The 144,179-nt window shown below is 36.8% G+C and overlaps 1 protein-coding gene across 1 annotated transcript; it reads left to right on the top strand.

Annotated features, from left to right (window-relative positions):
• Positions 1–14,506: 14,506 nt before the first annotated feature.
• On the top strand, positions 14,507–108,932 carry Tektin-A (Tektin A). Its single transcript, XM_081731420.1, has 7 exons — positions 14,507–14,639; positions 44,782–46,020; positions 66,933–67,239; positions 77,176–77,390; positions 98,380–98,602; positions 100,565–100,719; positions 108,651–108,932. Exons 2-7 carry the CDS (start codon positions 44,798–44,800, stop codon positions 108,862–108,864), a joined length of 2,337 nt encoding a protein of 778 aa, XP_081587546.1. The 5' UTR covers positions 14,507–14,639; positions 44,782–44,797; the 3' UTR covers positions 108,865–108,932.
• Positions 108,933–144,179: the final 35,247 nt, after the last annotated feature.

Below are 144,179 nucleotides of genomic sequence, written 5' to 3' on the forward strand. Positions count from 1 at the left end.
TAGGAACTTTTCTAATTACTTGATACTGCTCATTTTTTATTACCATTGACAAATGCTTTCATAGCAAAATAGTTACTAGACAATCTATTTACAACGGAAAATAAAACAATGATAGCCGTGGGTTGAGGTAGCTTGTATATGCAACAGGGAGTCTCAGAGACAACCCTTGGGCCTTTTCAGAGTAAAATTACGAGGGCAAGTCAAGAAAGACTTGGACTGATTTTTTTCCCGGCAGTTCTGTTAACGCTGGAGCTTCATAGTTTGGCATACAAGTAGGGTGGGTCTTGCTGTGCATATATAGAAAATGTTGTTAAGGAATCATTACATGTTTGGTAACCACGACTTTTTATTGCAGGTGATGTTCTGCGCCGCCTCTAGAAGTCGCCTGTAGAAGAAATGGAGTCATTACGAGATGAACAATTTGCAGCTATATGGTTCTGCTATCGCCTGGGGAAAAGTGCAACAGAAACTCTAGGAATGTTGAGAGCAGCCTACAAAGATGACGCTCTGCCACGAAGTACCGTGTTCTGGTGGTTCAAAGAGTTTAAAGAGGGCCGAATGACAATCACGAAAGCTGGTGGACCAGGTGTATCAGCGTCAGCTGTTACTGAGGTGAACATTAACACGGCAGCAGTCATTGTTAGAGAAGATCGCCGCATCAGTATCGACGATCTGGCAGCCGCACTACGCATATCTCATGGCAGTGCCTTCAAAATTTTGCATGACCACCTCCACATGAGCCGAGTGTGTGCGCGATGGATTCCGCGACTCCTGACACCAGAGCAGAAGGCCGTTCGAGTGGAGACTTGCAGGGAGCTGTTGCAAAGGTTTGAGGATGGTGGAGACACCTACCGCACCGTGCGACTTTTTTCTATTCCCTGCCCTAAAATCCAGACTGCGTGGACGCCGCTTCTCCGATAATTCCGAGGTTCTGAAGGCATCGGAGGCGGTTTTGAAGGACCTCTAAAAGAATGGCCTGCGACACGTGTTTGAGGACTGGAAGACTCGAATGAAAAAGTGCATTCAAATGGGCGGGGACTACTTTGAAAAGGATCATGTGCCTGTTGCTGAGTAATAAATTGACTAGAAAAAAAAATCAGTCCAAGTCTTTCTTGACTAGCCCTCGTAGCATGGGCTTTCTCGGGTTAACCCTTTTAATTTTGTTTTTTTAGGTAATATTTAGGCTTTCAGTCAAGCAGCTACAGTACCAACACTATTGACGCTAGGATCATGGTTCGTACCTCGTTTTTTTCTTTTTCTTCCTCTCTTTCTTTCTTTCTTTCTTTTTTTTTTTTTGTAATGAAGCAGAGTTTCTAACTGCATCAGTCAAATTTCCGTATTACCAAATGCGAGAAATTCCCGCTCAAAGCGGGAAAAGGGATTTTTAAAAATAATCCTATTTTATCTCGAATTTCCCCGCTCAGGTATATGACATACACAAGCGAATGGTACCCCCCCAAAAAAACTTTGCTTCATTCTGAAAATGAGGAACGAAGAATGTACGGGGGAAAATAGTTTTGACGCTATAGCCGATTTACCAATTTTCCCTCGATAATACATTTTCAGTCAATTTCTATCCAATCCGCTTCATCATAAAGACTAATCATTGTAGGAACATGAATCGTATCTCGTCTTGTTCGGCATGAATCGGCCTTTCGAACGGTATAACTTGCATATCCTTATCGTGCACCTGAGGGGAGAAAATTCCCCCAAAATTATTTTTTGTAAAAAAAATCCCTTTTTTAATTTTGGGCCCCTCTGTGCGCCCTGGGTGGTAATGCACAGTGCCCACGTTCGAAGAGAACGAGGTACGATTCATGATTTTAGGATAAATAGTGATAATACTCTAGATACTTTACTAAGTTAATTGACTAAAAATGTGTCAAAAAAGCAAGAATTCAAACATTGGAAAATTTCCTGGCACATTTCTATTTACTTTAGGATCATGATTTGTATCTTGCTTTGTTCCAAATAAGAGTAGGTTTCCAACAGTACCACTTCTAAAATGCCTATATGTCCCTGAGGGGAGAAATTTAGAAAAAAAGTGAAATATTCTCCTGAAAAAAATACCTTTTTTCGATTTGGGCGGGGTTTTCCCGCTTCTGGTACATAATAGGGAAATTTCAGTGCTACATTTGGAAACTCTGCTTTACAATGAAAAAAACGAGGTACAAACTATGTTTGTAAGAATAATAAGGATGCGTCACAATTTTTTTAAAGAAAAAGCTCTAAAATTTACCCTTTTTTAAATGCCGCCTTCGTTGTTTGTGACGTCACTGCCTCTAGCATGGCACACGTGACTGCAAAATGTCCATAAAACATGTTCTTTGATGCTTCCATACTTGAATAAATGCAAAAAAAAAAAGTGTGAAAAGCTTTACTAGAGATTTATAAAGCAAATTCCGAAGGTCGACAACATGGCCTCTATACAGGCCAAAAAATGTAAAAGGGTTAAACATGTGTTTATTACTCAAACTCTTATGTTCACATGATCTTTTTCAAAGTAGTCCTCTCCTGAATGAATGCACTTTTTATAACGTTCCTGCCATTCCTGGAACACATGATGCATGACATTTTTTTAATATATATATCCTTCAGAATCGCTTCACACTTCTTCACCACTGCTTCAGAGGTCTCAAAGTAAGTACTCTGGAACTTTGCCTTAAGATATGAAAACAAAAAAATCTTATGGAGCGAGATCGAGACTGTAAGGTGGATGTGGTACACAAGTGGTGTTGAATCTAGCTAAATATTCCATGACTGGAAGTGCGACGTGGGGTCTTGCATTGTCATGATTAAGTCTCCAACCATTTTGATGAAGTTCAGGTCACTTCTTCGCAATGTGCTTCCTCAGTGTGGCCAAAGCGGAAGTGTAGTATGTCTACACGGAAGATAAGGAGGTGATCGTGGGAATTATTGAAGAAAACACTATCATATGAAATTTCCAACATTCCACTTACAAGGAGACTTACGGAAGTGTCACTCATTGATTTGAATGAAACTTTGCATACTTGTAGAACATCGAAAAATAATCGACACGTATTTTTTTGTTTCCCCAATGGTGAACATTTAAGGGTGGAAACCACCCTTTGAACTTAAGGAGTGGTCTCCAAGCATAGACAGAAAACAATAATTTAATACTGAAGAAAACATACTGTCAGGAGGGGGATTATGACAGCTGATTCAGAATCTGACATCAAAATTACAAAATCCAAAATGGCGTATCCAATATAGTGATTACAATTATAAAATGTATTCTGGTTTAAAATTCTCTGCAGTTAGCCAAGAACAGTTATAGAGCCAGAGGTTACTACGAGAAGGTTGCAGACTGATTTGAAACCCCTTTATTTTAACGGGATGCTTGGTTAAAGTGAGACTTTGCACCTCTCTCTATTCGGGATGCTTATTTATAGTAAGACCCCTCGCCTCTCACTATGTCAAAACTTCATATATCCTCAATTCTTATAATAACGAATTTATTGAGACAACGCTTCACAGTAATGATAGTTTAAATTTACAAAAAAGTGTCTGATACATAAACATTGTTTACACCAAGCTCATCTTATTACAGCAATAACTGTGACAAATCATAAAAGACAGCACAAGCTTCCAAATAACTGTTTTTGTATCACGCATATCTAATAAGATTTGCAAATCTGGGAGAAGAAAACTGATTATGAATCAGTGATTTGGATCTAAATTATATTATTACGGAAATGTAAATTTATGTTATAATTTAGAGGACAATATCAGTAAAATGTCCCAAGAAGTTTTTTCAAGGCCTAAAGACGAACACATCAGGAAGCTGAATTTTACCAGTTGTTCCTGCAGAATAGTTTCTATTTTGAGGTACTCTTTTGTTCGTAAAATAGGTTGAAAACTCGATGAATAGTGTCCACTCCATACGAATCGAATAACAAAATGGACTTTGTGTTAGTCCAACCTCAACATCAAAAAAAACATCAACCTCAAACCATGATCTCATAAAACTTGTTAATTTCCCCGAATTCGATGCTTTCACAAGAACATTTTCAGATTAAAAGAGGTTGTTTTGGACTATAAGGCCAAATACTCCATTATTTTCCTGCAAAAGGATTAACAATGATAACAAAACACCATTTGCAGAAATTAAAGGCTGTATGGTGTAGCTATGAGTCATAGAATTTATTGACTGTGCCACACTTTCTACTGTTTGTGTCCCTGTAAACGTTATAGTGAGAGGTGCAGAGACTCACTTTAATCAAGTATCCCATTAAAATAAATAGAGAAAAGGGGTTTTAAATTGGTCTGCAACTCCCTTGCAGTAATTGTGCCAACTATAATTGTATTTGGCTAACTACAGAGAATTTTAAACCAGAATTCATTTTGTAATTGTAATCACTATATTGGATCCGCCATTTTGAAATTTGTAATTTTGACGTCAAATTCTGCATCAGCTGTCTTAAAGCCCCCAAAACAGTATGTTGTCTTCTATATTAAATTATTGTTTTCTGTCTATGCTTAGAGACCATCCCTAACGTTCAAAGGGTGGTTTCCACCCTTATATCTTCACCATTGCGGAAACAAAAAAATACGTGTCTATTATTTTTCGATGTTTTACAAGTATGCAAAGTTTCATTCAAATCGGCCTTACATAACGTTATACTTTGATCCTCACGGACAATCACAGCAGCAGTATTGATGTTTCTTTCTGTCTCACCAGAGGCCGAAACACCAGGTCCACCTTGCTTAACGCATGAAACTCGTCTTTCTTTCAATTCTTTGAACCACCGAAACACTGCTGCTCGAAGTAATGCACTGTCACGGTAAACTTGCTTGAGCATTTCGTATGTTCAAGAAGCTGATGGTTCAAGCCATGGTGGAAAGCTGTATGGTTCAAGCGAAAACAAAACTTTATTGCTACATACTGTTCTTCCGTGTGCTGGGTTTCCTCGGGGTTCTCTCGTTTCCTCCTATTTTCTACATTCCACCATTTCATTAATTTCTCATCTTGATCGTCTCCCTTAGCCTAGCCGGCACAACGTGGGGCGTAAAACTTTAAAAAAAAAAATTCAAATATTTTCGTGTAACCTCCATTATATGCATATACACAACTCGTTGTGAGGAGAAGTGGAAGGAGTGTCTAAAACAGCGGATTACTCCCAACCTACCGATACGACAATGCTGCCACATAGTGAGAGTATACATGAAACACAAAACTATCAAACGTTCCGGCATTCGGCAACAAAGGAAACTGCGGTACAATAATCAGTCTGTCTTTGTTGATTAGCCCTCGTATATTCTTCCAAAAAACACATCAACCTCCGTGTGTTTATATCCCAAAATTACGTGATCACTTCCCAAGATTTCTATCAATTGTGATTCAGCACAGAGTGAAGGTATTGGTCCGGAGACAACGGGTGCAAAGCGAAGATGAAAATGCGTATAAAAAAACAAGTTCGAAACACACCCACGAACGTTGTTCTAGATGTTCACTACAGGTGGAGTAGAGTTACACTTTCTCATGCATGACTAGCAGATATCCCACCTACATAAATGACTTGCTTTAACATTACTTTAGTTTCTGAATTAACACATGTATGTTTCCTGCATAAATTAACTACATGTGGAATACTCATTTTGGAAATACTAGGATCGTTACCTTATGGAAGTATTTATCGAAGACAATATTTGTTTGTCGTGTGTGAATTCTTTACCGTTGCCATATTATTATTGCGGGGTTTCTTGAACTGGGAGTCATGAGAGAAATATATGGGGGTTGCGACTCGCGATGAGATTTATAAAAGATACAGTAAATGTAGTTGGGATTTACTAGCACAAGAAAGGATTTTTTAATGTTATTTTGAATTTCTTATTTTGATAAATCTACTTTTATTTCCACTCTTTTGTGAAATACAGAAAAGGATATTAAACATTTATTATTATTATTATTATTATTATTATTATTATTATTATTATTATTATTATTATTATTATTATTATTAATCTTTGTTTCCTGCAATCCTAGGTTCGAATCATTGAATAAAGCTTGTGAAAAATAGATAGTGTTCGTAGTTTGAGGAAAATTTCCCTAATCTAGGGAAGATTCGTAGATAAATTTAGCGAAAAGGGAAAAAGGGAATTTTTCGATAAAATGTGAAAAATCCAGGAAAATTTTGCTGCTGACTGATTGACCAATATAAATACTTAAATTTTTCTTTGTTCTTCAGAAATAAACCAATACAATACCAATAGTTTGTGTAAGTTTATGTCCCGTGTGTGTTCAAAGTAGCATGATTTGTAGTTGTACACATTGTTTGTTGGGTGTATCTTTTCTCAAAAATAAAAATCTTTCAGTTTTACGTCCCATTGTTATGCCAGCTAGGCTAAACGAGACGGTGATGATGAGAAATGAATGCAATGGTGGAACGAAGAAAGTGGGAGAAAATGAACCACATGAAACCCACGAACATTGTGTTTGTCCACCACAAAGTCCACTTGGCGCGAGTTGGGATGGAACCAGTGGCGGATCTAGGCCAGGATCGGGACGTACGCAGGGGTGGGTCCTGGGGGTCCGGACCTCCCGAAATTTCGACTCTTATGTAAATTTAGCATAATTTTAGAGGCACTTTTAGGAATTTTATTATAAAATACACTCATATTGAGTGTGGACCCCCCCAATAAATTTCTGCGTACGCTACTGGGCCTAGGCATCCCCAGTTTTTTAGAGACAAAAATAATGTAAGCTATTATTTATACATTTTTGAAAGTTTATGGTAACTCATGATATACCTATCTTAGTCTGAGTTTTGGCTGTTCCCCCCAGTTTTTACCTTTTAGATCCGACACTGGATGGAACCAGGGGTCTCACGCACCAGAGGTGAACGCTCTACCACTTCCCCATGTTAAGAAAAGTTAGGAAGAAAGCAAAACCCAAATAAATAAAACAAATGGCGCTTTCTTTAATGTAGCTAAAGTAATCTTATCACATAGTTTGTTGCATAGGAATTGGACACACAACGAACTACGGAAAATTTGATAAGAAAAGGGAAAAATTTACGTCAGTTTAGGGAAATTTTCTTCAGGAAACATACGAACACTGAAAGTAGATGGTGTTCAAGTTTTTGAACATGACTGTATGTTATATTTCTGGGTTATTTCTATATGGCCTACTATTTTCATTTACACCGTATACTGTAACATATCGTATATTAATACACTACGGCAAACTTGGGTATTTAATCCATTGAGTTGGAATTATTGATATTGATTTTTTTATTATTATTTTTACGACGAAGCTAACCTAACCACTAGTGGTCCCGGGTTCGATTCCCGATGGGGGCACTCGGTCTAAAACTTGTAAAACGCTTTTCCAGGCCAGCCACCCCGAATAAGGTTTACCTGGGTTTTCCTCATTCACACCAGGCAAATGCCGGGATGGTACCTAACTTATAGGTCCCAGGCCGCTTCCTTCCTTCCCCCATCTTTTCTTCCTTTCCTTTCCCCGGATTGTGTGCTCGCCGAGGGATGTCATCCCTCAAACGTGAAGGGCTAAATGGCCTTAGATGATGAAAGCCCAGAAATCTAAATCCTAACCTCCTAACCTAACCTAACCACTCTTCTTCCCTGAGCGATATCTTAATATAGAATAACGAAAATTAGACAGTAGTAGATTAATAACTTTTCTGTTAAAGAGATCATGCTATATATGTCATGTTGTCAAGAACACTTTCACCTCAAAAAATATAGGAAATATTTAAATACGTTAACTAAAAGTATAGATGATATTGTTCAGTGCAAGGACTCAGCTGATTATGTAAATGTATTGGATCGTTTTCTCATACTTTTTTTCTTAAAGAAGGAGTTCTGTACAATTCACATGGGCATGAATAAGTAGTAATAATGAAGTTTAGCGTGCAAGTTAAATACATACAAAGTAAAAGTTTAGGGATGGGGAAAAAACCAAGGCAAAAAAAAGGAAGATGATTTAGAGGAGGAGTGAGACAAGAATGGTGACTGGCAATCCCTTCTGAGTATGCTACCTAAACGTTAAGAAATGTGATACTGATACAAAACCTACCCTATCCTATCTTAATCTAACCTAACGTATTGAACCATAAAACGACCGAATTTGAGTAGGAAATCGCAGAAAAGAAGGTGAAACCTAACCTAACCTAACCAATCCTATCCTACCCTAACCTAACCTAATTTAACGTACTGAAGCATAAAACGACCGAATGTGAGTAGGAAATCGCAAAAAAGTAGGTGAAAAAGCTGGCCCTCCATTGCTAAACAAAGGCCACTTACAATAACACAAAATAAAATTTAAAGATAAATTCAATAAATCTGTGCTTATTATCTTAAAGTTACCACCAACCTTCCTCTTGTTTTATAGGTTGCAATAATAATTAATAATGTTAAGCTCTATCTTCTCTAAAACATAATTAAAGGTGTCTGATAACATTCTCATGTGGTTCTAAATCTTATCAGGATAATTCCTGAAATGTTGAGAAAGATTGACGTGCCTGAAGTTGGCCCCCCCACTTCTCCCAAATTACACCAAACGTTGCACATCGTTAGTGCATCGTTAGTGCACGTTAGTGCACTTAGAACTAACGTTAGTGCTATCAGCGTGTACGAGATATTGAAGATTTTTGGTGGGGGGGCCAACTTCATATGAAGTTAGCCCCCCCACCCACCTTTATGCAGACACATTTTCACAAAACTTAGCACATCGTTAGTGCATCGTTAGTGCACTTAAACACACTAAGCACTACCGTTAGTGCTACCATATTTTACGATTTATTCAAGATTTTCGGTGGGGGGGCCAACTTCAGAAATATCAAATTCTATACAAATAGAGATAGAAACATGGGGTTAACGGCAATCGTTAGTGCATCGTTAGTGCACTTAAACGCGCTAAGCACTAACGTTAGTGCTACCATATTTTGGAATTTATTCAAGATTTTTGGTGGGGGGGCCAACTTCAGAAATATCAAATTCTATACAAATAGAGGTAGAAACATGGGGTTAACGGCAATCGTTAGTGCATCGTTAGTGCACTTAAACGCACTAAGCACTAACGTTAGTGCTACTATATTTTGGGATTTATTCAAGATTTTTGGTGGGGGGGCCAACTTCAGAAATGTCAAATTCTATACAAATAGAGGTAGAAACATGGGGGTTAACGGCAATCGTTAGTGCATCGTTAGTGCACTTAAACGCACTAAGCACTAACATTAGTGTTACCATATTTTGGGATTTATTCAAGATTTTTGGTGGGGGGGCCAACTTCAGAAATGTCAAATTCTATACAAATAGAGGTAGAAACATGGGATTAACGGCAATCGTTAGTGCATCGTTAGTGCCCTTAAACGTACTAAGCAATATCGTTAGTGCTACCATATTTTGGAATTTATTCAAGATTTTCGGTGGAGTGGGCAACTTCAGTAATATCAAATTCTATACAAATAGAGATAGGAACATGGGGTTAACGGCAATCATTAGTGCATCGTTAGTGCACTTAAACGCACTAAGCACTATCGTTAGTGCTACCACATTTTGGGATTTATTGTACTAGAAGTGATCATTAGTGCTTTTTAATTTGGTAGAAATTTGACACAGTGAAAAACTCCCCTTAAATTTCTTAAGCGTTTTTTCCTGGGATGTAACTGGCCATAACTATACTAATAGTGTTCGTTATTGGTTGAAATGGGGGCGCCAAGTTCATGAAGGCTTTCAAAGTTTTTTTTTTTTTTTTTTTTTTTTTTTTTTTTTTTTTTTACTTGTAGGACCTACATTAATGAAGAACTAACGTTAGGTGTTAGTCCACTATGAAGCAGTAACTATTTCAGTAGAAGAGGTCATTAGGGCTTTAGATTTTGGCGGAAATTTGACGCAATGAAAAATTCTCCTTAAATTTCTTATAGAATTTTTGTGGCATATAATTGGCCATATCTACAGCATTAACGGAACTATGAGTGTTTTGCAGAAGCGCTAACGATACATTAACGAATGGACTTATTTTTCGTTAGTGCTTGAAGTGGGAACCAAGTTCACGCTGGCCCGCAAAGGTTTTTTACTTGTAGCACCTACACTAATGAAGCACTAAACTTACGTGTTGGTGCACTAGGAAGCACTAATGTTACAAGTAAAGAAAACTTTCGAAATTAGCGTGAACTTTTCTCCCACTACAAGCACTAACGAAAAAATTAGTTTTATTTGTTAGTGCATTGTTAGTACCTCTAGAAGATACAAGTAGTTTCGTTAGTGTTTCACCATTAGTGTAGATATGGCCAATTATAAGTCACAAAACTCCCATAAGAAACACATGGGGAATTATTCATTGTATCAAATTCCCGTCGCATTCAAAAGCACTAATTACCTCTGTTAGTGCATCGTAAGTGCTTCTTAGAACACAAACGCCTAACGTTAGTGCTTCATTAGTGTAGGTGTTACAAGTAAAAAAAAACTTTGAGAAAGTCAGCGTGAATTTCGCACCCACACTTTAAGCCAGCGTTTCCCAACCTTTTTCAACTTGCGGCACGCTACATGTGTTACTTGGATTCTCGCGTCACACTTACAGATATTATTATTTGTAAATATAAAACACAGCGGTATTTTTCTGTGATTATTGATCTCCTTCTCACAGAGAAGGAAACTCTATCACTGGTTTTTCCCCCGTGGTAAATCATTATGCTTATTTTTCATTCTAATTTCAAAATAAAAAACAATTTCAATGAAATATTGGACTCAGATTTTTAAAAATACGCTTTCTTTTTAAAAACTGTATCCAACCTTTTACTAAGAAGGAAGATCACTAAATAACGAACGAACAAACAAATCTCTTTTACTCTTAAAACACAAATGTAGGTAATTTGTCGAAAGGATTGAATGATATCTTAAATTTTCAAGTTACGAAATAGTCTGCAACAATAAAGAAGCAATAATGGTCATAACAATGATAACAAATACTTTTTTCAGCATTAGAAATGTACAGAGGAGTAACCCGGTATGAAACTTAAAATTGTAGATTCATAGTAGAGGTTCATAGTACTGTGGAATACAAATATACATTTTGCCCTACGTTTTGCAATTTGATTCCTATAAAATTAATAATTTTGTTTCGATTCCTCGCGGCACACCAGCGGCCCATTCACGGCACACCAGTGTGCCGCGGCACACCGGTTGGGAAACGCTGCTTTAAGCACTAACGGAAAAAATAGTGCCATTCCTTAGTGCTTCTATAAAGCACTAACAATTTAGTTAGTGCCTCACTATTAGTGTAATTATGGCCAATTACATATCACGAGACTCACAAGAAATGTATGGCAAATTTTTCATTGAATCAAATTTCAAATTCAAAATCACTAATGATCTCTTCTAGAGCAATCGTTAGTGCATTGTTAGTTTTTCTTAGTGCATCTACACCTAAGGTTAGTGCTTCATTAGTATAGGTGCTACAATTAAAATACCTTTTGACGCCGGAGTGAACTTAGCGCCTCCCCTTCAAGCGCTAACTAAAAACTTAGTGCCATTCGTTAGTGCATTGTTAGTGCTTCTAGAATACACTAGCTGTTTAGTTAGTACTTCACTATTAGTTTAGTTATGGCCAATTACATGTCACGAAACTCACATACTAAATTTATGGGAAATTTTTCATTGCATCAAATTTCCGTCAAAATTAAGAGCACTAATGATCTCTTCTAGTGTAATCGTTAGTGAATTGTTAGTGCTTCTAGAAAACACTAACAGTTTCGTTAGTACTTCAATATTAGTGTAGTTATGGACATTACATGTCACGAAACTCCCATAAGAAATTTATTGGGAATTTTTAATTGCATCACATTTTCGCCAAATTCAAAAGCACTAATGATATCTTCTAGTGCAATTGTTAGTCGTTCTTAGTGCACCAACCCCTAAAGTTAGTACTTCTTTAGTGTAGGTGCTACAAGTACAATATCTTTGGAGGACACGGTTAACTTGCCCTAACTTCAAGCACTAACAAAAAATTAATGCTATTCTAGAAAGCACTAAAGGTTTGTATGGACTTTGATATTTCTGAAGTTGGCCCCACCAAAAGTCTTGAATAAATCTCAAAATATGGTAATGCTAACGTTAGTGCTTAATGCATTTAAGTGCACTAACGATGCAATAACGATTGTCGTTAACTGCATGTTTCTACCTCTATTTGTACAGAATTTGATATTTCTGAAGTTGGCCCCCCATCTAAAACCTTGAATAAATCCCAAATTATGGTGGCACTAACGTAAGTGTTTAGTGTTTTAAGTGCACAAACGATGCACTAACCATTGCCGTTAACCGCCTGTTTCTACGTCAATTTGTTTAGAATTTGATATTTCTGAAGCTGCCCACCCCACCGAAAATCTTGAATAAATCCCAAAACATTGTAGCAGTAACGTTAGTGCTTAGTGCGTTTAAATGCACTAACGAAGCACTAACGATTGCTGTTAACCCCATGTTTCTACATCAATTTGTATGGAATTTCATATTTCTAAAGTTGACATCTAAGCAAAAATCTTGAATAAATCCCAAAATATGGTAGAACTGACATTACTGCCTACTGCTTTTAAGTGCACTAATGATGCACTAACGATTGCCGTTAACCCTATGTTCCTATCTCTATTTGTATAGAATTTGATATTACTGAAGTTGCCCACCCCACCGAAAATCTTGAATAAATTTCAAAATATGGTAGCACTAACGATATTGCATAGTACGTTTAAGTGCACTAATGATGCACTAACGGTTGTCGTTAACCCCATGTTTCTACCTCTATTTGTATAGAATTTGATATTTCAAAGTTGGCTCCCTACCAAAAATCTTGAATAAATCCTAAAATATGGTAGCACTAACGTTAGTGCTTAGTGCGTTTAGGTGCACTAACGATTGCCGTTAGCCCCATGTTTCTACCTCTATTTGTAAAGAATTTGATATTTCTGAAGTTGGCCCCCCACCAAAAATCTTGAATAAATCCCAAAATATGGTAACACTAATGTTAGTGCTTAGTGCGTTTAAGTGCACTAACGATGCACTAACGATTGCCGTTAACCCCATGTTTCTACCTCTATTTGTATAGAATTTGACATTTCTGAAGTTGGCCCCCCCACCAAAAATCTTGAATAAATCCCAAAATATAGTAGCACTAACGTTAGTGCTTAGTGCGTTTAAGTGCAGTAACGATGCACTAACGATTGCCGTTAACCCCATGTTTCTACCTCTATTTGTATAGAATTTGATATTTCTGAAGTTGGCCCCCCCACCAAAAATCTTGAATAAATCCCAAAATATGGTAGCACTAACGGTAGTGCTTAGTGTGTTTAAGTGCACTAACGATGCACTAACGATGTGCTAAGTTTTGTGAAAATGTGTCTGCATAAAGGTGGGTGGGGGGGCTAACTTCATATGAAGTTGGCCCCCCCACCAAAAATCTTCAATATCTCGTACACGCTGATAGCACTAACGTTAGTTCTAAGTGCACTAACGTGCACTAACGATGCACTAACGATGTGCAACGTTTGGTGTAATTTGGGAGAGGTGGGGGGGCCAACTTCAGGCACGTGAAAGATTGTGATATTTTACAAGGAGTTCCGTTATATTATTATTATTATTATTATTATTATTATTATTATTATTATTATTTCTAATACTACAACTACTACTACTACTACTACTACTACTACTACTACTACTAATAATAATAATAATAATAATAATAATAATAATAATAATAATAATAATATAATAGTAGTAGTAGTAGTTGGATGAGCGCTGTATCTATCCTTTCCCTGTTCGCTTTCTGCTAACAGAAACCATTTAATAGCAGTATAATTACTGTTTGTGTTATTGTATGAAATAGTGTAAACTTCACAATGCCAGTGGTGCGTCGAGGTGGTTGAAAAGTTGCTTCGCAGAACGAAAAGGAGTATGATAGGCACTCACTTATTCTGTGAAGGCGAATTGCAAGTGAACGACAAGATGAAATTTCTCAACATGTTCATACCCAAAGGCATTTGTAAATCCAAAAGTACAGACACTTAATCTACACTACTAACCTAACCTAATCTACATTAGTAACGTAACCTAACCTAGCCTAATCTACTATCGTAGCCTAGCAAGCATTCGATCCTACTTTACTAACCAAACCTACTCTACCCTAGCACATGTTTGTGTAAATTTCATGGCACATCGGTTTACACGTGTATTATCTATCTGTACAGAATTATTTGGGCATATTCCAAGAACATAACATCCCATAATGTCTTAGAGAATCATTTAAGCAATAAATGTCAAGGAATTATTTTATTTTTTTAAAACAAATTGAACTAAATATGTAGGAAAAATATTTTACTCACTCAATACAATTTATTTTTCAAATATTGAGAAGTCGTACTTAATATACATAAATTCTTGTTATATTAATTTTCTACCATATAAAAATATTCTTTTGTTTTCTCCCCTTTTGTAAGTGAGTTTTATTGGGAGTTCGTGCCGTCAATACCTGGCTACACTTATTGATTTTTCACTGGCTTCCCGCTCTTCTGCTAAATCGTTATTTCTCGTTGCGAAGACAAACAACTTGCACTTTATACGTGTGTCAGGAAAATTTATCGTATTGTATTTTGTTAATTTGTTTACCGGTAAGTTTGATATTCAATATTAGTTTTCTATGATTAGTCAGAGTTTACAAGAAGGTAGATAGTAGGTCTTTGCATTTTAAGTAGACTACTGAAAGTTTTTAAAAGTCTTAAACATATTGCACATTGTCGTTGAATGTCAGTAACAAGGCATAAGTTTATTACATAATGCAGTTTATAAAATTTAACCTTTTTATACTAAAAGTTGGAATGATAACATTTTTTTCGTTATCTGGTTTTAGTAGAAATAATAACACTGTTCAACAATTTTTCAAAAGTTGGATGTGGCAAGGAAACAAATATGATATCTTTATGTCTTTTGGATTGTAGAACACGATCATGATACTTAAGTTGGTTGGTTAGCTCTTTGTTTTGAGTAATAACACTATTGAGCTGCGGAAGTAGTCATTTGTGCACATTACGCACCTTTGGGGAGAAATGCATTTCCCATGATCTATGAGCTGTATCCACTAAATTGTTCATGATGATGTAGGTCACCGAGCGGGGCAGTGGTAGAGCGCTTACCTCTGCTGCTTGGGGTCCCTGGGCATGAGTTTCCTATAGGCATTTCATTCAATTGAATCGTTCAATGAACCGATTCGTAAACAACCAGTTTCTGCCCTTGAACTATGAAATGTTGTAATTATTCTACGGATTGAATATAGACCGCTCCCCCCAGTGATTTTTAATGAATCATAGTGATTCTAACGATTCATATTAGTTCATAATGAATCAGATAGTAGTAGTAATAGGAACGGGTTAGAAGCCCCGCAGGGGTTGGGTGAGTTCTGTTCTCGACATAAGTATAAGTAGTAGTAGTAGTAGTAGTAGTAGTAGTAGTAGTAGTAGTAGTAGCAAAAGTAGTAGTACTAGTAGGAACGGATTAGAAGCCCCGCAGGGGTTGGTTGGGTTGTGTTTTCGACATAAATAGTAGTAGTAGCAGTAGCAGTAAAAGTAGTAGCACTAGTAGTAGTAATAGTAGTAGTAGTAGTAGCAGTAGTAGTTGTAGTAGTAGTAGTAGTAGTAGTAGTAGTAGTAGTAGCAGGAGTGGTTGAAATGGTATATAGTGCCTGTTCCGATCTGTGACTCTTCTAGTTCCGGTGACAAAGAACTAGGGGGAGCAGGCTATACACAAGCCGATTCTACTATTATCTCCAACATTTCATAGTTTAAGGGCAGGAACCGGTTCTTCATGAATCGGTTCATTGAGCAATTGAATTGAATGAAATGCCTGTAGGAAACTCTTACCAGGTCCCTGGTTCGATCCTCGGCCAAGTAAGTTTGTGGTGGACAACATTGTGGCCGTGGGATTTCTCCGGGTACTCCCATTTTCCTCCCACATTCTCATTCCACCAATTAGTCCATTATCATTCACTTTCATTAATCATCCGTTTTCCTTAGCCTAAGAGACATAATCATTTGACGTTTCATTTCATTATTAACTCGCTCACCAGACCCAATGAATTTGCAGAGCCGTATATATTAAAGTGTATTAAAGAACTTATCAAATTTCTTACTGCTAACATTTTCATGGAATAGGGTAGATAGCCCTAATTACACTGTTACAACCACGATGCCCAAAATTTAGTGTAAATTTTAATTAGTTCTAGACAGTTAATTGAACTTTCCTTGTGTTTTGATCTACGGCATGGCCGGGCTTAAGCCGATCGAATCGATTGTTCCTGATTGGATCCCGCACCTAAGGGGGTCCCACACTCTAGACTTGTCAAGAAACAGCACATTACAAGTTGACTGAGAAAATTAGGCCGACCTAAATTGTTTCAAAATTGGACCTGCACTTCCTAAGACCGGCCTTGAATAAAGGGTCTGCGTTTCATAACTTATCAGCATTAAGAAACCTAAGGGTTTTTGTTATTCGCAATCTGGGGAGAGACATAGAAATATTTGATGTAAGTTTAGAAATAATAGATTCTTTTTAATGAGGGACAGGCCGAACCGCAGAGGATATATTAGAATACATAACAGGGCATTTTTAAGCTACCTTTTTGTATCCAAATGGATACCCAGGCCCAACAGTTGGATACCCAGGCCCAGCAGTTTGGATACCCAGTGCACTTCATAAATCTTTAAATTATTATAAGAGTATTTGAACAATAAATTGCTTGAATTACTGTAAGTTTAAAATTACTTCAATATACTTAGTTTTGTGACTATATGTATTAGCTTGTATTCTGTGGATAGGTATAAAATAGGAGAACTTCATTCTTGAAATTTCAAATATTCCTCTTTCCTTCGTTTCCCCGTACTCTCATTCTACTGTAATACAGGGAACGTTAATAGATCGACTAAAAAGGTAGAAAGGTTGAAGCCGAACTCTCATATGTAACGGTCCAAATGACGTTTAGCTTATATATCCTTTGAATAGTTTCTTAGAGAAAATAACTAAGAAAACAACTTGCTACTAAGCAACTCAAGCCGAATGATTAATGTAGCTACGTGAAGTCAAAGCCAGGATTGTCGTCTATCATCTATAAGGTAAGCCTACATGTTACAACATGTTTGATGCTAAACTAACCTGTCTATTGAAGAGGAGGTAATGGTAAATAGGAAGGCATTAGAGCAACGTTTCCCAACCGGTGTGCCGCGAGGAAATCGAAACAAAATTATTAATTCTATAGCAACCAAATTGCAAGACATAGGAAAAATTATATTTTTGTATTTCACATTACTATGAATTTCTACCTTGGAAAAAATTACTGTAATTGTAATATATTATTTTACATCTATTACTAGGTAGCAGATAGTATTTCGACTCGTAGACATTTCCACGGTTAGCTGCTATGTTAGCTTGTATGTTTTCTGGAGACAATTGAATATCGAGTTTCCTAGAATCCATTTTCGTTTTATTGAGAAAAAGCGATCACAGACTATTTTTCCTTTAAAGTAAGATTGCCTTTTATTCTTTTGAACCACGAGATTGTTTCACACATCCTACCATCACACCGATCTACCATGCATTATATTGTTGATATTCATTCGATGCGACGCATATTAAATTATAAACTGAAAAAACAACTTTTGATATTTTGCTTAGGTTGGGTTATACTGAGTTGAGTTTATACTGAAAATGTTACTTCACTGCAAGGGTGCCGATCCTGGGGGGCCAAGCCCCCCCAAAGCTCATGTGGGCCCCCTATTGTATTTATGAGTATACATTATTTGGCATAATCTGAGTGCAATTTGTCTTAAAATCTTCATATATATATCTTCTGCATATGAATGCCCCCCCAATTTACAGATAAATCGGCGCCATTGCTTCACTGCAAATATAACATAAATTATTCGGTCTAAACACTTCCGAAATGTTTTCCACTTCTCTATAACATAAGGAAGCCAATCAACCGAACCTATCTCAACACAATCGCCTTGCAAACACATTTGCAGCGTCACTGACCAAAACATCATAATTACATACTGTATACAATTTTCGTAGGCCTACAGTTTATACGAAGTGAAAATTGAAGATTTTGGGGCAAAAACCCGTTAAGTCCAATAAGTGAAAGTGTAAAGGTGATAGCTTCACAAAGGTTTCTCTTCATCCGATTTTCTTCAAACTTGGCACCTATATACTAGACCAAAAATAAATCGACTCGTTTTTCTTTTTTAATTCTTCCGGAAAATAAAGTAAGGGGGGGAGCAAAGGGCCCCTCTTCAAAAATGGTACCCTTGTTTAAAAGAGCCACTTTAAAGAAACGAAACTCTGGCGATGCAAAGATGACTTCAAAGTAGGAAATACGGGTTTTGTAATTTTTGCGAGAAAAGGGTTGCAGGGGCAATGCCCCATTCGAAATGACAAAAGACCCCGCACAATCCTTACGGAAATTGGATTTTGGTGGAATTGCTTAAAACCGTTATATGTTGTAGTACACAAATTCCTGACCATTTGGCCACTACAGGGTCACTTTTATTGAAAACAGCAATATAGTGATATTCTGAATTTGGATTTAAAAATGACTGAAACCGTGATATGCTGTAGAAATTGTGATCCTGAGAAAGTCTTAATGGGTACGTATAACCACCAATCTCTGATCGTTTGGCCACTACGAGGCCACTTTTTTGAAAACAGCCGAAGATAATGATATTCTGAATTTCGGTAAAAAAAAAAAAAGACTGAAACCGTGATATGTTGTAGATATTGTGATCCCGAGAAAAAGTCTTAATAGGAATTACTTATCTTTTGGTCACTGCAGGGCCACTTCTTTGAAAGCAGCTGAAGATGGTGATATTCTGAATTTCGGTAAAAAAAAAAAATGACTGAAACCATGATATGTTGTAGATATTGTGATCCTGGGAAAAAGTCTTGATGGGCATAACCACCAATCACTGACCGTTTGGCCACTACAGGGCCACAGAAGAAAAACATAAGGTAACGTTATTTTGAATTTCGATGGAATTGTTTGAAACCGTGATATGTTGTAGATATTGTGATCTTGAAAAAAAAGTCTGAATTTGCACAACCATCCATCTCTAACCGTTTGGCCACTACAGGGCCACTTACAAAAAGAACAGAAGATAACGGTATTCTGGATTTCGGTGGAATTACTTGAAACTGTGATATGTTGTAGATATTCTGATCCTGAGAAAAAGTGTCAAGAGGCACAGCCACCAATGAGTGACCATTTGGCAACTACGGAGCGACATATTTTAAAACAGCAGAAGGTAAGGATACTCTGGAATTAGCTTTAGACCCCAGACTTAAAAAAAAAGGCCAGAACTTGCTCAGACTAGGATGAAACGTATCCTACAAACTCTGCATGAGCATAATAGAATATCTGATTCTGTAGCTGAGAATGCAAAGTGTCAATTTATGTTTTTCTGTACTGAAATCCAGGGGTTTCTTGACTTCAGAGAATACGAAGAGAAGACGGCAACATCAGGTTAGATGACTTCTTTGCAAAGGTAATGTCCAAGAAACAAGAATATTCTGATTTGTGACATTAATTTCATCCCACGGCAATGTCTCAGTGAAGGGCGGGTTCTCAGTCAATAAGACACTTATTGTAGAAAACTAAATCGAAGATTCTCTGGTAGCACGGAGGCGGGTGATTTACGCAATTATGTACTATGGAGGTGTGGAACCTGTTCTTGTTGATCGAAGAATGCTTCTCTCAGTTTGTTCAGCCCGGAGACGCTATGATGAATATATTGCACAGAAATGAATCAAAAGTGCAGAGGAAAGTAAAATCAAACGTGAAAAGAAACTAACTGTTGAAGTTAAGAAATTGAAACCAAAGAAGAAATAAATATAATTATGATATAGACAAGAACAAAACGCTCTCGTAGAACAAATTCAAGAACTGAAAGCAAAACAAAATTATGTTTAAAAATTTAAATATGAGGATTAATATGTCTCAGAGTTGGCAATATTAGGATTGATAGTGGGCTACGGGGACCTATCGTATTCGAGTCAAGACTTCACTTAGAAACTAGTATGTGCCCTATCCAAATATCCGTGTTTCAGAATCCTGCGGTACTTCCCCAACAATTTTTATAGAGGGAGTTTGGCTACTGGCATTCACTTTGAAGTACTCATCAACTACCTCTATAAAAATTGTTGCGAAAGTAGTGCAGGATTCTGAAGCTTGTGTTTTTGGATAGGGCACATACTAGTTAAGTGAAGTCTTGACCCGACTACGATAGGTCCCATAGTATTGGGGCTATGGACCTTTAAAGTTTATTTTTCCATGCTTTTGGTAGCCTATAACTCTGAAAAGAAGCATTTGTGCACCCAGGTTGGTGTATACTTTTGTCTTATCTTGGTGTCAGCAATCACCTCCCAAACGTTGTAGGCATTGTTTTGAAACACACTATATATATATATATATATATATATATATATATATATATATATATATATAGGATGTCCCATAAGTGCGTTTACATAGGCCATCTCGGTAACTATTGAAGATATGAAAGAATTATAAGAGAATAATGCTATTGGAAAGTATGTATTTTCAATCTAAAATGTTGGAATTTTCCGAATTGGACCAACCGTTTGAAGTGTACACTGGTTTAACGCCCAATGGTAAAGAAAAATGCAACGTTGCCATATATTTCTTAGACAAGAATGAAGGAAAGAGTATGTAGTTTGAAGTATCCTGGACCAAGGAGAATAGAAGGAACGACCACAATGAAGGATATGAAGAAGGGTCAAAAGCGACGCCATTAAAAGGCAGTGGCGTCATCATCAGAAGGGAGGGGGCAGGTACGAAATAAATGAATTGAATTTATTCACGGCAAACTGGTACTAATGGCTAAGTGATGTCAACGAGAGGAGACAAGAGTACAATTCAATAAAATTAGAAAGGGCTAAATTCAATTCACTTTCTTTTTCGTATCTGCACGCGTTCTGATGGTGACGCCACTGCCTTGGATTGACGTCGCTTGCGATCCTTTTTCATAGCCTTCATTGTGGTCGTCTCTTCTATTCTCCTTGGTTTAGGATACTTCAAACTACACACGCTTTCCTTCATTGTTGTCCAACAAAGATATGGCAACGTTGCATTTTTCTTTACCATTGGGCGCTATACCAGTGTACAGCCCAATCGGTTGGTCCAATTCGGAAAATTCCAATATTTTAGATTGAAAACACATACTTTCCAATAACATTGCTCTCTTATTATTTTTCCGTATCTTCAGTAGTTACCGAGATGGCCTATGTAAACGGACTTATGTGACACCCTGTATATATCCGTCTCCTGTAGCCTAGCCGGCATAACTGTAGGACGTAAAACTCAAAGATTTCACACACACACACACACACACACACACACACACACACATATATATATATATATATATATATATATATATATATATATATATATATATATATATATATATATATATATATATCATGTAGTCATATAACGTAATCGTACTAATATCATATCTCGGATTGTCGGTGTTCAGAATTGAAAAATATTAAGACCTATTTTCATAATCTGAATGATAAACTTATCAAACAAACAAATGTATAAGTAGGTATATGTGCAGCTACTTTCTCGGATCTGACCAAGTTACAGAAAATAAAGGGCTTTTATTTTTTCTTCTCAATGCAATTTATAAATTGAAGTTAGAATATTTGTATTTCCTGAACTTTGCATTCCAATAAGAAATTTTCTTTATCCTTCTAGTGACCGTTTCAAGTGAGAGAGAGTTTAGTAAATTATCGTTAATCAAGAATAATTTCAGATCCAAAGAGTTTTCTCGTGGTGACATGGACAAATATGTTATAAAACTGTTCTATTGAATAAAAAAAACCCTCAAATTAGTAGGGAAAACGCAATTAAAAATGTATTCAATCGTGGACATTTTCACCATTGGCATAAACAGTACTTCAAAGAGCCCAAGCTTGAGGTTATTTTTCTCGTGACCCTATCAACAGATAGGTTTAGAAATATTTTCATTCGATTCAGCGTTCTTAAATTAGTTTAAGAAACCCAACTAGACATTTATCCAAGGGTGGACACATTTTACTAGTAGCATTAGTAAACATATTTTTGGAAAGAAGACGCTATACTTAAGTTTCATGCTTTCAGAAGAGTGGAAATGCAGATCATTAATCAGAACAAAAGTAAGGTATATATAACACTTGACAATATTATACAATTCATAGTACATCATTTGAGAGAACATGATGATATGAGAAAATGTCTCACTGTCAGAAGCTTGAGCTTTCTACAGTACATAAATTTCAGTAGTTAAAAGCAGGTGTTTTAAATCTCGGATTTAGTGTATTTTCCTTAATGGGCAACATGCAGTTTGTACAGAATGTTGAGGAAAAGGTTCTAAAGTCGCCATCACACTAGATCTTGTGAGCCGCTCATGTGAACCTGTGGTGTGAAGGCGTTGAATACTTCTGAACCACTCAGAAAATCATGATACTAAAATGGTAGCCCTATTAGAGTCAGAAGAAGCCACAGCGTAGTCTTAGCGATAAATTACAAGAAAAATTAAAAGAAGGTATAGAATAATGTGTATTCATCCTATAAATCGATCAAGATTGGAAGAATGTTCATTTTACATTATAACGAACGTTTTACTTTGCCTGAGTTCAGTTCTATTTTGTAATATAACTCATATATATGACTCATGTATACTAATATATGACTGTTACTTACTACGATAGCCTAAGTATACATTGATTGAACACTATTTGCATCATTTAAATGCACTATATTTCAGAATACTTGTTATTTGTTTCACAGTGATTTTGCATAATAACATGGCGTCCTCTTGCATTATATTTGTAATAAGCATAGATAAACAAGTCTGGCAACGGAACTGTTATCATAGTAACCGTACTATTGTCCTTAACAACTGTAGCTGTAGAGTATGAGTGGAAATCGCTCACTCTCATTGGTATTAGAAATAACTAGTTTTCTCGTCCAAGAAGACATAAGAGAGGAGGAAGCGAAACTACGAATCAACAAACATTGATATATATCGACTGAAAATATAACATCTACAAAATAAGATTATTCATGACATTATACAGGGGTGCCCACAAGGGGGGGGCTATGACGCAAACTGCGTCATTGAAATATTTGGGGGGTTAAAAATCTATATAAATATGTTCGAGGATGTGTAAAAATTAATCGAAAAGATTTTTTTTCATGGAAGAACACTTACGGATTGACAATTGAGGGGGGGTGCGTCATGGACATGAGGGTGTGTGTGCACCACTGCATTATATCATTTTCTTCTTCTTTTTCTATTGTATAGTAAGTGCATACGTTAAAACACTTTTACCCTACACATTAAATGAAATAAACAACGTAAATACAGGTTATCGTTGTAACAGTCTGTTTTCTGAACTGAGAAAAGATGAAACTTTTTCAATTACTTCGGGATGTCTATATCTTTGTTCAACAAACGGTATAATAATATAAAGTGTGCATTTCATCAAAATAACACCAAAATTGGACAATTTTCAATATCAAATAATTATACAGTATGTACTCTTTTCTTCATTGCAACTGAGTTCACGCTCACGTGTGAAGGGCTCTCATAACGATCCGCTCAAGAGAGTAATGCTCTCCGAAGTACGTTTTTTCGCGCGCTACTCTAGCCAGCTGTTTTACGCGCTACCCTTGCCAGTTGTTTTAAGTTGGTCACAAAATTTATACCATGGAGTACAAGGGGGACAAAACAAACCCTGCGGGGCTTCTAACCCGTTCCTACTACTACTCTACTTATCTGCACAAAAGTAAGTAAATCACTTTTTTGAGTATTATTTTAATATTATTTTAATTTAAAAAGTGTTATAAAATGTAAAAAGAATGTTAAAAAACTTTCCTCGGGCCAGGTTTGAACTCACGCCAAAAGAGATTTTAGTTATTAGCATACAGCGCTAGCCCACTTTTTTTTAACTGATTTATTGACAGCTTAACAATACATTTGTGCAATTTAACAAAAAACTACAAATTATATAACATAACTACTGATCAAAAAAACGCCCCAAGTTATGAGGGGGTAACAAAAACTTCAAATAATTAGCAAAAAATCCATAATAAGAAGGAACATTTTGACATTTGACATGCGCACCGTACATAAACAATTTGTATTGGTATTCTGAATAATCTATATGAGTAACCAGATAGTACACCGTATAAGCACACAACCAGAGCATCGAATTTTGTTTAGGCTGCGGCATATAGCAAAAATCAGGAAGGCGTAATAAAGTATCTGGGAATGCTTGAATTCCACAGTGGCATATATATCCTAACATGGCCCGTAATAAATGCCATATTGGTAAAACCTTAGAACACGTAGTGAGACGATGTTGAGAATCATCTTCCTGTCCACAAGAGTGACATACGTTGTTTGCAAGTAAGTTAATGCGTAAGAGACAGATGGGAGTAAGTTACCTATATTTAACGGTGCAAGTATACCGACTCTTTCATACCAGAATAAGGCCTACTCTTTAGTGAAGGAAGGAGATTCCTGATACAGTCTATGATACCATTTTGTGAAATACAGAACATAACACTTTAAACGGATATTGATCAACTTAAGACCTCTACTTTCCTTCCTTTTACACAATATTGAATAAGGCACACGAAAGATTTGCCCTTGCCAAATATACCAAAGACTCAAAGATTGAATTTGACGGAGACTATCCTTCGGAGCAGGCAAAATTTGGGCAACATGCCATAATTTTGCATAAATATAGCTATGACAAATCCAGATTCGTTGTTCCAAATTAAATGGTCGAAAACGAATATCCTGACAAAGTAACTTTATATTAGTGACCACTCTCTTCCAATTAGAAATAATCATTGAGGAAACATTTGGCTGGTAGACTATACCTAATATAGAGACTTGTGACACAACAGATATAGTAGGCGGCAGATAAGTCGGAGTTGTAACACCAAACTTTAAAAATTTACATTTATGCATATTTAGACTAGCTCCAGCAGATGTTCTAAAATGAGCCATAACCTGCATAACTTGTTGATAATCCTCTTTTGAACGGATAATGACACTAATGTCATCTGCATAAGATTGCAATGCAAGTTTAGTGCCGTTTATTGGAATTCCAGTAAGCTGGCGATCGAGTTCCGTAATAAGAGGCAGGAGATATATACTAAACAAAACCGACGACAAGGGGTCTCCTTGGTGTATGGACTTACGAATTGGGAATGCTGGTGTCAAGAAAACATTGACTTGGAGTCTAGAAGCTGCATGTAAAAACAGGGTTTGGACTTGTTGAATGAATTTCTGAGGTAACCCTATATGTTGCATAACAAGAAATAAATAGGAATGTCTCACATTATCAAAAGCTTGACAGAGGTCTAAACTCAGTAAACCACCCATAGTACCAGTGGTATCAAACCAAGCAACTGTGTCGCGGAAGTCCATTAGAACATCTAACATTTTGTTACCAATACTAAAGCCACTTTGGGCGTCATGCAGTAGATCAGGCATGAAAGGGTGCAATCTACGAGCAAGACATTTCGCAATAATTTTGTAATCACAGTTGAGTAATGTAATAGGGCGGTAATCACTTCAGGTTTATCTTTCTTCGGTATTAAAACAATGACCCCCGTAGCAAATGTGGTAGACACCTGACCCGTCTCTAGAACATAATGAGCGACTTCAAGAAAGTCCGAGGCAATAATATCCCAATAACATTGATACAAAGCATACGGAATTCCGTCAACTCCTGGACTACTTACTGTACTATAAGATTTAACTACTTGGTGGATTTCGTTCATTGTATATGGTTGGGTCAAGAGGTGTGTTTCAGAGGTAGGAAAATTCACTTGCGGCAGAGGAAATGACGGATCAGACTGAGTAGGATCAGGTATGTCATTAAATTTATTTTGGTATTCGGAGAGTATATAAGCCGCTATATCAGGTTGCTTCTGAAGGACATTCGCATCCCCTGTATGAAGAGAAGGAATACTGAGACATTCTCGTCGGCGAGTTTCTTTTATATGTTGGTACATGGATAACCTTTCGTGTGGAATCGTCAGAGGATCACGTCTTCTTGCCGTAAACCCTTCTAAGTTTTTTCGTTGCAAATTTAAAACTTTTGCTTTAAAAAATTGCAATCTTTGATATTGATTTGGAAGATCATTCCTGTGACTCAATTCTTGGAGACATTTGTGATAAAATTGCAAAGTATGTGTAGTCTGTATAGCCTGATTCTGTGCGATGCGCATAAAGAAGGTTTTGATATTGGGTTTAACCATTTTCTCCCACCAATTGAGAATAGAGTTGAAGTGGGGCTTACGTTCACACCATTTAATCCAACAGTTTCGAAAGTTTTCTTTAACTTCAGGTAAATCTAACAAAGAAGAGTTTAATTTCCAATAAGATTTACCCATTAACTTTCGTGGTACATCATAAGGGATCCATATTTGTACTGCAAAAAGATCGGAAAAAGAATTACCACGCACATCATACATCACTTGTGGTGTACACAACCTATCACTAAAATAAAATCTGTCTATTCTACTCTTAGTACTATTACTACGGACATACGTGTACAAATGGTCTTTCTTTTTAAAAGTAGCAACATCCTGTAACCTAAGTCCATTGACTAAATATCGTAATTCAGGACTATAACTAGTGTCTCCTGTGGCACCTTTTCCAGGTCGAATAATACAATTATAGTCTCCCCCCAAAATTACATGATCATATGTCAGATTAAACATATATGCTAACGTTTCATTAAAAAATATCTTACGTTCATTTATTTTATTATGCCCACTAGGAGAATATATATTAAGAAATAATATTTTGTTCCAAAGAAAACCAATAGCACGGCCATCTGGTGTCATGCGCAACTGAGAAATCTCAAATTCGTGCTTGATCAAAATTGAAGTACCTCTCCGGTTCACTCCCAAATTTACATAAGATTTATAACCAGTGAGATAAGCAAAATTATCTTTAACTACCTCTTGCAAAAAAATTATTCCGGGATCGTGGTCAAATAGAAACTGTTTAAACAGTTGACGTTTCGTTTCCGAACTCATGCCATTAACATTAACAGTAACACAACTCAATAAGGACATAAATAAACACAGTAAACTTAGTAAACCAAGTAAACACAGTAAACACAAGGGAACCTTAACACTCATTTCCTGTTAAATGTAAACAACTAAAGGAAAACGAAGTATTCAGGTATTTACAGACGCCGTTTCAGAACAGTCCATATTGCTTGCCTGATTATCACCCGTATTTAATTTCTTTTGTGAGGCAGTACTATTATTTTGCAGGTGAAGCGCACTTTGTTGACGTGTCCGTCTTTTTGGCGATACATTATCATGTCTTTTATTCTCTAATTTCGAACGTTTAATTTTGCGTTGGCTAGATCGTAGTAACGGAAAATCATCATTACTATCGATGTCAGCGTCCTTGAGAAGGTCAGAGTTATTATCGTTTGTATCAGTTTGAAGCACACAAGAAGCCTCTGTTTGCTTTCTATCGACACTCCCCGTTGTTGTTGTTGTTGAAATGGATTGACCTTCAGTTACCTCGGTCTGAGCGAGTTCCACGGGAGAAACACCAGCTACTTCCTCTGGTGTTACGTCAGCTGTTTCTGCCTGTGTTTGGTTCTCAACACCTTCGCTTGGAGCTACAGGTCGAACATCATTAGAACTGAATTGAATTTCTTCCTTCGTTACATGTAATTCACTGTCCGTAGTACTAGATTGGATGGCAGATGGGGGAGGTACAGGCACTTGACGGGGAAAAGTAGGGGGTATAGGCAACACAGTAGGGCGAGGATTTAAAGGACAATTAGAGCGTTCATGTAATTCTGAATGACACCGTTGGCAAGTTTTAGGCTGTCCTTCATAAATAATATGACCTTGATATTTTGAAAACATCACAAATGATGGAATGTTTCGCTTAAGCTGGACACGGGCAAGATAAATGCCATTATTTACAGTATATCGATATTGTCTAGACCATGCATCAGGTGTAACACTTAACACATTACCATAGGCACTTAAAGTCGTCTGAATACAAGGAATCGAAGTCTCCGGGGGCAAATTAAATATGCGTAACACTTTCACTTCTAAAGTAGCATCATTTACCAATACTTTAGCAACGGCTCCATTATTATATTTGAAAGTGAGTTCACCATTAGCGTCGCGAAGAATCGCGAAGTATTTACACGATTCATTTTACTTCACTTTTACAGGCCAAAAGAATAACCACGTACCTGCAATACACAGGAGCAATAAGCTCAGAAAATTATTAATAACAGTACGTCTCACTAACTTTCCTATGCAACACAGTAAAAACAGTCTTCCGAGAACTCTTCCCCACGTCCGCTCTCGTCGACGTTTCGCACTCGTATCCACTCGGCCACGAAGACCGACAGCAACAGTTGTTTGATTTCTGCTATTTAAATGCAACGTGGCAAGAAATGGACAACGCCAACCAATCAGAACTGTGTTTTTCGTTCCTACTTCCGGGAGCATTACTCTCCTGAGCTAGTCCTCTCTCATAAGACTGCGTGTTATTTTCTTTTCCGCTAGCAGCTCGCTCGAGCCGGCTACTGGCGGAATGATCATCTTAGCAGCTCAGAGCCGCGGTTCATTTGCAAAGAAGTGCGTGTATGAAGACGTACATTTAAGACAATGTAAAGCTAGCAGCTACAGCTCACGTGAGCGGCTCACAGGATCTAGTGTGAAGGCATATTACAAAATGTAATGTTATACTCATATTTCTGGGCCATAAATTCTACTTTTCGTGTGTTGTCTCTACAGAAAGGTTGCTGCGGATATTAGAAACGAGTTAGAATTAGCAGAAGGGACATAATGAGATCAGCTTTGAGCTTCGTAAGTTAACAGGTGTACTTAGGTTGCAATTGGCACTTTGTTACTTTTCCTATTCCTGCGAGTTACTCAATATATATATATACAGGGTGGTAGAAAACTCCACCGACAAAATTCGGGAGGTGATTCCCGACACCGAAACAAGAAAAAAAGTCCCTTTGTACTTTCCTCTAGGACACATTATTTCGGAGCTACATGATGCGGAAAACGTGGCAAAATACACTTTAGAGCGCTATATCTTCTCTATTTCGAATGATAGAGTCAAGGCGGCATGGTCACCTCAAAGGAACGAAACCTGCTGTATTCAAAGATGGGTATGTCGCAATCGTGAAATCAGTGCACAAGGGATTCCCCGAAAGAGCGTAGGGACTCCCGGTTAAACTGTCAGGTAAAGATACGTCAAAATAGGCGTGAATGGATGTTTCCCACCTGGTAACTATAATTAGTTGTACCATGCCGAGATCTCAAACAGAGACGAAATGGTGGACACGTCATATTCGCTATGTGTGGTTCCATGAGGGTCTTCACCACAGTGAAAATTAAACTACCGCTAATTTTATAGTTGTTCTATAATATGTTCAAAATAAATACAAATATTGGGAAAGCAAAAACATAGTGCGCTAGATATTATGATTCTGCATGTGATGCCGTCACCACAACTCACTTATCTGCTTCCTATATGCAACTGCCGAAAGATTTAGCATTTTTTGCGGGTTGTGTTAATAGCGGCACACCCAAAGAAGATAGGTGAGTTGTGATAACGGTATCACATTCAGAATATTATCTAGTGCACTATGTTTTTGTTTTTCCAATAATGTTATTTGTTTCCAAGATATTATTTTTTTAAAGAAAACTTTAAAATTAGCGGTAGTTTTATTTCGCTGTGGTGAAAATCCATAACTACCAGGGATTGATGGTAACCAACAATGCAGTGGTATTAATTATTCCTGCCAGGGATACTATGTTATTTTCATGATATAAGCCGGATATAAGCTTTTACGTGAAGGTGATTTTCCCTCCAACCCCCTCGTTTATTCGAACACTGCTGACAGCAAAACATTGAATATTTTCGGGAACATTGCACCTTCACAAACAGAGGACCATAGCTACCATACAGCTAAAGCACACTACATACGTACTTCGTTGATTTGCCTCGAGAGGACCCACAAGTTGCCTGTCCAGATCATACTAATGCACAAGGAGTTAGCAGGGAAGAAATACTCAGTGCACAACCAACAAACAATACATCACCATTGAGCAGACCTACCTTGTCTGTCAAAGTCATCCGTGAAGTTGAAGTAGGCAATTACTACGTTGTGTGTTGTGAATCACGTTCACAGTGTAGAGTGTTGTAACAATGGCCCATTACACCTACCAGGAACAGGCCAAGATGATTTTTGTGTATGGAGAAGCACATGGAAATGGTAGGCAGGCAGCCCGATTATACAACGATCGATATCCCAATAGTCGCCAACCGCATCATACAACATTTGCAACGCTGTTTCGTCGTTTGTGCGAGACCGAAATGTTTCACCCTGTCATGCATGACACGGAAAGACCACGTGAGGAACGCACTGTGCATGCCGAAGAACGTATTTTACGACATGTGCTCGATGAACCGCGTGTAAGTTCCAGGGAGCTTGCCCGTCAGCATAATGTCAGTCATGAGAGGGTGTTGTCGACCTTTCATGCAAACGATTTGACCCCTATCATTTGCAACGGGTACAGGGTCTATCGCCAGGGGATTTTCCTCCCAGGCTGGACTTTTGTAATCAGGTTCTACATTTGGTGGCAACAACTGTCGGTTTTCTCTCCTCCATTTTGTTCACAGATGAACCCCAATTTGGAAGGGAAGGTATCCAGAATTTTCATAATAGTCATCTGTGGTCTGTGGATAATCTACATGGAATGATACAGGCCCGCCATCAGCACCAGCTTCGTACCAACGTTTGGGCAGGGATTCTGGGTGGCCATCTCATTGGATCAGTTGTTCTTCCACAACGACTCACTGGGCCTATCTATTTGAACTTCTTGCGCGAGATACTTCCTACACTTCTGGAGGATGTGCCTTTGTTCTTACGACAACGTATATGGTATATCACGATGGTGCCCCGGCGCATTTCTGTCGCCCTGTCCGTGATTATTTGAACACTGTTTTCCCGGGAAAGTGGATCGGCCGTGGCGGTCCTATGTCATGGCCTACCCGGTCGCCGGATTTAAACCCTCTGGATTTCTATTGCATCTCAAAACTGTTATTTATGCTACTCCGGTGCCTAATATCCAAACGTTGGAACAACGCCTCCGAGCCGCTTGTGACGTTTTGCGGGAAGAACCAGACACGTTTCGACGTGTGCGCCGGTCTGTGCGATGACGTCTGAATGCCTGTGTTCAGAGTGGTGGACGTCACTTCGAGCATCCTCTTTAGTGTTGCCACAGGTAAGACTGCTGTAAAACTTCTGAAACCTTTAGTGTCATTCTTTGTGATACTTATCCATCACGGATACCAGTACGAGCTGTAGTGTATCATCCTTGAAAATACAGTCCATGTTTGCCTGTACGCATGCTTACTTTTGTCCATATCTTCCATGCCTCAGTTGCCTACTCGGTAGAGACTACAGCGATTCTCGGCCCTCCAATGTCTGCGTACTATGCTTGTTGTGGAACCGCTGCACCAACACCTATGTACGGCGGTGTTCCCTTCAATTGGTCCCCGACGCTACAATGGGGAATCCCCACCTTTCCAGCTCTCACCCCACAGTTCGTACGTAAGCCATACGTAACAGGCCATAGTACATACGTCTGTTTCACTTTTCACTGCCCCTACCATGTTTGCTTTGCGGAAACCCCCTTCTTCCTGTATGGAATCCCATTGCGCAGTTCCATCTGCTCCATTTAGTTTGCACCATCATGATGCATCAGTTCCCTTGAGTATGATTTTCTTTCTCATTTTGTGGACCGACTTCACTATCTCAATTCGTTCGGGAGATATTCTACTTTACCCACGGTGTGTGGGCGATCTTTTGCTCTCTTCCTGCTGGAACACGCCGCCTCTTACGACTTCTGGTCATGACTTGTTTCCTTGTTTTCAGTTGTGGAGTCACCTCCCGAAGTCTATTCACCCACAATTCATATCCACAACTTCATTGTTGTCACCATCAGTACCTGCTGGTTATGCAACCACACATACCTTATATGACGCGTCCACCAATTCGTCTCTGAGATCTCGACATGATTACAACTAATTATGGTTACCAGGTGGGAAACCTATTTTGACGTATCTTTACCTGACAGTTTATCCGGGAGTTCCTACACTCTTTTGGGGAATCCCTTGTGCACTGAGTTCACGATTGCGACATACCCATCTTTGAATACAGCAGGTCTTGTTTCTTTGAGGTGATCATGCCGCCTTGCCTCTATCATACGAAACAGAGAAGATATAGCGCTCTAAAGTGTATTTTGCCACGTTTTCGGCATCATGTAGCTCCGAAACTGTGTCCTAGAGAAAAGTGCAAACGGACTTTTTTTCTTGTTTCGGTGTCGGGAATCACCTCCCGAATTTTGTCGGTGGAGTTTTTTACCACCCTATATATATATGTGTGTGTGTTTAAGTGTATAAGGGCTGCAGTAGCACAGTGGCAGAGCATTCTTCTCTGATGCATGGAGTCTCTGGTTCGATCCCAGCTCAGACCGGTGGGTTTTGGGGTAGGCAAACGCCGTATAAGTGGGCTTTTCCATGGTCTCCCATTCTTTATTCCACCATGTTTCATTAATTCTTACCGTCACCGTCTTCTTTAACCTACACCAGTGATGACCAACTTTTTTAAACTAAGGGGCCGTATCATAGAAATGTGTGCGTGGCGAGGACCGCAACTTCAAATGATACTTTACGTCTATAGTATATACTTATGACGCCCTAACCCGGAAATCGTCAAATTTATGGGCATGCCTTCAATCAAAACTCCGACATTCAAAAAGAGACACCGAAACACTAATACAGAGAAAATCATATTTCTAAGAGAGTCTAATCTAACCTAACCTAAACGATATTTTTGACATATCGGTGTTTCGTTGTCTGTATTTTTATTGTAGGTGTACTGCACGCAACCCCAAATTTACACAATTGAAGATTTATCTAAGAGAATATTAGTTGAATAAATATTAGAATATTTATTCCAAATAATAACACGATACTCACATTTCAACTCCAATTTTAGCTACTCCTGGTTCAATGTGAACACTTTGGACGTTCATTAGAAGAAGTAAACAGTTCTCCAAAGTCAATTTCGATTGGAGAAGAACACAGTAGTAACAGGTCAGAGAGGTGGGCACCAGTCAGTCGTTTCTTTTATGGCTTTCATAGAGAAAAATGTACATTCACACATGGTATTACTTCCAAGCATGGGAGCAATCCTTCTTGCATTTCCCTCAACTTGGGAAGTTTATGACTTTGTACCAGTTTCCAAAACTGTAGACCCATCTCTTGCCTTGACTGTAGAAGTGGATCAGTTTGGAAATCACACAACTCTAACTGAATATTATAATCTTGTTCTGAAATATCATACCTCATGGGAATGTAAAATAAAGTTAACTTTCGGAAGTCATATTTCCGAAATCCATAACTAGATTTGTAAACTCTACCGAAAGCGTGTCAAGGTGTTTACTACATGAAGTTAAGATCTCCAAATTCTTCTATCACTTCTTTGGACGATAGGAAATTTATGAAGTTTCTTCTGCCAAACGTTGATCTGAAAAGCTTCAAAAGACTAATGAACCTGTCTAGATGTACAACTAAGTATGAAATTCTTTGGTTTCGTCCTTGCAACTTTGAATTCTGTTCATTGAGGTGTTAGAAATGAAAAACTGAACTCCGGATTTTGCAACTCGACTAATACAGTATCAAAATGTATGTTACTTTTAAGTAAAGAAAGAAACTTGCCATGGGTCAAAGATCGGTTTCATCCTCTTATGAAATTGGCACACTCATCACCATTTTCATAACGTTTTCCATCTCTAAATACTTGGCACATAGAGCTTCTTGGTGAAAAATATAATGTAGGGCTGGACAGATCTTGACGGAGTAAGCCAATTAAACCAGAATGAGATCACTGCATTGATTTAACACCATCTAAACTATTGCAGAAAGATTCTTTACACCACCAATTAAATTTAACACTTCCTTTGCAGCCCCATATACAGTATATCCTTGATTTTTGCGCATGCGGTCCGCGGCCATGTAGTTGGTCATCTCTGGCTTACACGGCGAAACCCTGGAACATAAAACTGAAATATTTCATTTAAGTTATCTTAAGTGTATAAATAGTGCAGAAATTTTGCGAAAAAAAAACAACAAAAATATTAACAAGGAGCTTTGCACAATTGTAGTACTTGACCTCCTTATCAACATACTAAAAGGCCCCTAAGATAGACCTTGTGCTTCGGCCGCCATATTGAAAAATGACTACCGATTTTCAGTTTTTCGCCGATAACTCCACATTGAGCAGATATAGCGTAAACCATAAAGAGTAATGATATGTAGGGAACGAAAAAACACACGTTTTGGTAAATAGTACATCTCTTTATTCGTTCAGAAGATATGAAGTTTTAACTTATGGGAACTTAGTTATTTTGTGCAGATAGTACGGTTTCTCTGACAGAATTCGATCACTATAGATTGGTTACTTACTTAAATTGTGCATTGAAATGACTTCAGTACCGTTAAACTGAAACTGAAGAACAAAGTTTTTCCTTTGGCTTCAATGAATGCAGGAATAAGAATCTAAACCAATAATGTAGTTACTAATAGCCATAGAATTATCTATATCGTAAAAGGAACTGGTCAGTTGAAAGATTACTTCCGATATGACTTTTTCCCAAAACCACCTTCATTATTTGATAACATCTCAATGAGAAAGGGCATCAAGTAATCTGTAGTTTCAGCTTTTAAATGTGAGGAAAGCAACTTCAAAGTATCAACAAATGCTGTTCATGTTTTAGATGGAGGACATTCTGCATTCTATTATATGGCCAAAACTAGCGACATAGGGTGATATTCTTGATTGCTACATGTTGTACATAGTATCTCATTAGAGTGAAAATTGCATCGTTGTTTTTGATGATTTTCTGAACAGTCAACGACTAAAGGAATTGAGGAACAGAGAACAGTACGTACAACGTCGGCAACAATTCACTTTCAAGAAAACTCAGTTACAACCTGCACTCAAGCTGAATTTTTAGGTAATCGCAAAAATAAAGGTACCTTAAATAATGTCTTGGTAGCTCGTTGTTTGAAGTAAAATGTGAAGGTTTACCAAGAAGTTAATGCTGATATTTCAATAGTTAATGTATCCTTGGAAAATACAAAATGCCAAGTGCCTGTTGTTGTTATTGGTCAGAACACTTATCTTTTAATTCTGTTAACAGCACTAACAATGGAAAAGTGTGATTTGTGGTTTCTAAAACCTGCCTCTGGGACCAAGAAACACAAAACTATATTTATTTATTTATTTATTTATTCATTTATTTGTGAACAACAACACAATAGCCAAAGCCCAATTATAGTGTTGGTGCATTACAAAATAAACTTACAATAATTTTCTTGAACATATTATAGTTCATATTACATATATCACTTTCGTTGTGTTTGATACATAATTTATTATAAGAAGAGCATATTCTTCAGATTGGTGACTTCAATAATACGTTGGTCCTTGCCTTTTTGCAATAGACCAGACCAGAGTTATCAGCATGAGTTTTAAGTGTCGGGACATGAAAATTTAGTGTCGATATCAGATCTGTACAATTAAACTCATTTTGTACTGTTTTACGAAGAAAGATCAGATCTACCACATTTCGCTTTTGTTCTAGTGTAGGGATACAGAAGTTGTCTATTAATGTAAGATAGTTTCCGTAAGATGGATCGGTTCCAGTACTCTTGTATACTAAGTATTTGATGAATTTGGATTGGACTTTTTCGAGTTGGTTTCGGTATTGTTGTTGCGATGGGTTCCAGATCACAGCAGCATATTCCAGTTTTAATCGGACATAAGAGTAATACATTTTTGTTAGTGTGGGGATATTGCTAAACTCCTTTCCCGTTCTAATTATGAATCCTAACATTTTAAAACATTCATTAACTATGTTCACTATATGATCATTAAATGTTAGTTTCGTATCAAACGTAACCGCGAGATATTTTACTGAATATAATCTGTTTAATACGATCTAATTAAATGAATAATTAAACTCTACTTCATTTTTTTTCTAGGAAACGAAAAAATACTACATTTATCTATGTTTGCACTAAGTTTATCAATAGAACACCATTTTGCAATAGTTTTTAAGTCATGTTGTAAGTTGAGACAGTCATGGATGGTATCTATCCTGGCGTATATTTTGAGGTCATCCGTAAAGAGCAATTTGTTTCTTAATGATATGTGATCAGGAAGATCGTTAATGAATAAAAGAAACAATAACGGACCTAGGTTGGAGCCCTGTGGAATTCCAGAGTACGCAGTATAGTCGGTTGATTTAAACTCTTTGTAGATAACGTTTTGTTTACGATTGCTTAAATATGATGAGAAGAACTTGATCAAGGGAGGAGAGAAATTATAGTTGTTTAGCTTATGTACTAATACTTTGAGATTGACTCTGTTAAACGCCATTTCAAAATCTATATATAGATTACATCCACCTGACATCCAACATCTAACGAGTTTGCTATGAAGTCTGTGATAATTGCAAGATTAGTTGTTGTTGATTTGTTTGGAATAAAGCCATGTTGATATGATATTACTAATCGTATGTGGTGAATTATCCGTCTGTATAAAATTTGTTCAAATACCTTTGCAGAAGTAGATAAAATTGATATGGGCCGGTAGTTGTTTATTTCATTTTTATTATTGGTCTTTGGTATTGGGCAAACTATAGATGATTTCCATTTATCTGGAAAAACACATGTTTTCAGAGAGAGATTGAATGGGATCCATAGTGGATACGTAAATGCATCTATACACCCCTTTATAATATATGGAGGTATTCCATCGGGTTCAACAGCTGTTCTGGGCTTTAATTTTTTGATTGTCATTTCTACTTCAGAGTGAGTGATTTAATCTACGCTAAGTAATTAGTTTTTCATTTACATCATTTACTATAGTGATATTAGTGCTGTCTGTGTTATGCACAAATACTGAAGAGAAATACTGCATTGGCTATTTCATTATTACAATAAAGTTCACGTCCCTTGTAATTCAATCTCCCCCAAGCAAGATGTTTAGTCTTTTTTTTTTTTTTTTTTTTTTTTTACAAAGTTCCATAATTCATTGGTATTATTATTGATGCTATTAAATAAATATAAGCTATAGTGATGCTATTAAATAAATATATTTATCAGCAACAGTTGTTATTTGGGGAAGAAATATGTGATATACTGTTGTTTTTTTCATGCATAAACAGGTTGTGGTACAATCTCGGCTATATATTGAAAGGGAGGCCACGGTGGCTTAGTTGTAGAGGGTACACGTCTGGTGCATGGGATCCCCGCTCGCGCCAAGTGAGCTTTGTGGTGGACAAACACCGTGTGCGTCGGTTTTCTCGGGGTTCCCTCGTTTCCTTCAATTTCTTCATTCCACCATTTCACTCATTTCTCATCATCATCGTCTTCTCTAGCATAGCCGGCTTATGCGTGGGATGTAAAACTCAAAGGTTTCATTTCATTTTTATTTCTATATTGAAATGGTAAACTTCATGCGTCTTCTTCAGTAAGATAAAGATTTGAGGGTATTAATTTTGGTGTTCAATGATCCATTGTCCACCAAAGAAACAATAGCCGAGGCTATGGTGGAGGATTTCTGCTTCAACGCTATGGTTCCAAGAAAAGCTAGAGTCTTCATGAGCATCATTATTATGAGTACAATTTTCTCATCGGTAAGCAAACACTAAGTTCCATATTTGAATTCTCAGTGCCACTCTCAACAAGGGCAGCCACAAAGCAACAGTTTTTTCGTGTATATCTTCAAGTGCACGAACGGAAGGGGAATTCATTACAGCCTACATATTGGAGATGGACACAATCTAACAACAAATTGATACCGGTTTCCTCAGATCTGGAACCTGCTACTTCTGAGTTATTGCACATAATAAATTGTGGGTGTAAAGATAATTGTAAGAAGAATCGTGTTTTTGTCTCAACGCTGAATTGTCTTGTTCGCCCCTGAGCGGTTATTGTCAGGTGTTTCGTGTGATAACTACGCAGATGTTCCTACTTCGCAACTAAATGACGATGAATTATATGTATTTAAAATTTAAATTACATAGACAAAAGAACAAACTTTAGAACACATTTTTAATGATAATTTTTAATATAAGTTCTTTTATTCTAATGTATTTTAGCATCTTTAGATAGAAAAAGGTAGTGGCACTTTTCAAAACAATATAAACGCAGTAGAAATATTAAGTAAAAGTTAGAGATTTGTTAAGAAAAATAAACTATGCTCAATAGACGTTTATGTCTACTACAAAATAATTACATGTATTTTAAACTTGAGGGATCGCCACTTGATTTATAAATGTTATTACTGTGTGATTTACAAGCCACTTATATATATATATATATATATATATATATATATATATATATATATATATATATATATATATATATATATATATATATATATATATAGGGAATAGACAATAAATCTAAAAACACTTCATACAGGACACGTAAGTTTGGCCCTCCACTGTACAACACGTGTTGCGGTTGCCGATCGTTTTTGTTTTCACTGTCTCGTGAACTTTCCTCTTCCGTCAACAGTAACAAGTTCACCTGTGAGTGTCGTGGTGTGAAAATGCGGCAACAGTGGCGAACATTGTGAGGCTATCGAAAGACACTGTGTCCAATGTCACGAAGTCATACACAATTCATGGACAAACGACGTCTGCAAAGCACAACAGTGGTCGAAATACCATCCTGTCAGATAGGGACCGGAGGGCATAGAAACGGATTGTAGCAACTAAAAAGAATACCACTGCAATGAGAATTACGTCTGAACTCACTTCCGGCCTACAGAACCTGGTTTCATCGAAAACAGTGCGACGGGAACTTCATAAAATGAGCCGCTATCGCCAAACCCCTGGTCACAGCAGTAAATGCGAAGAGGCGTATCCAGTGGTGCAAGGAACACAAGTCGTGGACTCATGAGCAGTGGAAACACGTAATGTGGTTCGATGAATCGACCTTCACCTTGTTTCCAACAACCAGTCGTATTTACGTATGGAGAATACCATCGCAGGCCTATGATACAGACTGACTGCTCCCAACTGTAAAGCATGGGGATGGTTCTGTTACAGTATGGGCAGTGATATCGTGGTTTTCTGCAGGTCCCATCACAGCTCTGCATGGAATGGTGAATGCTAAGACGTATAAGTCCACTTTGGGGGACCAAATATTGTTCCCTGATGATGATGGCATCTACCAAGATGATTTGGCACCCTGTCACGCTGTTAAAACGATGAAATCATGGTTTGAGGTGCATGACCAGAAGCTATCACACCTCCCGTGGGTCCCACGATCACCAGGTCTGAACATCATTGAGCCATTGTGGTCTGAGTTAGAAAGGCGTGTTCGGTCTCATTATCCTCCACCAGCATCCCTTAAGGAACTGGAACATGTTTTAGAAGAACAATGGTACAAAATTCCACACACTACGATTCAGGAGCTGACGGAGCTGACATAGTCCATTCCACATCGGATCCAAGCTATTTTGGACGCAAAAGGAGGTCCCACACCATACTAGGTATGATTTTCTCACTTTTGCAAACGTTTTAGATTTTTTTGTTCAACCCCTATATACCGTATATATACAATATATATATCAAAATCTGTATTTCTATCCTCTTCGTTTTAATGCACAATTTGAGTAAGTATGCGATCTATAGTGATCGAATTTTGCCAGAGAAACCGTACTATCTGCAAAGTTCCGTAACTTAAAACTTCATATCTCCTGAACGAATAAAGAGATGTATTATACACCAAAATGTGTTTTTCCATTCTCTACATATCATCGCTCTTTATGGCTTACGCTATCTCTGCTCGTTGTGGAGTTATCGGTGAAAAACTGAAAATCGGCGGAATTTTTCCAATATGGCGGCCGAAGCTCAAGCTCAATCTTAGGGGACTTTTAGTATGTTGATAAGAGGTCAAGTACTACAACTGTGCAAAGTTCCTTGCTTGAATGATTTTTTTATATATAAACCCCTAATTTTGACCTAAAATTCCTGCACTAAAAACCAAATTATTTAGTCTCACAGCATAATAGAAAAATAGATTATTACATAACAGTAGGTAATATTAAGAACGGCGTTTAAAGAGGAAAGGCAATTATATCAATTTGTAAAGCCCTTGTGATTTTAATGATGCTTTGTGTTGTTTGGTTTGAGCTTAATGTTCTTCTTCAGCAAGTGGGTTAATAAGACTTCTCTCTGCCCAAAGACAAGAACACTTCTAGTTATTCAAATGGGATCAAAAATAGAGGTGCCTGGCAACCCTTACCTTTTATATCAAGTGTGTATGAATCTTCACGATAATGAGATCTGAGAAAACCGGAATGGAAATACTTTGGCAATGTTGTGGTAAACAACATCGAATAAAAATCGAGCTGTGGCAAACGACACCGTGACAAACAACACACTATCGTCAGAATGATCTCAAGAAACTAAATATGCTTTTATAATTGAATAATTTTTACGTAGTTTGCTTAGGAAAGTCGAACTTCTTACAATATGGGTGGATTTTACATCTTTATTCTTAGGGAACTAGAAACTCGAAAACAACAGAGTTATTTGTATATACAAGTTGAAGAAAGACCCGTACCATAATTCAATAAAATCGGATAAATTATAGTATAGTTATCGTGGAAGAGGATTAACAGACAGACACAAAAGTACCGATCGATTCGAATGTTAGAAGATTTGCTAAGTATGTATCAAAGCAAATTTAACAAACACTTAACAGGTGAAGTTCACTTTGGGAGCAGGGGCATGAAATTGTTTGTGGGGAGTAGCTCCGTCAGCTCCCTGTTGTTACGATTAATTATTATCATTGTATTATCTAATTGTAAATGAAACCCCCTTTCAATGTTTCCGTCAAAATAGACTGGCAACCCTGCCTTGTCAAGCTACTGCGTAATGGCTCGCTCCCGAGTCAGGCTGCGCGATTGAGTAGCTGACGTCATCGGGAAGGCTTCCTCTACGTGCAAAACGCGAGGCTGCTTCCTGTTGACTGCTAAACACGGTAAGGGTAATGTAGATCGAAAAGGGTTCTGTATGTTTTTAAGAATGGGAACTTAAGACGTAATTTACAGTGACTTTTGATAGTGAGAATTACTTCTGTTTGAAACTATGGCTTTGGAAGATTGAAATATTGCAAATGAAGGCGAAATTAGTGGAAAATTTAAAATAAGTATTTCTTCAAATCGTTTTCGAGTAAGTTATTGCCATCTTTGAAAGTTTCATAATTCGATTTAATATGTGTGTCTTACAGAGGAGGTGGGAGAGTTAGTGAAAGGATCCTCTATGTTAATCCTTTTTGGCATTTTTATTTTTATTCTAAACTTATAGAGGATTCAGTCACTGACCCTGTTCACTGTTTCTCTGAAGGTAAGCTTCATGTTAGTTTCAAAAGTTGAAAAAAAAGTCAGATTAAGTTTGAAGAAATCATACTTGCCCTCTCCTTGATAGGAACCTTGAAGGAGGATTTCATAAAACAACAGGGAAAGGAGTTGTTAAATATTTTTTGTGAAAAAAAAAAAAAAAAAAACAAAGTAAGAAATTGTGTTAAAACTACCTATAGATTTGAATGAAACAAGTATTCGTTCCCAGTTCACGGCTGGATTTGTTTGTTCCATTAAAAGTTTCAAGTTACAAATTTTCAAATACGGAACTTAAATTGTTTGCTATACATATATTTATTATTGTTGTTTCTATACATATTTTTGTTACAATAAATTGTTAACTACCTTGGAATTTGGGAATTCACAATTTCAGGAAGTAGATTAGATCCTTACCCCACTGATTTGATATTCAGAAAAAAAAGCATTTTTAGAAATAAGGTAAAGGAATTAAAGTAATATATTTTTGGAAAGTAGAAATTGCTCCATTACCCGTAGTGCAAAAGTAAACTTGTATTTCGGTGGAGTTGTCCAGTGGTTCCTCCTTTGAAAAAAATAGTTTTGAAGGTAGGAGCTAGGGTTGGTCTACCGAGGTATAGGTTTGTATGTTGCACTGAATTATGTATGTTGTGGTTATCCGCAACACTGTGGCTATGCCCATCATTAGAAATAAATAAATAAATTCAAGGTGTGTTTGCGTTGATTTAATGTGTTTCGTACAACAAAGCTATACATTTATTACCACTGAAATATAAAAGGAAACGTCTTCTATGCCGATTATTATCTCGGTTAGTTGATTTTGGAGTTTAACATCTCTTGCAGCACCTAGTATGTATGAGACGCGGGTTCCACATGACATGAGCTCCCGGAAGCGAGCCTTGTTCTCCCGGACGGAAGGTGCATACACTAACGAAACAGCCACAAACGAGCTCTAGATGATATCTTCAAAATTCATTATGCTTCCCTCCCAAATAACAGAGGAATGAATTGTATATAAGATGGTATGTGAAATCGGACAGAAATTCCACATGGTATTGTTTAACATAGTACTACCATTCATCTTGAGAGTCTGAATTTGGAAATGTTTAATTTTGGTTTAAATAAGATTTTCTTAAACTTGGATAATTCTGAAGGTAGCATAAAAGGGAATACAAAAATATAAACCTATTTTGTCAATATTTAGTGGTTCTCAACCGACGTGTCGCGACACACTGGTGTCTCACGCAGTCCCCTAAGGTGTGTCGCAAAATTTTAGATTTTAAAAATCATGATGAATTTAATAGTAATTAGTTAAAATGGACACAGATTATCCCAGTCAACACCCAAAGCGGTAGTACTATATACTCAGTACTGTATAGAATTATTATAAACACTAATTGGTTTCACTATAATAATAATAATAATAATAATAATAATAATAATAATAATAATAATAATAATAATAATAATAATATCAAAGAAGTGTGTCAAGATGTCCTGGACTTTCAGTAAAGTGTGTCGTCAGCCAAAGAAGGTTGGGAACCACTGACCTAATAGGCATGTTATAGAGCTATTATTGAAAGGGGGCGAGAGAGCTGATTTGTCATCCTACAAATGAATAAACTTGTGATACTGTTCACGGTAAAACAGAGCGAGAGATTTATTTTTAGTTGGTTATTTTTATAATCTTGCTTTTCACCAAAGGCGATCGCAGCCAGCAAGAGCTATGAGTTAAAGCAGATAATTTAATGAAAATTATTATTATTAAGAAATAATATGAAATAATTGGTGTGATGAGAATGTGGGGGGAAGGAATAAACTATAAAGAAATACACGGACACGATGTTATGAATCATAAATACAAATGACTTGGAGTCAAACCAGAGACCTCTCGTACTAGAGGTGAGAACTCTGTCACTGAGCTTGCGTGCATTTTTAGCACAAGTAGAATCTAACGGTGCCAATTCAGGAAATTTGGACATATATTTAGCACTCCTTTGTTGATCTATCTATTTCCCAGGGGATGTTTCATCCAGGATAATCCTCCCATCTCTATTGTGGCTGTCATGTGGACTTCGTGCTGGACAAACACTGTGTACGTTGGATTTCTCGGGATTCTCTTCTTTTCTCCCAGTTTCTACCATTTCGTTCATTTATCATAATCACTATTTCTCTTATGCCTAACCTTGGAGTAACCGTGGGACATTAAGCTTAAAAACAGCAAACGAAGGAACACGATTTAGTGTTACTAGCAGGTGTGGCGCTTATATATATGGCAATGTCTACCTTAGGCTGCTAAACAATCTTCTAGGTCAGCCATTTTCATCCCGATGCTCTATGACATCGAAGTTGCTGCTCTCTTTTCCAGTAAAGTACACAAACAGTAGACGAGAAACAAGGCACTGACAGAGACCATAGTGACAGGCAAACTAACAAGACATGTTTTTTGCAGATACCCACTCGTATGCTGCCTACACATCTTTATTCTCCATTCTCGTCTCCATCATTTGCTCTACCCGTCCGTGTCCGTCGCTGAGTCTTACACATCAGCCTGGCTGCTCTAGGTAGATCTAATAAATAGCCAGCTCAATATTTCTTTGTAACATGGTAATGTAGTTTTCGCCTATCACTTTCTCTTCAAAGAGAAATTGTCCTATAAGTCCTCTAGTAGATATACCGCACCATACTATTAACCCAACAATACTAATTCCTCATTCTTGTACAGTATGAATACTTCATTTTGTTCCATTTACACTGACGATTTCATTCAGTTAGCAACAGTCTCGTCGGACCCCACAAAATCAAACCAAGAAAAAATGTTAAACATGTTAACAATCCAATCATACAAATTCAATGTTGGTGGTTTAACGTTTCTTTCAGCACTGCTATATAAAATGTGAACCTTCAGCTTAACCCGTAAGACCAAGATATTTCTATTAGATACAGCTTTAATACTTCAAACTGAGAAGACCTAAGGATTTCAATTGCATTATTTCTATAAAAATATTAAAAGTACTATAAGCTACATGAAATTAACTTCGGAAAATATAATTTTATGAACTATAGTAGTGAACTAAATTGTGTAGTAATGGATTAAGGTAATCACAACTGAAAGAATGATATTAATTCATCCTCTGCTGAGCACAAAATTAATGTCCGATAATGTTCTCACTATTTCAGAAGTTGTGTATGGAAAATGGCACCAGTAGATATTCCTGGATCAGATCATGGACGTTCGTGCCGTTGTGGATGTAATCGACCGGGAGAAGCACACGAATATGGTCCTCGACAATTTGACCCATGCAATCCGTTAAACCAAGGAAGAAATGAAGCTGTTAGGGAATCTTGTCCGTATCGAAGATGTCCAGATAATTGTCAAGGATGTCGCACCCATAAAGCGCATGGAAGTGGTAAAAGCCAACAATGTTCTCACTGTCAAGAATCAACTGTCCTAGATGCCAATTACGAGCGTTGTAAGCAACAGCGGTATAAACAAGACGCTACTTGTCCGCCTTGCCCATACTCAGAAAAGGGCGGTGGCGGAGATAAGTGTCATGTTGGAGGAGGAGGTGCTGGAAGAGGAATTCAGAAAGAACAAAGTCGTGGAAGTTATACAGGTACTTGCCCACATGGCGTTGAAGCTTCAGGTTGTAAAGACTGCAGCGACAGATCAGTCCCTCAAACTACCTATCAGACCAGTTACCGACAGAGAGCACACAGTTCTGGTGATTCACATCCTTCTGCTGCTGGAATAATTGGAGCACATGGAGGTACTTGTTCTACACATTGCCAGGGTATTCCAGCTCCAGATTGTAAAGAATGTAGAGAAAAATCAGCTCCTAAAACTACGTTTGATAGTAGTTTGCACCAGCAATATGGTCACGGAGATTCACGCTCCTTTAGTTTAGATTACAGAGATCCGAAAGGAGGATTTGGGAGTAAGAGTTGTGGTGTGTGTAAGTCTCCAGATTTTGCTCATGGAACGTCGGACGTTAAAAGAGGTACTTTCGATAGAGAACTAAAACCTTGTCCTGGCACTTCAGCAGTACCTTGTACGCATTTTGAAGATGCCCAGAGATGGCAAGAACGTACACCACCTCCAGCTGGGTTTGGTGTACCAGAACCTAAGGTCAAAGTCCCTCTGAACGAACCTTGTGAGAAATTGCTTTCTCCTGAGGGAATGGTTGGGATACAGAATGATCCAAATTTTAGACCACCTGTTGACCGCGAAGAGAAGAAAATGGGTCCCATTGGACCTTGGGCCACGGGACGTGTAGACTGGAGTCCCCTTGGGGAGTTAACTGGAACCAGACCTGTAGTGGATAGGTACTCAATAACAAGATACAGCGTTCCAGAATGGCAGTTGAGAAATCAAAGAGCCTTATGTTTGGCAGATGACACTAAGAAGAAATCTGGGTTGTAAGTAAATGCACATATTTTTTCATCTAAAGCACTAAAAGTATTCCTTTCGAATTCAGGTATTATTTTAATTTAGTTAGTGCATATTATTAAGGCGATAACTCTCATTATTATTTGCTAATAGTTTCCAAAGAAAAGCCACGTTTTGTGGTGTGTTCAAATAATTAATTGCTTTCCTCTGCATGAAAAAGTTTTAGCTAAATAATTTTGGTGGCATTTACAGGAATACTTTATGTAATGTTCTAAAACAATCAACCTTTGTCATGCTGCAGTCATTAATTTTTCACTCTGTGATGTAAACAACCAATTGAACGTAAAAACGAAATATCTTCAACAGATCGTACTCTGTGCTAATCCAATCCAGTTAGAATTGTCCGTCCTTTCAGATATCTTTCTTATACAGTAGGAAGTCGAAATCTTTCTTATACAGTAGGAAGTCGAAAATCCGAACTAATTAGGACCACAGGTAGTTCGAATTTTCAAATTATTCGGATTTTCGAAAATGACCAAGAAAATGCCATTTAGGCTTAAATATACTGTACCGCGTGCTCTTTTATCGATACAGTGGTTATACAGTACATACAGTAATACAATACCGTACGTAAGGCTACTTACGTTTAATGTTTCTGAAGAACCTGCTTGTACACTAAATTATACTCTTCTTGTAGCTCGCACTTAAAACTTAACTTATATAGGCCTAAGGGAAAATAAGGATACACCAAAGTCGTTGCCTCGGTCCGCCGACGGACAACATTGTTTGTTTATCGCTACGCTAACGAGGAAACGGTCCCAAGTGTAAACAACCGATTTAGCTGGGGTCCGGATATGTGTTACCAGAGATCAAAGTAGGAGACACGAATTTTGGCGTTTAGGCCCATACGCAGAAATTCCGAAATACGGGGTCCCAAAGTGGCCCTACATGCTATAACTAGGAAGCGAATGATGTTACTGGTACAGAATGTTGGGTTGAGTTGGAATATGTTGTAATATATCCAAAAGTATTCGATTTGTGTTTGTTGTTAAGTCCCACAAAAAGGAATAAAGGAATGTCGAATATACAGTGCCCCATATTGCTAGATTTTCATAAGGCCATGAAGTTGGCGTATGTTGTACCCATGCAATCCTGAACAGATGTTCAGCTGGCACGAGCCGTCGAGGGGGGATCTGCTGACCACGAGGGTATCAACGGAGCGAAAGAATGTTTGCGTTTTTCGCTTGTATTTCTATGGCTAGGGTGTGTGGAAACCGGGAGGAACACTTTCGTGCAAGAGAGTGAACATTAATATTTAATCGATCCGGCGTGTGTTGTCAGGAAACCGGGCAGAGTGGCGGAAGTAAAGTTTGCCGGCCTGTCAGGTTTAGTCGAAAGAAAAACTACATCTCTTCGACTTGGGCTTATAATAGCCATATCCGGATCCCAGCCAAATCGGCTGGATACAAGTAACGTCATTCGCTTCTTAGTTATAGCATGTAGAGCCACTTTGGGGCCCCATATTTCGGAAATTTCTGCGAATGGGCCCAAACGCCAAAATAAATGTCTCCTACTTTGGTTTCCGGATACACATATTCGGACCGCAGCCAAATCGGTTGTGTATAAGTAACGTCATTCGCTTCCAAGTTATAGCATGTAGGGCCACTTTGGGACCCCGGATTTCGAAAATTCCTGCGTATGGGCCCAAACGCCAAAATACGTGTCTCCTACTTTGGTTTCCGGATACACATATTCGGACCGCAGCCAAATCGGTTGTGTATAAGTAACGTCATTCGCTTCCTAGTTATAGCATGTAGGGGCACTTTGGGCCCCGTATGTCGTAAATTTCTGCGTATGGGCTCAAACGCATAAATACATGTCTCCTACTTTGCTCTCCCGTAACACATATCCTGACATCAGTTAATCGGTTGTGTACAAGAAACGTCATTCGCTTCCTAGTTATAGCATGTACAGCCATTTTGGGGCCCCATATTTCGGAAATTTCTGCGTATGGGCCCAAACGCCAAAATACGTGTCTCCTAGTTTGGTCTCCGGATACACATATCCGGATCCCAGCCAAATCGGTTGTGTACAAGTAACGTAATTCGCTTCGTACTTATAGCATGTAGGGCCAATTTTGGGGCCCTGTATTTCGGAAATTTCTGCGTATGGGCCCAAACGCCAAAATACGTGTCTCCTACTTTGATCTCCCGTAACACATATCCGGACCCCAGCCAAATCGGTTGTGTACAGGCAACGTCATTCGCTTCCTAGTTATAACATGTAGGGCCAGTTTTGGGGCTCCGTATTTCGGAAATTTCTGCGTATGGGTCCAAACGCCAAAATACGTGTCTCCTACTTTGGTCTCCCTTAACACATTTCCGGACCCCAGTCAAATCGGTTGTGTCATTCGCTTCCTAGTTATAGCATGTAGGGGCACTTTGGTCCCCGTATGTCGTAAATTTCTGCGTATGGGCCCAAACGCATAAATACGTGTCTCCTAATTTGCTCTTCCGTAACACATATCCTGACAGCAGCTAATCGGTTGTGTACACATAATGTCCTTCGCTTCAAAGTTATAGCATGTAAAGCCACTTTTGGGCCCCATATTTCGGAAATTTCTGCGTATGGACCCAAACACCAAAATACGTGTCTCTTACTTTGATCTCCCGTAACACATATTCGGACCCCAGCCAGATCGGTTGTGTACAAGTAACGTCATTCGCTTCCTAGTTATAGCATGGTTGGGCACTTTGGGGCCCCGTATTTCGGAAATTTCTGCGTACGGGCCCAAACGCCAAAATACGTGTCTCCTACTTTGGTCTCCCGTAACACATATCCGGACACCAGCCAAATCGGTTGTTTACACTTGGGACCGTTTCCTCGTAAGATAAAATGTAAAATGCTTTTAGGGACCGCTTTCGGATTTTTGACGTTCGGATTATTGACGTCCTACTGTAGTATGAATCCATTATTGGGGAAATAAACAAGTACTGATATTCGTAATGCGAGATGCTACCCAAGATATAAGAGAATGTCATTGTACAAGATCTGAAAACTATACTTACCTTCTAATGTTCTCCGTCACCTTCAACGTAGTCTCCTCTGGCGTGAATGCAACGGTCTTAACGTTGTTCTCTTTTAGAAACACTCCTGGGAGTCCGCAAGGTGAAGGTGTTCACTAACCGTTGCTATTCCACTTGGATGTCTTCAATGGAGTCAAAACGTCGCCCTTTCAATATTAAGAAGTCGCACGGAGATAGGTCAGAGTGTAGGAGAGTGAGGTGTGTTGCCATGTTGTTTCTGACCAGGAATTCCCTCACAACAAGCGAGGTGTGCGCGGACGCGTTGTCGTGATGCAGCAACCAGTCTTTCGTTTGTCACAGCTCTAACTGTTTGCGCCGAACATTCTCTCATTCTCTTCGAAACCTCGCAGTAAAACATTCCGTTGATATTCTGACCAGGTGGAACAAACTCCTCACTATGCACAATTCCTCAAATGTCGAAGGAAATAATCAGCATCAACTTGAAGTTGCGTGTAACTTTTAAGCGTGTGAATCATCTTTCGAAAATTCGGGCCTTCTTTGAAATGCTTGAAGCACTCAAATGCTCTTTCAGCATGCGGTGAGTTTCGGCTATGATTTTTTTCAACTTGATGCAGAACTAGATGCAAATCCATTGCTCCTTAACGTCAGCCATTTGACAAATCGCAGAAGCACTAAAATACGTCCTAACACGCACAACTACAACTCACCGCCGAGTGCACCAAAGATGACGCAACCTTGTGGTGCAGCAGTTAATACATGCACCTCGTGACATCGAGAGTGACCACGAGAATATTGTACTGTTACTGGTTTGCCCGATAAAAAATATCTAGGATACTTTGGGTATCACCTCGTAATTAATGGTAGTTTTGGAAACGCCAGCAAAGGGGTCGCTTTTGCTTGTTAATATATATGGGTGTTGGGAATCACCTCCCGAATTTTGTCGGTGGAGTTTCCTACCACCCTGGATATATATATATATATATATTAGATGCATTCATAGCAATGATTTAATTAATATTTACAACTGATGCGACTGAGTGAAGTATTGAACAGGGAATCTCATTGTAGTTAGTTACCCATTGTGTAAAATACACTAGCAGAAATGAGTTTCAAAGGTTGATGTTAGATGGTAGTGATCTTAGCATGGCGCCCGTGGAACCTTTCCAACCTGTTATACATGATTTATAAGAAATACAAAATACCTAAATAGCATCCCAAGCAGCCACATAAGCAGCCGATCTGCGACATACCTGGTCGTATAGATGGTGAATGTCTGCCTGGAATATAACAGTCCATTTTTACTGTAGACTTTGATGTATATGGGTAGTGGTCGTTGTCGAAGCCCAGCTAGCGTTTCACTCTTGGACAGAAGGAGAAGATATACAGGGTTTGTCCGGGAAGTAATAGGACTGATTTTATTCCGCCATGACTGTACTTTGGAGCGTGCGCGCACAAGCTGGATCCGGTAGAGGGCGTTCCTAGCTAACGAACGAGCGGCTGGTCAGTTGTCTCCGAGCACACGAAGAGTCAGGACAGGCTTTTTCGCGCGACGTGTTTCTGTAAGTGGGGCAAGCCGAAAATGCAGCGTTCGTTAGAGCTGAGGTACGCGATTAAATTCTGTGTTAAACTCGGTAAATCTGCGACAGAAACCTTTGATATAATCAAGCAGGCTTACCCAGATGATGCTTTAGCAAGAAGTGGTGTGTTTCGGTGGCACAAGGCCTTTTAGGAGGGTCGGGAAGAGGTCGCCGATGAAGACCGACAATGTGACTCGTGTGCGCGAAGTTTTGAACTCAGACCGCCGACTAAGTATTCGTTTAATTGCCCAGATGTAAAATTTACCAAAAACTGTGGTTCATGAAATTGTGACGGAGCATTTGAACATGCGCAAGGTGTGCGCGAAGATTGTCCCAAAGTGCTCACTGGCGACCAGAAATTGCGGCGAGTGGAATTGTGCCAAGAAAATTTGAACATGTGTGAAAGTGACCCCCAATTTTTGAATAACGTAATCACAGGTGACGAATCATGGATCTTTGAGTATGATCCCGAGACAAAGAAGCAATCTTCCGACTGGCACACGCCGGCGTCTCCTTGCCCAAAAAAGGGACGAATGAGCAAATCCAAAGTGAAAACGATGCTCATTGTCTTTTTTGACATCAAAGGCATCGTCCACCATGAATTTGTTCCTCCTGGACAAACCGTCAACGCCAAGTTTTACGTGGAAGTGCTCAAAAGACTCAAAAGAAGGGTCAATCGGGTCCGACCAGACATCGGAGCCAACTGGAAGATGCACCACGACAACGCCCCGGCTCATACCGTCTTTCTTGTGAACAGCTACCTGACCAAGGTCGGCATCCCATCGCTTCCGCAGCCGCCCTACAGCCCAGATGTGGCTCCCCGGACTTCTTTTTGTTTCCTCGCCTGAAACGCCCGATGAAAGGCAAGCATTTTGAGACAACAGAGGGGATCCAAGCAGCTTGCACCGCGGCTCTCAAGGCTATGCCGGAGAATGACTTCCGTGACGCCTTCAATGCTTGGAAATCGCGCTGGCAGCGCTGCATCGACGCAGAAGGAGCCTATTTTGAAAGTTTTTAAAGAATTGTAACGATTGGCTCAATAATTTTTTTTTTAAAAATCGACTCAATCCTATTACTTTCCGGACAAACCCTGTATATTGAGTAGAGCACTCTGTGATGCTTGGTGGTACGGAAACGCAAGCTATCCTGTTGGAAGTTTGCTTTCGCAAAACATCCAGATAAAGTCAGAGGGTCAAATTGATAAATCATGAATTTAAGGCGCACTAGTCATATTTTCCGGAATAAAGACCAGAGGCTATCAGCATTGAAACTTATTTTCTCCTATACCAGAATGGCAAATGTAGGTCCAATATGAGAAATATTTTAACGCTGGGTTTTGCGCTCACCTGGCTGTCCATGAACAAGCAACAATTCTTCAAGAAACAGAAATGACTCTCATCGCTGAGTTACACAGACCTCCATTCGAATCGCCACTACAGACTATACCGATATCAACGAATTCAATCTTAGTGATAAACAGGTGTCTGTGCTAATCGTGTGAGGGGATTGCGGGAACGTAGTCTTGCTTCAATAATAACAAAGATCAACATAGATTCTTTGGTTCGAGAATTAAGAGGTGTACTTTGCTAATTTTGCACCAGCAAACACACAGAGAAAAATCCGTTCTCCGGACAGCGGTATATTCTACAAATATACGGTATCCTCTTGCTTACTATAGAAATCAGTACGGAGCATACGTTATCAGTATGCTACATAGGCACTGCCTGTAGATGTTACATCATGCCGTTGCAGGATGTCTGACATAGTAACAGTTTTCCGTATATCACATGCATATACTTATGTTACGTTCGTCAGCTATATGTTATATACGTCCATTTGTATGTGAGATCCTGACCGCCTACATTGTTTAATACGGAAAGTACGTATAGATGGAACACTTATACAGAACGTACTATAAAACATGCGTTTTCAGTTATATGTCTGGTGTAATTTAAGTCCAAAAACTACAGGAATTACGCATATAACCTATCTTTTTAAGTACGCTACCTACAATTTTTTTCTCAGTGCAGGAAAATACCATCAGTTTTTGCATCTGTCAGTTTTTCTTGCGCAATAACATCCTTCCAACCAACACCAGAATATCTATCAGAAGCAATGTTTGCAAAATTTACGTTACAGAATGTCATTTTTAAATGCGACAATATCGCTTGTGTATATGGTACGGAGGAAGAAAGGAATAATGCATTTGAGCATCGGCATTGTTTCGTTATCGGCTCAGAAATCGTCAATTTAGTATGAAATTGCTAGAAGAAGGGTCTAACGCGAGTTGTTATCAGTATTTATGGTAATCTTGTTTGTAAAATATCAGGAAGACAGTGTGTGAATAGGCCTGATATATTCTGTTACACATGTGGAATTTACGCGATATCGGAATTTGTTTAAAAATATTTTTTGCTTATTTTCCCAGGAAGCTTGAGGATCAGTCCATTTGCCGCACACATTGTGTCTCATAGATGCGTGAAGAAATTAAGGTAGGGTGTAGCTAAAGTAAAGTGTTTGAATTTTATTATTCCAATGATATAGCATGAATAGAAAATCATGTGGATGACTGTTACTTTTATATGTCCAAAGTAGCAGGATTCAACAAAACAAACAAGAACAAAACCGTGCATCCGAACTTAGAATCAGTGATTAGACTTATTCCTCATGGTTCAGAGCTCCCAAACCACTCTTTACCAACACCAATGGATACATTTGAAGTGTCTGAGTGAGAACTAAGTAGTGATGCTTACTGTTACTTGGTTACCTGGGTGGTAGTGATAATAAACTTCTCCTGAAACAAAAAATAATGGTTTCAGTCCGACGGCTATTTAAGTACGTAAATCACCAACTCCGGCATTTTAAGGGATAAAATTGAGTACTTGCAATCTTCACACTAACGATACTCTTAACTTGAAATTCATACTAAGTAACATAAAAGTTTTTAAAAAAATTGTTTCGGAGAACTACAAATATTAGCTTTTATTGTATAGATCTGTCATCTATCAAAAATAGTCACTAAATTTCAATCTTTTATTCATTATGTGAATATATGAGCGGCTCAAGCGAACATAATCTTTACTTCTGGTGAAATTGAGTTAGGTAGATGGGTTGGGGTTGAACTATAGAATAGCATGTAGGTAGTTTAATTTCGGAAGTGTACCTCAAGATGGTAGGGGAAGTTTGTTTAGTATATGTCATAACATTGAATTGCATGGGAATGTTGAATTCTCTTTTCCAGTTTATTCGAAAGTTAGAAAATGAGACATATCATTATGTTTCCCCATTATGTTACTATGTATAAACATACACAAGCAAACACACATACACATACACGTACATGCATACGAACAATAACACTGTCTATTTAAAAACTTAGTGTAGACCATTATTTAGCATCTTATTTCTTCTAATGTTCTCAGTAATTGATCTTGATATGATATTTCTCAAAAATCTCTTCAACACAGTCTCACGTTATATCTACGACAATAGAAGCTAGTGATCTTTTTTCCGTGTTTTTCCATTAGAAACTTCATGAGTTTGAACATAACTTACAGTTTCTTTGTCCTATACTTGTAGGTCGTGATTGTGTCGGTGGTACACGGAATGGGATACAAGTCTTCCGCCGTTTGAAAAGTGGGAAATTTTCATTGAGTTCAATTCTCAACGAGAAACTTTTGAAATGACATCTTTTTTCTCCTTTCCTTCTCATACAAGACGTATGAATTGACCACAGTCAGACCGTAAAAGCAAAAGAAAAGTTTTTCCAACATTTCACTGATTTCCTTCGGAAGCTATAATATTAGAAGTCCGGTTGATACTTCAGGTAGTGTCAATACGACGTCTTCTTTGTAAACGCGAACCATCTTCTCTACTTTCAGATCCCTCCCTGTCTACATACTCAAATTCTGATATGACACTGAATTCATTACTCCCATAATACACAGAGACATATGAAGAGTTAACTTCTTCTGGAACGAAAAACATTTTAGAAATCTATTGGTAGCCTGGCAACTTAAAGGTCATCACATCAGCGTTTAATCAATGATTAACATTCAAAACATACGTCACTCAGATTTAACTTGACATTAGACGTGAACGTAAAAGTATGTTCTGCAGACTCATAATTCGGTGAAAGACTTGGGGCTTGAAAGACGCAGCATAACGTCTGAGATCACGTCTAGTGAAAGTAAGTTACTTGCATGCGATAGATGGTATTCAGTGGGCAGAAATCGAGTTAAAGTCTTAAGGATTTTATTGTTGTTGAAGATCGTTTGATGGGGTCCTGCAAAGACGTCCCGAGCAATTGAAAAAAAATGCGAGTTCAACCGTATAACAGTAAACAAAGAACGTTATTTATAGAGTAGATTCGTCGAAGAGGAATTGTAAGACCTTATTCCTACTACATATTTGGTATATGCTAGCGTGTAAGGAACATTGGAGTAGAGCAGTGGCCAAAGAAGGAAAACTTGCTAATGCTATCTAAGAACATCGTAAATGAGCATTTGATTTACATTATATTTTATCGCTTTCATTGCACGTAAAATTAGGACTTAGAAAGCAGTATGTGAGCATTGAAGAAAACAAAAATCTGTTTCTAATACCTGTATATCAAATTCCCAATTCTTTCAGCTGCAAAATTGAACGAAGAGAGAATTGCGGATATATTTGTAAGTCGGTGTGTAATGCACGCTCCCTAACATCACAATCACATAACAGGCATATTACTATCATGTTCCCTCAGGTACAGACACTCACAAAAGTATCTCCCCCTCTAAGCGCTCTAATTCCATTACTTGGGGTCCAGGTCATTTGCAGTTGTGGGAATGCCTAGACATATGCAACCCAACTTACAGGTAATTTTTCTCGGCACTGACAGCAGTTGGTAGCACTGAGTCAAGTCTACATGCAAGTAAAATTGTGAGTAGATGATGCATGAAACATTTCTCCATTCTAAGATCAATCTCTCTGGTTCAGAGCGTGTTGTCCAATGAAGATCTTACGTTAATCTCAATATTGCTGTGTATGTAATATACTATTTCATTGTATACTGTAATTCAAAGAAATAAAAACACTGATCACACATGAATCAGAAAATGCTTGAAAGTAGACGAAAATATCAAATCTAGAACTACTGATGGAAATAAGTTTGTAAATGATTGTCTCCATTGATATACCTTCTCCAATTATCCTTATTCCAACATCTTTTTCTTTCTAAGGAAGAGAAGATCTTGCTTGTCACACTGAGTACACATTGAAATTGAAATTGGAACAGGGACACTTGAAAGAGTTTCATCCTAGCCAGGACTCGAACCCTGGTCTACCGAATAGATGTTCAATGTGCTAACCACTCACCTAGCGCGAAACTTAACCTTCTACCAAAACTAATACTTAGTTAAAATCGTTTCATGGAAAAATATAAACAAGATACTCAAATATAACAAAACAAACAAATATAAACAAAATATAAATAACAAAATGTAAGCAATTTGTGAGATTGTCTTAATGACTTACTCGAGATTTCTTTTTAACTTAAAAACAAGTTATATAGATGTTACTCAATGAGAAAAATATCACGAAACGTTCTTCAAGTTGAGGCTACGTCATCGGCAGAGTCGTAACTTGTGGGGAGCAATTGCCTCCCCCAGAGAAGCTCCCCGCCGTTCGAGGGGGCCCATTTTGAGACAAAATTTTCTTACTCCATATACGATACGAACATGAAATTAGAAATCATGTTTCATTTCTAGTTTCATGTTCGTATCGTATATGGAGTAAGAAAATTTTGTCTCAAAATGGGCCCCTACATTACATAAAGAAATGAGCAGACAAAATTGTAAGTAGAACAAAAATGAGTCGTGGACCCATTTCAGTAAAAAATGTCTACTATTAGGGACTCTAGAAATAATATTTATTCGTATGGCTTTGAGATTTATCAATATTGTCCCTTTAATAATTTTGTCATGTATGGGCGCAGAGAGTAGCTAACGGAACCGCAGACCTTACCGTGCGGGAGGACCCATAGGCTCCGGGGGGCCCATAAAGATTAAAAGAAAGTTGGAAAGAAGGGGCTCAAGAATTAGAAAAACAAGTTTTTCTAGGGGGCGCAAATAGTTGTATTAATGCTTGCCCCATCCCCAGAAAAAATCTAAGTTACGGCGCTGCCACGATGGAATTCGAACCCGTCTTTCTGCCATACGAGTTTCATAATTTGCCAATCTACCACAAATTCCTCATCCAAAGATAAAACAATAAACTAGTAGTTACGGAAGATAAAAATAGAGCTTTCTTTTTCTACTCGTGTTGATGCAATTCAAAGAATGCAAAAATAATGTCTGCCGCAGGCACGCAGCCGAAGGGTGAGTCCGGGAGTTTGCACCCCCTCCTCGAGACCAGAAATGAAAAAAATTAAGGAAATATGAAACAAAAAGAAACGACAAAAAGAAGGATCAGCCTTAAAAATATAAACCTACTCTTTTGGTTACTCTTTCTTATGGGGATCTTTGTGTGGGGGAAACAAGGGGAAAGTCAAGTTAAAAATGTATATTATTGTAACGGAGCATTCTGAATTCCATCTAGCTCCATACTAATCCTATGGACTACAAATGACGATCAGATACACTCTCAGGTAGAACTTAAGAAATACCAATAATCTCCATTAATATTGAGCCCGGCAACGTAGATTCTAGTGACACTTGTTAAAGAAATTTTCAATTTCGCGGGGACACTAATCCATTTCGCGGCAGGGTGTTTTCACTGCCGAAAGAGATCTCGTTGCTATCCTGAACGGCGTTAAACGAAGACGAGAAAAAAAAAGAAAAAAAGACAATAAGATCCGAGTTCGAAAGACCTCGGAAGACTATATCTTTTTCAATTATTTTAATATCCTTATGCTCGAGATTTCTTCATAGTTTGTTACTAAAATACTTACTAATACATCCTCATTTTATTGTCCTAACAAACCAAAAGGGTACGTTGTCAGTAAAGTAGTTTAGATTGATCGAGCCTCTTGTGAGTAACCACAATATTTCAAGTCACGCCCTATTACAAAATCTTGGCTAAACGAACAAAAATATTTTACCAGTAAAATAGTTTAGAATGACCCAGCCCCTGGTGTGATAACCTCAATATTTCGTCACGGACCTCCGCTATTACGAAATCCCGGCTACGTGCCTGTTTGCCGGCTTGCATTTTCGCGGATTCCAAGAATTTCAGATATCCTTTGCTCTTATTGGCCGATACTGATAGGACATCAAGAGTCATGACCTACATATAGCGGAAATTAAGGTCATCTGCTGTCGGCCCTCGTGGCAACATTCTAGTAATGAAAATAGCTTTTGGCGTGGGTTCAAACCTTGGCCAAGGATTTTTTAAAATTTTCATAACACTTTTTTTTACTCAAATAAGCTTGCGAGATTTACGGATCCATAGTAAAAGTAATAATAATAATAATAATAGCAGCAGCAGTAGTAGTACTAGTAGAAGCCCTGCAGGGGATGGTTAGGTTCTGTTCTCTTGTTCAAATTTTTCTGTACATTTTACATGACCAACTTCAAACAGCTGGCTAGGGTAGCACACGAATACTGAAACTCTTGGGATCGGCGTAAATGCTGCCGGTTCTTCTCCTTTGGAAATTAGAAATTACGATGAGGAAGGATAGTAGTAATGTAAATCGGGAGAGTTAAAAACAATGAGGAACCCCCGACTTGAAACACGTTTCGTGATATTTTCCTCATTGACGAAGGTCTATATAACTTGCTTCTGAGTTAAAGAAGGAAATCTCGAGGAAGTCATTGTGACACTCATAAGGAACGTCTTCTCATACGAGCATTAGTATTTTGTATATTCTTACATGCAACGATTTTAACTAGCTAAAATTTAGATAAAAGGCTTAGTGACGCGGTAGATAGTGGTTAGCGTATTGAACTTCTGTTCGGCGGGCTCGGGTTCGAATCCCGGCCAAGTTGAAACTTTTTCAAATGTTTCAATTTCAATTTCAATACATACTCAGTGTGACAAGAAATATCTTCTCTACTCCAGAAAAAAAAAATGTTGGAATGAGGAGAATTGGAGGTCTCTCAATGGAGGCAGTCATTTACAAACTTATTTCCAGCAGTTGTTCTAGATTTGGTATTTTCAGCTACTTTCAAGCATTTCCTGATAAATGAGTGGTCAGTATTATTATTTCTCTAAACATACAGTATATAAAGAAATAATACGTCACATACACAGCAATATTGAGATTAGTATATGATGTTCTTTGGAAAACACGATCAGAACCATAGGGATTCATCTTAGAATAAAGAACTGTTTCGCTAGTCACCTACTTTACAATTTTACCTGCATAAATACCTGGATCAGGTCTACCAACTGCTGTCAGTGCCGAAAAAAGTTACGTGTAAGTTGGGTTGCATCTGTCTAGGCGTTCTCACAATTGCAAATGACCTGGACTCCAAGTATGGAATTAGAGCACTTAGGGGGATATACTTTTGTGGATGTTTGTACCTGGGAAACGTGCATAGTATGTTTCCCATGCCGAAAGCGTCAATGAACAACAAAATTATACCCCCAAAATATGCTAAATCGCCTATATGAGGAATTCATTTACATTAAGGTGAGTGTAAAAATTTTAAAAATAAAAAAACAAGAAAAGCACCCAGGGTGGTCAGGAACCACCAGCCTTTGGATTACTAGCTGCGTAGTCTACCGACTTGGCCACGGAAGCGATGAAGACAATGCCACTTGTAGAGGGATAAATTATTGAGGGTCTTTTGAATTTCGCTAACCAGAGTGTTCCTTTAACCGCATATATTCGACGACAACCATTTGGGATCAGATAAAATCTACTCGTCATGTAATTTTATAACAAAATGACGAGTGTCTATTTACTTTATTTTATGATTCTTCGATATCCACTCTCAAATGATAGACGACAGTTGCCATCTAATAAATTGTGTGTGTTTGTTGCTTCTAGTACACAATCACTTAGACAAAGAAGCAACAAATGCATCAAATGTGGGAGATAAATTTAGAACACCTAAATGTAGCATACCTAGCACATTTTGTGCTCTTAGAGTATCTGAAACAGTATGTTCCTAAAGGACGTACATAGAACATGACAGATATATGTCCCAAGTGACGACATAAAAACAAATGACTGTTAGAGTTCGAATCTAAGCCAGGTATATAAATGATATATTTGTAGTACACAGTTGCAAATATCAATTAGGTGTAACAAGTACCAAAAACTGTAGGTAGCTGAAGTAAATACTTAGCACATGAATATCATATGTGCCAAGTACCGGGTACCTAAAAAGTAGCTGGGTCACCTAAATGGCACATGCCTAGCACATCCTGTGCTTTTAGGGCTTCTATAGCTTAATAACGAAGACAGAACAGCAAGCATGGAAAAATTTCAAAACTCTATGCTCATTTCCTTGGTTAGAAAAAGTACTCTGAATTCAATAAAATATGGAAGATATGCTACAGAAATTTAAACTGTTAAGATGCAAGGTGAACTTGAAACTATATTTTCAAATGTAACACATAGACAATATTTCGGACAATTTTGCCTACACATACGAGGAACACAGTGAACGATTCCATCAGGAGACTAAAACTAGAAATGTATTATCGATATCGTTATCAAGGTCATTGAGGAATAAACATGGTGTCTGACCACTCCTGGTGAATCACACGTGAAGGAAAAGGAAGAGTACTAAATTTCCATTCAGAGGCAAACGTCAAGGGACCAAATGCGCGTACGAATGTTGCTCATGCGTACATCGCAGAATAGGAATGGATCAGGAAATTAGTATGCCATGAAGTTGTGGACTGTGCAGACGCGAATTGTGGCGGTAAAGCTGTTGTCCGAACTGGTTTTCTCACGGGTGCTCAACGGACACTCCGGCGGAACAGTGATGGTCTTCATTGACTGTACCCGAGACCCACAGTATGCTTAGGTGGATGAGACAGTGGAGGATTACTGGTAGTGCTTTGAACCGGTATTCACTGCGGGAGAAGACCGGGGAAGAAGTTCAAACCTGAAACGAGAACGAGTATCACTTGAACGCCTTCCCAGACATTCAGCATGCCGACATACACAAATATTACAACTGTTGCGACATTCATAGGACCGCTTAATGGATGATTTGAAATTCCATCCGTATAAATTGCAGTTGATTCAAGGATTGAGATACATTGATACACAAAACAAACTCGCTAACTGCACTGGGATCTTGCAATGATTAACCGAGAACCATTCTTTCTCCAAAAACTGCTGGTATCCTATGAAGTAAACTTTTCTTGACTGGTCTGTTAATAAGCAAAACTGATGGTATAGGTCTCAGGCAAGTCCACAACGTTTACATGAAAAGCATCAGGTGAGTCCAAAAGTCTGGTATGGTGCACAGTTGGTATGTGGGATTATTTAGTCTCTTTTCTAAAAAGACGACCCCGGACGTGTAGCAACTGTGAATGCTGACCTTACTGCAAACTATTGCAGAATATTTTCATTCCTGAATTGAAGGCTATAAGGTTGCTGAATACCATTTGGTTTCATTAGAATGATGCAATAGTATTAGAAGCATGCCAAAGTATGGCTGTACTCCAACAAACATTTCCAAACCGTGTGATATCTTGCTTTGGCGATGTGATGTGACCCCAAATTTAGCAGCTCCGTATTCCTTTCTCTGGGATTATGTATAAGGAAAGGGTGTTTGGCTATCCTTTTGCAGATAATTGACGAGCTTAAGGCTGCCATTTGTCGTAAAAAAAAGCCATTCTGCAGGATATATTGAGACATGTTATGGAAACCTTCCCGTGTTGTCTTCATCAGTGCATCTAGGCAAACGGGAACATTTAGAGGGAGTGGTTTCCAAGATGTAGTGAGGTCTGTTGATATTTATTACATACTGTAATAATTGCCTATGTTTCTGTTATAATTTGTAGTTGGTAGATACAATATGCGTTACCTGTATATTGTGTCTATATTTCTATATTTCTGATTCTTGTAATATCAAGTATCTTTCATGCTAACTTTTTATGTGTTACCTTTTTCATTGTGCTTCCATCTTCCTGTAATTGCTTTTCGACTTCATTTAGTATACTTGATTATGATTGTGCAAACACCTGACATGATATAGAGAAAAAGACATAATTTTTGTGACCAGTGCAATCGATTTTTCAGAAAATCATATTTTCATGGGAACTGCAGACAAAATGTCAAAATTTGACGACCTGTGCACTCTTTTATTTAGTGTTCATGAGCTGACATGAAAGACCACTGTGTTCTGATTGTACTAGCGGTTGCCGTCCGATCTGTTAGGGTTTCCTAAAATGATTCTTCTGTGCAGGTACTTCCCGGGGCATCATTAGGATTATGGATTAACTTGCATGTTTGTTTGGTTGGAAAAGTAAAGTGGAGTTTGAACGCTGGTCTAGTGTCCAGCGCATGCGCCTTTGCTGCGCATTTTTCCGTGTTCAATTCTGGATAGTAAAACATTACGAAATTTAAATATTAAAGTGTTTTCGATTTCACCTTAAACTGTGGATCTACCTCTCATACAGCTTCAGTGATTGTAAAGGGAAGATAAACTTCAACGTACAAAGAAACAGGCCCGTAGCCAGCCCAAAAATGTAGAGGGGGCCCGGTAGAAGTTAGTAAGGCCCGAGCCAACCCGATTTTATAGTTCATCAAATAGTAAATCAGCAATTCATTATATCTGTTCTTGAATGTTTAAGTATTTTGCTTCTACATAATTCTATTATCCCTCTCTACACATACACATATTAAGTTAACATTCTGTAATCTACATTAAAAAACGTAAATTTTATTAAATAGGTATTACTAACTACACGAATTAGAATTAAAATATATATGTTTTAATAGTCTGGCATGTAATACTAACATTAAGATCAAGAACGAGAGATGATCTACTGTGAAATAAGGAAATTCAACTTTACTTAGGCTCTTGTTTAGGGTTAACTTGCTAAGTTGCCCGTCCGTTTTTATCAAAAGTTTGAAAATTTACCTAGAAGAAATTGATAATTTGATTGCTTGTGTGCTTGATAACATCTAAGTGAAGCGTAATTTATGTGTAATATCTTTTGATAAGCGGTTATAAAGACGGGACTAATTCGCAAGTAGAGGGAACTACTTGTCTCTAGGTTCAGGACGGTTGGATTGGGGATAATTTTCGAGTAATCATGCCTGCAAGTGTACAGGCTCTTTGTTCTGGATGTGAATTGACAGTACTAACATTTGTAAAACATGATGTTGATAATGAGGTTAATCTTTTGAATATTCATGGGTTAATGAATGAAAAAACACAGACCACCAACAATCGGTCACGATTTTCTGCTTGAGACAGGAGAGCTCTTCAAACCTAAGTACTAAGGTAAGTGGGAAGTAGACATAACCTAACCTAAGTAACCTAGTAGTGCGCCATCCCACCTTACTTCGGCTTCTCGCTTCGCTCGTTCTTCTCTCTCAACAACGCATTACCCATTAACTACCCACAACCGTGCTCCGCGCAGCCGGCCAATCTCATCTGTAGGTTATTAATGGATTTCCATATGTAATTGTGGTTCCTCACCCCATACTTCCACCCTCTAGGTAACGTAACAGAACATAAAATGAGTAAAGTTTAAGTAGAAATTGATGATTGTAGATTTTATTATGTTTTTTGTTGAAAATTAGGTGGACGGGTAACTTTGAAGTAATTCCCTTGTTTACAATTACAGTTGTATTTTTTAAAATATTTATAGTAAGTTCTAGTTTCAATTGTTAAATTAAACTCGTTTTATATAAATGAACCACCTGCGAACTATACCAAGAAGACATATACCAAAACAGTTAAAAAAAAGTACTATAATATTATTCAAAGCTACACTGAGAGAAAAATGTATGTGACATACGTAATATCGTATGTTACATTTGTAAATCCTGTAGTTTTTTACTTAACATACAGCAAGGGTATAACTGAAAACGCATGTTTTATAATACTTTCTGTATAAGTGTTCCATCTATACATAAGTTCCGTATGAAAGAATATAGGCGGTCAGGATCTCACATAAAAATGGACGTATATAACATATAGCTGACGAAGGTAACATACATATATGTATGTAATATAAGGAAGATTGTTAGACATCAGACATCTTGCAACGGCATGATGTAACACCTAAGGGCAGTGCCTATGTAGCATACGCATAGCGTATGCGCCGTTCTGATTTTCATAGTAAGCAAGAGGATTCCGTATATTTGTACAATATACCACTGTCCAGAGAACGGATTTTTCTCAATGTAAGTAAAACGTTACACCCATCTAGTATCGAGTAAAAGCATCACTGCTTCTTTCATGTTGAATTACAACATTATTACGCGTTCGCGACTAAGAAATAGTTCCAATTTACGTTTTTATATGAAAACTAGCTACTTCCACGTTATCCCCCACCCCAAGTACAATACAAAACATTTTGCTACTTAATTTCTCCTCTAAATCTTGCAAATTTTTACTAGTCCTGGCTCCACAACCCGGAATTTAATCCTTAAACGTTAAATATATTCACTTTCTCAGTTACTCATCTAATTAAGGTAATTTAGCTTAACTTTATTCTTCTACAAGAACAAATATATGAAAGTCTGCAATCATTACTCTTTCGGTGAAGGTTCCACCACAGTTCTTGTTTTACATATCACACCACAATAATTTACTAGAATCAATCGCCTTTAACGGAACTCGGAGCTCTTAATTGACTTCACAACTAATTGTTCTACAGTTAATCGAAAGTTTGCTGTTGACGAGGATTTTGCAATGCATGTATGTACTACAATTACACAATAGAATAACAATTACCTACCGTCGTTACTGCAGTCGAAAAAAGATAAACGCTTTGTTCCTGCTCCTCTTTTTATGATTTGGCTTGCAGTAAACACTTCACACTTCGTCTCCTACCTCCAGATCGCTATTACAACTGTGGCATGAAGTATTATGAACATATTCCTTATTTCGTAAAAACTTGCTTCAATATGCATTGTGTCGTTTCATATCGAGATTCGAGAAGACTGATAAATTTTACTTTAACTCCTTTAAAATATGTTTAGAAGTGTTCGTCAAATAGTTAAAATGGAAAAAATTCTTGGAATAACCTCTTTTATATTGCATTTTATTCTTGGTGTTTACACATAGAATTAATCGAGATTTTTTTTTTTTGCAAGCTTTCCGTGAAAATTTTAGGGGGCGGACCCCTTGCCCCCCATGGATACGGACCTGCAAAGAAATATACTTAAACAGTCGTTATTTGTAAGGATAACTATTTTTTTCTCATAGAAAATGCATAATTTTTAAGCAGTAGTATTATTTTTGGAGAGTGGTGTGATTTAATGGGATCAACATTATTTTATACGAGAAAATTCGATCCTAAATACTAGGTTTTCACTATGTGACTAACTTCATGTAACTAATTAGTCTTATAAATCTAAGTCCCATTGTATATAATTATATCTCCATTCCAAAGGTTGTCTCTCCAATTATATCATTTTGTCGTTTTATCTTGACTCATATTCAGAGATAGATATAAGACTTGAGCAGATACATTACTTTTTTCAGCAAGATTTATTTTATGCTGAGATTTTAGAAAATTTTGAAACATCCTCGCAACAGGTTACCAAACCCATGAACCATTCACTAAACAGTAAGATATATATACAGTATATTACAAAACTGATAAGATGGAAAACACATTAAATAAATAAATACTTATTAATAAATACAAACATATATTATATAAAATATATAATTAATACTTTCCGCCACATTAAATAATAGACCACAATCTAGAGTGACTCACTGTAGTGTGGGTTCTTCGAGAACCAATAACGCATGTTTTGTCGGTTGACCTCACCGTTGGAATATATAAAAATGCTTCATCGATATGTAAAATGTTGCGCCGGAAGTCAGGGTCATGTTCAAGTTGATAGACACATCACTCACAAAACTGGATCCTCCTATCAGGATCATCCTTACTGAGGTGTTGTTGCATTTGCATCTTGTATGGATGCCAGTTTTGTTTTTGCATAATCCTGCGAATTTCAAGCTTCCTAACACCACATTGAGAGGACAGTCGTCAAATACATTGGGGGGGGGGGGGGAGGGTGATTTCACGAATGCTGTCAGAACTGCCTTTGCTGTTGCTTCATTCATGGCTTGTTTTGGTCTTCCATATCAACGTCTATCATGCACTGCACTCGTTGCTTTAAATCGCTTAAAGCACATTAGCAAAACTGATATGTGACACTGGCGGCCTAAGGGAACGTCTTTAATTGAAGTCATTGGCAATGTCCCGTGAACTAATTTCGGTGGAAACGATAATGATCTCAATTCAATTCTCAGGGGGATAACATCCTTTTGTTGGTCACTTATACCTACAACAAAAGAGATGCAATAGCAGTTCTCACAATTTCCATACTTTATCATAACTAATCATTTATTGAACATAGCATCAATTACTTTGTAGAGATTAAGGATATCTAAAAACTAACTTCATATTCATATTTCTGGTGACATACTAGCCTAAAATTATGTGCTACACATATAGCTCTCTCTTTTTAAAAATTACTTCAATCCAATATGGAGGATAACAAGATGGCCGCCGCCATGGTCATCTACAGCAATCAATTTTCTTCTACCATATATTATTACTATATCGTCCAATCAGGCCAGTTTCTCAACTATGCGTCTCTAGAAGGGCTGTTAAGTGACTTTTGGGAACCCTGTGTTACGGATTCTTAGTGAGACCAGTATTTTTCCACCTTAGATGCGACCCCGTAGATCACCTATAGATTAGTCAAGCAGTTTCGTCCCTTCCACTCAACCTAAGTGCAAGGCTCAGAAACTCATATTTTCGGTTCCAAACAATAGGTAAAAAAAAAAAAAAAAAAAAGAAAAAAAAACATAGACTGGCATGTGTTTCACTTTATTTTCATGTAAAGATGTTGTCTCACTGCTTCCCCCTTTTTTGACACGCTTGCTCTTTAGAAATTATTTCTTTCAGAAATTTAAATAAAAATAGCAATTCTTTGTCATTGTAATACTTGTTGTATACAGTAGGCTGATGTCAATGTGAAACATAACCATTGTAAGTTTCATATGCAGCTTATGTCTTTGAAATCCACCAAAAACAAATAATGCTGGAAGTTTTGGCACAAATACGTTGTACTTGACTCATCCGTTGCGAGAATGCTATTTATGGTTTCAGGTCTTGCGTGTTCAGATGATAAACATCTCTGTCTAATCTCCAATCTCTTTCTATCAACAGGATAGAATTCAACGGACGAAGATGTATCCAACAATCGACTGCAATGACGGACAAAAATCAGGCGGACAACACTCGAAGACTTCACGACAAAGCGCAACTAACGAGCCGTTTGATGTACGAATTGGAACGCAGTATTGGAGCGATGAGAGAGGAGATGGAGCTTTTGGGAGAACAAAGAAAGAGGCTGATGAATGCACTCGGAGTTCTCCAAATACCAGAAGCTATTGCAGGAGAGTGTTTGGATAGAAGAACCTGCAGATTAGAAAAGGATTTGGTGCGAGATCCTTTAGAGGAAGAACTAATTAAGGTAACTTATTAAGTTAAAGAATACATTATCTACGATTTAGTGTAGTATATTATGCTGCATCCAAATTTACGCTTGGCGTGAACTAATGTTCCAAATCTTTGTTGAGAAAGTTGTTTTCAGTAGGCGAATGTTGCGACGTGTTGACAAGCTTCTCGCCTTACTAGAAACATACAGCAAGTCGCCCGAATCCAGCTCTCGGACCACAGAGGTGGTAACGTCACTATAAGAGCTACTTCGTGGCTGAGCGGTTAGCGTACGCGCCTTTGGAGTGGGAGACCCTGGTTCGATTCCCAGCGAGAGCGGATGTGATTCGGAGTCCACGTTAATCAGTAGGTACCGTCTCATATAGTCTCGTTGCTGAGAGGCACGTTAAACTAGAAATCAACTCAACGTCGCAATAAGTGGATTGGTTGACGTGAGAGAGGCTCTAAAGGTTAAAAATGAATTCGATTTCCACGAACAACTGTCATATTAAATGACCTTTCCGTTATTCCAATAGTAACGATAGATATATTTATGCAGGTGCGCAACGTTATGAGTAAACAGCGCAAAAGGCAACATATTAAACATTCTTTATGCTAATAATACATTAGAAGGCAACCCACAATCACTTCTGTGCAATTTCCTAAATACGCCACTGTAGTCAACATTTCAAATATAGAACACAGTTTCCTTGTTTTTAATCACCACCCCTAAAAGTAAAACATAGCTTCTATTGCTTCTATAGAGAATATGTAGGGCAAGTATGACTAATTTCGCAGTACCACATAACGTGAAGAATTACGAACTTGGGAAAGGTTATAAAAGTAGTTCGCATGAGTAACAGATGACAGGTACTCATTTATGAGAAGAAATGTTGTCCTGCTCTGGCACCTGCAGGGTCCTTCAGGAACTAAATAAAATAGAGAAAGCAATGGCATTTTTCGTGCTCGTTGGTACGTCAAATACAGGTGCTTATTCACCTGTATTGTAGCATAGATGTTAGAACATAGTGTATCGTGTGTATGTAAATGTGTAGAGGAAATCACAAGGAATATAATGATATATACAATATATCACTAGGCTTCGTATAAAGCTCAGTACTGGCTTAAGTTCGGTACGGTTGTTTGTAGCCCCGGTACACGAGAAAGCAAATGCAAGGTGATTTCGTTGTAACAAGCTCTCTATAGTGCGTCCAGTAAGAGAACGTCTCTGACAGCTCGCAGTGACATTACCACTACTCGTGTGTCAAGGTTTTTTTCGGTGCAACTGTAGTGGCAATTTAATTAATGGTATAAGACAGAGTGATCGTGGTTGGTAACACTGGTATCAAAGCAGAGGCTGCAATGTCCCACCGCATGTGGTAAGAAACGTCAGAGACCATCTCTTGTTGGCCGTGCTATAGGAGGCAACATTGTCAAACCTAACACATAGCACTGTGGGATATTTTGTTGTGGGTGCCACTTAAAATGGTTATTACAACATTTTAGAGTTTTCCTGGGAAAGGGTTAGAACAGCTAAGAAAGGGGAGGGGTGTAGCTTCAGGAATATGAAGGTGAGAAATCTCTAAACTATATAAATTGTAGATAAATTAGAACAGACAGACAGCTGGTCAGAAGGCTCCCATATTCGGTGGAAGACCTAAATCATGGTGGAAAGACTACAAGGTGGATGAAATGCAGTGCTACATTCTTGTCGCTCTGGCGCATGACGTCATCTTGGTCTCAGACGTGGCCAGCGAGAGTCAGATGAACTTACACGCAAACTTCTCTTCTATTTATAGTGATCTTCAACGAAGTAAAAATTTTAGTACAAACAATAATTATATAAACGTAATGTAATCAATGCTTAAGCTAAGTGAATTCAAAGGAAGATATTTACAATAGCAAAAGAAACAGCAATATCAGTTCATATTAAACAACTTTGAAGCTTGAACAAGCCAATATTGCTCACTACATTTTCTGTTTTTTCTTTCTTTTCTTTCTTTCTTTTCTTTTTTAAACATCTAAAGTAATACACTCGAGTAGAATCTATAACACAGTGTGTTGTTAATGCATTTCATTATTATATATTTATGTATGCTCAAGTATATTTTCGTAACACATTGATCGGTTTTGATTTACTATTATTATTATTTTGCTGGAAAGAGAATTCTTTACTGATGATCCCATATAAATTTTGAGAATATCTCATGGGGGAATTCATGGTTTTCGTAAACAGAAATGCACGTACGTATATTTTCGTTATGCTTGGACAGTTTTTTCTTTTTTTTAAAGAGATTGCTCCCATGTAAGTTTCGTCAGAATCTCAGGGGAGGTTAACAACTTTATTGAGCAGGGACGCACGTATTTAATATTTTAAACGTCGTTTTTATTTTTGATTTATAAAAAAAATCATCTTATTTGAAATCGCTGATCGCTTATTTATAGAATTTGTATCTGAAGAAAAGGTTTGGTGAAACTGACAGTTCTCTGAATATTAGTGTCAAAATTTACGCCATAACAAACTGTATTATTAAACATTTGTACGAAATAAAACGTTACATATACTATTGTGTTCTAAAAATATATAGAAATAAATATGTATATACAAAGCACCTCAAACAAAGAAATTGCAACATGACTATTTCAAGCAAGAAACAAAGTATTAGGGGTAGGTGAAGACGATGTAGGGGTGTTACAGCTAGACTAGAAAACATATAAACCATAAAATTATAATTTTCTTAATTTTCTTGATAAGTTTTCTCTTTTCTGTCCCGTAGACTAAAGAAGACAAAAGATAAATGCAAGTGAATGATTATGTGGCATTTGGTGGAATGAGAATGCGGGAGTACCCCGAGAAACTCACGGACACGATGTTGTCCACCAGAAACTCACTTGACCGAGAAGCGGACCAGTACCCGTTGCCCCAGAGGTGAGCCTTCTGCCACTGAGCCACCGTGCTTCCTTGATTGGTTGAGAATCTACCATATTTTTAAATTTACTGCAGTTATTCTTAATTTTGTAATTCTCGAGGGAACCCCTAATTATGTATCCAAAGTTATGATTAAAATGAACAAAAACTTTAAAATTTGAGTGTAAAAATGTCCGGACAATGTCGCCCTGACATGGTAGGTGTATACTTTATTCTCTTGATCTAATACATTGTTATATATCTTTGTAACCGTTAATCGTTATTACGAACCTTCCATTCGTTAGTTAATTTGAAGTGCAACGTCCCGTTTTAGCACCGAGGCTACAGGGAATGCAGACCTCCAGAATGAAATGGGACCTGAACTACTTTAACGCGTTAAATGCTCTCCATTTGCGTAACTCGAGAGAGGTAAGCCTCCTAGATCATCGTGCCTCCCTTCTCGAGTTAGATGCCTGCCTCTGTGGAGAAAATTTTATCTCAATATCTTATGTAAAAGGAAATCATGATAGAAATGAACACCTCTGTCGGTTCCCCTCCCTCATGATTTCGAATCCATGTCTTGCCTCAAAGTTCGTCTTTTTAAATCGTACTATTGGATTTTCGTATGCAGAATCAACACAAGCTTCTGTAGCCTTATATACTATTATTACATACTATTAATACTAAAAAGAAACTACATAGTGAATACGCTTTTTTATAATTTCATTTAACATTGCATTTATTTATTACTTTTATGTAAAACTTACCAAGGTTTATTTTGTTATGTCGCCTGCAAGCTAAAATCCATTTCCGGAGACATTCCCCCTTTCTTTGAGGAAATCTGAAGTATTTTATATTAGTTCCCTTAGTTTTTCTGTAATAACTACTACAGCCGTACACTGCACAGTTAGGCATTCTCGATATCATTTAAAAGAACAAAGTAACAAAGAATTTCCACTTGTCACTTAAAGCCGCGCCGTTTTCCGTTGTCTCTTGCAAACCAGATGACGTCAGAGCCACGACAGCGCTCTAGGCGATATGCGCATGCAACCACCTTGTAGTCTTTCCACCATGACCTAAATCAGCAGAAGTGCCACAAGAAACATCCGGAATAGAAGCTACTCCTAGACGTGCTCCAACCAGAAGAAAATGCAAAAGTGAGAAACAATAACATCTGCCAGAACATCTCAAAAATGACAAAGAAGACGTGAATGATTCCAATGTCTCCATTACTTGAATTGGTTCCATGAACTTTGTAAAGGCTTAACACGCTATGATTTCATGTGCCTTTGTTGCAGGAAGAAAGATGATTAGCTTTCCTGTGCTTTGAACATTTGACACTCTTTCTTTTGATCTGTCATGTTTACCTAAGCCTGTTTTGTTTACAACCTTACTGGAGTACTCAATTCTCTTGGTGTTCTATTGTTTTATGTTGTATCTATTTCATCATGTGTAATGCTTTCGAATTGGTTTCAGTAGTAGTTTTCGTGTTTAACTTAGCTAATTTACATGAAATGATTAACGTTGTGTTTACTTAATAATAATAATGATCAATAAAATGAAGCTATGATGAAAAAATATCGGTTTGTTCACATACGTAATTCAGTTTATGTCAGAAAGGCCTGTAGCATAGTGAAATTAATAACAGACAGACAGTACTGCGAAATTAAGCTCCCCTATTGCGTAATTAGAGCATATAACTGCGAAATTGGGACCAGTTGTATTTTGTTCTTCGACGTAACATTACTAAATTGCTAAAGTCAGCAAGAAAGCAACAACATACACTATGCGATCAAAAGTATCCGGACACCTGGCTGAAAATAACGTACAAGTTCGTGGCGCTCCATCGGCAGTGCTGGAATTCAATATAGTGCTGGCCCACCCTTAGCCTTCATGACAGCTTCCACTCTCGCAGGCATACTTTCAATCCTGTGCTGAAAGGTTTCTTGGGGAATGGCAGTCCATTCTTCACGGAGTGCTGAACTAAGGAGAGGTATCGATATAGGCCGGTGAGGCCTGGCACGAAGTCAGCGTTCCAAAACATCCTAAAGGCGTTGTATAGGATTCAAGTCAGGACTTTGTGCAAGCCAGTCAATTGCAGGGGTGTTATGGTCGTGTAACCACTCCACCACAAGCCGTGCGGTATGAACAGGTGCTCGATCATGTTGAAAGATGCAATCGGCATCCCGGAATTGCTCTTCAACAGTGGGAAGCAAGAAGGTGCTTAAAACATCAATGTAGGCCTGCGCTGTGAGAGTGCCACACAAAACAACGAGGGACTGCCATGCCCCCTCTAAGAAAAACACGACCACACCATAACACCACCACCTCCGAATTTTACTGTTGCCACTTCATACGCTGACAGATGACGTTCACCGGGCATTCGCCATATACACACACTACCATTGGATCGCCACATTTCGTACCGTGATTTGTCACTCCACACAACGTTTTTCCACTGTTCAATCGTCCAATGTTTACGCTCCTTACACCAAGCCAAGAGTCGTTTGGTATTTACCTGCGTGATGTGTGGCTTATGAGCAGCCGTTCGATCATGAAATCCAAGTTTTCTCATCTCACGCTAACTTCATAGCACTTGGAGTGGATCGTGATGCAGTTTGGAATTCCTGTGTGATGGTCTGGATAGATGTCTGGCTATTATACTTTACGACCCTCTTCAACTGTCGGCGGTCTCTGACAGTCAACAGACGAGGCCGGCCTGTACGCTTTTGTGCTGTATGTCTCCTTTCACGTTTCCACTTCACTGTCACATCAGACACAGTGGACCTAGGGATGTTTAGGACTGTAGGAATCTCGTGTAGAGACTTCTGATACAAGTGACCACTAATCACCTGGCCACGTTCGAAGTCCGTGAGTTCCGCGGAGCGCCCCATTCTGTTTTCTCACTATGTCTAATAACTACGGAGGTTGCAGATAATGAGTACCTGGCAGTAGGTGGCAGCACAATGCACCTAATATGAAAAACGTATGTTTTTGGCGGTGTCCGGATACTTTTGATCACATAGTGTATGTATCTAGTCAGGTTAATATGTACGTCTAGAACAATCAAGTGTGTTGTTATTTGCCAATTATATTTTTGGTGATGGATGCAAATTTCAAATTTATTGCGAAATTGGGCTTGGCCCTATTGAATGCTATCTTCACAGTTTGTAAACAACTAGATTGTGAAAGGGGGACGCGGTGGCTCAGTGGTAGAGCGTTCAGCTACGGCGCTTGGTCTCCCTGGTTCGATCCCAGCTCGCGCTGTGTGAACTTTGTGATAGCCAGACACCGTGCTCGTAGGTTTTCTGGGTGTTCCCCCGTTTCCTCCCACTTTCTTCATTTCACCATTTTCACTCATCTCTCATCACCACTGTCTCTTTTAGCCTAACCGGCATAACCGTTGGACGTAAAACTTAAAGATTTCATTTCACTTCAGTTTAGATTGTGAAACTCCATTTAGAACTATGACTATCTTAAGAAAACAGGTTCACTTCATATATTTACATAGATTTAATAACTAGATTCAAATTAATGCAAATTATTTGACTTTTTCCTATTTGTTATACTGTTTTTTGACTGTTGAACATTATTTCCCCCCAAGATGAATTAATTCTTTCACATAGTGAAGATTGCAATATTATTTCCTAATCTATTAAGGATTAGCTTATGTGCATATTTTTGGCAATATAAAAGTGTACATGTAAAATTTTTCATAATGGGTATTCCAGCTCATACTAAATTTGCAAGGAAGGTAAGTAACTTAAGAAATCATTCTGAATGATGATTTTCATATTCAGTAAAGAAAACGTCCTGCTTCTTACATTGTATGGTAGATTGTTGTTATCCATTCCCTCCCCGCCATATATTGATGCGTTCAGTGCACAAGAAAATCAACTCCACTTTTGGTCATTTTATACATATTTTATCTTTAGTATCTCTATATGAAGCTCCTTTCAGAGCTTAAAAGATTCACTTCCAGAAATTGTAAATTTTATAAGGTTAATAAAGTTTTGTAAGTTTTATAAGTTTTATATTGTAAGTTTTATAAGGTTAGAAAAAACGGTATTAACTTTTCCATGTAATTATGCGTATCGTAAAAACTTTTGTCTCTTATTATTATAACTTTGATAATTGAACTGGTCAGAGATGGAGTGGGTCGTGGGTCAAGTGGGTCAAGGTTTGTCAACAGGACGTGACCCACTGTGATCCACCATCCACTGTGATCCATTACGACTCACTGACTCACCCTGCTCAATGCATTATAGACGGCACCTTCTGTACACTGATGAATTTGTTTACGATTTACTTTCAAGTCTCAATTTTTCTTCATTTCTCATTTGTTTCTATTTAGTTACCTGAGATGAGTATACCTAAGTGAAGAAAAATTCAGGTACTTTTGGATATTGATATTTGTAATTGTAATAGTAGCAATAGGACTTACCATTTAGCTTTCGAGAGACAACCGGATTTTACATTGTTTTTTTTCTTTATGTTGGTCTGCTTTATATTGATTTTAAACTTTCAAATTTCACCCTATTTTCCACTGAAAAGTATTTGTAATTCAACAAGGAAATAATTATACATGATAATGAAATTGAAATTAATCGTAATATAGCCCATGACAAGCACTTTCCTATTTTATATTGTGAAGGTCAGATCCACTGGTACTGTAACAGAGCGGTGCTTGAGTGATTGACAGTAAAAATTAAAACTCCAATGAGTGATAATTTCACAGCTTTGTTTAATACAAGTGAAGAGGAAGGTGTGGATCATGGGTCACTGTTGATGATGATGAGTTTTGGTGGGTGGTAGGTCAGAGTGGATCATGGTTGGTGGTGGGTCGGAGCGGGTCACGATGGGTGATGGATTAGTGGGTCATAGGTAAAGTTTTCATTGTCCCACATCATACCTGCTCTGAACGACCTAATTACAGCCAAACAGTTCGGGCGATACGAAGAAGTATCATCATCAGAAAGACAAAAGGGTCTTTAAAGAAGCATACAGAAGAAAGATGGGAAAATACCCTTTTCTGCTTGGAAACAGTTCAAGGTATTCAGAGGTATAAGGGTTTAAATTGATAACTTCGTGTACCTTCATCCATACATACACTATCCTCAACAGACCTCCGCAAGAAAAGACAAAAAAGGTTTTGCAATTTCGTCAATCGCGAACTGAAAATATCTGAAACTGATAAAAGAAATAGTTTAATTTAATGGTCGATGGCACCACACTATATATTTTATATCTCACTCACACCTACCTAACAAAATTGTATAACATAAAGAAAAGTACTTCTCAATACACGTTACAATAAAATGTCACCCCATGCACTAAAGTTAGAAATTTTATAATGGCAACACTACTATAGATGCAAAATGAGACTGAAATAGTGTGACGTGTTGTGTACGGATCTTATTTAAAATTATAAAGAACCTTTTCATATTCTTTTCATTCTTATGGTGATTTCCAGTTTATTTGCTAAACAACACGGGCTAAGAACCTAAATACAAAGCGAAAACAGTGACTGGTTAATTTCCTGATTGCAAACTTTAGAGTAAAATAAGTAGTTGTATTTAAAAAAATTCCAATAAATGAAACTACAAAAAGGTATTAGAAACAAGCAATTAGGTAAATAATATGTTAAAATACGGCAAGGGTTGAAAATGAAATGTTTCCTATGATATCGCAGATGTTGTGTATTTTGATTTTACATTGAATGTCAAAATAACACAGCTTATTTATCATCGAATAATAAATTGAGATAATTTTGGAAACTTTTATTTAGCAGCATCAATATTGCATATTACATTGCAAATAGGTAGTCATACAAAATTACTATTTAAAACCTATGCTGATTATGGAATATTTTCATGTTTTACTGTCAGTATATATTTTAAAAGTAAATAGGAAAGGTCCGATAAGAAATTGATCCAGATTGAAAATTCTCAGCACGCATATGGTTACCAGCCTAGTATCGTTTTTTGTTTTGAATATATTTGTTTGTTTCTTTATCTTGTAGCCACTGAAACTGCAATTATATTTTAAAGAGCGTAGATGTAAGAAATATAAAGGCAGTAATACAATTAACATTATTCTCAAAGTAAATAGTAATTTATTTTCATTGTTCCGACAGCTCGTCGATCTGCATCTTACAGTTTTTACATTGAGTATAATTGCTTTTCCTTATTATGCCTTACACAGTAATGGCACTAGCGTTACTTGTGTAATTTATATCTTATCAGTTTTCCTAGGGATGTGACGCATGTAGGAAAAGGTTCCTTAGATATTACTCCTTGAATTACAAGATTTCACTTGTAAATTTTCGAAATAGTGGTTCATATTATCAGTAGTACCTTTTCCCATTAACTTTAATTTGTCTTCAAAATATTCTACAATTGTCTTATTAACAGTCTGTTCTTATCAACAGTAGACTTCAAAGTATTTCTTTTGCTCCAAGCGTTTGTTCAAAAATAATAAAATAAAATAAATGGCGATCCGTGTGGTAACAAAAATGAAATGACATCATATTTCAGTCTATTCTTACATCTAGCACATGTAGTCGATGAGTTACCTACCTCACAGTAAATTGGCTCGCTCTTCTGACTCAACGTGCAGGTGCTTTGACAAGTCGACATTAGCAATTAGCGTATGAGATGGTGGTGATGGTGTGTGTGAATAGGTAAACACCGTATCGTGTTACGGGAACGGCATTATATACATATAAGAACACTGTAAATAAAACCTTGGGAAATTTAAAAAAAAAAAAAAACCGATGACAATCTGTTTGTCAAACCACTATGTAAATCAATTTACACCTACAAAGTAAAATTACTAATACGAAATGGTGTAAAATTACACTTTTATCAATAAAAATATATTTTCTTATAAATTTATTATAAATTTGTAAAAAAAAAAAAATACAGCAAATTTCGTAATTTAATCTAAGGAAATGGATATCAACTTATAAAACGAAGGATAAATGAGTTTACATTGATATTTGGCAATTTAAACCAGAGAATTCTTTTTCCAGTGTAGGTATCATATTCTTTTCCATGCTTATAGGAAAATGCTCTCCTACGAGAGATAAGAGACCTATTCTCGAGAACACTGCAACAGGCAGATGAACAGATGAAGATTAACCAGGCTGCCAAAGACAGAATGGAGATGGATTGGAGTGACAAGAAAGATGCCTATGAGATTGACTGCAAAAACGTTGGCCTTACAGATACGTCTACAACACTTCTGTATAGGCCAGGTGCCACACGTTTTCCAACTGGGTAAGTAATAGTGATAAATGTTATATAATAACTAAGGAATTAACATTTACATAAAACACAAATAAGTCAATCCCAGTACCCAGTAAATTATAATTTATCCTGCAAATGCGTTTCCGGACAGTAAAATTGCATCACATAGAAGGAAATATTGGATTGTTCGTACGTTTGCAGAATGTGAAGGAAATAGAAAGATATCATAATGATTAGGACTTCAACTCTGCTTCATAAAACGTACCCCGACTGCAAACAGTGCAAACAATAACCAGAAGGAAAAGAGAGAGCCAGAGTTCAGTAACGCTCAACTGTTAACGCGGTGTGAGCGAGTCTGGGCAATCGAAAGCAACATCAATTACGGAAGGTTTCCTCATTTGATCCATAAGAATTGTTATATTTTACGATCTGCGGATTACTCTTTTGCAACAATGGCATCCGTGTTCAATAAAATGTAGCTCTACCAATGCAAATATGAAACCAATGTCTCCAGGAAGACAATACAGAACGACGTGTAGGGTTCCAACGGTAGCGAGAGAACAGACTCCTTTTGCACATGATCATGGCGGATTACATAGTCACATCCTTAACACTCAGGCCCGTATTTAGTTAAGTGTCATTCTGTGTTCGAGCACAGGGCGGCAGAATTTTGGAATTTTTAAATGAAATGATTAAGATTTACGTCCCATGATTATGCCGACGAGGCTAAAGGAGACAGTGATGAGAATGAATAAAATGGTGAAAATGGGAGAACACCAAGAAAACCCACATAGGCCTACACGGTATTTGTCCACCACAAAGCTTATTTGGAGCGAGCTGGGATTGAACCAAGGACTCCATGCACCAGAGGCGAACGCTCTACTACTGAACTACCGCGACCCTCAGGATTTTTTAAAAAAAGATTCAGAATAAAGTAATATTTAAAACTAGCAACCCGCAGAGCCCCGCGCAAGCGCGACAAAATGTGTTAATGTGTTTAATTTGCTCTAATTACAGTAGTTACTAATTAGCTAGCTTATCTGACTAATTTTAAAAGGTCATACTCTCCCACACCCACGCAAAGCGGTGAAGGGTGAAGGTTCACTCTTGAACATTATGAAAACTGATACCGTTAAATTCAGCGACCACGAAAACTATGAATTCAAAACTAATATCCTGTCGTTTTCAATTACTTTTAAAATCATGCTCCTCTCCCTGGGGAGTGGAGTATGACCTTGAAGTTGAATTGAATTAAAATTGTCACTATTCATCTCAGCGACCCAAAAACTATGAACTCAACTCTAAGATTGGTCGTTTTCGGAGGGTCGGTAAATTATTTAGAGCATAGGGGCGCACAAATATAAATACGGAACTGCTAATACTGTTACACAAACTTAATGTTATTTTGCAAATATCCACGCGAACATATCGATATCTCATAAGAGATGGGATTTATTTACACGATGTTCCGCTTTTTTTTTCTTTTTTTTTTTTACTACACGCTATAGGCGAGCGCAGCTCCAATGGTGCATCGAACATTCTACGTGGAGAATCGAAATGCAAGAAATCCCCGAATCAGTAATCCCGTTTCTGTCTACATCATTATACTACTATATGAGGGTACTTGTAGTGAAATCACTTGTTCCTTCGACTCTGTCCATTCGGGCAGGAATTTATATAATTTGTTTAAGTGAATGTGATTCCACTTACAGATATCAAAATATTCCAGGACACCGAGTTGTGTTCGTATACATCCATTGTTCATAAAAAGCATTCTCGGATTTAGAGTTTTCTACATTGGATTTATGCAATTTAGGTAATCATAAAGCAAGTATTCAATCTATACTAGTTTTCCCTGCTTTTTTAAATATGCAGTGTTTCCATAGATAACGTACTTTTAGTATAATTACGCGTGTATGAGTAACAACTAATATCGTACTACTTGTAAAATAATTTACACTATTGAAATGAAATGAAATCTTTAAGTTTTACGTCCCACGCTTATGCCGGTTAGGCTAAAGGAGACGGTGATGATCAGAAATGAGTGAAATGGTGGAATGAAGAAATTGGGAAGAAACGGGAGAACTCCGAGAAAACCCACGATCACGGTGTTTGTCCACCAAAAGTCCACACGGCGCGAGCTGGGATCGAACCAGGGACCCCAAGCACCGGAGGTGAACGCTCTACCACTGAGCCACCGCATCCCATTTACACTATTGAATAATTGCATAAAATTAAAAAAGGCGAGTCATAACCATTAGAGTGAAGACAATGGTTCTTAAAATTCCAGAGAAAGTATTGACGAGGGCTCAATGAATTCTGTTTAGCAGTTTTAAACTTATCCTACCAGTTAAAGTGGCCTCGAGTAGAGTTGTAGTTGACGTTCTCGTCTTTGAAGCGAGCGGCTCCGGTTCGATTTCCAGTGGGGACATACAGTCGAAAAGGTTTATCAACTTTCTTTTACTCCAACTATCCTGACTGAGGTTTTACCCTATATTTCCTCATTCAGACTAGGCAAATGCCGGAATGATACTTATGATATAGGTTCCAGGCCGCTTTCTTTCTTCCCCTTTCCCATGATAGTGTGCTCACTAAACGCCGTCATCCCTCATACGTGACGGGCTTAGAGCCATAGATGCCGCTAATGCCTAGAAATATGTATAAAGAAAAAACTAAAATCCATTAGTTAGACTTTCTTTGAAGAAAAGAAGAAGGGTAAGAAAGCTTCTACCGTTTTATATGACATAATATTTTGTGTTGGTTTGTCATTTTATTCTGAGATAATTTTCATACAATAAAAGTGCTGAGATGAAAGGGACAAATTGACCTCCAACTTGGAAGTCTGTGACAACACAATATTTCAGGATTTAAATCAGTTAAGGAAAGACGCAAGGTTATGCAGTCTTAAAGTAAAAGAAGAAGAAATAAAGAAAGAAACAGTAACACTAGTTATTACTTGAAGATATTCGAGTTTTGTTAAATTTGGTGTGTCCTTTCACTAAGGCTTAGCAATAGAACATATTGCTTGATGTTAAAATCGTTCAGGATAAGACGATTAATTCTACCGAAATTTAAGAAAACAGTTGATCTTAGGGTACGGTTATATTGAAATTTCCCTATTTCATCCTACTCCATTTCTCCGTCAACAGATTAGAGACGCAAGGGTTCGAGATTTGATTTGTTTAGCGTCCATTTCAGCAGTGAGGCTGTATGAGACGAACTACTACTGCTTAGTGTGGATTTCGAACCACATGAGCTCTCGCCGGGAATCGAACCCAGGTCCCACACGCCAAAGGTGCGTACGTTAACTGTTTATCATGAGGGAGCTTTGCAAGGGCTCGAGGAAATAGTTTTTTTGAAGAGAAAATAAGATTTTCCGCGCCTTTTTTGCCTGGGATTTTTTAATATTTTCAACTTTAATTGAGCAATAAAAGTACGCTTCCCTTTGCTTTTCTCATTATAATAGGGAAATGCATTTGATTACTGTATTCTGAAGAGAAAAACGTTAAAAAGTTCAAAAAACAAAGTTATCTTTTATTTAAAATGACAGAGATAATGCAAATCAATGGACATACTCTAGTCAATGAAATGTTTATAGATATATTAGGTAAGCTTTCAGCGACGAATATCTCTTTCTAGAAAGTTTAAAAGTGTTAGCATAACTGTTCTGGAAATATTGAAGATTTTCTGAAAAAAGAATACTATTTAAAATGTATCAGAGTATCTACTAAAATTCCAAAATGAAATTCTGTGACTTTTTCGTGAAATTTCCTTTACCAAACCATAAAATTTCATAACATTCTCAAGAGCGAATTAGACCGAATTTTCATACATGCGATAGAAGCGTGCTTTACTTGCGATTTGGTAGCGTTTAAAGCCAACCATACACATTTTTGGTGGTGAATTTTGATGTTCTATAGAATAAAATTGTCCAGTCCCAAACCTTCAAATATGTGTAATACTATATGATTTGATCAAAAGCTATGAGCTTGGGTCTGAAGAGGATATATATGAACGATCAAAGGGACAGCGCACTGATACGCTACTCACACAGACAGATTCATACACAAATAGATCACTTCTGTTTGCTCAGTGACGTTTAATACATGGTTGCAAGTGTTATCTTTAATCAAATGTGCTGTTGTTGCCTGAGCTGCACAGAATTCTTTGAAAATTATTGCTGTCAACTCTGATTTGCCTCAGAGAGAGGAAAATTGATCGTTAAACTCGACAAAGCATATTATTTTATGAATGATGATTAGAGATAGGAAAAATTGAAATGAAAGAATAAAATAGGAAAAGGGCATACCCGTACTCTTAAATATCGGAACAAATTCCGAGTTTTCATAAAACATGGCATTGTTTTTTCTTGTGAAGCTGAAGATGTATTCCTGAGAATATAACTTTTGTCGAAATGAATAAAGAGAGGTTGTTCCTATTATAATGTATTATACCGATTCGTGTTTGAGGAAGATGCTTAACTCGAATTAATACTCGAGGACTGTTTCTTATAGTGCTTTTAAATAGGTCTCCGCTTATACAAAACTGATACTGAAAAGAGACAATAAATTCCAACTACTCAACTAATCAACCTGTCACAATAACAATTATGGCACAGTGCATTATAGAAAAACAAGAGTAATATTCAGTATACGTAGTACGTTAGGATATAACCGTCACCAGGTTATAGAAAAAGTTTTTTTCTGGACGCTCTGTATATATCGTAAAGACAGTAATTATTTTTCAATTTATACTTTATTCTGCGACGCAAATAACTTCTTTCTTCGATGGGAACTGTTTTTCTTCCCACGCAACAGGACAAAGGAGTCTTTTATCGTTCACTTATATCTATCTATCTATCTATCTATCTATCTATCTATCTATCTATCTATCTATCTATATATATATATATATATATATATATATATATATATATATATATATAACTTTTTTTTTGGTGAGAATATTTTAGTGAGCGCCAAAGCTTCTCAGCGTTTCTTCCTTACGTATTAATATGTATAAACTACGTTCTATAGTTATTTGGAACTAAATCAAGTGTATTCTCCAATTATTTATGGAAATTTTGCACAGTAGATGCCTGAGCGTCAGAACGACGACAGCCACATCGCTTTACCAGTTCGTTATGTAAACGTTTCCATACCCAAGTTATCGCAATGTCTTGTGCGTCGTGGCCAGCGGACTAAAATTAATGTTAATTTTTTTATATATTCGATTTGCATGTACCAAATTTCACAAAATTAAATCCCCACGTTAAGCGGGTTTGCATATCCAGGCTCCTAACTATGAAAACATTTACGCTCACTCCAACCTCAATCATTTCACGAATTCAACCTGTTTTACGTATGTTATTAGGACATAATATCAATTGTGATTTATTCTAAAAACACTTTTATACATTGCAAGAGCTGTAACGTCCAAATATTTACTGAGAACTCATAGTCGTATCGGAATAAACAAAAGCGAGTATGGAACAGTAAACTGCTTTCACAAGAGGCAAAAGAAGATGTGCAAAGGCATACAAAACGGTCGTGTGGTTTGGGTCGATACACTATCAATCACATGTTTGTGTGTTCAAACCCGGTAGTAAGTTGTTTCTTTTTTAAGTGTCTTCCTATTTTCATCCGGAGGCTGAAAATATTTCTTTGAGTAACTCATTGAAAACTTCTTTTGTTTCAAATTCGATTAGAACGGAACATTATATGAATTGCGAATCTTAAATCCATAGCTAAAAAAAAAAAAAAAAAAAAAAAAAAAAAAAAAAAAAAAAAAAAAATGATGTATACTCACTACTCCATTATCCTCTGATTTGTAACGAAAAACTATTTATAAACATTGGTGACTTCAGAAAATTATCCTCGGGGGGAATTTCAATATGCGGGTGGAGGGCAAACATTGGTAGTCCACATTGAGCACGATCGAATATATGATCCTGAAGGCGGAAATTTCTTAGCTCGAAAGGGGTCTCAAATTCTCCGTCAAATCACGTCCTGAAAGTATCATTGCTTAAAAGCTTTTCGATAGTAAATATAATATTACACTTGTTTCTCGTTCTACATTTAGAATTGGTAAAATCATAACTTACAGAGGATTATAATAAAAGCATAAAAATTAGAATACCAATCATGTATAAATTATCCTGTAAGTTACCAACTTTGGCTCAGATTAAAACTCAAATATTTGTTTTCGGATTGCACTTAGAAGTAAGTCCTCTCTATATAATCCTGATTGGAAAGCCATGTATAACTCTAATTAATTAATCAATATTTATACAAATATTTTTTTATTTTACTATTTTTACTATTCAATATTATATACACTTCATTTCCAAAATCAAAATCTCGAAAATGTATATTGTACGAATGCAGATTCGGAAATAAATGATTATTTATCATATATATTGGTCTCTATTCGAAATTCTATTTAATCGAATCCGACAAGAACACAGACAGAAACATTGAGAACAGGTGAAAAAAAGAGAGAAAAAGGTGCTGTACCCGGCGGAGACTCGAACTTAGTTCGAATAGTGTTTTATAAGCCGAACGCCTTAGACCACTCGGCTATGGTAACAACTAGTGATTGTAGCAAAGGCTTCGAGTAGTAGTTCTTATTACAGAATAACGTTTTCTATTACCTAAAATTTAAACCTAATTTACTTTGATATAATATGTCTATTAATTTGTTTCATTAATACGTTTTCATTACTTTGATGAATGATGTATGTTGTTGATATAGATTCTATTACACGTTCTTTCGTAAATATTATAGAAAGTATCAGGGTTATTTATGATCTTTCATGGAAATTGACTGGCGCATGCGCAGTACACAGACAGTTCAATTGGAAGGCGAGGAAGGAAACGCTAACACACTGTTAGAATGTTTCCCTCACAAGCAGTAGTTCCGAACCGAGGGACGGCGGGACGCACTTCCTCCTCCTGGGGTGGCGTGAAGGGTTTACGAAGTCCCTTCGTTGTGTTATATTTTTTGAATGATTATGCACAATATACAGTCACATCTTCGACACATTTGGAAGTGATAAATCGCAGTATAAATAAATCGTCCTCCACACACAGTGATTGTTGCTTTTCCAAGATTATAAACTGGAACACTTTTTATTTCAATAGAATATAAAAGTTTCCATGGGAGGGGTTACAACCCCCTGGGTCTTTGATATGTCACCGCCTAAACTGTAACTTTCAAGTTAGAATCGAAAAATGGAGACATGTTACCTACTAAATATATTTTTAGTTCATTATACATTTTCATAAATAAAATATCCACAATTACAATGACAGTAAATGCTAAGTAATTATTGTAAATGTTTGTACTTTCATTTTCCCTCTTTCTTCTCAACTGAGCTTGAAACATGTAAAAATGGGAGGTTAAGAACTTCAAATATTACGTATATTTTAGCGTATTACGAAATTATATTTAATAGAATCCGGTAGGATCACAAACAGAAACGTCAAGAAGAGGTAAAATCAAATTGTACTGTGGTGGAATTCGAACTACTCTTGAATGGTGCCTCAGAATCTCTAACCGACTGCCTTAGTCCACTCGGCTAATGTGACAAGTTGAAAATGTAGTAAGCGTGTTTCATGTTCAATCTTTTGTTACAGTATGAAACTTATTTTGTATTCTCTGAAGTTTAAGCCTATTTTGGCCTGATTCATAGTCTGTTGAAATTGTTGTATGTTTACGGTATTCTTTACTTTGACGAATGATGTTGTTAATATAGGTTCTATTACGTATTCGTTCATAAATATTACAGCAATTGTCAGGATTATTTATGATCTTTCATGAAAATTGACTGGTGCATGCGCAGTAGAAACAGAAAGATGCACTTTACCGACATTTGTCATACACGCCAGAACGCAAATTTCTAACAGGTTCTCAAAATGCCTCGCTCTAAAGGCTGTGGAGAACTGTTTGTTGCTCTGAGAGGAGAAATCATAGGCCGAGCAAAAATGGGACAAACTGTGCCTCAGATTGCTAGAGATCTGGGATGTGACAAGAAAACGGTCAAGAAATGGGTTCATCGACATGAAGGTGGTGAATGGTTCAGGTCTCGGTCAAGAAGTGGAAGGCCAAAAGTGACAACTTCAGCTCAAGATCAAGCTTTAGTTACAGAAGTAATCAACAGACCTCTATGCCACACGTCAATCCTCTTGGACAAAGCCAGAGAATATAATTGTTCTCACGGAACAATAAGAAGAAGATTATTGGGGGCTGGTCTACACTGTTCAAGACCCGTAGGAAGACTCTCCTGACTGAAACTCACAAGGCCAGACGAATGGAATGGGCACAGAATAACATAACCCAACCTCAGTCATATTGGGACTTAGTCATCTGGACCGACGAGAAGGTCTTCAAGTCTAACCAACAAGGCAGAGTTATATTGTATAGACCGCGCGGAACCAGGTATGCTGAACAAAATATTATTAGAACTTCTTGTTCAGGACGAATATCAGCACACTTTTGGGGATACATGAAGGCTGCTGGTCCTGGAGATTTAGTTGCCGTGCCTGAGAGAATGAACAGCAGTGTTTACATTAATATCCAAAAAAATACGTTGTTACCGTCCTTAGAAAGAAACTTCCCTGAACAGGAAGAATATATATTTATGCATGACAACAGTGCTGTTCACACTTCCCGGCAAACATGAGAGTGACTAAATGAACATCCAGAGTTAATTTGTATTGAGTGGCCCCCTCTATCCCCAGATTTGAACCCAATTGAACATCTGTGGGCCTACATGGTGCAAGAATGGGAAGAGAGACGTGAAGACAGAGACCAAACGTTCCTTCAAAATCATGTTATGGAACTGTGGCAACATTTTCGTGACACGCCGTCGTATTGCTCGAGACTTGTATCTAGTATCCCCTCCAGACTTCAAGAAGTTACTGACTCTGGAGGTGACTACACGAAGTACTAGTGTGTTATTTTTTGTGTAAACATTTATTTAAGTTTCATTTATTTATTATATTTTTTTCAAGAGCAATACTTTCGTTCTTCATTCTTTTCCTTTGCTTGTTTACTTATTAGTTCGTTAAAAAGTAAAGGAAGAGTAGTACATCTTCAAAAAGTATTTGTGAATTTACTTTGAACGTTTCTAAGAATACGTTTACTTTTTTTTCTTACTCTATATCATGCCCAATATTACTATCATTTCAGTTAATTAATAACTATATTTCACATCTCGGATAAAAGTATTATTGTCTTTTTAACGATATTTTTCCTTTTGATTGTGTAATTTCTAGTTTCATTGAATTATCTCAATTCTAATGAATAAATCACATTTTGTTTATTGTCCCTTCCTTAGATAAGTTCGAATTCGAGAACAATTTGGTGTAATATACGTTCTTTATTCTTCATATTGTGCAGTAATGACAATATTAATTATTTTTCATGAGTCCAGTTGATTAGTGAGAACTTGGACAAACATTAACCTGGTGATTCTTTACGCAATGACAAGCAATAAATACATTTTAGCTATTCTTTATACTTCATAGCGATGAAACATTCTAACAGTCTGTTAGCGTTTCCTTCCTCGCCTTCCAATTGAACTGTCTGTGTACTGCGCATGCGCCAGTCAATTTCCATGAAAGACCATAAATAACCCTGATACTTTCTTTAATTTTTACGAAAGAATGTGTAATAGAATCTATATCAACAACATACATCATTCATCAAAGTAACGAAAACGTGTTCATGTAACAAATTAATAGACATATTATATCAAAGTAAATTAGGTTTAAATTTTAGGCAATAGAAAATGTTATTCTGTAATAAGAACTACTACTCGAAGCCTTTGCTACAATTAATAGTTGTTACCATAGCCGAGTGGTCTAAGGCGTTCGGCTTATAAAGCACCATTCTAACTTACTTCGAGTCCCCGCCGGGTAGAACGTCTTTTTCTCTCTCTTTTTTCACCTGTTCTCGATGTTTCTGTCTGTGTTCTTGTCGGATTCGATTAAATAGAATTTCGAATAGAGACCAATATATATGATAAATAATCATTTATTTGCGAGCCTTCGCTCGTACAATATACATTTTGGAGATTTTGATTTTGGAAATGAAGTGTATATAATATTGAATAGTAAAAATAGTAAAATAAAAAAAATATTCATATAAATATTGATTAATTAATTAGTGTTAAACATGGCTTTTGCAATCAGGATTATATAGGGAGGACTTACTTCTAAGTGCAATCCGAAAACAAATATTTGAGTTTTAATCTGAGCCAAAGTTGGTAACTTACAGGATAATTTATACATGATTGGTATTCTAATTTTTATGCTTTTATTATAATCCTCTATAAGTTATGATTTTACCAATTCTAAATGTAGAACGAGAAACAAATGTAATATTATATTGGTTACGAAAAGCTTTTAAGCAATGATGCTTTCAGGACGTGATCTGAGGGAGAATTTGAGACCCCTCTCGAGCTAAGAAATTTCCGCCTTCAGAACCATATATTCGATCGCGCTCAATGTGGACTACCAATGTTTGCCCTCCACCCGCATATTGAAATTCCCCCCGAGAATAATTTTCTGAAGTCACCACTGTTTATAAATAGTTTTTCGTTACAAATCAGAGGATAATGGAGTAGTGAGTATACATCATTTTTTTTTTTTTTTTTTTTTTTTAGCTATGGATTTAAGATTCGCAATTCATATAATGTTCCGTTCTAATCGAATTTGAAACAAAAGAAATTTTCAATGAGTTACTCAAAGAAATATTTTCAGCCTTTGGGTGAAAATAGGAAGACACTTAAAAAAGAAACAACTTGCTACAGGGTTTGAACTCACAAACATGTGATTGATAGTGTATCGACCCAAACCACTCGACCGTTTCGCAGGCCTTTTGCATGTATTTTGTTTTTCTTTTTTGAAAGCAGTTTTACTGTTCCATACTCGCTTTTGTTTATTCCGATACTGCTATGAGTTCTCAGTAAATATTTGGACGTTACAGCTCTTGCAATGTATAAAAGTGTTTTTAGAATAAATCACAATCGATATTATGTCCTAATAACATACATAAAACAGGTTGAATTCGTGAAATGATTGAGGTTGGAGTGAGCGTAAATGTTTTCATAGTTAGGAGCCTGGATATGCAAACCCGCTTAACGTGGGGATTTAATTTTGTGAAATTTGGTACATATAAGTGATTTATCTTAGTGTTTTCGAGAATGAACTGCCAACATTGACCAGGCGATCAATGCAGCTCGTATCTCGAACCTCTAAGTTCGAGGATTGTTACTCCGTATTTTGAGGCAGCAACCACCTACGCTGCATCCGGTATCAAGGATAATGTTGTGCTAAGGGGCATACGTTATTAGCCAGTCAAGGATCTAGTTATGGCTAGCCCCAATGAGGGAAGTCTCAGATTCACATACTTAGTGCGTATTAGTTGTCAACGCGCCCTCCAACATTATCATTCCATTTTGGTGGCTGTCTACATTTTTTGTGAAGACTAACGTCGACCTCTAAGGATTTTCTGGAGCAGCAACCATACTACTTCGTGGGATTGTCCCGGCGACACTCCCCACAGTGCTCATTCCTCATGTGCATTAACGGTGTAAGAAAAGTATCTTTAATGAGATCCCTATCATATACTTCTATATATATAAAAGTGATAAATGGCTACAGTGTAGTGACAAAGCGAAGTGTGATTTTATTAGTGGAAGTAATTATATATGTTCAGTGTTGAATGTTGTGTTTGTTTTTCTACTACGTTATTTTTTAATAGTATTTTAATAATAATCATGGTGTCGTTTAATCCAGTGTGTTTTACTTGCATGTATGAATAATGTTTGTGTGCGTTGGGGTCTGAGTGACGGTCTGATCGTCCGTGAGGTTTACGAGACGAGACATCCGAACCTCTCGGTACCTAATGCTCATCTCGTTATTGAGACCGTCGGGAAATTTGGGAACAACTCTGTAATTCCGTTTCGGAGATGTCCTTCAATGTTTTACCCAGATAAGTCATGGTCTCCTGAAAATACTCATTGGCAGGACAACGGAGGACGGACCCCGGAAAGTGATTATAAGGATTTGGCAATATCAAGTTCTCTATAAAGTATGGAGCCCCTTGGAGACACTGGGAAGACACTTATTGCTATTTGATATGCACCAGAAACCAGATATGCACCAAACCAGATATGCACCAAACCAGATATACATAAGTTTGTTCGATGATCCTCTGCCATTGATTGCTTCGGCAACACCATAATCCTGTCGTTATAGATATTCTGTTGTTTTCTGCTTAAAAATGTGACGCGTTGTTTATTAGCTTCGTTTCAAACTAACTTAACACCATTCAGAGAATTTCGCAGAAACCAAATCAAATAATAGTATGATGGTGCAAGATGCGGGGTATACGTTGGATGCATTAAAGCCCACTCAGCAAAGTCAACTTCTGACGGGTCGTTAAAGATGTATACAGTATTGTGTTGTCAGCATGGTATACGATAGGCTTTCTGTTGACCAGTTCTGGCCATTTCTTAAAATTGCTATGTACACTCGACTTGAACTTCTTTCGAATTGCTAGTTGTCGACAGTACAGATCCGAGTGTATAGGTTTGCCCTGCGGCAGCATCTTGTGATGAACAATGCTCTTCCTATCCCATCAAGTGCACAGCATAAGTAACCTAGGCGTTAGCGTGTGCTTTGGCACAGAGCATTGAACATCTCGATTCGATTACATCTCAGTAGGATTTCAGAGATAAAAATTCGATCGAGTAAATGATTTTGAGTCACATAATGTGGCACCTAAACCTCAAGCTTTCTTTAAGACTATTTAGTAATGGATGCTTAGATCATTGCTAATATAATGACTGTTTAAATGTCGATCTTACTCGAAATTTTCAGAATATCATTAACCTTTTCTGTGATGGGTTTTCCAATGCGAGCAGCATCTTCGACATCCAGAACGAAAGAAATTGAATCGTTGTTTGGGTGTTGCTTTTGATAACATATCTTGCACATAAAATAACTTAGTTCTTTAGTAGTCTGCGCAGCATTGACATCTTTATCGAAATAAAATTGTGAAATATATTACAATTTAGCGGAAAGTTCATTCATCTTCACGGCACAATATCTTACATCTGATTCTAAGAATTCCAACATTTTTCCACATCTACTAGCTTCAACTGCTAACTATCGAACAGTGTCAGACCTAACCCACCATAGCTCATGCTTCCTGAGATTTGAGATTCTAACACCATTTTGTGCGCAATAAAAACTCACAAGGAACGGACATGAACCTGTCATCCGAACTTCCGAATCAAACATAGTCCATTCGATAAACATAACAAAGATATGTTCATGAGCATAATATTATTTCCCATTAACCCTGTTATTATAAGGTAAATCGTAGCCCCACAGTGAAATAGCTATTGCATCAACATTGTTCATTGGAAAGTCATGGTTTCTAGTTCGCTTTCTTCAGCATGAAACAAGCTTTCCAGCAGTGCTATCTATTGGAGTATATAACGTACTTCAACAGAGAAAATTGGCAGAATGTCGAGAAACTTCCTTCCAGAAATCCCTCCCATCAAATTTGGGCTCCTATGGAGTGGCCCCAGGTAAAAGCACACAATACAAATATATCTCGAAAAATACAACAAGGAATAAGAAATGTGTGTACCTAGTTTTGTATTGCTAGACAGAATAGGTATGAGGGGAAAGCGTGTATTAGTATACAAGCGTTTTCCTTTTATCTATTCCGGTTGAGTCTGGTTAAGATTTTTGTTGGGTACGCTTTTTATGAGCCCAACTAAACAGAAATAGAAATTGCAATAAAGAAACACAAATCTCTGAGTGTAGACAAAATTCTTTGTTGAGTTAATTTTAGCTGGAGGGGAAAGGAACGAGATACACCAACTCACTCCTCTCATTTGGAACAAGGGGATGAATTGCCACAAGAGTGGAAAGAATCAATCATTGTTTCAATTCACAAGAAAGCGACAAAACATATTGTAATAATTATTGAGGTATCTCTTTTGTCAACATCCTATAAAATTCTCTGAAATATTTTGTTAACAAGTTTGACCCCAGTGATGACACAGATGAAACTACAAGTGCGGATTTAGGCGAAATTGATCAACTGTTAACAAGAGTAGGCCCCTTGTGCTTCCACACACTTAGCCCACCGATCCTTCCACTGCTGGAAACACCGCTGGAAGTCTTCTTTTGGAATGTTGTTCAGCTCCGTCGTCGTGTTCCGCATTATGTCTTCTCTACGCTCAAAACGGGATCCCTTCAGAGGCGTCTTCAATTTTGGAAACAACCAGAAGTCACAAGGAGCCAGGTCTGGAGAGTAGGGAGGTTGGCGAACGGTTGTAATTCCATGTTTGGCTAAGAATGTGTGGATCAATTGGGATGAATGTGCTGGGGCGTTGTCATGATGGACGTGCCAGTTCTTCGCTGTCCACATGTCTGGTCTTTTGGGCCGGACTGCGTCACGGAGTCGCCTGAGAACATCTTGATAGTACTCCTTTGTCACTGTTTGTCCTTTCGGTGCGTACTCGTGATGCACAATTCCACGGGCATCGAAGAAAACAGTCAGCAACACCTTGATTTTGCTTCGCACCTGCCGCGCTTTCTTCGGCCTTGGAGAATCGGGATGCTTCCATTGAGACGATTGTTGTTTTGTTTCTGGGTCGTACCCGTACACCCATGACTCATCTCCAGTTATCACGGAATTTAGATACCCAGGATCAGTGTTGGTGGTGTCCAGAAGGTCCTGTGCAACGTCAAAACGGGTGACTTTTTGTTCCTGAGACAACAACTTGGGTACAAATTTAGCAGCCACTCGTTTCATGTTCAAATCGTCACGCAAAATTGCATGTGCAGAATCTTTACTCACTCCAACATCTTCTGCAATCTTCCGCACTGTCAAACGGCGATTTGCCATCACCAAATTTCGCACCCGCTCAACAACAGCTGCATTCCGAGCAGTTTGGGGCCTGCCGCTACGCTGCTCACTCTCGACTGATGTGCGGCCATCTTTGAATCGGTTGAACCATTGTTTAATTTGTGTTACACCCATCGTATCTTCTCCAAACACCGGCTGAATCTTACGAATTGTTTGGCTTTGAGAATCACTCAGCCTTTGATAGAATTTGATGCAGTATCTTTGCTCAATTCGTTCAGTCATCTTGCGAGAAACACTAAATCCGACGAACACTACCAACAGCACCTCACTTCGCGACCACCAGCTCACGACTGGCACCAGGGTTGCCACACTCGAGACTCGCGATGATGCCAAACACGGGTCTGAATTATGATAGATTTTTGTAAATTATGCCAGATTTTCAAATTATCTTTCCTAACTAATTTTAAAGACACGCTTCTACTTATCTTCATTATTTTAATGAAGTGTATTAACTGTATTCATGTACAAATTTAATATGACGCTGTTAGGAATGATGATAAATGGCACGTTATAGGGGAGGATGGTGGAATTTATATTTTATGAATGGATAACATTTTAAGAAATATATATACAACATGCCGCTTCCGACATAGCTCTGAAGCATTTCCTTTAGTGTATTACTAGTTGTCACCTGACGCTCAAATCCCTCCCCTCTCAAGTTGTAAATTGAAAGGAACAGAAACATCCCAGATAATCACACATTCAGGTGTCAGTTGGCAGTAATAAAACTATGGGTAAGTAAATATGTTTTGCAGTCACGTTTGCTATTTTTGAACATTTGCGTTTGCTCTGAATTCAACAAAAAATTACAACCGCAGAAATACTAACTGGTTTCATTGCTCCAACCATCGCTTCAACTAAAATGAATAATTCCCGACGGTCTTTAAACCATCTAAATTTTCGTTCTTTTTCTTTTTAACAAAGGGTAAAATGAAATTATGCTAGATTTGGCCAGGATGCTAAAGTCAAGATGCTAGATACTAAATGCTTGTGGATTATGCTAGATCTAGCACCAAGATGCTACATATGGCTTCACTGACTGGCACACGCGAACGCGGTGAAAAAATTCAAGCATGTGCATTAAGGTTCCTCCTTCCACCGTGCACGGTGGCGCCGCCTGAGAATCACTACTTTGCGTGGAAAAAATTAAGGTCGGATACTTTTTAGACAGGCCTCGTATGAGGATAATAGAAAGAAATGTAGAAGTTTTATTAAATGCCTACAGCAACATGAGTTGGAAGTGAATGCAGAAAAAAAATAAATGCATGGAAGTTCGTCGTGACCATGATATTCCAAATTATGGATACGTTAAAATATCAAATAATACTTCCTACCAAGTAGATACTTTCAAATATTTTTGGATCAATATTAACAGATCAAAATCATATTCACTAAGAAATTCAATGTCGACTGAAAACAGGGAGTTGTGTTATTATTCAGTCCAAAATATTTTGTCTTAGCGAATTCTGTCTAAGAATTTGAAGCTTAAACTATATAAAAGGATAATTATTTCTGTTGAACTGTATATTATTATTATTATTATTATTATTATTATTATTATTATTATTATTATTATTATTATTATTATTATTACTATTATGTATTTTGTCTTTTCCCGAGTCTTGGAACTAATGAGTTTTTTTTCTTTTTTTCTTTTTTTTTTTAAATTTTAGGTTTGGGCTTGGAAAGGTTTCTTCTACGTTTTTCTATTTGTTACTCTCTCTGTCCATTTTATATTCTCCATCTTTTTTCTACAGCTCATTTTGAATCTCTAAATATTTCTTCCCTAATTTTCTTAATGTCCAAGTCTCAGAACCATACAATTCAATACTCTATATATGGACTTGACCAACTTTTTCCATAGTCCAATATTAAACGTGCTCATTAAGAGGGATCTTTTCTTGTTAAATGTTTCTCTGGCTACGGTAATTCTTGACGTGATCTCTTGGATGCAGTAAGTGTCTCTCGTCAAAATACTTCCCAGGTACTTGAAATTATCGATCTCTCTGTTCTACTCTGACCCGTAAGGACGCGTTTCCACGAAATATTCTCATGACTTTCGACTTCTCGATATTGATTTCCATTCCATATAGTTTTACAGTGTCAACTATTTTGTCAATCATCTCCTGTATTCTTTCTTCTGTTCTAGCTATAATAACCATATCATCTGCATATCTGATCTTGTTATTTATCTACTTTTCAATTTTGAATTCTGACAGGAATAACTGATGCCACCCCAATGAATGTTTGATAAAAGAAGCATTAATGGGAATTGGAGATTTGAAGTTGTACTGTATGGTTGCGAACCATGGTCGTTTATTTTGAGGGTAGAAAGCAGACTGAGAGTACCTGAAAAGAAAATCTTAAGACGAATATTCGGACCCAAGAGGGTCGGAAGTGGGGTATTGTAGAAACTTCATTACGAGAAACTGCATAATTTATACCGGTTAACTAACATTGTTGGGATCATTAGGTCTAGGAGGTTCAGATGGATAGATAATGTTGCCAGAATGGAAGAAAGTAGAAACACTTTCAATTTTTAACTGGAAACTTAATTTTAAAAAAAAAACTGTTAGAAAGACTTAGGCGCAGATCAGAGGGCCATATTAAAATGACTCTCGCAGAAATAGGAATACAAGGTAACAAAATGAATCCAGTTGACTAAGTCAATGGATGGCTTTTGTAAATGCAGCACTGAACATTTGGAGTCCAAAAACCATTGAGTTAGTTAGCTAAAAGTTTCATCGTACAATATTTTCACTTTTTATGTGTAACAGTTCGGAAGTAGCACGTAATAATACGAGTAGTAACGTTTTTCCATCTAATGATAAGTTCATCGCACATCGCACAGCACAGCTTTTTACATTATTGGCTACTTGCTGGAGGAAAGGTAAATGATAGGTAGTCTAGAGCAGTGCTTTCTAGTCTTTTTTTGAGAGTCGACACACTTTATTTTACCTCCGCCTTTGACACACTTAGGTTAAGGTTGAATTCAACAGTGTATATGTGCTGTTAGAGGCTTCGACTGGTACAGTCTGCCTCGAAATTGATCCTAACTTTTTCTTAAAGGGTTCATGGAGAATAAAAGATGTCGATTAAAGTCCAAACTTATAGTTCTTCTTGGTGACACATTTATTTTTAAATCGTAAATTTCGCGACATGGTCTATGAGGCAGAGGGGACACACTGGATGGGAAAAGTTGATCTAGAGTATAACCAATATATGACTCCAATCATTATATTGCGTAATGTTTCATTAAAATGGTTCAGTATTTTTGAGTCACTGATAGTTATTAAACAATATACAATGCATACTCCACTCCTTAGTTTTGTTAGTATAGATATCACAACACGTTACAGCATAATCATACATATAATATAAAGTGTTTTCCTGCTCGTGTGTTTGTCCACTGCCTACACTGTTGGCTTAGCATAATTGTAGGTAACTCTAGGGAAGAAATTACAGAGTGCTTGTAACTTTTACGATGCGTATTCTAAGGGGGAAAGGAGATTCAAAATTTATGTGTAAAATAGAGTGTCTCACCAAGCCTGTCAAGTGAGGCAAACTTGACATGAAACTTGACATATAAACCCCTTATTTAAAACAAGTCTCTTTTTCTTTCGAGAATTGTGCTTCTGAGGGGGAAGTAGGCAATTTCCATAAATCTTTCTCCACTTAAATCGATCAGAAAATGGGTGAATTGTTTAAAATGAACATTAAAACATTACAATTGGTTCAAGTTTTTTTTAATGTTACCTTCATTAAACTGCGTACCTGAAAAGGGAGAGATTCAAATGATGCCGAAACTAGAGATACCTCACGAGCCCTTCAACGTCTTAGCTTTTCCGAAAATTCCACATCTAAAGGGGGAGAGGCAATTTCTATAATATTTTAATTTTACATTTTGTATCATAACATTGCAAAAATAATGAACAATTGAACCGTTCAAATCAGTTTTTCAAAATAGTTCGAACTTCGGTAAATGTAAATTGATTTCATTGAACTTTTATTTAAATGTTCTAGGGAGAAGAGTGTTTTTAATTTTTCTTACTGCTCCACTTGGAATGAATTTTTGAACATTGTTATCCTTGCATTGAGTTTGAACGTTGCTTTTTATAATTTCCTTTCCATTCAAATAGTTATCCTAAGTGGTGAAAGAGGTTCAAATATACTTTTCATATCTTTCAGATATTTTTTATAAACCCATCTTCCCTTGGGGAAACCAGGTAAAAACGTTTCTCATCGGCAGTAAAACAGTTTAAGAGCATTAGAAGGCACGAACCATTTTTGAATAAATCTAATATCACATTTCAAAGAGTTAGCTAGTTCCTATTGTTCCCAGCAGGCACAAGGTAGACTGGCCTGATTTTCCTCTGAGTAATGTCGCTCACAGATCTTAATTTTTGAAGGAAAAGTCCGTTTTGTTTCTGTGCAAGCTGTATTTTAGCTAGTATTTTACGCACACACACACCCCTCCCCCCCACACAAAGGTAGTGTGCTACAGTTAGTTAAACTTTTTCGATATTGCATTATGTCATAATATGTCATATTCTTATTTATATGTATAGTGTATTATACTACTTCTTTCTTGGATCACAGAAACATGAAAAGGATCTCCCACTTCTACAATATACTTTTTAAAAAATTTTAGGGATATTGAATTGAACACAAAGATTTTGTGTAATAACATTCTACCTAATATCATCTTCTGTTTATGCGGAGATCGGGTTTACCCTGTCCTTTTAATAAGCCTAATAAATCGCCTGACACCTACAAATCGCTAGGTAGACCAATGTTTGCACTAATAAAAAAGAAGGAAAGAAAACGTTTTTTTTTTTAAATAATATCTCAATATTGGAATAAGTGACAGTCAGAAGTATGCTATGTATATTGCGTAGTCTAGATATTTGAAACTTTCAAAAATTGTTCATTAAAATTTGGAACGAAATAAATGTACGTTTAAATTTTTCCTGATGATTGCTATAGAATGAATACGTTTTACGTAAATTCTTAGAAAAGAACTATTTCGATGTTTATCCCGCCTATTTCTCAATGTGATGTTTTGGCTCTGCTGCTAAACGTATGATGGAAACTCTCCTTCTGTGTAATCATGTACATCCAATAAAACATCTTTTGAAATGAAAATTAACGTAAATTCTCTCCACTCTACCAAGTTATGAAGGTTATGAAGGTTATGTGATGTCTTTAACAGTTTCTGTTTAAAAACTGTTACGAGATAATAACCGTATCATTTGTATTTAATATGTTTGGTAAACTGAAATATGTTCATATTATAATTTTAATTATGAAATGTCTAAATTATAGTAATTGTCATGTAATTAACTAATTATAGTAATTGAGTCGTCCAGTTCCGAAATGGCGCTTGTCCATTTATATCAAATCCCAGAAAACCGAGAAAAAACTGAAGGATCAATGCATTTTGTAGAACTGGAAATATTTAAGGATGTTGAAGTTTCTCACATGAACACACTGAAGTATTCCGAGTTCTACAAAACATGCAGATCCAACATTTTTCTAAGTTTTCTGGAATTATTTTGTTAATAGACAAGAGCTGTTTTCGAACTAAACGACTCAATTATAAGGTTGCAGTACTATGTATAGTACTTTTTTTGTCTTAAACCAGGTAGGAATGTAAGAATGTATTGAGTATTTTAAGAAATCGATCTAAAAATTGTAACCCTATTTATTTTGGACATCTTATTTGAGGTATAGTCAGAAAAGATGGGTTTTTTGAAAAAATAAAAATAAATGTTTAATGTGGGTTAAATTGCAAACTCATTCTCATATATTCTCGATTATGAAAATAAAAAGACGTTAAATTTCAGTCAACTAACTTAAATGTGCCCAATATGAATTGAATTGATTTAATGGATTAGTTAGATTTAAACTTTTAACTATGCTCTTATGTGAGAATGCCACAGCGTATTGTATAGTAAATAAAAATAAATATTATAATTAAAGATTGTAATATAAATATGTACAAAATGTAAAAAAAAAAACAATATATTAATAATATCGACGGCTTTTTTATTCGTTGCAGACAATCAACTCCGGAAAGCTGGGCAAATTTCACTGCAGAGAACTTGGCTTTAGCTGAGAAAGAGAGAAAAGCCTCGGAACAATTGAGACGCCTGATGGATACTATTCTTACGAATGCGGCTAGTGATATGAGAACTCAATGCGACAGAGTGGAATCTGCTCTTCAGAGACAAATTGCAGAGACTGACCAAGTAAGACGAGCGTTGGAAAACGATCTTGTGCAGGTAAGGCATCATTCTATAGTTAAACCACTTATGGTCTCCAGGGGCCACTGATTATCTGCTCCATTTCATTTTTTTTCTAAGTGATAAGGAAAGATGACTGACGTGTCTAAAAATAGTTAAGATTTATATTTAAAAATATACTTTAAGAGACAGCAAACCTGGTTACAGAGTAAAAGATGCCATAGGCCCGTATTTATATATTGTACACCCCGTGTGCTGTTAATAATCTCCCCACACAAACTTATGTCTCAAACAAGGAAATAAGCCGTGATTTTGCCAACATACTAGCTCTTGTTGAGCAGTAATTTCGGTATTACAAGTTACTACGTAATTTTAAATGGCCTAATCCTCTCAATGATGAATTTGATGTGGTGTTCTGCCCGGAAGTTGGTGACTATGGTAGATGTCACTAATTATTGGTGATAACTGATAAAAAATAACATATGTTTACATTATTCACCGTCAGTAATGGTTTATTAACATCTATATTAATGATACAATAAGCTGTCTGTCTGTATGTAGAGATTTCCAACTCGATAACCATAATACTCTCAAAGATAGGATCCAAATGACCTGTTCCGGGTATGAGCTGAGATATGAAGGTGCAAAATCCCCATAATAATAAGATAGGGGCATTTTGAAAATAACCGAAAACGACCAATATTAGAGTTGAATTCATAGCTTTTGGGGTCGGTAAGATGAATAGTGACAATTTTAATCCAATTCAACTTCAAGGTCATACTCCACTCCCCAGGGTGAGGGTGAGATTTTAAAAGTAATCGACAACGACAGACATTCGTGTCGAATTCATAGTTTTCGAGGTCGCTGAGTTTAACTGCATCAGTTTTCATTATGTTTTAAGTTCATCCTCACCCCTTAGGGTGGGGATGGGAGAGGATGACTTTTTAAAAACAATCAGATAAGCTTGCTAATTAGTAACTACTGTAATGAGAGCGAATTAAACACAATAACACATTTTCTTGCGCTTGCGCGGGACTCTGCGAGTTGCTAGTTTGTGAATCTTAAAAAATCTAAAAATTTTACTGCCCCCTAAATTCTGCCTCACAAAACACTTATATATTGATTTTATCTATTGTATTTGATAACCCAGCCGAAAATTCTTGGCTGGCCATTTTCGATATAAATCATTGTTAACTTCACTTACATGTTACTAAATACGGAAATTGGCATCACATGTTAGTTATGCTCTTAATACAACCTTAAAAGCGACTCTGCATAAAGTCTATAATGTTTTCGTCAGAAGCGCGAAAGCTCTACTGTAGACGTGTGGAATTGTCGTTCGAAGATGATCTCCCTCTTCCCAGCATCTGTGTCCGTAATAGCCAATCACGAAAATTGCTCTCTTGAGGTCCCAAATAATTAACTATACATTACCCCACATTCGAATTTTTACAAAGATAACATATTAATTCACTCTATGAAGTAAGTTTCATTTCATGAGTTGTGAAACTAAGATATACTTAAGAAATATATGAATTCAATACTCAAACTTGAAGTAGTACAATTGCAACTAATCATTGCAATAGGGGAATAAAATAAAAAAAAAAAAAAAATAGATTCTGCCCTTGGATGCCGAATCCATGTTGAAAAAATATTACTCACTCTCTTATTGTTCTATGGAGGTGAATATTAAAACCAGAAGTTCTAATTGGTATTTATCACTTCGGGTTACAATAGAGGAATAAATCCAGAGGTAAAACGAGATTCGGTCAAACATGATTCGGCGAACATGGTGACTACCCAGGTATATATTATTATTGCACAAAGGAACTAGCTCGTGAAAGTCGAAAAATCTATTAATAAATCACTGGATATTTCATTCAACGTATCATCTTCGAAATTACTATAAGTAAATTTTGTCTTAACCATCATATCAGTAGTGCATTGAGCATAAGTATCAGAAAACACTAGTTAGAAAAGTATATGTATCTTTGTTTTCAGATACTGCAGCGCATAGCAGATACTGAAAAACTGATTGAAAGTCTTAAACAAGCTATCAGAAGCTTTGACAACAAATTGAAGAAAGCTCAAACAAGGCTGGACAACAGATTACAACGTATGAGAGTTGAGAGCTGTAGAGATGAAGCACAAGTTGGGTAAGTGACTGATCTTTTCCGTCAGAAGCTTTATACACAATTTCTTTTATATGATAGTTATGCAATATGACTAGGATAAAAATAAAAAAAAAGAGTTAAAGGCTGGATGAACAGGTGGTGGCTCCTGATTGGCTGTGAGACAGTTATGAAATGACAGCCAGTACATCGTGAATAGTTTCTACCACTTCTCATTTACAATTTGAAACACTTAGAGTTCCGGTGCTCAAAACCAGTACTAGAGTTGCGGTACTTAAGTTTAATTTACAATACATTCAAAAAATTTAGGCAAAAATTAAAGAATGCCCTGGGTATGCTTGTAGTTCGATTATATAGAGATTGACGGATCCTTCTCAAATAAACTATCCTCAGATTTTACAGTTTTACATAAATGAAGATGAGTATTTACAAGTTAGTTAAGAAAGAAAGAAAGCAATTCGTGTTGTTAAACTTATGCACATTTATTCTAGAGATTCTCTAGTCACTCATTTCTGTATTTTTTCCTGACGAACCGCAGAAATTCTGCGTTTGTTAGTTCGGCGATGGGCTACAAAGTCACTTACAATTTGGATTATTTCTTGGATCAATTTCTTACTTGATTTCTATATTTCCAACTAGATCAGTAACGGCAAACTTCTTTAAACTAAGGGGCCGCAAAGGGAAATTCTATGTGGCGAGGGCCGCAATAATACGTCAGATTTATAGTCTATACTCATGACACTCTAGGCTAGAAATCGTTGAATTTATCTGTCCTACCCTAACTTTACCTAATATTGCCTAACGGCATTTTTGACGTGTCAGTTTTTCGATTGTCGGTCGATGTTGACCGCAACTCCAAGTTTACATAATTCAAGATTTTTCTCACTCAGAGAACATTATTTGAAGAAAGACACAATTTATTCCAAAGATTAAAACAATACTAAAATTTTCCAATAGTTATATTTCAATTATAGTTTTACCTACTTCTGTTTCAATGTGAACGCTGTAGACGTGCATGAGAATTAACCAATTCTTCAAAGTCAATTTCGATAGGAAAAGAACACAGATGTAACAAGTCATAGAGGTGAGTATCACTCAGTCGATTTTTTTTAGCAGATTCTATTGCTTTGATACAGGAAAATGTACACTTATACATGTAAGTACTTGTGGGAAATGTATGAAGTTTCTTGTTCCAAACGTTGATCTAAAAAGCATCAAACAACTAGTCAACCCGTCTAGATTTGCAATTAAGTCTGAAATGCTTTGGTTTCGTACTCGTAACTTTAAATACAGTTCATTAAGGTGTTGCGTAATATCTGTTAGGAATGTAAGACTGAACTCTGGATTCTGTAGCTCAATTAATACAGCCTCGAAAAATTTGTTATTGATTTTACCTAGGAATTCGACAACTTCCTTTCTTAAGGAAAAGAAATCGTTTGAGACAATTTCCCTCACTCAAACAATAAACTTCGGTGTGTAGAATCAAATCACCATGCTCCGATTCAAGTCCTTCTAGAAAAGAAAGAAACTTGAGATGACTCAATGATCGGTATCATCTACTCTTTGTCACTATATTCATAGGACTTTTCATCTGCAAATACTTGGCACACAAAGCTTCTTGGTGAACAATACAATGCAGAGCTGGACAGATAATACAATCTTGACGCAATAAGACAATTAAGCCAGCATGAGATCCCTCCAATGATTTAGCGCCATCAGTAATTATTGCAGAAAATTTCTTTGCACCACCAAGTACACTAAACACTTACCTTACTGCTGCATATATATCATTGCCTTTTGTAGTGACATGAAGTGGAGTAACAAAAAGATCTTCATAAACATCCAAATTCTTAAAAGTAGTTCTAATGCAGGTTAAAAGCTGAACTGTATCGGTCGATACATCAATGGCCAATAAAAGTACTCACACAGATCAATGAAAGTTTTTAATTTATTGTGAACATGAGTACTTAATTCTTCTGCTAAATTTTAAAAATATTTGTAACCTTTATTTATTCAAGCTGCAGCGTGAACAGAAATGGCACCTTTAAATTTTTAGATACCTAACGTACCCAAATGAAAGGAATAAAACACCAACCCAACTAATCTTAATATTAAATTTATTTTTGGTTTCCTCGCCTAAAACATACGTCCACTTTGTGTGTTAGTCCAAGTCATACATTTCTAAGTATTTAAATATGTTTCTGTACCCAATAATATATATATAAAGGTTAGCGCTTATCTTCTCGAAGACCGCACGAGAATACCACGCGGGCCGCATGCGGCCCGCGGGCCTGTACTTGGCCATCTCTGTACTAGATAAATAAGGCATGCTTGAAATGAATCAGCTATGAATAATACTATTCCAAAATAACTGCTCTTCTGATTGAGTATTATTTTAAATTTTGTTGACTTTATTGAGCTTGTTTTTATGTCAAATGTAGGAGGGGTGGGCTGAAAGGTTCTAACGTTGTCTGGGACCCGGCTGTGTTAGGGATCTGAAATTTCGTCCAATGACTTCCCTTTCTTCACATATCAATCTCTCACGTCCAGTAGCGGCGGTTGGAAATTAAAAGTGGGGGGGGGGCAAGATATGATCTGAAAAATTGTATATCAATGTATGATTTCCTGGTTGTTTCTAACACTGATGAAAGGTTGCACGGGCGTCTCTGGCGGGAGGGACGAGGGGGACGCATTCCCCCAATATTTTGAAGTACAAAATACTCAATATTTTTTCTAATTTTATTTATTTACTAACGACAGAATAACATAAATATTAATAATAATTGTATTTATTTGGAATATAATATTCATGCTATGAAACGATTATAACAGAGTTCTTGATATACCTCAGGAGCTCCATGAAAATAAGCAGAAAGATAAAATGGAATCGAAGATAATAAACAGGTTGAGCTAGTTAGTACCATTTAAATCACTTTTCGGAAAGGAGGATAAAAGAAGCTGTTGCAATCACACAAGGAAAAACGAACCTTAACAGGGACAGAGGATTCCAACTGAGTGAAACATGGACCCCAATCATATTCCGCCATTTCAAGCATCAATCAGAAGCTGTTACTTCAACCACCAATCAGAAAAGTTCAAATGCACACACACACACACACACACACACACACACACACACATGCAGTGACTTTTTACACGCGGATTTGTTGAAGTGTAAATAGAACGAAAGAAGGGTAAAATAAATAATAGGAAAGTGCGAGAAAAGAGTCATTTTAATTTGAGAGAGGGACAAAGAGCCTGGAAATCAGGGAAGTAAACTAAATCAGTCATGCTGCATGCAATAGGGTATTTACAAGCAAAATCAGACTTGAAAGGGTAGAAAAATCCATGTAAACATATCTGTATTAACTTAATATCTGTTATTTTATAAAACCTATCTGAATATGTTACTTTTAATGCAAATCTGTGTTACCTGTATTGGAGGAATGTATTGTTAGTGAGATATCTGTTATTTTTCAAGCATGCAAGTCCCATCTAAGTCTTAATTCTCTTACGGTTAATTTGTGCAATTTTGCCAATTTTCATGTGTACCGTCGTCGAGCGTTACACTCCACTTAGATGTTGTTAAGTACAGAATATGTTTTTCTTTCCAGGAAACTTCCAAATTAAGTGTGCTATTTCGTGATTCCCACCTTGTATTAACTTTCAAACAAACATATAATTAAAGTTTTAGTTTTGCTTATAATTTTCCTGGCTTCCCCATCCTCAAGGAATTTCTGTGATTGTACATTTTTCATTTATTTATACAAATGTGTGGACATTATCGGCATTTACAATCTTAAGCAAATCACATATAAAGTATGACGTTCCTGGCGAGCACACTATCCTGGAAAGAAAGAAAAGAATGGGGAGGGAAGGAAGCAGCCTAGGATCTGTATGTTAGGTACTATCCCGGTATTTGTCTGGTGTAAATGAGGAAAACCCAGGAACAACTTCATTCACGATAGCTAGCCTGAAAAAGCTGTTACACCATTTCTACCGAGTAACACCTCTGGGAATCGAACTCTTAAGGGCATACACTTTTAAGTACTAAAGGAACATTATTGGCAGTATTTAAGTAGATGCCATTTAAAAATCATTTTATGTCTCTGTCAGTAAACGAAAATTAGTTATATCAATTCTCTATCATGAAACAGTCAATATAATGTTTAAAAGTTATGAAATTTCACACAACATATTCTAACTTCAAAGAAGTTCTCTCAATACCAATTTCTTTTATAATTCATTCAGCCGGTACTGGAAGATTGTAAAACATGGGTGTTTAAATAAAATGCGTAATAGGTCCTATAGTTTTTAACGTAGAAAGTTTTAACGTGATTTTTATCATTTTCAGCATTACTGTAAAACTGTAAAAAGAGGCATTTTTGGCCCATGTTTGTTGGGACAATTTTTTAGGGCACTGCATACATTTAGAGTATTAGACGATTAGTAACTGTGATCACAAATAATTTTAATTTTCTCAATTTACTGTGTGTATGTACACATTTATTTTAATTGTTGATTTAAAGATAACTTTTATTTACATACAATTTGTTCATAGTTGTAGAACTTTTTTCTTTTGGTTTATATAACACGATTTCTTGACGATTGTACTACTATGAATAAATTGGAAGCTGCATCTTTTATTTTAAAGCTTCATATTTTTCATCAACCACGATTCATGATCCCTTAGTATACTAAGCTTCTTTTTTATTCCTTCAATCCCTGAATAAACTACTCTATAATCAATTGTTGTGCCTTGAAGACAAATCGTCATAGGGTTAAGAACTTAAAATATCTTATTAGAGATATATATTACAGCAACAACTTCATAATAAGTTGTTTGAGTAAACCTTTACATGTAGCTATAGTATCGCCATATGGATCTTTGTCTGTACTAAGTTCATAAAGAATTTTGTTTCATCACATCCAAACAGGTCAACACAGTTCTTAGAGCATCGTTTTTATTTGTCTTCCAATAGTATCCACTCTTTTCAATGTCTTTCTTCTGTTCGTCTTTTCTTCAGACTTCTCTAAGTTGTCTGCAAGTTTGAATTGTCGGTCATGATCAGAAAACGAAACGTACAGCTTCTCTATTAAGGAAAATATATTCTTCATTTCTGCACAAATATCTACGGATTTTTTAAGAACTAATACAAACCTATGCGTGTAACACCACACATACAACTCATGTACCACCTCCGTCCATTCTTTGACCAATCATATCTTGGAGATTGATGTTAAGATGTTTCTAAGAGTTAATTACATAACTAGATATATTTATGCCAATTGTGTCTCAACTTGTGAAAACCGATAACAAATGCTTCACCGATTTTAATTCTAAATTTGCATCACACGAGTGTTGCACGTAGCGAACTAAGACTGCCGTTGCTTTTTTTTTATTTGTGTCATATGTAAAGTCCACAATGATAGAGTAGTATTAAGAGGGGGAAAAATACATTGTGCAATAGTAGATACAACAAGCTTGATTATAACATCTATGCGGTCAAAGGTGTTTCGGTAGCTTAAAAGGTCGGAGCCCATCTTCCTATCTTTTCATCTAGAATCTCTAGACTCATGTATCTTTTCACAATATAGTCGAGCGTGCGGGTTATGTTTCACCAAGAGTCGAAATAATTTCAATTTTCTCGTCATGCAATCTTTCTTACTAAAAGCCAGCATTTCCTCGCTTAAGTATTTGCAACCGTCAATAATAACCTTCATTACTTCTCGATGATGATTTACAAGTTCATTATTTTGCAACATAAGACTTGTATCAATCCGATTTCCTGCTAACCATTGTATTCTTGCAATTTGACACCCGAAATGCCGTTTTGATACTTCGTAGACCTCTAAATCTCTAGAAGCACTATTTCCTATCCATTCTTTGTACCCGTTGTAGATCATACGGTCTGATTTCTTGGTGATGCAAACAGCATACAATGACGCAGAAAGCCGCATCTTTAGATTTGCTGTAGGTTAATCATTTTCGCCTTTTGGTATAATAATGTAGTAATTGACTTGCTACCTAGTTTTTACGTTTTTTTTGTCTTTGCGTGAAATGTGGCAATTTAAAATAATTATTTTAAATTAAAACAATGCCCCCCAAAATTTTAATGACACCATTGGAGTCATGTCCCCCCTTCCCATTGTGGACACCCCTATCTGTAGATATTTCCGTTAATTTCCATTAAATCTTTTGACACAAAGCCGCCAGAAGAAATACATTTCTTTAAACCAGCTCCCATATTAAAAGATTTTGCAGAATCACGATAATTTTAACGCACGCGAAGTTTGATTTAGTTAATAACTAGCAGAATACCCGTTCTTCGCATGGGGAGAATAGTTTCATTTTGGACATAAAGGTGACCAAAATTTTCACCAATCAACTTAAGGACCCCAAAAACAATTAATTTGAAACTAATATCGGTAATTTTCAATGACTTTTACCTATTACCATCCGCCCATAAGAGTAACGGGGGATGAATTTGAATTTAAACGACATAGATGCGACACTAATATTCGTCATATTGTTTGTACATCTTTCCTCCCTCTCCCCCTAGTTGGGAGCTGAATTTGGATTTAAACGACATCGGAAATATCACTATCCACTTCAGTGACCACGGAAACCATGGATTCGACACTAATATCGATCATTTTCGATTATATCTCCAAGTTGCGTCTTCGATGTGAAATGATAAAAAACATCCCTGGCCTGAAACTATTATATTGAAATTTTAATTGAGATCAGTCGGGTGGTTCGTCATTAACTTACAAAATAGTCACTTTCATTTTTGTATATATAGATTGCGGAATAGGTTAATAATTGCAAAAATTACGAATTTTTGAAAAGTTCCAACTTCCGCCATTTTGAAATTTATCATACCTTCTTGCTGGCTAACAAATATTTATTTATTTATTTATTTATTTATTTGCCATCAACACAACAGGCATAAGCCCAATTATAGTGTTGGTGTATTACATAATACATTTACAATAGTTTTCTTAAACATAGAGTTCATATTGCAGATGTCAATTTCTTTGTGTTTGATACATATTTTGTTGTAAGTAGAACACATTCTCCAAATTGGTGATTTCAATAATACGTTGGTCCTTGCTTTTTTGCAATAAAACAGACCAGAGTTATTAGCACGAGTTTTAAGTGTCGGGACATGAAAATTTAATGTTGATATGAGATCCGTACAATTAAATTCGTTTTGTACTATTTTATGGAGAAAAATCAAATCTGTCACATTTCGCCTTTGCTCAAGTGTAGGGATACAGAAGTTGTCTATTAATGTTAGATAATTTTCATAATATGGATAGATTCCAGTTGTCTTGTACATCAAGTATTTGATAAATTTAGATTGGACCTTTTCCACTTGGTGTCTTCTAGGAGGAAGACGAACAGAAAAATTACATAGAATTTTTCTCAATTTCTGATGGGTTTCTGCAGTAAAGTAGCGTTGTAAAAATGTTCCTTATACCTATATAAAATGAACGCTATATTTAAGAAATGGCTGCAATATATGTATGGCATTTTTTTTTACAGAAGTTCTTTTCTGATGTATTTTCTAAGAAATGAACTGAAAACGGAACTTCTGTACATTTCTGTACCATTTTTTTTCGGGTTCGCCCTTTTATCTACTGTACTAGGTGCTGGGAGAAAGATTCGTTTATTTTATTAAATAGTTAAAGAAAGATTAAGTTAAAAATTATCAATAGTAATTATATTTTTCTGGCTAGTTTACTACAATTAGGATTAATATTATGCATTAGAAAAAGTATTATGCATTGAAAGTTGGGTGTTCTGACAGTACGGTATTCTTTGTATAATGTTGGATATCTTGATATTATACTGTAATTTTAATAATAAAATGTTTCCTTCGATATGATGGAATTGTTTTCATGTTTTATTTTGGATATTTACAATTGTATATTTCGATAATTTACAGACTTGTTGATGAGCTGAAGAAGATTGCTGAAGATGTATCTGTGCTGAAGACTCAGTTGAAAAAGACTCAGGATTCGATGGCTGATCTGTACAAAACACGCGGAGAACTTGAGAGAGAAATTTTGGCCAAAAGAAAGACGTTGAATATTGACAAAGAGCGGCTACAAAATCTGCGTTCATTTTATCCTTCGACAGTAGCTCTTACAGGCTACTAACGTTCCTTCACAACTATAGAAATATAAACCATAACAAATATCGATATATACATTATCATGTAGAAAAATTTAGGAAAATGCAATTTATATATACATATAAAGTCTTATATGATAATTGTAAACAAAATGTGTATCGTATAGGAATGATCTTAGTATAATTGTTGTTTATCGCAATATTCTCTTTTTAAAATCAACATATTAGGATTAATGTTAATGTAGAGAATGTCAGAGTGGTTACATGTACAATTACTAATATTGCTAGTGTTAAATGCATCTTTCATTGTAATAAGAATGTAAACTTCATAACATTAACTTACTTGTGTTCATATCATTTGCTACTATCGTTTTCAGAGGCCTAAATGCGAATCGTGAATGTGTGTTGGAAAGTTGCAACTCTTTTTAGGTGTTCTAACAATGATATATTATTTTTTAAAAAACTTAACATTGAAAAACAAAATTCTTGCTGCTTTATTTTATGCTTCCTTGGACATTTTTCCTAGGTGATAATGATCAATAATTTTATTCTAATTCTATTATGAATTTGCATGCTCACAGAACAACCACCGACGCACCTTAGTGCTTGTCCAATGATTCTAAAAAGTCTCCAAAATTTGTGCAACCCGTCCACTATTGAATAAATGTAATCTCATTATAATGATTCTAGGCTTACACCAGCCTTACGTACGCCTGAATATTAAGTCTGTAAGCTTCTTATAATCTGACATTACAAGGCTTGTAGTCTTGACCAAGGCTGTAACTCACTAAATCGTGGGACATATCAATGAGATGTGTGCTAGACGAATAAAGCTAAAACTGTGACCCGATGTTGTATGGTAGTGGCTAAGTAGACGTACTATAACGCGAGCACATGTTAGATACATCTTATTTCCTAGCAACACCACAGTATTCTCATTTGTTAACAGTGATTAAAGGGAACTCAGATCGCCACCTTCAAACGCAATAAACGTTATCCCTTAGTATGTTCCTTGGTTGCAAACTCAGTTAAGACTTACCATTAATACGCAATGTAAGACTACCTCTCGAATTCCTTTATATTGACACTAACTTTATAAGCATTTTCTTTCTTTTTATCTTCTTAACATATGACTTCACTTCACTTTGATAATAATAATAAAATGTACAGGAACTAATAGCTTTAGACAAACGAATGAGCACAAGTTGTCGCCAATCCACGTTAAGATTATGGATAAGAGTATACCAGTCGTGATTGGCAATCGGAGATGAAGTAGTTACGCACGCATCCTTCATTTTTACAACTAGTCTATCTGCCGTCGGGAAGTGACGCCTCCATCGTCCAGTTCTTCGGAACTAGTCAGCCATTGGTCCTCCAGGTTGGGGGTTGTGCCGCACGGAGGGCCAATCACTCGACATTTAAAACCTGCGATCGATCAAAGTATAAAGATAAGTCTCGGATGTGGACTGCTTTCTCCGGATGCCAACCTCGCTTTGGCCTGTTTCTGATAGTTGGAATTGTGATTTGGAAGACGCATGAGCCCAGAGCCATGAGACGAAGGAGTGTAGCGCATTCATACCCAGCAGAATCAGACAGTAATGAGCTAAATGGTTGGTAGGAGTCTTGGGAAGCAAATGGTACGTGGACGTCTACCCATCCCGGCCGGCAGTTATGTGCGTCCAGTATTCGTGATGTCCGGTCAAATCTTTGAAAATATTAAAAAGCACAAAAAGCTATTAAAAGATGAAAGTTCAAAATAATAAAAGCACAAAAGATAAAAATTCCGCACACTTTGTTATCTTGTGGGCTGGTGAGATCTACCTTTTTTATTCGACAGGTTGTTTCTTTTAGTTCCAATTTTTTTCGGGCTATGCATTTCTGTCGACAGGAATGGTGCAAGAAATCTCCTTGACTGCATCGGCATCAAGCTGATTCTACGGTGAGGGCGTGCTTATGGGATAGACAGGGGAGTAGGTTAAGTTACCGTAAGTCGCTACGTTCACACGAATTTTCCCTTTATAAATATATATTTAAATATCAAGATTTTATGAATACTAACAACTAAAAAAAATCCGGACTCACCTTATCGCAAAAAGCTCAAACCAAATGAGAGCGGGACAAATTCTCAAGTTGTAGATAGTGGAAAAGACAAGTATTGTGTCGCCTGTAGTTCGATATCTTGTAATTAAAAGTAAAGATTCTGATAGTGCCAAAGCTGAAGCAAATTGTCGAGAGTGGTTTAAATGCTAGTCCCCTTTCTTCATTATAAAATTATCATTACAACGCCGGATAGGCTAAAGATATCAAGAAATTACAAAATGTCACTTTATTGGTAGAAACAATAGACGAGAACCAAAATAGTGAAGCTACTCAAATTGACTAACAAGGGACGTATGCGAACCGTGACAGTTAGATATTTATGAAAATATGAACCCTGACTGATAGTGGATCATTTATCATCGTGGTGATAGTCACTCAGCGCGAAAATGTCTTGTTTACCCGCTACGTATAATACATATACGTATTGACCGGGTGAGGCTGTGCCGAGTTATGTCCCAAAAACGCAGAAAATGAAAAATGTACGCAGGTAAGCTGATATCTACGAGAGCGGGATGCCTGACTAACAACATGATAGTAGTGCCACGAGAGCAGTGTTGCCATCCCAACCCAAAAAATACAGATAGAACTTATACCATTTTATGGCAATACACAATTGGCATAAGACGTGAGTGAAAATAAGTAAACTGGGTTATCATTGTTGCCAAATAAGGGAAAATGAGGCTCTAAAGTTGAGAAATTATGGTGTCCCTACAGAGAAATGAACAAATGTATAACAACAACAAGACTGCAGAAGGACCAAATGTACAGTAGAGAGTAAACTACCACTGCACTGCATCCAGTGACTATTGAACTTCATACAGGATTCACCCGAAAAGGGCACATGATAGTTACCGTAGAAAAAAGAAGTTCCATGAGCCATTATGCGGAAATGTGAACAATAAGTCTTCCCGTAGAGCCGCAACTCCAAAAGCGTTTGTGGAATCGATATCTCGAATCGTTCCCGAGAGCTATAAAACTAACAGTCTTGGGACTGCACACTGTATAGAATCCTGCATGCCTTCCAAACTACAGAAACGAAGACGTAGGGTCTAAAAAGTGGACAGAAAAGCAGTGGCACGAAAGGTAACAAATCTGTGACAAGAAAGTACGTCAGAATCGAGCCGCAAAGATTAATGAACTGTGACAGATGTCAGTCGAGAGCATAGAAAACGTATAGTTAGCATGTCAGACAACGATGAAGATGAAACATACTGCCTTCAGGTTACCAGTAATATACAGGTACAAAATATTTTAATATAATACATCAATGCATACAGCAGAAATGCCACAGATGGTGTGGCACAATACGTACATTTCAAGCCCTAGCCGCAAATTCGATGTGATGTATCAAACCCGTTAGTCACTGGATGTTGTGCATGCTGTGGTTTACTCCCTACTGTGAATTTGGTTCTTCTGCAGTCTTGTTGATACACATTTGTTCGTTTCATTGTACGGACCCTATATTTTCTTAACGTCAGAGCCTCATATCTCCCTTATTTAGCAACATTGATAAACCTCTTTCTGCTTATTTTCTTTCACGGTTTATGCCAATTGTTTTAATGCTATAAACTGATATACGTTCTATTTGAAAAGCTATAAGTTTTGTGTTGGGATGGCAACACTGCTCTCGTGATATTACTACCGTGTTCTTGGTTGTGAGTCCCCCTCTGGTAGGTATCAGGTTACCTGCATACATTTTTCATTTTCTGCGTTTTTGGGGTATAATCGGCACAGTCTCACTCGGTCACTGCTTGGTATATGTATTATACGTAGCGGGTAAACAAGACATTTCCGCAGCGAGTGACTACCACCACGATGATTAGTGATCCACGATTAGTCAGGGTACCTATTTTCATAAATAACTGTCACGTTTTGCATACGTTCCTTGTAAGATTGGACCAGTGAACGTGTTGGTAGAACCTCATCGTCTACTGAACGTCTCTCGCGGTATCTAAAGAAGTCAGATGAACTCGTTGCTACTCAGTTCTTAATTCTTACTTTCATGTTTATTTACACTTCTTAACTATGTGAGGTCTGGTTATTATCGACTTAAGATCAGTCCCCTGCACTGCTTCATATGTCAACAGTTCGGACACACCAGCACATCGTGTAATGCGAGTGCTGCTCTTTGTGCGAATTGTGGCTAGGGTAGTCATGGTGTTGAACCCTGTATAGCGTCTCATCCCTCTTGTGTCAACTGCAAGGGCGAGCATTCTGTTTGATCTCGGGACTGTCCAACATTTCAATGTTAGAAACATATCCCAGAACTAATGATTGTTGAGAAAATCTCTGCAGCCGATGGTATGTGTTGCTTAAAGGAAAGCATCCCTTCCTAGCTTTCTGTGCCCTTTCCTACTGTTGCAGCCACCTCTTGTAAATTTGTGACCACCAAGACGTCCGACGTTTCCACCCAAACATTTTGTCCCCGATCAAAGTTCAGAAAGTCAGAACGCACAGATTGCAGTATTTATATGAAATTTGAAACTTCATATAAAAGAAAAATAATAAAAATAATAAATACAACTTAATGTATTTGGTTATAGCTGGCAAGTTTACCTGTATTTAACATCTATTCCTACATCTCCCTTGAAAAGAAACAACGAAAACATTACAGTCACAACTTCCATATGTATACGGAGTAGAGCGGTGAGACTAATAGTTCTCTCTCTCTCTGGGTTATTTTTGTTAGCCATCAGTATCATGATCGTCTTCAGGAAGGTTTTTCGCCGAAAACTATTCCGATACATGTCCTGAAAGTTATTCATTCTTTCATTTCTTCCTTCCTCTTTTTCTACCTTTTACCGATGGAAGTTATATATATATATATATATATATATATATATATATATATATATATATATATATATATATATATACGCCAGAAAAACTATATGAAAACAGGTGCAGCTTAAGAATAGACTGCCATGAAAATATAAATTTTACGGTTAAAATAAATGTGTTCATGTAAAAGAATGCTGTGTGAAATATTAAGTTCCACTGGCGGCCAATTTCTGAAAGGTATAGGAAACCAATAATTATGTCTACAAGTGTAGGATTATAAGTGGTTAAAGCATGACAGGTGCTATATTAGGTTAAAATGAATGAATTTATTTGGAAGACGACTGCGTAACACGTTAACATCCATTGCCAAAGTGTTAATGGACAATGTGGGATACGGGTATTTTACGTGTACAAATATTGAGTTACTACTATCAAAACTATTACAAGAGCTCTAAGCTATACAATTGCGCTAATTCTGTATGACGTAGGATATTCCACTATCCTAATCTCCGCGTATATCCTCAGTTACTGGCGATCCGCTCCCCATTGATGCACCCCGTGCGGGGCCCTTGCTGCACTGCTCCCCTGGGGGTGGTTAGATAACATTTTCGCTTTAATGGCTACCTAGCACAGGTTGATTTGTGTTTGTGGCGTAGTTGTTTTTAAGGTGCCTGTTCGGATGCTAACTAATACCAGTATGAGGAAGTTCTCATAAAGTGAATCTGCATTTATGAATATAATCTCTAGCCTGAAAAACAATTTCTAAGGCTGTACGAGTGAATCAATATCATTAATGAAATAATGAGATATGGTAAGTTAGCACGTAGTCTTTCAGGGGCACACTGGTTTCAAGGACTATTATAAATTTGTAAGTAATTGTTTGGACATGCATCAAGTTAATAACAGTTCAAAGTCTGTACTCCTCTTGTAAGCTTTCATCGAATTATTGTGTAATCTTCCAAAAGACAAGTATTAATATTAATAACCCAATATATACGGACTTCTCCAATTGATACGGAGCACATTGACCCCAAATTGATCCTGTTCGCACATGCCGCGTTGACTATGTATGCTACTAGCTTGACTTGTCCTTCCCAGATTTCAACACCTTGCTATGAGTTAAGAAACAAATTCAGTATTGATATAGTACCTAATAAAGTAGAAAATTCGCTAATAGTATAAATGATTTTACAGAGAGCGAATTCGTATGGTATAGGGGAAAACGGGGTAACGGCACGCTGTGTATAATGGCACGCATCCCTGTTTACAAAGAAGCAGAAGAAGGAAAACGCCTGCATGGTACTCCACCCCACCAACAACGTCCCCAACGAACATCACTTGAGTGGGAGAGCGCTGCAGAGAACGCACTGTGGAGTATGGGGTCATTCCATAGTAACGGACGGGACATTCATAGATATTTCAAGTACAATGAAGTTTAATTTTCTAGTTGTCCTTAATAATTATAAATGTAATATACACAACAGGGAAAACGTAAGTAAAATAGGCTTTCTGTAGCTTAATTTCAGAATATTGTCAGAGATATGAACTGAGTTGTTAATATTTTTATGGAGCGTAACGGACGGGACACACATTGGACGTGGTTCGCAACTGTCAAATAGGTAGTATAAATTTCTGCGAATTGTTAAGAAGTTCGCAAATATTAAGTATAGTACGAGGCGTCTTGATCTTTCAACTACTGCTACACAACATATTGTGTCAATTTGGTTTGTTGGACATGAGTTCTGCTTGATTGATTAACCATAGTATAGCGAACGGACGGGACGTAACGGACGGGACAATTTGTCCTATGTTTCAAAAGCCATATTTTATACATACTACGTTATAATTTATAATACACGTTTTACAATATGTGTGATATGAACATAGTTTTACTGATGTAACGTTATTTGTAACTAATAGGATTGTCTATTACACAACAACTTTGGCAACATAAAGACCATAGACGTATTCTGTAGAAAAAAAAACAAAACAAAAAATCAATTTTCATCGTCAGAGTACACATCAGAAAAAGACAGTTTCTGTTATACTGCTTCTTTTGTATTAAACATACTCAAATCGAAATCAGAACTACTGCTGCTACTACTACTATCGTCCTCGTCTAACACTGTATATGCATGGAGCTCTGATAAAGCTGTTCGTCCAGCTACAACCTGAAATGGATTGATGCCCCTAAAGTAATGTTTGGTTTGAATGTGTGGTATAGCCTTAACAGTTTTCCATCTGTTTTGTAGGACGGATTTCTGCATGTCTATTGTTCGAGTGTCAACAAAATAGAGTTTTATCCCTTTACAATAAGAAGAAGCAACATGAAAAAACTCTTTGGCTGAGCTGACCATCACCGTTCTTTCTTTAACCCTCTGCCAGACCGTTCTTTTTTAAAGTCCCGCCAACACCATCGACAGCTCCTTTACCGTGGGATGTTGCAAAGAAATTAAATTCTCCCTGTACTCCGAAATTGTTTTCCATGTAACACATGTTTGCAATGTTAAACTTGTTTTTAAACTGCGCGGCACAGCCATCAGAAAATATAGACACTTCAGAAACATTGAAATTTGATCGAAGATCGTTAATAATTATCTTCAGAAAACACCACACACTAACCTTATCATAAAACACATGATCACTCACAATAGCGTAAGAGATGGTATGATTTTTAACCCATGCAACACATGTGAAAATTGTAACTTGTTCTTGATTCCAATGTGCACTTTGTATTTCATCTTGGGTTAGAGTAGTATAATTCTCTGCGAAGTCCACTTGTAACACTGCTTCACATTCTTCCACGCTTCTTTATTTATATTCAAAATGTTGTTCTTGTGTCTTTTTCACAAAATAATGAGTCTTGAAATTTGTCAGTTGACCCTGAAGTTCATTTATAGCATCAACTACGGACCCCTCGACAAATGCTTTAGGCGGCCATCTATATCCTCCCATTGCTTCCATTTTATCCTGTCACCTAAGTTAAAGTCATCGGATTCGGGCAATAAGGAAATGATTTCCTTACAGCTTTCGCATAATCCTGTCATGCACTTTTCGGATCCCACATTGCAGCATATTTCTTGCATAAGGTCACTGCTGGTGGAGGGAAAGCAAGGTATCTTCTTCGCCAAAGCTTCAATAATGAAGGTAAAATTTGAATGATATTTACACACAAATATTATGAGGCATTTCCGATATCGGTAACACAAACTTCGGTCGTAGTTCATAAAATTTGCTGAGTTTAATCTTAACCGCAGGGTTTTCAATTGTAAACAGACGGTAAGCTTCTTTAACTGTCATCATCATGTGACGTTTCTGTAACTTCATTCTACCACCATCACTGCACTTAACACTTTTAAAGTCCTTTTTCCCAGGGGACTGACGGCTTACATCATCTCTGCAGTAAAATGCTTCAACCGTACGTACATCTTCAGTAGACATTCTTTTCCCAGATGGTTTTATTGCTTTGGTCAACGAATTCACGGATGAATCGCAATTTCGAAGAGTATCCGAAAGCAGTTTCTTGAATACAGCTCTTTTCTTTCGTGGGCTTTGTGGCAGAGCCTTCCTAACACTTTGGATTGCCTTTCCAAGAGATTGTGGACACGAGAATGAGCCTAGGTCACTTAACACACTAATATGTTCTTTCTCTAAACTTTCCTTTTGTCTTGCTCTGTATTTCTGTTTTCTTATCCTTTCCATAGACCTCTTTGCATTCAATAGTCTCTTATTTTCTGCCATTCTCGCCTTCTCCTTAGCACGGGCTTCTCTCTTTCTCTGAGCTTCCTTCCTCAGATGCGTTTGCCATTCTTGACTGTTTGTCTTCAGCTTCTCCCTGTATTTTCTCATTCTTAATCTAGCCTTCTCAAATTCTTTCTTTCTATCCATTTTTACCTTGAAAAGAATAGCAGCAAGTTGTAGTATCATCTTCCATGAACTCCGTTAATACACATCATTAAATGTAAAGCAAATGAATTATAAATAAAGAAAACAACAAACTAAATTACATTTATTATCTCTCCACCTCTCTCTCTCTCTCTGGAAACTGTGAATGAATAAAGATTTTTTTTTTAGTTTTACGTACAACGGTTATGCCCGCAAGGCTAAAGGAGATAGTGATGATTAGAAATGAATGAAATTCCAGAATGAACAGTGAGGAAACGGGAGAACCCCGAGGAAACCCACGCACACGGTGTTCATCCACCACAAAGTTCACTTGGCGGGGGCTGGGATCGAACCCAAAACTCCAAGCACCAGAGGTGAACGCTCTACCACTGAGCTACCGCGGCACCCTGAATAAAGAATAGGGTCCCTAAAGCACATTTGAAAAAGAAAGATGACATATACTTTTCAAGATAGCCAGTAGAGGGGCCATTATATGGTTGAACTATTTCAGTCCGCGTGATTTACTAACCTTACTAATCTATATATATAAAAGAGAACGCACAAATCCTTTGTGAACTCATCACGCTAATACGGCTGAACCAATTTCTTTCATTTTTGGGGGGTTATTAGGATTTGGACCCTAGATGGTTTTTATCATATCACTTTAATTTTTAATTACCAGTGTCTTGAGATAATTGACCATTCAAGTGTCCATACGTAAAAATCCTTTGTTATTAGTTCATCATAGGTAAAAATAAACGTATTTATATGCAACCCGCATGACCAGGTGACTCGGCGGGTTAACATAAATGACAGGCGCTATAATGTTAACATTTACTGCAATTTGAAAGCGAAAAAGTAAAAATGATCTAAGTAACAAAGTTTATTGCGTTCCGGGGTGACCGCAGCGAAGCGGGGCGGGTTAACATAAATGACAGGCGATATAATGTTAACATTTACTGCAATCTTCTATGGTTTTTATCATATCACTTGAAAGCGAAAAAGTAAAAATTATCTAAGTAACAAAGTTTATTGCGTTCCGGGGTGACCGCAGCGAAGCGGGGTGAACGCTGCTAGTGCATAATAAAAGAGCGTTTATTAAAACGCACGTTCAGAAATGTAGTCGTTGGTTTAATTCTATTTATCTCTCTCTTTCTCTGTCTTTATCGCTCTCTATATATTCATAACAGTTCCAGTACAAACCACATAATTACAGTACGAACTGAAGTATTGTAAGCACAACTATACTTTTATATTCATCAGATTAGTAAACATTAAATGAAATGCTGATATTCTTTTCTTTCTTTTCAAGCACTTATAATATAATCTACATTAATGTAAACCAAGAATAACCTTGACCCTACGTCTGTAGGAAAGGAAACAATGAGAATGCACTCACAGCCTGAAATCCGTAACGGACGGGACATTTTTTTAGTAGAACAATACGTGAACTTCAATAGCACATGATCACACAACAGTTAGTAATTTAGAACTTACTACCTGAATACTCTTTAATACCAGCAGCACAAATATTAATTTTACGAACGTCAACATAATAATAAACTTTCTCACCTTTCAGCGTAACGGACGGGACACAACACAATCGATATTTCATTCACACTTTCCTAACAGCTCCAATGATGTATGTGGCTTGAACAACGTCAAATAAACTCTACCTTCCTGCCTTCTTTCCTCACTAACAAACAACTAAGAAACACGTGAACACATTGATTGCTGCATGGGTGCAAACATTAGACTATTCTCACTGCGTAGTTGCTCCCACGCGGACCCTTGATTTCAGCGAAGCCAGATGACGTAATTTTATTTCACCGCGAAAAATGTTCTCGTATCATTACCTGGAGACTTTCTCCCACATGACTACGTACTGAATGTTTTTTTATATCAATGTTTGTAAAATGGTACCCAGGCTCAGTTTGACGTGGAAAGACCCTATGGCCATATATTGAAAATATTTGTTTTTCTTCAAAAATTTGGCCAGTTTTCTTTAAAGGTAAGATAAAAATTACTTCTGGGGTATGGTATTTTTGTAGTCAATATGTATGAATAGTCAATTTAAAATAAATATAGAATTAGTATTTTGTTTTAATATTTACGCATGCCAGTCAAGAACAAAAAAATCAAGATGGCCTAATTTAAGTTAATAGCAAACATGGACGCAAAGAGTGCGTGCAATTACCCCATTGAGTGGATAATTTAAAAATAATATTCTAAACATTAACCCTAGGAAGATGAAGGTATTATTTGTCACATGGAGGACGAAGGGTTGGGAGGGTCAATTTTGCCAACGTTTGTAAAATCCATTTTTAACCTCTACAAATATTTTTAAACTTATTTAACGACTTCTGCTAATAAGTAGGTGTTTTAAATTTGTATTAAGTATCTCTTACACTTCTTTGGTCGCTTTCGAACTCATTGTTGCACGAAAAATACACAAATAATAGTCCTAAGCCGCTAAACTTGCTCGGAGAAGTATTGTGCAATAACAATATTCTATGTTCAGTGTTTTCTTCGTTCTTCTTAGAATCTTCAATTGTTACAACACTGTTGCCATATTATAAAGTGTATAAAATGAAAATGATTTTAATTTCTTTCTTTTTTTGTTGCAGATGGTGCGAAATCCTCCTCCAAGGACTACTAACAAAGCAAACTGGACAGAGGACCGACTGAATGCGCCGTTGGACGCTCTGAGAGGGGGAAGAAAAACCCGAGAAGTTGCCAGATCCTTCGGTATTCATGAAGCTACTATTAGAACGAGATTAAGAAAAGGAACAGCAAGAAGAAGTCAAACACCATATCATGGCATTGTCGAACATCTTCTATGGGATTACTTTAATGGAGCATCGTCCAATTGCCTCTTTAGTTGCAACACTAACAAGTTATCGAATAATTCTTGTACAAAAACTAAGATGGCTGGTAGAGACTGGGTTGAAGTATTTTTGAAACGCAATCCACTAGTAAGCATCAGGAAATCAGAAGCAACATCTCTACTGAAATTACGCGCTTCAACAGACTCAGTGAACAATTTTTTTTGACAATTACAGACAACTTCTGGACAAACACCACTTCTCTCCTTCTAGAATTTTAACATGGATGAAACGTAAATCGCAATAGTTCAAAAACATCAGAGAATTCTTGCTCCTAGAGGATGAAAACCAGTAGGAGTAGAAACAAGCTTAGAAAGAGAAAGAAACATTACAGTAATCTGTGCAATCAGTCCAACTGGAATTTACGTTCCCTCGCTGTTTGTTTATCCAGGAGAAATGAATTACGTATCGAAACGAGGAGAACCACATGGATCAACATACAGTCTTCAAAAAGTAGGTAGTCAAATCAAGATATCATCATGATTTGGTTAAAACACTTTGTAGAATTACTAAACCACCTGTTCTGGATCCCATTCTTCTCATTATGGACAATCATCAAAACCATACGTCACTTTCTTCATATGGGCATGCGAAAGCAAATGGTGTGATCATGCTTTCTTTACGGCTATATCGTAGTGCTAAATTACAGGCTTTCGATGTTTCAGTGTCCAGTCTCCTGAAATGTGTAAACAATGATGCTTGTTATTCATAGATGCACCTACACTCGTACGAACAAATTGAACTTGGTGACTTTCCAAAAAACTTTTACAGTTGCGTTTGAGAAAGTGTACAGCGTTAAAAATGCCTCATCAGGTTTTGGAAAATGTGAATCCCATGAAACCAGACGTCTTTATAGATGTTGATTTTGCTGTAAGTGATTAGTGCTGTAATCAGACTGAGGGGAATAGGGAAGAAGACCTTCCTAATGATGCAATAGACTTGACGAAACAAACACCTAGTGACGTTTCTGAGTTGATAGACGCTGGACCATCAAGGGAAGTCACGAATTCCAAAGAATCCTGCACAACAGTCCCGTTAATAGCAATTTTTCCAATTCTTAGGCAAAAATAATCGTTAACAAAGCAGAAGAGAAGGCACCAAAGCTCAGAAATTCTAACAACACGTCGTAAGGCTCTTCTGCAATAAAAAGAGTGAAGAAAGCAAATACGTTTATTGGACATCATCATAAGGAAGATTTAAATACGAATTAAACTAAGAACTTAACTGTTACGTTCTATTACCCTCAACTAGAAGGTAATTGCGCGCAGTGTTAAGGTTTTAAATTTCAAAAAGTCACCAAGATCAATTTGTTCGTACGAGTGTAGGCGTATCTATGAATAACAAGCATCATTGTTTACACATTTCAGGAGACTGGACACTGAAACATCGAAAGGCTGCAATTTAGCACTACGATATAGCCGTAAAGAAAGCATGATCACACCATTTGCTTTCGCATGCCCATATGAAGAAAGTGACGTATGGTTTTGATGATTGTCCATAATGAGAAGAATGGGATCCAGAACAGGTGGTTTAGTAATTCTACAAAGTGTTTTAACCAAATCATGATGATATCTTGATTTGACTACCTACTTTTTGAAGACTGTATGTTGATCCATGTGGTTCTCCTCGTTTCGATACGTAATTTATTTCTCCTGGATAAACAAACAGCGAGGGAACGTAAATTCCAGTTGGACTGATTGCACAGATTACTGTAATGTTTCTTTCTCTTTCTAAGCTTGTTTCTACTCCTACTGGTTTTCATCCTCTAGGAGCAAGAATTCTCTGATGTTTTTGAACTATTTGCGATTTACGTTTCATCCATGTTAAAATTCTAGAAGGAGAGAAGTGGTGTTTGTCCAGAAGTTGTCTGTAATTGTCAAAAAAATTGTTCACTGAGTCTCTGTTGAAGCGCGTAATTTCAGTAGAGATGTTGCTTCTGATTTCCTGATGCTTACTAGTGGATTGCGTTTCAAAAATACTTCAACCCAGTCTCTACCAGCCATCTTAGTTTTTGTACAAGAATTATTCGATAACTTGTTAGTGTTGCAACTAAAGAGGCAATTGGACGATGCTCCATTAAAGTAATCCCATAGAAGATGTTCGACAATGCCATGATATGGTGTTTGACTTCTTCTTGCTGTTCCTTTTCTTAATCTCGTTCTAATAGTAGCTTCATGAATACCGAAGGATCTGGCAACTTCTCGGGTTTTTCTCTCCCCTCTCAGAGCGTCCAACGGCGCATTCAGTTGGTCCTCTGTCCAGTTTGCTTTGTTAGTAGTCCTTGGATGAGGATTTCGCACCATCTGCAACAAAAAAAGAAAGAAATTAAAATCATTTTCATTTTATACACTTTATAATATGGCAACAGTGTTGTAACAATTGAAGATTCTAAGAAGAACGAAGAAAACACTGAACATAGAATATTGTTATTGCACAATACTTCTCCGAGCAAGTTTAGCGGCTTAGGACTATTATTTGTGTATTTTTCGTGCAACAATGAGTTCGAAAGCGACCAAAGAAGTGTAAGAGATACTTAATACAAATTTAAAACACCTACTTATTAATGCTTGATGCTTGTTGTTCATAGATGCGCCTACACTCGTACGAACAAATTGAACTTGGTGACTTTCCAAAAACTTTTACAGTTTCGTTTGAGAAAGTGACAGCGTTAAAAATGCCTCATCAGGTTTTGGAAAATGTGAATCTCATGAAACCAGACGTCTTTATAGATGTTGATTTTGCTGTAAGTGATTAGTGCTGTAATCAGACTGAGGAGAATAGGGAAGAAGACCTTCTTAATGATGCAATAGACTTGACGAAACAAACATCTAGTGACGTTTCTGAGTTGATAGACGCTGGACCATCAAGGGAAGTCACGAATTCCGAAGAATCCTGCACAACAGTCCCGTTAATAGCAATTTTTCCAATTCTTAGGCAAAAATAATCGTTAACAAAGCAGAAGGGAAGGCACCAAAGCTCAGAAATTCTAACAACACGTCGTAAGGCTCTTCTGCAATAAAAAGAGTGAAGAAAGCAAATACGTTTATTGGACATCATCATAAGGAAGATTTAAATACGAATTAAACTAAGAACTTAACTGTTACGTTCTATTACCCTCAACTGGAGGGTAATTGCGCGCAGTGTTAAGGTTTTAAATTTCTCTCTGCTATTCTATAACGGAGAGTAATTATACAATAATTTCGAGTTATTTCATAGTAAACATACGTAGGTACGTACATCACTATTCATTAGATTACTTGGTGCTCTCTCGTTGTTCTGAGCAATTATAAAAAACGCCTGTCTTTACCTCCTTTTTCTTTGTATGTGCTGAGTCATATTCAATCTACATGAATCTAAGTGTTATGACAACGCAGAAAAACACCCATAAAGGCGTTAGTTAAATTTGTGGATATAGTGTCACTACTCGTATAACATCCATATACCCTGTTTTGGAACAGAGTATATGGATGTTATATGGGTAATTACACAGTAGCCATTTTGTGGGTAAGGGATCTTTAAATGTCTATATGCGAGGTATAGAAATCCTTTCCTCCTTCTTTTTAAATTTCATAAAATCTTTCTTCCTTCTTTTCGTACTAACTCATACAGAAGTGAACAAGGAAAAGTGATTGAAACAATGTCCGTTTATGGAAATATTTTTGTATGGATTTATATCCATAACTTCAACACCTATAAATGCGTTATTTATTTATTTATTTGCATTATCATGTATAGTTTGATCCGTTCAGATCGAGTCTAGCACAGCACTCATAAATACATATTTTGTACAAAATTCTCACAAAATCCTTTATACTATTAGTAACTTTGTACATTTATTGGATAGAATATGTCAGAAATGAATTTGCTTTCTTAAGTCAGTGCAGAGTGGCAGAGCCTGGCCGGGGCAAAGGAGAAGAGTAGTAGTCAATGTGGAATGAGTGGGCTGGCTCTAAAGGTCAATGTGCTTTGTACCTATTGGAGAAGTGCACATGTTTCGAGTTATTAATATCGTAGCACTACTACTCTTATAGTAATATTTGTCATAGGTCATGAAATCTGAAGAAAAAAAAATGTTCACTTTCCTTGCATTACGTGCTTCCCTAAGGCAAACAAGATTCTTATTTTCCTGGTGCATGCCCGGATAATTGGGTATAGAATGACAACCAGAGTACAAGAACATGAATCGTAAAAGATCACAATTAAAGTAATATTCATATAAAAATGATTTATTTGTTCGAATATGAATTCTAAGTTCAGTAAGTAGAACAATCCAAGCTATGTAACTATGGAAAAGTGTAATTAAAAAAGTTTGGTACACATTTCTTCTAAATTTAGTGTATTGAAGTTAAGTTATAGATAAATTTGTACTTCCCTGTATAACTATATCAAATATTTAAAAAATCTGCGTTAGCGTTATTGAATCCTTTGGAGATTCTGTGTGTGAATGCAAGATTTCTACCAGGCTGATCAACTATACAACTTAAATGGACATTGAATATTATACAGGGTGTTTCAGTGAAAAAGCTGTGATTTTGAAGTGCAACAAAGTATTTTATTGATGACCATAGTAAGAGAAATTTACATGATAGGAAAGTGAAAGACTAAAGTTTAATGTAACAGTAAAGTTTAATGTAACACATGTTTGAAGTGTCCACTCTAGCGATTTTACACTTCCCTGACTCTGATGCGCATGTTACCAAAACCCTTACCGAGGGTGACATGACTAACTGGTGCCGTACACTGCTCAAAGTTTGCTCTTAATTCACTTGAAGATGGGAGTTTAGGCTTGAATACCTTCTGCTTGAGGTAATCCTATAAAAAAATCATAAGGTTTAATATCTGGACTGTATGGAGGTCATTCTAAGCCTGTTCCAAAAACAATGGATAGCGATTAGGGACCACACGCTTTCTGAAGGAAATTAAGGACAGGTTCTGTTGTATGCGGCTTAGCTCCATCCTGCTGGAATCATTCCCGACAAAGTAGACACCTTTTGCAACGAATACTAGGATAGAAGTAATGCTCAAGCATTTCCAAATAATTTTCTGATGTGACATAGTCATCAAAGAAGAAAGGTCCAATTATGCCACGTTTTGCTACAGCACACTAAACCAAAACCTTTTCCGGATGCAGAGGTGAGTCTACCACTTCATTCGGATTTTCTGTTGCCCAAATTCTTACATTTTGTTTGTTTACTTCACCTAAAGACAAAAGTAAGTTTCTCCTGTACACCACAAGTTTTCAATAATGTCTGGGTTGTCAGCAATTAACGCACTGAACTGATTTGAAAAATGCAGACGTCTTGTTTTTGCAGTGTCTGTTAATTTTTGATCACATTTTGTAGGGGAAAATTTGCAGATCTTTTCGCAGAAAACGCCAACATGATGTAACGGATGTTGCGTTTTCTGCTGACAAAAGTCGCAGAGATTTTTTAGTCAGGCTATTCACAAAAGATGCTCGCACTACTGCAATACGTTGTTCTGTATGCACAGTTGGTCTGAATCCCCCCTCCTCGAAGTCCTGTAACATTACCAGTTTTATTGAACTGATCAACATAACGCCATATGGATTTGGTGGATGGTGCCCATGCGTAATTATTCTCCAGTCGGAATCGTCGTTGTACACCAACAAGGGAGCGTGATTCAATGAATCAAGGCACCAATGAGATCGTCTGCTGCAACGTAAGTCTACTATCCGCCATTATTATACTGGACTATGCAACCTTAAAAAAATCATTGTAAAACAAAATTTATCCTTTTTCGCTGTTTATTTACATATAAATATTACTATACTATTATGCAAATAAATTTTATAGCTGCTAGAAATCACGCCTCTTTGAGTGAAACACCCTTTATTTTTATCATATACTACTCCTAAATCTTTAAAAGCTTCCTGAGATTGAATGAGAGTACTGTTCATATTTTTAAACTTACGCTATATTTGCCATTTCCGTCCATCGAATGGAATCTTCACTTCAAACGGTGATCATCTCTCTCTCCTTCACTTCTTTCTCATGAAATCACTGTTGCCAACTCGCCAGTGTGAAATGTCGCTAGTTTAGTACTCTAAAGTCGCTAGAAGTCGCTAAACGCCTCTTGCCAAGTCCCTAAAAATTCCCTATATAATTTTACAAAGGAATTAAAATAATTTAAATATTTTTCATATACAATGGAAGACTCGAGTATTTTTTCTTTTAAAAAAATGACCATCTTGACAAAACCACTGCACTATGCGCCTTCAACCATACAAAATTAATAAATATAGTATTAAAAGTTTACAAATACTTAAAATATTGGATCACTTTTCCCCATTCCCTCTTATAGAGTACGATTATCTTTTTTGGGGGGGTTAGGGAATTCATGTTGCTTTCGAATTAGAACACTTCATCGAACTCACCCCACGAAATTTCTGTATAATTTATATTAAGAATAATCGCAGTTAAATTAATATATAAATCACACTCACTACACTGAACCAGAAAAGCACAATGTTCTCCAGCGTCACTGTCACTGTACGCACTGTACAATGCAAGAGGTTACCAGCTATTACACAACTAGTTACTTACGGGAAATTCCCGGATTTTTGAACCGCAGTGAAGCAGGGCATAATCCTCATAGCAGCGATGAATCCAACCAAGTAAGTCGCTCATAGCAGTAGTGCAACCGACTGTATAAAAGTAATTATTAGTATTACAAACTGCAAAATTTTGGAAACTTTAATATAAATATAGAACAAAATATTTGAATTCGTAAATGTCGCTAGATTTGTCGCTAGGCGTCTAATAAAAATTTTTGTCGTTAGATACTTCAAAAAGTCGTTAGTTCTAGCGACAAAGTCGCTAAATTGGCAACACTGCATGAAATAGACTATATTTGAAAATAATATTAATTTTCTTTCTTTCCTGTTTACCACACGACTGTTAGAAATACACATGATCCTGTTTTATATCTATAAGCGAACATTTTTTTTACGTTCTACTGCGCTTTTATAAATCTTTAATTACCGTAAGACTATTTGTACAAAATATGAAAAGAGTTTCACAGTCCTCTGTCGGAAAAACCATGAACAATAAAGAGGAAGTTTCAACTGCAACCCTAAATAAGTTCTGTTCCGATAATCGAGTAATCGATAACAATTCGATAAAATTTCAAAACCGTTTCATCGATAAAGAATTTTAATTTTATCGAATTATCGAACTTTCGAGACTCCTGAAATGATTGAGACTCGAAATGTTCGAGACTCTTGAAATGATCGAGACTCTTGAAATGATCGAGACTCCCGAAATGTTCGAGACTCTCGAAATGATAGAGACTTCCGAAATGTTCGAGTCTCGAAATGTTCGAGACTCCCGAAATGTTAGGGATCTCGAAGTGTTTGAGGCACTCGAAATGTAAGAAACATTAGACAATTTCTAGACACTCGAACTGTTCGAGAATCTCGAATTGTTTGAAAGCAGCAAATACAGAAATATATCAATATGATCGCATTTGTCGATTCGCTTGAATATTTTGAAAAATTCGGGGTTATCGGAGTGTTCGGAAGAAACAATGCATTCTGGGTTATTATAGTTGTATATAATATGTATTACATATATGCAGGGTGTTCATATTAAAACTTCTTTCCTTAGCAATGAAGTAAAGAAAAAGTTTTTTCCCCACAGATCTGTACAAGGCTTAAGCAGTCTGTCAGAAGACAGAAAGAGGAAAACATGCATCACCTGAATGGAATTGGAACCCAAGATACCATTAGTCTACTAATAGTCACTTTGCTGATTGCGCCAATAACGGGGCAGGCAGAAAAATAATTCAACAAATACAACTTTGCAATAACTTATCAGATGAAAAAAGTTGTTTGATTAGTTTGGCTGCAAGAAGAAATCATTGGAGAGCTGAAGGAACTGAACTGTCCATCACTATTTTTGATAATACCCGAAACTTCGATAATACTCGAAATGTCGATAATATTCGAAATGTCGATAATACTCGAACTTTCGATAATACCCGAAACTTCGATAATACTCGAAATGTGGATAATAACCGAAACTTCGATAATACTCGAAATTTCGATAATTTCAAATACTCGAACGCTTTCGGGTAATCGATGACAACTCGATAAATTTTCACTCCCGAAGTTCGATAGGTCCTCAGCCTTATCTAACACCCCTACCCTAAGATAGAACATCTATTTGTATTTTGGCCTACCCGGAGGGTTCGTTGTTGTAGAGGTATGAAAAGCAGTCGCTGTAAAGGCACCCAAAATTTAAAAGATATCACGTACAAGAATTTTCGTCAAAGTTAAGTCAGTTTCGTAGAATACTATTGTGTATAATGGGACTTTGATGCAATAGTTGAAATTGAAATATGAAACGTTTTAAAGCAAAAAAAAAAAAAAAAAGTAAAACTAGGAGAAGGCAGTTACAGTCTCTACTCGGGGTTAGTTGGCACCGGTTCAAAATACCTCTTAGATAGGAAATTATTACTATTGGAACCTCAGACATTTTAAATTTAGGTAAATGTCGAAATGAATTTCTTGTTGAAAAAAAAAAGTATGAACAGTGATGGATTCAGAAAAGCAGTTTGAGAGGGGCTTCCTTCACAAAGGTTTCTTTTCTTTTTTTTTTTTTTAAGAAATCACTAGACTTTTGAGGGGCTTGCAGCTTATAATCATAGGAATAATTAACATTAGATTTTTTTTTTAAAAAAGGAACCATGCAATTTGGATGGGCTTCAGCCTGAAAGTCCCAAACCCCGTAAATCTTTCACTGACTATGGTTGGGATGATATTCTTGGACATAAGGAATAACCAAGGAATAACCACGGGGATTTTTTTTTTCTGTTCCGAAATTGGCATTTCTGTGGGACATATGCTAAACTATTAGAATGTGGTTCCTGTGCCGGTACCAGAAAATACATAATTTTCTTTATAAATATCAATAATTCAAACTAAGTACTGATACCGTACTATAATTCTAATGTCAATATTTGTAGACTGCATGCAGTTTTGGGTAGAAAGTAAACTGTATAAATACTGAAGGAAAAACAATGCACAGAACCGTTTGTTTGTATGTTGAACATAGTTGTTTGTATGTTGTGCAAGGTAACCTCACCTATGGGGTTTATTTTGCATCAAAGTTTATATTTCAATAACTATGGTCGGTACTGAATGTTTACTAATGAACTTGCACTAATGTTTTCCTTATATATCTAGCTACTATATGTTTAAAATACAGTCTTCTAAATCATTACTGGTACGTTTGTAAGTTACATGCGATTTTTTTCATAACTGCTTAAATCGTTTGCAAAGTAACCCCGTGTTACGGTACTCGAAAGTTAAGGAGACGTTCTGTCCATTTCCTTAAAAAAAAAAAAGTAAAAAAAGAAAAGAAAAAAAGTGGTTTCGGCACACTTAAAAGTCATTTCGTAACGAGCTAATGACATCATCATATCGATTACGTTTTATAAATACTGACATTTAATAGTAAATATTATTTTCTGAAGCTCCATGGGAAGTTATCTCTTTGCTTGATATACATTTTTTGAATTGTCAGATTTCTCCTGTGATAATTATTAGATTTACTATTTTTAGGAAATAGTACTCTGACTGAGGGGTGGATCCAGGACCGACTTCTGTGGGGGGGGGGGCGGTGGGTTGTCATATTGCTACTTAGAATTACTTTTAACAGTTTCAAACTCTGGGAGCGTTATATATATATATATATATATATATATATATATATATATATATATATATATATACTAGCAGCGTTCACCCCGCTTCGCTGCGGTCACCCCGGAACGCAATAAACTTTGTTACTTAGATAATTTTTACTTTTTCGCTTTCAAGTGATATGATAAAAACCATAGAAGATTGCAGTAAATGTTAACATTATATCGCCTGTCATTTATGTTAACCCGCCCCGCTTCGCTGCGGTCACCCCGGAACGCAATAAACTTTGTTACTTAGATAATTTTTACTTTTTCGCTTTCAAATTGCAGTAAATGTTAACATTATAGCGCCTGTCATTTATGTTAACCCGCCGAGTCACATGGTCATGCGGGTTGCATATAAATACGTTTATTTTTACCTATGATGAACTAATAACAAAGGATTTTTACGTATGGACACTTGAATGGTCAATTATCTCAAGACACTGGTAATTAAAAATTAAAGTGATATGATAAAAACCATCTAGGGTCCAAATCCTAACAACCCCACAAAAATGAAAGAAATTGGTTCAGCCGTATTAGCGTGATGAGTTCACAAAGGATTTGTGCGTTCTCTTTTATATATATATATATATATATATATATATATATATATATATATATATATATATATATATATATATATATATAAAATGAAAAACGCCACTGCTCTGACTTCGGTGTAGTGAAATGCGTTCCTAATACTGTAAAAGAAAAGTGTCTGATATTAAGAGAAATATTAATGTAATCGTGAAAGCGGCGAACAACGTAGGTACCTATAAAAATAGACAATAAAGAAATTTAAATGAGAACGATAGCTTCATTGGTAGTTTCATTAAGAACCATCTACCGGAACAAAATGTAACTTAAAATCTGTGCATGAGGATGCAGTATGTAAAATAGCGCCTCATGGCGGGACATGATCGAACTCCGTGGTCACGCAGCAAAATACGGAAAAAGAAACTAGTAAGGAAAAATCAACTAGAAATCTTAACGCTGTCTCTACATATGAAGGCTAGAAAATGGTTTAATTAGTGAACACTCATATTACATGATTTTACCACTTTGTGGATTTAACCCTAGCTTCAGCCTAATGAGAAATGTGACCTTTATAATTAGGTTCTACTTTAGTGAAGAATATGAACATTTCTATCCTACTACTCGTAAATTTTAACATCCATACTTTTTAACTCTACATATTGCATTCACTATGGTAACGGAAACGGCGTTAATTACTAATGAATGATAAGTAAATAATGGACGAATAAGGGAAGAAGGAAGAGAAAAGTCAGGAAACGATACAGTCGATCACAGACTCGTGTGCTCAGGACATAAGTTGTAACCTTCAACAAAGACAGTGTGTGATCTAAATTATTTTATTGAAGGGTCAATCCATACCAAGTGGTCTAGAGGAGGTTGCTCGACCATCTCCGAAAACTATAAAACTTTGAGTGTGACGAACCTTATCTATGAGAAGTTAATAACACTATTCGCGTTGTCGTATGTATAAGTGTTCCTGAATGGCGGCCATATTTGTTGTCGGTAGAGTGCCATTTTTTGCATTTTCAAGCGTTTACGAAAATTACAGTTGCTCAGGACATACGTATCAGAAGAACTCCAAACAAAAACGAAGTTTAGAGGAGAGACTGAACTAAATGGGAAACATATATTCTTACTTCTAAATAAATATAAGGGTTGCAAACCAATACATGAAATCACTTGAAAAAGTACAGAAAATTACACCTTTAAAGGGGCTGTAATTTGGAATGGCATGAATTGGGGGGTCCATACGTTTTGTGTTGAATACTATTGCATGTAAAGAGTCTGCAGAAATATGCACAACTATGATACTACTCGCACTATAGATTTATGGGGTCTGAAAGTTGAAGTTCGTGATTTTGATGCCATTTTGGGGGCGTAATATCTCAGGAGGGCAAAGTGCTAAAAATTGCTGCTTAGGTCAAAAGTAATTCTGTATATGAATAAACTATTGCAAAAAATCGTGACTGATATTATGTGGAGAAAAAAGTGAGGACATTGTAAAATCGCGAAGAAAGCACGCGCGTGACGATTGTCGTAGCCCGGAAAAATTAAATCTTTTTATATATTTCATGCTAGATCTCGAAAACTACGAATGGTTCAGCAATTAGGCTCGCTTTTACTTGTATGCAGTTGTTTAAAAGCTCGCGAGTGGCATTTGTTTCATCTTTTTAGTTCCATGATCATTGCCATGTCTAGAGAGTGGACAATTTACCTTGACCATCCACTATAAGTGACAAACCAAACGAGAGAGAAAAGCGAAACTTTGTACCAAGCAACTATAGGAAGGGACACATCTTTGTATGTATTAAATAGAAAGACTCAACAAACAGTGTTGCCAACCGAATATAAAGTTATATTTTTTCAAATGATATTACGTCAAATTATTGCATATTTCGAATCAACGTGTCAAACGTAAACGTAAAATACAAAGTTTATTATTCAGTGTTGCAAACTAAGGATGTTGTAGTGTCACAAACATCCGAAGTTTCGAAACCTCTAACGAAAGTACAGCATAACGGAAATGCGCAGGATAATGTACATCTAAAGTACCTTTGGGTTGGATATCATGGTCATGGTATGACTTGTTTCGAATGTATAGGAACGAAGTTACCAGAGCTTGAAATTTATATTTTTAAAGCATTTATTTCGAACAAAAATGCTGGGATAAGTATCATATTTAGTTACTTGTATGGTTTGTAATGGACGTGTAAATTATTTTGCCGTTTACAACATTTCGATATCTCAAACGTTCGGGAGAAAAGATAATCATTACTGAAGTTTGCAACACTGCTTAAATCGTGTAATTGCGAAAACTTGTTGTAATTACAGCTACTAAAAGCTATTGCTGTAATGCTATACAAGGGAAGGAAAACAACAATCATTTTAAATATTCTCCACAAATACGTCATTTTCAGCACTATAAGATAGATAGGTGTAACCCAACTTTGTGAGCACATTCACTTCCGTAACTGAGATTGGATTTCAATGATGCTTTGTTGATACATTAAGTGTATTAATATCGGGGTCCAGTTCGACGATGGGTGTCGAGGCGCAAGGAGGAGCTAAACCCTTTACCATATACACGTGGCAATGATCATGGAGCTAGAAGGATGGAACAAACGCCACTCGCAAGCGTTTGCACAACTGAACACAAACAAAAGCGGGCCTAATTGCTGAACCATGCGTAGTCTTTGAGATCTAGCACGAAATATATAATTTTTTCCGGGCTACGATTATCGTAATGCGCGTGATGTCTTCGCGTTCTTACAATGTCCTGACTTTTTTCTCCATGTAATATCGGTCATGATTTTTTTGAGATAGTTTATTCACATACAGAATTATTTTGTGACCAATCAGCATTTTTTAGCACTTTGCCCTCCTGAGAAATTACACCCCAAAAATGGCATCAAAATCACAAACTTCAACTTTCGGACCCCCATAAATCTACGATGCCAGTAGTATCATAGTTGTGCATATTTCTGCAGACTCTTTACAATAGCATTCAACACAAAACTTGTGAACCTCCCACTTTATGCCATTCCAAATTACAGTCCCTTTAAAAGTGTAATTTTCTGTAGTTTTTCTAGTGATTTCATGTATTGCTTTGCAACCCGCTATATTTATTTAGAAATAACAGTATATGTTCTCCAATTAGTTCAGTCTTCCCTCTAAACATTCGTTTTTGTTTGGAGGTCTTCTGATACGTATGTTCTGAACAACTGTAGTTTTAGTAAACGCTTGAAAATGCAATAAACGGCACTCTACCGACAACAAATATGGCCGCCATTCAGGAACACTTATACATACCATAACGTAAATAGTGTTATTAACTTTCTCATATACAAGGTTCATACACTCCAATTTGTAAAATTTTCGGAGATGGTCGAGCAACCATTTCCCCCATTTTTGGACCACTTCAGATGGATTGACTCTGAAAGAAGGAAAACTTCAATCAACTATGCCTAAACTTCCTATCTTACAGTCAGCAAGTATGGCCTTTATTAATAGAGCCTAATTTATTTTCTAAAAGAATGAAACATAAGAAAATAAGTGATAATCATGTATTCTATATAAAATTAAAAAAAAAAAAAAAGACGAAAATCTTTCCACTCAGCGTAATACTCATACGATACGACGTGGGATCAAATGAGGATTTAATATTAGAAATGATTTCTCTACTACTAAGCCAATATGATACTCCTCTCTCCTTTTGCACTTTCATACCACAGTGTGTCCGTAAAGTTGCGCAACCCAAAGTTTGATTACGTATATCTTTTGATCTAAGAACGATAAAGACCTGAGACTTAAAACAAATGTAAGCATGTTCTATGTAGGTATTTTCAACATCATGACCAATGTTGGAATTTCCAATAATTTTGTGTAGCAGCCAAGGAAAACACTGAAAGTGTAAAATAAAAAATGTGCATGATAAAGACAATCAATATTCAGTTGCAGAAAACTGATTTCCTGCTGGTGAATCCCTGTGTATATGCACGGTATGTATCAACATTTATCTATTAGTGCAAAATTGTGACAAAGTTGATGCAGTGTTGATATAGCTCCTCAACAATAATGCGTATGCCAAGTATGGAGTTCGGATAACACCGATTCCGGCAAAAGTCACATCAATTGTTAGCATTTATTTTGTGCATCACTTCCCGAGTTTTGTGCATCTCAAATAACAGAGATGTAGCCCTTAAAAATAGTGCGTATGCCAGGTGTGAAGTTCGCCTAACACCGATCCTGGCAAATGTTACATCAATCGTTCGCATTTATTTTGTGCTATTTTGTGCACCACTTCCCGTAACTGAAATTCTCTTTTTTTAGAGTCATATTATAATTTAATGTAGGGTCTAGCTCCTGTTGTAACTTCTAATTCAAACTTTTCCAAGGCAAATCTCAAGAATGACCTGGCCGATTTCTAAAAAGATCACCTAAGCGACAATCAATTTTCTTCAGACATTGGTGCCTAGGTTTCTAAATTTCTGGGGGAAGGGGAGGAACTTACTAGTTATTATCCATGATATCAACTGTAACAGTTTAAGCATTGAAAGTACACGGGATATGAGTAAACACATTTCCTTACCTTAATAGCAAACAAAGACGTTAACTTTAATAACACTAGAATACAAAAGTGTAATTAAAGTTCAGTTCACTGCTTATAATGCGTTTTTATATTGTAAAACTTTGTCCCATATAGGTATAGGGAGAACTTTAATAAAAGAGTGTCCGGAATAGACTTCCACTACTGGCTTTTTTATTATAAAATCTCCACTAAAAAGTATTCTATACTTTTCTAAAAAGTATTCTATAGAGAGTACAAATAATCTCTTCAAATTTACAAGGTTAGTTATAGGTGGTCTTTGACCGTAAGGCAACAGATAGGATCTCTACAGAGCCTCGAAGCAGGCTAAGCAGAGTAGAATTAGGGACCCTATGCTCCGAAGCAAGCAGAGGGAAAGTTAAATGGTCAACAGTGCCTCGAAGCAGGCTAAGCGGCTGAGGTTAGGATTCCCAGTCAGAGCCCCGAAGCAAGCTAAGCCAGGAGATAGGATAGGCGTAGTCCCGAAGTAGACTAGAGGACCTGGTGTTAGGTTACTCCTAATGTTCCGAAGCAAACAATAGGAGGGTCACCAGAAAACTGGTACAGAATTATCGTGGTCCAGCCAATTTATAGGATTCTTTGGGTAGCAGTGGCGCTGCTGCTTCGTTGTCGTCTTCTGCTCCGTGAGAGGGGCTAGAAGCCGTCGTCTGCAGGCGATTGTAGATCCGTCTGGTGTGGAATCTTGTTGTCAAACCATGTGGTATTAATTGTAAACACTGGTGTGTAGAATTGTTTGTTTACTGCATTACGTTGGACATTACACAACCTGGCTTGTTTAAAAAATAAGCTGAAGGACTATTTTTCTTCTTATGAGGGTTGGCAACACTGAGGGATCACACAAAAAATCACTAAAACTAATAACTCTGGCAACACTGAAAACTTCACTCTTCGGAGTACTAATAAAGAAGCGGAAAAAAACACTATACAGTTATTTCCTAATCACAGGCAGGATCGGTACATATTATATGAAGAAATACATTTATGATTGGCGCTGTTAAATGTCTCTATATTATCAGGATAGTTAAGATATCAAATAAAACGTCCTGAATCCCAATGTGGTTCTGTCACTACTTTAAAATGTTCAAATTTCCATGTTTATTGATAAGCGCAATTATTATTATTATTATTATTATTATTATTATTATTATTATTATTATTATTATTATTATTATTATTATTATTATTATTATTATTATTATTATTATATAGGGCCTTCAAAATAAGAAGAAATATAACAGTATTAGGCAGGTAGCAATGTTCCTGGCAACAGAAAGTCTAAGCTCACTTTCTAATTGATGAACAACTACCGTACTTCTCAAGACAGCAAATAAATAACCAGAAATATACACTTAAATGTGAACAGCAGTAGCAGATCTGGAAGTGGCAGCAACTGAAGCAATAACAAGAACAAACAACACTGTTCCTACAACAAAAATTATATTAAAACATTGTGGTAGTTAACTATTTCTATTTTTATTTCGCATGTATTTAGGTGCTTCACATTGGCCATATTTCTTTTACATTCTGTATTATATGATATAGGTCTTACTTGTATTATACTGTTTTACTTTACTTTTGTTTATTATTTACTGGAAAGACTCATACTAATTAGGGAAAAAGGATAACTAAAACAGTCTTGCTGGGAAAATATTGAATACTCACCTTACTTTAAAAGGTGATATTCTGGCAATCGTACATAGTAATTTCCAATTCTTCGACTTCAAATAAACATCTCAATTTAGTAACAAAATCTATATTAGTTTGATTTATTTCCTAGTAGGTAAGAGTTCAGTGGTTTTATAAGACGGTTGGGTGGCCAGAATTTTTTTAGACAAGAATGTATGTTTCTTCTCCCATTGGCTACACAAATTGTCTCTACATTTTACTTTTTACAAGTTCCAGCCTTAAATATCAATCGATTTCTGTCGGTGATGAATTTTTCAGAGCAGATAAATATTTCATAGCCATGAACTACTTGGGGCTACAGACACCCTTGCAAGGACGTAGGAAACTCGATTCGGAAACTGGTAATAACTGTTAATTTTGTAGTAGAATGACAGGTCATTTGAACAATTCTTCTCTGTTTTGTTAATTGCTCAGTAAATAGATAATTATGTGATGGTGTTACCGAAAAAAATTAACTATTTATACTTTGATTCTTTGCAATTGAATAGTAACGTTGTCTCTCTTGTGGTGGAAACACGGGTTCTATTCTTGGTTTCATTGATTTACTGGAATTTATTGTCCCGTGTCAGCGCCGAAGATATATATGACGAGATACCTGTATATTGCTTAGAAGTTGAATCCGTATTACTATATGGATTTCAAACCGAGGTAAACACGCCCACAGAGGGTCGAATCCGTTACCATCTGCGTGGAAAGCTAGCACCTTAATCACTTGCGTGAAAGGATACTGGGTTCCTACCGGCAGTTAACGTGGTTAGGATGTGACGTTCAGCTATGATACGTGCTGAGAAAAAAGTTTAAAACACAAACAAGAAACGTTATTTCACTACGCTCTAGAAAGGTCCATTTTACTAACGAAATAATATGAGTCATTGAATTAAATCATTTATTTCTCCGCTGAAACACATGAATAAGAATCAGTGTGGCTACCCGTCCCCCATAATTAGACATGTTAATACACAGATTCTTTTTTTTTTTTTTTTTTAAATTTCTAATACTACATCTTAATGAAATAAAATATTGCTACTTCTAGTAAACTAAATTATTATCAAAGTGCAATGAGGCCATAGAAATACGTAAATTAATCTTAGAAAGAATTATCTGTGTTTACCATGTCTGATTATGAATTATCTACTCGATGGTAGGGGTATCACGCTTGCCAAAGGCGCTCTTTGTAGCGGGCTTCTTTGGAAAACGTTCGTGCAGGAGTGATTTCACAAATTTTCCCGGGAGTACATTCCATACGAGGATAATGAAAGTAGCACTGCGAATATACATGTAACCCATGTCAAATATTATCGGAGTTATGCCCCGAAAGAGTGAATTTGGTAACTTCAGGGGCGATTTTCCACCGGAACACTCCCTGAAATCATCGCTGCGATTGTGCATCTTCAAAGAACAATATTACTAACTCAAAGCTATACACATAAAAAGAAATAACATCTATTGTAATCGTATTACTAGAATCATAAAAAAAGTAAACTAATCACATTGATTTTTAGATACTATAATTAAAATCAGTGGTGTATTTAAGGGGGGGCTTCCGGGCTTAAGCTTTCCTCCCGAAATTTTATTTTCTATTTTAAGGTAAACGAAATATCTTCAGAATTTTTACATTTCCAGGATTAAAGTTAGCAAAGCCACTCCCGAAACAAAATCGTAAATACGCCACTGGTTATACTTCTAACTTTAGTTACATAATATTTCATAACGATTATACATTTCTCACTCCCGTAAAGGAAATTATTCTGTTAAAAGTGCAAATTTTGAGTATAGGCATGAAATTATTTTTGGACATACCATCTGTCAGTTTTACGTCCCAGGATATGCCATGTAGACTAAATGAGACGGTGATGGTGAGAATGAACAAAATAGTGGATTGAAGAAAGTGGGAGGAAATGGAAGAACTACGAGAAAATCTGAGCACATGATGTTTGCCCACCACAAAACCCACCTGCCCAGAGCTTAGATCAAATCATGGACTCTACGCACCAGAAGTAAACGCTCTACCTGTGAGCCACCACGGTCACCATCAGAACAAAGACAATGATAAATATATCATACATGATTGTTAATGTTTTCTGCCTAAACCAAGTGTTTCCGTAATTTGAATATATCCGAAAGTAACTGCAACGCATTCAACACTGAGATGAATGCAATGAATGCTATATACCTGTACATCATGTAACTGTTTTGATGAACTATCTATGTTGGTGATACCCAGTTCATATTCTTGCAATCCAATGTTTTATTTAGGTCTCTTGAAAAGTATTGAGGCGTTTGCGCACGAGAAAGTATTAGTGTCGCAAATCTCAGGGAGTATGAGTAGCATCAGGTCAACCTAATATCATTTGACACTTGACAGTTGAAGGTAATGAAAGCGCAATAACTGTTGGAACGAAATTCACTCTTGAAGCAAAGGCTGGTACATACGAAATTTGAGCCTGTAGGCCGAGTAACCGTGGGGGTCTGGGGATGATTCCCTCAGCTGGCCAAAGGCTATGTTAAGAAATCTATGTATAGTAACTGCTGTATTTCTCACTTCTCACTGTCAGTCACCCGATATGAGTATGCACATTCTTTACATCAAATATTTGTCCCGGATTGGATCAGTTCCTAACTGGGAACCTTTTTGCAATTGCACTTCCACCAACACGGAAAAGATATGTCATAATACTTCCTCGATCAAAGGTGGAAATGTACTTGAATTGCTTCTGTATTTGGCTGTGATACCCTACTAGATGGTCCAGATACATCTACGTCACATGCTTCTATGTCGAGAGGGCGTGGACGGATCAAGTGGAGCATCGTTGCTCTGTGCTCCTACTCACTGTATTGACCTTCCATGTCCCACACACACTACAAATGAAGGGCCAATCAAATGTTTCGTTGGGTTTCAAGTTTTAGTACGGAACACTGCACTTATATGTTATGATAAACTAGATATATATCTTTGAACTTAAGTTCAATTATTTCAAAGCAACTAGATGTCGCCTAAAATCTGAAAATATATTGTTAAAGAATTTTATTATACGCTGCATCTAAATTAAAGAAATTTGAAATAATTATACTTCTTCTAACACTGGTTTTAGGTTAAAGCTAGAAACAAGTAAATGATAAGTTATATTATTACAAAATCCATACATTGATATAAATCTTATTTATATATACGTTGAATGTTAATATTTTAATAGAGTAATATTCTAGTTGTTTGGTTTGATCATTCTTCAATTGCTTTATTATTTCTTTTTGGAAGGCAGACAGGGTGATTTATGCCCTGCCTACAGAGGGAGACATAAAATAAACTTCTTTTTGATGCGTTGACTAAATGGAGACGATGATACTTCATACATTTGTTTACAGTTGGCAGGTAAAGAACACCCTCGAATAACTTCTATCGTCTATCCGTTTTTCCACACCCGGTCGCCTGTTGTCAATTCTATTATGGGACTTTCTTTGAAATGAAGACAGCATATAGATTCAATTATTTGCATTCAAACAAGAGTGGGGATTTTTAGGGAGGGACGGAATGGGTAGTGGGATATAAATCCATAATATTAGCATTCCAAATCTCAAAAGAGCAGTTCAAAGTCTGAAGAATACTCACAACAAGTCAATATCTTCTAAGATCTTTGTAAGTTGATTTCCCTTTTCAGTAAATTTAATAAATGAAATCTTTGAGTTTTACATCCCACGCATATGCCGGCTAGGCTAAAGGAGACGGTGATGATGAAAAATAAATGAAATGGTGGAATGAAGAAAGTGGGAGGAAGCGAAAGAACCCCGAGAAAATCCACGCACACGGTGTTTGTCCACCACAAGGTTCACTTGGCGGGAGCTGGGATAGAACCCGGGGTAAACTTAAGAGCCACTTCCAATAAAGCAAATTAGTGTTCGCTAAATTTTTTAAAAGAAAATGTTTATTTGGAAATCAATCATCTTATTTTCGAGAGACGTATATGTTTTAATGAAAATAGTTTATTTTTTAAGTTGAAAGTCCCATGGTTATTCAACAAAGCTATAGGAAATGGTGACGATAAGATGGATAATAATGGTTTAACAGAGAAAGTGGAAGGAAAAGGGAAAAATTCAGAAAAAAAAACTATGCACATGGTGCTTTTCCACTAGAAAGACCACTTGCAATATCTGATATTGAATTAGGAATCTCACGCAGCAGAGGCAAATGCTCTACCACTGAGCCAAATCTGCCCGTGAGCAGAATTGAACTAGCCAGTAACTATAGTAGCTACACGTATATTATTAGATGTAGGAAGTCTATATTAAGGATAACTTTTTCAAAGCAGGGAGATTTTTTGAAAATTAGACCAAGCATAGAAGAATGTATTTTTCATAGGAAGAAATTTATTGGAACTGAAATGTTTTCGCTGTCAATCTATTATTGAACATTCTTTACCAAATGTCGAAACTGTAATCGGGGAATTCGTAGAGTTATGAAGGAACCATATTGAGCTTTAAAAATGCAACAAATCAGTGTTAAGAGCACTACAAGTCATACATAATGGAGTTAACTGTCAACAAATAATGAGTTCATAATTAAAATTTTATAATATCGGTACATTTGTTCTAGTTAGTAAAATACAGCTTTGTTTGTTACGTAATCTACTAAAACCAGATCACTTTGTGTATGACTTTAAGTGAGACAATATCGACATATATCGTAATATACGTACGTAGTATATTATTACAAGAATAGAAATTCAATAATGCTGATCTAGGAATAGACAAACTTAACGGATGAAATTATAAAGTGTCACAATCACTGTTTATTTGGAATATACTTCTGTGGAGCTTCCTGGTTCTTCCTCCCTGAGCTAAGTATATTGCTGTTACATGTCACTCCTATATAGGACATGCTCATCAGAAAGTAGTGTTCCACTGCAGTCTTCTCAATGAAGTCGGTCATAATGTTGAATTTCACAATGAACCCATGGCATGGAATATTGTAATCTAAGATGAGAGTGGCACATCCGTCGTATAGAAAAGACATGTTGATTGCATGGAATTCAAATTAGCAACAATTGGGAAAGACACAGTGCATGAAGCAAACGGGAAATATGTGTCATTAGTAAAATGGTAATAATTGACTTCCACTACTTAACAGAAATTACCGAGAATATGCTTCTGAAACGATTAACTTTGGGAATTCTTAAATCACAGGATGAGCTAAGCAAACGTGCCTTCCACCCTTTTGGGAATATTCCAGTGACACTTGAATGATCTTCATGTATTCTTGAATTGACACGCACTGAGGGTGATATAGTCAGCAGCTTACGCCGGCGTCTTTACCCCCGAGTTTTCCCAGATACTCAAGTAACAGACAATAGGTAAACTCCTGAGAGGAATGAGGGTAAAACTGTAAACATAGTTGTCCGCACAGGGTATTGAACTCTGGATGTTCTATGGTAAAGTCCTTACCAACTACGCCACCACGGCTTTTTAGAATTTCTTAGCAAATAAAAGCATTGCTCGAAAATGTAATACGTTCATACATTCTCCATAGGCAGGTATAATCATTCCTTAATGTCTGCCAACATGAAAGATTGAGAGCCAAATTAGCAATATCCTCTTTTACGAGAACCAAAAACACCGAAAACTAGATATTCTACGCATCTAATAGTGTTTAATATATCAACAGAAAGTACTCACTTCAATATAACACACAAGAAATGAGAAATACATCAAAACGCACTAAACATAAAGTTACGGTAGTTTCAGTCGAGAGTTGAGATGATCATCTTTCTTCGGCTTGCTCAACCCTTCATATAATATAGCACTTTCTGTGCTATTTTGATGAAAACTAGGCTAAATGCAGACAGGGTTTTCCTTATAGCTATCGAAAAGTAAACTGAACTTAAATATTGTAATTAAATTTCCTAGTACGAAATCACAAGCTGACCAACCGGTGACTTGAAGTTGTGAATGCAGCAGTGGCAACACCATCTTTTCCCCTATGGTCTCCCATCCAAAACACACACACACCTTAATGTTGGAGGTTCTTATTTCAGTAGATCAGATTATATAGCAGCTTGAATGTTTGTAAAGATACATCTTCAACCTGCGAATGAATGCACAAGAAGCAATAATATGCGCCAAGTTGTCCGAGGAAAATATTTAGCCGTACAAACATTTCAAAGTTATTTTTATGGAAGAGGGAAATATTTCATTGGCGTAACGCTTTTTTAATTATATGTTTAATTAGTTAAAGGTTTTGCTTAACTTTAACTTGACTAAAAATGCTCTTAAGAAACATTTCAAGTTGTAATTGTAGCAAACGTTTAGCAAAAGATTTATCTATATATAGTTCTATAAATAATTTAATCCTTAGCAAAACGTTTAATTTATTCAGCATTTCTACATTGTTCCTTAAAACTTAACGCTGAGTGATTGTCCTGAAAAATGTTTGTAATGTTGTGCTTTACCGTATAAATGTTAGTTATGAATGGGACCTAATGCATTGTAAATGTGCGAACGTATTTTAAAAATGTGAATTCATTTCTCAATCAGCATGTCGTTATTAAATATGTTTAACTAATTTTTTCATGTTGATTCACTTCTCATTTGTGTAAACATGACATTTTGAAATCCGGCAAAATTTCAAAACACCCTGCATTTAGTATTTGCTATCTGAGGACATATTTAAATCTAACGTTATTCGAACTACAACTTCTGGATCATGTATTTACTCTGACGTACGTAAATGAACATTCCCAGAGCAATACTATTTCGTGAATACGCCGAAACCGAATGAATGTATGCACGTCCGTGAGAGCATCTAGACCTCGAACACAAAAAGCAAGCTAGTTTTCTACTGGAAGAAAAACGGAGGCTTGAAGGATCTCCGAATCTAATACTATCAATTATAGGAGTTTGTGTTGTATGAATCATGTTATGTTACCAATCACGTAGGCCTCCCATCTAATACACAATCGTGCAAGTTTTGGCTGGGGATTACTTCATATCCCAGAAATTACTCGCCTGTTGCCACATGTAGTAAACAAATCTACAGTCGCAATGTTTTCCCAACTGTTCAACTCTATGATAGTATTCCTTTAAAAGTTTTGTTGAAAAATAAAAGGCACTCGAATAACTGAGCCTAAAAAATAACAATACATTAACACCAACAAGAACAAAAATT

Source organism: Thermobia domestica, chromosome 11 (genome assembly GCF_964235325.1).
Source record: "Thermobia domestica chromosome 11, izTheDome1.hap1.1, whole genome shotgun sequence".
NCBI classification, from domain to species: domain Eukaryota; kingdom Metazoa; phylum Arthropoda; class Insecta; order Zygentoma; family Lepismatidae; genus Thermobia; species Thermobia domestica.

What these genes read in the sequence shown, in the direction of transcription:
- Tektin-A (XM_081731420.1), top strand. Translation starts at nt 44,798, where the DNA reads ATGGCACCAGTAGATATTCCTGGATCAGATCATGGACGTTCGTGCCGT. An exon ending in ACTAAGAAGAAATCTGGGTT is followed by an intron (nt 46,021 to 66,932) that starts GTAAGTAAATGC and finishes TTCTATCAACAG; the next exon opens with GATAGAATTCAACGGACGAA. An exon ending in AGAGATGAAGCACAAGTTGG is followed by an intron (nt 100,720 to 108,650) that starts GTAAGTGACTGA and finishes GATAATTTACAG; the next exon opens with ACTTGTTGATGAGCTGAAGA.